The following is a 114,247-nucleotide window of genomic DNA, read 5'->3' as shown; positions in this document are numbered from 1 at the left end:
TTATGCATATGGGTTCATGGCCATTCTGGCCCTAACTGTACTAATTGAATTAAAATCACAATCCTCATGATATGGACCATTTTCTCAATTTATATTTTCCATCCAAATATACTGCAAAAACTGTGGACACCATGCACAAATAACATATTCTGCTTGTAAATTACCTTTCAAGCAGCAGAAAATTTGATTTTGGGTTGACATTTTCAGATTCTGATCACACCTTAATTTTTACGAAAACATTATTTCAGCAACTTTCAGACCTAAATATGAATTGATATTGAGACAGGATTGCCTCTAGTTGTAATTGTAAAATCAGGAGTGGCGACATTGATGATCCTGGAGGAGAATGCCACCATTTTGGAATGTGGTGAGCATCCACTGTGTCATATCATTGTCAGTATTATCCGAGTATTTTTTCATATCAATTTGCAAACTGAAATCTAATAGCAAAACATGTTGATGTAAGTATGTACCTTGGGTAAGAAGGTTCCCCCAGAAGACTACCAAACTTCCAGACAATAAAACATTTCCCTATGTAGAAAATATTTTTTAGGTGAATTTTTTAAATATATGAATTTGCATAAAAGTTTATGAGAGTGCGATTCTGCCAAGGAATGTATGAATTTCATATATTTCCATTTCAAACTCATCTTGCAGATATGTACAAATCGTATGATATCTGATTTTCTATTAATTTGGAAATGAGGTCCTAGATTTCTGCGCAACCTGTAAAAAAAACATCCAAAAGATGATAGAAGGGATTTCCTTTTACCTAGGATACAAATTGTTTCAATGTATGTGATACTGGTTTCTGAATCACAAACTATTTATAGATTACATGTTACTATATTTCATATTGTTTTACAATCAATATTCAAATATTCTGTCAAAACCAAGATGATTTGGACAAATGCATCACTTAAGCTTTCATTTAATTTAATCATCACAAATTGTTGTGGGATTCAACACCAACCCTTGATGAAATCTACTTTCTTTTGTGTTAGTTGTATAACTTTGGAACTCTTCAGAACATTGAACTTGTCGTTTTGTGGTTTGGTCTGTTCTTTATTATTGCTTGCTTCCTATCCCACAATCTTCCCTCTTGTTAGAAATTTTCAGTCAATTAACTAGGGAATATACCTTGTCCATTTGGTGATGAATATTAAAATGACCATGTACAAAACTCAGTGACACAAAGTGCTTTTTCCCCAACATTTGTATTGGGGGTGAGGGGAATGGGTTAGATTGATAAAACAATTAAAATGCAAAAAAAAAGTAGGCAGGCATGAAATATGACAAGATATATGTTCTTAATTCTCCATAAAAAAACAAATGCTAAAGCAGACATTTTATAAGAGCGTTAACATATTTATTAAAAGGGACATTTATTAGAAACACAGAAAAACAAAGAGTGACATTTATGAAATAGAATACTGCAACAAATAATCAATTAATGACGAATAAAACCACTCAAGTCTTATGTCTAAAATTCACAGATATATGCATATTAACTGCAACAAGACATGTTCCATTAGTTTATTTACATAGTGGGATTCCCCTTTAGTAATTGTGTACACCACACTATAGCAGAAGGTATTACATTGTTTAGGAAAATACACACATGCAAAAACACGTCTATCACACTTGCTGAATATAAGCAATGTAGACCTCCATTGCATTTGGGGATGAACTATTTGGAAACCATCAGAGATATTGCACGTCAAACAACATGAATCAGAACTTTAGAAGTAGGTAATACCAGTCGATTGCACTATATTATTTGTTCAAATATTCATGAGTATATTGTTACTGGTGCAGTCCAATTCCAGATCCAGGAGGGCAGGTGTGATGTTTCTAATATATTTGGGAAGAGCATTGACAAGTAGCTTTGCAACTTGCCTTAATAATGTCATCATCAGAGCAATCATCTTTAAATGCTTTACAGTTTGCATATTTATCTTCGTAGGGACAGGGATTTGCTAGAAGGAAAAAGAAAGAATGAACAAATGATATAGTAATTAGATTACAAACAATGTTTATTTTTGCAGTTCAACTGTTTCTCCCTGTCAGCGTACAGATAGGTGACGGTGTTCAGTAATCCACTCATTTAACAGAAACAATAGTATGATTTAATCAGATGTTCATATAGACTGTGGTGAGGACGGAGATACTAATAGAAACATATACCTGAATGTGAGAAAGCTTATGGAAGGATAACAAAATAACACAGTGACCTTATGAATATAAAAAAGGCAGAATTAGTGGAACCAGCATCTTTGGTGGAACATGTTTAATTAAGAATCATGGCCACATGTCAGACATTTTCCTCCAACGTTCTGGGGCAACAACAGTTTCTTATTAATCCCTATGGAACAACAACTGTTGTTTACCAATTAGGCATAGCCTGCTCATGCAGGCTACGCCTGCATGAGCAGGCTATGCTCATCCTATTGTAGGATTACACCACATGGTGGTGTTGTGTGTTTATACTTCAGCCACATTTATCCGCATGGTGTTTATTTAAAAATGATAAATCTAGCACATAGGTGATGTTGGTACTGGAATTTGGCAGGAGTGGCTGGGCTGTTTTTTTTGCCAGTTCGAGTGGAGTTCTATGAAGTCTTTAAGGTCCTGGCACTTACTATTTTATATATTAAGCACTGCCTTGAAAAATCTTCTTATTTTGAGAGTGATCACAGAGACTAGCTAATGTTTTGATTTTCTCTGATCTTGTAGGATTTTTAGAGGACTTTGAATCCCATGCTCTAGTCAATGGATCGAAAGGTTGCAAATAAAGAGTTATAATGTAACGAAGTAGCTAGGATTCATCTAGTGTTTGTTCTAGTGTATCTGCAATCAGGAGTTCTTTAGAGTTAGCTCAGTGGGACTTAAACAAAACTGAAACACTAATGTACTGCTTGCACTAACTCAGAATCGTGTGCATTAATTGTACTAATAGCTTTACCTCAATGATATTGTCTCTTAGGATGTTGTGTTGCTTAGATACACAGTTGTGCAGGTAAATTTAAAATCATGAACATCTGTGGGTGAACATGTGCAGAAGTATTTCACGGATGCATTGTCAATGTGTCCTACATATCCAACACATAGATTATATCTTCTGCACATAGCAAATACCATAAATGTGAACAGTTATTTGGCTCCAATATAATCCAATCACACAGAGGCTCACATTAATTATCAATCAATTTCAACAAAAGTAAAGTATATCTACAAAGTCAAAAAACAGCATTGAGTTTGAAACCATTAGGTCCAACATCCACTTTGTGTCTGCTGTTACAGCACCCAGTTGTACTTGATGTAGCTAGTGTGCCACCACATTGGCTTTATCTATCATACAAAAATCATGTTGTGGATTGTGCCATCCAGTTAATGCATACACAAAGTGCCATGATAACAACTTCCTCTTGATAACGCTTCTATCTTTGACTGGCACTAGAGAAGAACAAGACCAGATGATCTGCAGTTTTAAAATCGGTACTCATGTGTAGAGACAAGCTGACATTTTTCACCTCGGTAGTGCCTGATGTTTTCCCACTACAGCAACAACTTGGGCATATATGTCAGGGACACTCTTGCAAACAAGCCATATGTTGCCAGTAATTACTCTGGGGTGATTATCATTTGTTAGCAGGTTGAAGAAATTTTGTCCACCAAAGCATTTGACACAGTCCTCAGGGAAGAGGTCTTCCATTTTATCACTGGGAAATTTACTTAACTGTGTCTCATGTGATGTCATGTCATGTTGTCCAGTATCTAGTCACTGCCACTAATTTCAAGCATATCAGCTATGATTAGCCTCCCAGCTGTCACCTGTTTAACTAACTTGTTTAAATCAGGAAGATCCTATAGTTGTTAGTTCCATTACTAAACAGCATTGTAGAAGGTATCACTTCCTTGCAAATGGAGACAGAGAAGTACTTCTTTTTTATAAAGAATAAAGCTTCTGTTGCATAAAGTGTACTTTCATTGTATAAATGCAATATGTTGCAGGCAGACAACACGTTCATCAAACATATTACTTTATTATAGCCTTATAGCGCGCCATAGCGGGCTATAGGTCTATTAAAGGCCCGCTGTAGCGATAGAGGCCTGAGCCGAAGGCAAGGGACTTTAACAAGGCAGCAGGACTTTAATAGCCGGTATAGCCCTGCTAAGCAGGGCTATAAGGCTATTAGAACATTCAGCCTCTAGGGCGCAGAGTGTTCTATCAAATTAAACAAAGGCTTTATGGAGCGCAAGGGTATTGAATTCCCCTCAGGATCCCTGAAGCCTTTGTTCACAGTCACAGCGTTGAACAAAGAAGCCAATGGCATGCTTGAACCTCCAGGCTTATACCAGCCTTTATAAGCTCAAAGCTATTCCATTGTTTTCAATGGAGCTTCCAACGTTCCAATGTTCTTATCGTTCTTATCGCCCTGAATTTCTATTTCAAACTATGATCGCTCCCAGTGAACAGGTCTGACATAGTCATTCCTGGCCTAGTAACTGAATGTACGCTATTAAGCCAATCCATCAGTGTTTCTATAAAGCACAACTTCTCACCCAAGAAGGTGTTAATATGCTGGGTCGGCGTGGGGGGAGATAGGTCTGCTGTTTAATCGAAGAACCAAATCTTGAGGTTCTTCCTGAATTGCGGCAGCAATGGTAATTGCCTGAGGTGCAGAGGCAGGGAGTTCCAGGTCTTATAAGCAAGGTAGGAAAAGAAAGACGGATCTTCCTCCATCCATGGTCCTGCAGATATGTGGACTGGTGGCCAAGGCCGGTTGAGTGGAGCAGAGATGTCTGGTGGGGGTGTAAAAGATGAGGCGGTGGTTGAGGTATGTAGGTTCGGCATTGTGGAGGGATTTGCAGGCATGTGTGAGAAGCTTGAAGGTGATTCTTTTGTTGACAGGAAGACAGTCAAGGTCTCTCAAGGGGCTGGTGATGTGGTTGCAGTGTGGGATGTTCTGGATGAGTCTGGTGGAGGCATTCTGGATGCCATTCTGCCAGTGTAGAGTGTGTTGTTTTATTCAATTCTGCTGCTGACAAGCGCATAGGTGACCATTTTCCTTGACTCAGTGTGGATCCACTTGAAAATCTTATGAAGGAGGCGCAGGTTGTGGAAGCAGGAGGATAAAACAGAGTTGATTTGGTGGTCATTGCTAGTAAGAAGTTCAGCATGAAGACCAGGTTTCGTTCGTGGTCCGTGGGTGTGGGAGGGATCCCGAGCACTGCGGGCCACCAAGAGCCATCCAAGATTTTAGTAATGGGAACATTGCTGTTATCTGTACAGGTACTTTGCAACTCAAGCATGGGGGAATTGCGGTGTTCCCCTGATTAGTGTCCGCATTGAAAGAGACATTAAAAAAGACCTGCTGATTTAATGCAACCATGAAAAAAAGAGAGAGATACTGTACTTTCCATTTTGTAAGATACAGGCAGGATCCATTCTTGGGTCTGGTCTAGACAAACACCTCTTGTGAGAGGGTTCTGTGTCATATTTGTTTAAAGTGTTCACATTTTTGGTCAGCCCACAGGTGAAATGTACCTTTTTACATATCCAACTTACAGTGGCGGTTGGTGACAAAGTAGTTCATCTCTGAGATGGTGCAATAATACAGCCACTTGTTTATTTATGTGGCTGGTGCATAACGAAATTCCCTGTAATAAACTTGCTGTGCATAACTGAAAGGTATGTACTGTTACACTTCTTCGCAAGACTGAGGGAGGCTGCTTTCGGAGACTCAGTGTTCTTTTGTTGCATGAGTGAGTACAACCAAGAGGATTTACCTAGCCCATCAGGTATAATCAGATTTGTGGCATGCCTGCACATCTCAGGACCTTGGGGATTCCTATTTGTATTAAAAAGCTTGAAAGTTTCTCAGAATTAAACTCTTCATAACTCAAGTATTTTAAGTTAACAAAGGCGAGAAGTCGTGTTGTGTGCTTATGTGCACAAAGACTCTAGCGGTCCTCAGCAGACTCCTTACAAGCATTAAATAATTGATTGGGTGGTACTTGGGTGTGTCCGGTCAATACCGTTCACAAAGCTGTACGTTCAGTGAACGGTTGCATGCAGCTGAATAAAGACGTGCAAACCTGAGCTCAGTGTATAGCATGGTCCTTTGCATGCTCCTGAGCTGGGACAGATGCTACCCTAGCTGCTTGACAGGGCTTGGAAGGCAGAAAACAGGCATTTGGGTAAATTAACAATATCCCTAGAGGTAGGGAGGACGTAGAGAGCTACAGGGTTGAGTTTAAAGGCACATTAATAAACAGGAAAATTTGCCTTAGGGGACGAAACATGGAGAACCTTGCCACCTCCGGTAACAATGAAGGTGGCAAGACATTCTTGGCATTAGTTAACAATGATACATTTAATAGGGCACCAGCCATGGGGCTAGAGCTGAATGTCACAGCAGATGAATGGGTAGCTCACTTTAGGTCTATCTACTGCCTAGTGACCCAAGGCACCAAGAAATGTAGTAATCTTGTATCATCAACTAACAGTATTGCTATCAGCTTTCCGACTCCCTCTGGAAAGGTATAAAGCACAAAGGGGTCCTTATGGAACTTAATAAATTATATATTGACCTTTGGGCTACCATCTTCAGCATTAGTTTGAACTCAGCTTGCACTGCTTTGTGACACACAGCTACAATAGTACCCATTTTTAAAAGAGGTTACAAACCACTGCTTCATACTCATCTCAATGCTTGATTCAAAAGTAAAGGTTGTGGGCTGCATAATCATAGATCGAATTGTGGCATGGTCTGATGATCTAAATATCCTTTTAAAGGTGCACTATGGATTTACGGAAGGGCTTGGGATGATGGAGTAATGCCTAAACCTTCACCTACTAGTCTGCAAATATATCATAGTAAAGGGGAGGTGGCCTGGACGTAACTAGAGCTTTTTACTATGTTAATTGATCAAAGCCTTGATTTATTTAACAAATGTGGGCATGGATAAGACCTTAGCTGACTTCCCTCGAGCACACTATAAGGGAGTTTCGGCTTTGGTGAGATATGGTGAAAGGCTAAAATGTGCTGACTCATTCACATTAGACCAAGGAGTTGGTCAAGGATGTATCCTCACTCCTAATGTGTTCCTTCTATAATCAACAACCTTAACACATTTCTTATTAGTCATGAATAAGATATGCCCCAGGTAAATTCACCATACCTGCACTTTTGTATGCTGATGAAGCAGTTTAAATGGCTTGGACCCCAATTGCATTAGGAGTTGGATTAATAACTTTGCTTTCCTTATAGGCAATCTTTACCTCCACACAAATTTTGCCAAAATATTTTATATGGCATGTGGCCTAAAATCTGCAAGACCAGAGCCATTTCCATCAAGGTAAATAAAATTGGAGAGATAAATTACTTTCCTTACTTAGGTTTAACATTTGATTCTTGGAGTTCTTGGTCACAGTGTTTTGCAATCTGGTGCTGAAGGTTTGGCCAATGGGTAGGCAGTATATTCAACTGTGCTCAGAACATATGCAACAAGCATGATTAAGGTTTTTATGGATATATATAAACTGAAGCGCCTACCAAATCAGAGTTTATGGAGCAGCTACTTGGTGCTTCTGTCCACAAATAGTTTCAAGGGGAAGAAAATAATGCTGCAGGAACTTAGGCTGCTACACAGTAGTCCCTATTTTTTCCTTCACAAGGAGCAGGGTTTAGACTACATGAAATAACATATCAAACTTGTCCCAAATCTACTATTGGCTATCTGTTTTGTCAAATCCCACCTCTACAAAGGCATATCAGATGACTGCTTAGTGTGCGATTGTGGGTGCACAATTCCTTGATTTCAGCATATTAAACACACAGAAAATATTATAGGTAGACCAGACCTATAATATTTGTAATGTGTTTACTATCAGTGAGAAATCATGGGTCAAAAATTGCTTTAGAGAGTAAATGACTCTTTCCAGAGAGACAATTAAGTTACAAAAACCGTCCATAAGAGATTATGTAATTGTCCAAGTACATGGAATTGCATTTAAAACTGATTTCTAACCCTTGGGAAAAACACTTTTCTGTTGGGGCTATTAATTTATTTATTATTTATTTATTTAAAACACTTGTAAAGCGCGGCTGTCACCTGGCAGGTATCCTGGCGCTGAAAAGCTTACTCCTGAGTTAGAAGCAATGGGAAATTGATTATGGGGGGGTGGATGTGGCGGGGGAGAACTAGGGGAAGAGCCATGTTTTTAATTGTTTCCTGACAGGTAGGAGCTGTGGAATTTGACGAATGTCGGCAGGCAGACTGTTCCAGAGCTTGGCAGCAGCCACTCTGAAAGATCTTCCCCCGATCCTGGCCTTCTTAAATCTGGGTACCGTCACAAGGCAGGCAGTCGCGGATCGTAGAGTTCTGGTTGGGATATACCAAGAAAACATTTGTTGTAGGGGTCTTGGTCCTGATCCGTGTAATGCCTTGAAGACCAAGCAGAGAGCCTTGAAGGCTATTCGTTGCTTCAAGGGAAGCCAATGTAGCTCGGCTAAAGCAGCTGTGGCCGAGGATCTCCTGGTTAAGCTTTGTGTTCATTTGCAAATATTACCACTTTATTAGATACCCTTTGCTGGGTACTGCCTGCTCTTAGGAATGATAGATTTGATTAAAGTTATGTTATGTTATGTTAATAACACTTCTATATCGCGCAGCTGCCCCCGCTAAGGGGCGTCCCGGCGCTTCAGAGAGAGTACCCAACAGTGCTTAATTTGTAAAATATGAAGTCCAGGTGCTCAAATTTTTGTCGGAGGCCACACCCACTTTTCACGACTCCACCCACTTCATCCACTGGCTCCACCCACTCATTTTATGGGCTCCATCCACGTACTCAACTAGCACGTCTGAAAGCTAGGTGCAATACCCAATCAGCAATGGATCCTTGCTCAAGTAAGGTTTTCATAGGAGGTATTGGAATAAACATTTTTGAACCTGGATGTTCCCAATATTAGACGTCTGGGGTTTATTTTCTAGATTATCCAGCTCCTCTTTAAATATTTTCCCTAAATTAATGGTGATTCAAACCTGAATCTGAAATCAAGATGCATTTCATAATTCATCACTTCGGCATAAGGGTCCTCTCAACAAAGCACTAGCAGCACAAATTATCCAACTGCTCTTTTGGTAATTTCTCAAACATAGAATTTAAACCTGCACACATGCTACCACTCTTGGATGCGTATTCAAAATGTTCCAATATGCCACAGAGCATGCAAATTGTCTTCCCAACTCAATATTTCAGATCATGCCACATTGAAGGCTTACTTAGATAAAGCAAAGGTCTTTACAGCCTTTTCTCTCTGATAATGGAGTGGAGTGACAGATTCATGCAGGTTATCAAACAAGATGACATCTGTTTTTACTGCATAATACACCAATCCTGTCCTTTGTATGTTTCATAGTAAAATTATAATATGCGAAGGCAATGGTAAACATGCTAAGCACTAAACACAATTCTATAGCCTCACCCAACTGTAGGCCCGCTAAAATAACGGAGTCAGGTAGGCATGCAAATCAAAATAGGTTTCTCTGGGGATATTCCTCTGCCCTAATAATTTCAGTGTAATTATGAGTGACATTCAATGACTATGAGTGATACTATCTTGAAAGCAAAATCAAGCAATGAACACAGGGGAAACATATAAACAGCAGAAATTACTCTAATTTGTGCAATGAGAAATTCTAAACCAATCCTCAAACTGCTGCAAAGCACCAGAAATGGAAGGGCACTAAACTAGTGCCCTTATTTAGGGTGGCTGCCTGGAGGCTGTGTTTTTCTATAGCCAGGCCCAGGTTCAGGGGTTGTGAGAGAAGGCTACATACATGGGAGTGCTGCTTGGAGGCTGTGTGTCGCTAAAGTCACTCAGGCCCCAGATTAGGGTGTTTTGAAGGAACCAGAGGGGTGTGATAAAGTTTAATTACTGCCACGAATTTTGTGCCACTGAATACAAGCCAAATCAGACCCCTGAAGGTCTGAAGGATCCAATGGAATACAGTCATATGGAGAACAGCTTCCAAAAAGTCTTAATTGAGCAGCTCAAATTATCAGGGCATATGCAGTTGTGCCATGCAGCTATGTGTATGGGCAAGCAAAGTTCTGGCAATGAAACGTTTAACATGACGAACATTGTAATAACCAGCAATAAGGTACTAATAGAGGTGCTCTGTGTTCTTCAATTAATGCGCGATAGAAGAACAGTTCACGACATAGCAGAGGATTCAGAACTGTAATCTGGTGGTGCCATGTAAAATACGCAAATAGTACACCATAGCACCACTTGTTGCCTCGGCAAAATGACTGCCAGTACATTAAGTTTTCAGAAAACCAGCAATGAAGCATAAACCAAGCACTAAACAAATAGGAGAACAACAACAAAAACACCCCTCCCCTCCCAGCTCTCTGCGCCGGACAGCAGAGCGGAGTCTGAACCCATGCCTCCTCACCTCTCTGCTCACTGGTACAGAGTCCCCAAAAGTCAGAAGGCAACCAGCAGTGCCTTCAGATATAATGGGAAAAGGTTTCCACAACATTTTCAGCTGCCACCGGAACCCCCTGGAGCACCTCCAGCAGGTTGACAAGGGAGATACAACAGGTGGCGAGGGCGACACAGGCAGCGAACAGCCCAGCACAGCAGTACCAGACTCGGAAAAAATGCAAAACGCATGACCTTAACGGGCAAGAAACTGCTCAAAAATGATCATGTGTAAAATAATTTCTGGATTCTAGGCCACACTCTATATCACACGTGAGACCCGGTCCTTATGCACGGTGGGGCAGTTCCCACTCATTCACAGGTTACACGCCTCTGTGCACCCGTGAGAGACCGGCTCGGGGGGGGGGGAGGGTTGGGGGCCCGCTCCTCCACCTCCCCCCACCATCATCAGCACCATGGTGAAGCGAGGGCTGTTTATATACCGAAGGAGGGAGGGGTCTGCCTGCGGAAATCAGGGGACAGAAGGGGTTTTACAACAATCAAAGAAGAAAACAAGAATTAAGAGAGGAAAACAGAAAACATAGCCATTTCTAGGGCCGACAATCCTCTCAGTCCCTCATAAAGAAACGCCGTGGCAGCTGCGGGTGGTGTTGCATAAAAGAGGGGCGCTGGGGTTAATAGGGTGATATTTTAGGGGTTAACGGTCATGGGGAACGCCAGGGAGCATTTATTTTACCGACGGTCTCTGGATCGAATTTTAAACTGTGGTGGGAGATTTGTTTTAAGGTGAGGGACCGAACTTGGCTTTGTTAATTAGCATTCGTATAGCGCTGTATGCATTATTGCCTCTCTAGGCACGGTTTAAGTCAGAATTGATCGGCCGTAGGTGTGAGTGGTGAGAGCCAACGTGGTGTTGTAGCTGGCCATTGCAAACCGACTCGGAGCCTGCCTGCGGCAATACCAGCCTCTCCTGTGCACGAGACCCAACAAGGCCTGCAGGCAGACAAAACAAATCAAAGTAGCACACACTGACCTGCACAGCTACCGCCGGCCCTTCGGAACTCTGGCAACGCCGGCAGGGTAATAGCGCAGTCTTGCAAGTTTATTAATTATTCGAGTCCCCGGCCGCCTCTTAAGATCGACCTCACTTCCTTCCTGTAAAGGAAGTGAGGTCATGATACCCACACACGGCGCCGCGCTGGCGGCACAGCTAACACTTGGGAAGACACTGGCAGATTGCAACATTGTAGCACTATGCTCTCACCCAGAGCTCTCTTTAATGAAGTGTACCCTGCTGGCAAGTCTGCGAGGAACTGAGCAGCAGCCAGCGCACAAAGGTGTCAGAGGCGCGTCGACATGGCTGTTGGACAGGTAGATTTATTTTCAAATAATTATAAGGTTCACTGCGGAGTGCGGAGGGAGAAAATGTTGTAGCTCCGGCCCGGTCAAATAAGTGCCGGTGCTGAGCCCCGGAAAGCACCGGCACAAATTAAGCACTGGTACCCAAACACAACACATCAGGTCAGAGACAGCAGCACACAGAGTGAAAGAACTAGGATGAATGAGGGAATAAGTACGTTTTGATAGCCCTCCTAAACTTCAAAAGCTCATCCAGTTCACGAATGTGGGACGGAAGGGAGTTCCACAATTTTGCAGCCAGAACCCGAAAGGAACGACCACCAGCTCTGCACAGCCTAAACCGAGGGACCACCACCAGATTTTGACCCAGAGTTCTCAAAGAGCGCGTAGGCACGTAAAGCAGCATAAGGTTACCAAGAATCTGGGGAGAGGCCAGCTTGAGGATCTTAAAAGCTAGGCAAAGGGTCTTAAAATGGATCCTCTGTGCTGTAGGCAGCCAGTGCAGCAAGCAAATGGTATTCTCAGCAGAACAGAACCTCGGTAAACCTACCTAAAGTGAGCCTTGACATTACTTTTCAAGAATGCTTCACAACTTACAAGTTTGCTGCTTGGTGGGCTGTTTTTTGAGTCTGCAATAAGATGGTGTAGGTCAATATTGTTTTTAATGTGCTAAGGTTAACCAACAGATTTCTACTATCTTGAATGAGTTTGGATGTTATTCTTTTAAGATTAATTTCTAATAATCAAATGAAAGTTGACTTGACTTGACTTGAACTGACATTCTCTGTTTTACAAATTTTTGCTTTTTCCTCCTAGACCCAAAGAGGATATAAATCCCTTACTAGAAAAATACACCATCTCAGGCTAACATTTCCAAAAATGTGAGTTGCACATGAGCCTAAATATAAGTGGAAAGTTCATGATCTAACTAACATACATCAACCTTCACAACTTCACCTTATTGTTTGATATCTGAGACTAAACACTTCCACCACGACTAGGAATCTTAAAAAGGTGCCTATCACCTGTACAGAAAACACCTTTGTCTCACTCTATTTCATTTCCATATTTCCTCATTGTCACTACAAAACACCCATAGGAATGAAACCACCCTCCATAACTCCAACTAGCCAGTAACAATGCTACTCTAGCGCCGAGACAGAATTAAATATTGTTAAAGATCAAATTCCTGTTGCCACCAACACTTCCTAATTGAAACTCACTAAGACAAACAAATTACAAGTCCAGTCTGCTTACACCAAAACAAAAGCACACATTCTGACTCCCCAGTGAAGGCCTCAGCTACTCGTAGACTAATTCCCATGAGTGTTGATACTACTGGCCTCATAATTTATTACAGCCACTCACTATTGACCTGAATTGAAATCTCTTATTTATTCTCCCAATCAAGATATTAAATTGAAACATATGAGATAAAAGTTCTGCAAAGGAAAATTTCTTTCTCTTTCTTCCCCAAGCCCTCCCTACCCATGGATTACATTCTTGAACCCCATTGCAACACACTCAACACGATAACTACTGATAAGCCCCATTGTTTCCTCCACATACATTCCTTACAATGCCCTTCATAAAAACTAATAGTCCATAATATCAGAAGTCACAGCACATTCTATTTCTACAATCCCCAGAGTTAGAAATCCTCAACACAAACCAAGATGAATCTGCTCAAGCAACCTAAAATGGGCAATCACCTCTCACCCCAGTGAGTCATGTCTTAAATATCACATTAAGGCAGCCATTTCAAACTTCAATGTGACTGATGGCCTTATCTAAGATTGTGACTATGAACCGTTTCCACTCAAGGAAACAATTCTGTTCATCCTCAGAAACATTATTGGACCTTATCAATCTACAAGGATGCATTATCTTTCACAACAGAGCAGAAAAACTTGTGTAGTTATTAAACTTCTACACAAGATATTCCTTAGATATAAACAGATAAGATTAATAAACCTCTTTATTCATCACATTTGAGGTTGAATATATAATACTCTCTCATGGCAGGAAAATTAATTAGTTAAATCAATAGTTTTTTTATATATAGCAATGATCATCTCATCTACACTTGTGATCAGATTTTCTTGGGCAATTTGAAACTCCATTTCCGAAAGCGACAAAGACACCCACACATCTTCTCCTCAAATCCTTTTAGTCAGACATTAACCTACTACTACATTCTACCTACTCTGTCCCATTAAGGGCTCTATTTTGAAACTCATTTTCATAAAGTAAAAACAAATGCAAGTCTCCAGCTTTCTCAAATTGACTGGTCAAAATCCCTACTTTATTCCTTTCAGAATACTACCATTAACATGCATCCCCATCCTAAATCAGAGAGGGAAATGGCTACATTTAGAGATATCAAAAAAAGTAACAAATCATCCCTAGACTCCTTTCTTCTCTATTTAAAACTACAAGGAGCTACATGGTGACCTCCTGCAAAACAGTAGAGCAGTAAAATAATGAAAACATAAGCATTATAGACAAACTAGTCCCCCCCACTTCCAAATGAAATGGATCTAAAAAAACTTAGAGTTGGTACAAAGGTGATGTAAAATATTCACAGAGTCTGCTCTAACTACCCTATGTTCAAATATAACAACACTGTCTCTGCCTTCTCTAATAAAATCTTGGCACCCAAAGAAGACAATAGCCAACTAGCTATTATGTTGGATAATCTGCACAGTGATTTGGGTACATAGCATAATTCTGATTAAGTGGCTATAATTTTGGATGCTATATAGTGCAACTGTGCTATGGCCTGATGTGTTGGACCTCTTTGTTTTATGCTAGCTTGATGGGCTCTGACATTTACAGCTAGAAAGGGGATAGTTTGCAGTCAACTCTCTATGTTGCAGGTTTCTCAATAAAACACAGTTGTTACCTTGGTCTTGAATCTGTGTTTGTTCATTTGTAATCTGAGGGATTTGAATATCCTATCTTTTGGTTATCTCCAAAGGTTCTCAGTGGTTTTCCATCATATTTTGTCTGACACACCGGTTGTGGTAGCTCTGCTAGATCATCTGAAACTAGTTAGGAAAGTGGGGTCTGGCTGGCATTCTGTAGGTCAATGGACATCTTTGCTCAGAAGGCTTTGCGCAGATTAATTTTACTGTGCAAAGGATGACTAAATATCGGAGAAATCCACAACAATCGTTCTGTGTAAACCTATAAGCGGAGGTTTTTTTCCACTAACTTTTGAATTTCTAGGACTTTTGTACACGTCAATCAAATCTGCTGATAGTGGAAGTAGGGTAGATGCAGTGTTCATGGCTATCAGTCCAAGTGGACAGTCAATAGGCAATAAGGCTGTGAGGGGTGAGAGAGTCAGATAGTACTTTTTTGTTTGTCAAAGCCAGTGTCAGAGCACATTCGGATTTCTTGTTCATAAAATACTTTTTGCTCACTGGCAAATGATTTTATTTATCTATTACTTATTCTCTCCAAGAACATCAATGCATCTTATTATCCTCAACCATACAACCTTCTATCAGGCCGCACTAAACTGTCCATCCATCCTTCTACTCACAATAATCGTCCCATGTCCCTTTCTGTTTAATCCTTCATCCAAAGACTTTCATCAATCGCTTTCCCATGTGTACTTCATCCATCTTATACCAAGTACATATTCAGCCACCCACACTTGCAGTTATCAACTTACAAATAAACTTTCAGCTTTCAATCTACACTTTCATCCATTCAGCTATGTAACTACACCAATCTACCTGACCTGTCCCCCACCATTCTATGAAACAGCAGACATTCAGCCATCTATTAATCCATGTATAAAACTGCACAGCTATCAATTCATCAATCATTTATTTTAAGCAACATCTACCAGTATGACTGAATTTGTGGCTTACTGCATGTGCATCTGTATATGTGTTGTCTGTGTGTCTATGTTTGCATGTCTGAATTTTTGTAGGGTCTGTGTGCACCTTAGCCCCTGTATTTGGGTTTTCTGTTTATACTTTCTAATCTACAAAGCATCCACACTTCACAACCAAGAGCACATACACATTACATAAACCAGACCTATTTACTTGGTCAGTGCTTGTTCATATCCTTAACATAGATTGTATTTTGGTTAGATGCTGGTGACCTTATACTTTTAAAATATGTAGTCTGTGTCTTTGAGATCTCATAAACGTAAGGAATATCCTAAGAAAAAAAAACCATGGATGGCTCAGTGGGCAAAACTGATTTTGAATGTAGATATTATACTGCAGATTCTTCACCTGAAGAACATCTTCTCAGGTGTCATACTGGTCTGGAAAACATTTCCCCAGCATCAGCTCTCTAGCATTGCCAGGTGCACCATACGGCTCATTCCAGACTCCGTCCACCAAACATGAGGAGAACAGTGACAACAGAGGTTTTGACAGTGCTTTACTTATGGAAATTCCACACCTTCTGAAAGTATCTAAGTTAAATCGCCCCGCCCCCAAAAAAGTAAATGTTCAGAGTTCAACTTCTGTCATAAGTGTTGCAAGCAGATGTCAGAACTGGAGCCACATGAAAATTGCAAGTGGTGATTCTGACCATGACTCCATGCCATGTAATTCTTGTTCTCTGAAGTGCCTAAATATTGTCGGGAAGTGGGAGTCTAAGCTGTTTTAGCCAAGGCCCACAGGGATATCCAAAGGTGCACATCTTTCCCGAAAGGTAAGTCTCATGACAATCTTCCAACCCCAAAAAAAGAGAAAAGGCACCATAGGATGGAGAAATAATGTTCTTCTTTGAGAAGACAGCCATGTGCTGGGAGCTTTTGGAGTCACTTCACTGTTCTCCATCACCTCGGACATCTGTAGAAGCTGAATTCCATGGTTGAAGTTTTACATTAGCTGTTTCCTTCTACTCTGTTGATTCATACTCAGTATGATTTGAATCATCTGTGGACTTTCAAAAAAGGGGTCCCCTTTCAATATGATTCATAGTTATCCATTATCTATTAGTATCAACAGTTTTCAGGGCCAGAGAATTCAAGTCCTCTCAGTTCAGCCATATTTCACTTTAGTTTATCTGCATCTAAACAGCCTTCTTGCTGAAGGTGGTTTCTGTCTCTCAAATTGCCGGAGCTATCACTGTGACAAGTTGGATTGTAGGTTGAGGGGGTTGTGAGCCCATCTCAAGCAACAGCCACAATCCCTGTCAGGGTGAACAACAAAAAGTCACTAAATTAACCTGTGCTAAACCCTCTGGTAACTTGACACAAAAGCAGTCAGGCTAAATTCAGAGGCCACGTGTAAAGAATTTATGCAACACACAAACCGTAATGTAGTGATAATAAAATAAAAAAAAATAAAAAAAGGGGCTTATAAAGCGCTTGGTGACGCCGTCCCGGCGTGTCCCCGCGCTGAGGAGATGGAGACAGAGAGCGGCAGAGACAGATCTACAGAGTGAACAAATGTGTTTTTAACAGCTTCCTGAAAATAGTTTCGGTCCTGGCCAGTCTGATTTCTATGGGAAGGGCATTCCATTGATTGGCTGCTAACACTCGGAAGGAGCGTCCACCCATTCTGGCCCTCTTTATACGAGGTACTTTCAAAAGACCCACGCCCAAGGAGCGGAGTGCTCTATTGGGCATATAAGGGATGGCTAGGTCCTTCAGATAGTCAGGGGCTTTCTGAGAGATTATCCTATAACAAATAAGCAGAGCTTTGAATAGGATTCTTTTCCTAATAGGAAGCCAGTGAAGGGCCAGTAGAGTGGGTTTAGATGCCGTTCTTTTAGGAAGTCTGAGAACTAATCGCGCTGCCGTGTTCTGCAACACCTGGAGTCGCCTTATGTTTTTCTCAGTTGTTCCTAGTAGCAGTACGTTCGCATAATCTATGCGGGAGGTGACTAGCGCTTGGGTCATAGTACGCCTGGCCTCCAAGGGCAGAAGGTCCAGCGTGCGATTTAAGGTCTTCATTATCCCAAAGCATTTCCCTGCTACTTTGTTGACATGGTTCTCAAAAGAGAGTTTGGGATCCACCCAAACCCCCAGATTTTTTGCTTCCTTGCCAGGGATGGGAGTAGGGCCAAGGCACGAAGGCCACCAGTCCTGAGTCCAACTGGTATCCTTTCCCCCTATCACTATTACCTCAGTTTTCGAACCGTTGAGCTTCAGGCAGTGTTGGTTCATCCAGCCTGAAAGCTCCTGCATACATGCTTTAAAATTGGCCGCTGCTAATGTGGGTGTCTGTGATAGGGAGATGAGCAGCTGAGTATCATCGGCATAGGATACTAGTTCTATGCCGTATGATTGAACCACGTCTGCCAGGGGAGCCATGTACAGGTTGAACAGGGTGGGGCTCAGGGCAGAGCCCTGAGGCACCCCCTGTTCTAAGGCTATGCTGTCAGAAAGACACATGCCTCTCTGCACCTGAAAGCTGCGTTCAGATAGGAAGGCTTTAAGCCAGCCCAATGCCGCCTTGGTGACCCCAGCACTACTCAGACACTGTAGCAAGATGGAATGGGCCACAGTGTCGAACGCAGCGCTGAGGTCCAGCATAATGAGAGCCATTGTGTGACCTTCATCCGCTCCGATCCGCAGAGTTTTGGTCGCTCGCAAAAGGGCAGTCTCGGTTGAGTAGTTCTTCCGAAAGCCAGATTGGGAGCTATGCAGTGCCTTATTAGCTTCTAAGTAATCCATAAGCTGAGTATTGACTATTTTTTCGGTCACTTTAGCAAGAAAAGGTAGGAGGGAAATCGGCCTTAGGTTCTCTAAAAGGTCCTGGCTAACATTGGGTTTCTTTTTTATTGGCAGCACTATCGCCTGCTTCCAGTCACCCGGAAGAGAGGCCGAGGAAAACGATAGTTGGATAATGTGTCGAAAATATGGCTCCAATATTTCTAAACTAGCAGTCAGAACTTTAGGAGGGGCCGGATCTCGGGGGGAGCCTTATTTGACACTTTTACATACATCTACCAGTACCTCAGGAGGCGGAACCATGAAGCAGTATAAGCCTGACTCCGTGGGACTGACCTCTATGTCTGCCCTGAGATCATGGCTGACGGCCAGGTTTCCAGAGAAATTCGCATAGATATCCGAGATCTTTCCAGAAAAATATCTTGCAATCTTGTTGCAGATTTCCACTGAGTCGCTGGAGGAGCTATTATCATTCGAGAGTACAGAGATCTCCTTAAAGATTTTGAAAAGTTCCTTAGAAGAGTTCTCTGCTTCATCAATCCGATTTTTGTAATGGGCTGCTTTGGAGTTACGAATTTTTTTATAATACTCCCTTTGAGTTTTTTTATATTGTTCCTTGATCCTTGGACAAAAATTAACGCGCCATTCGCGTTCCAGCTTTTTACAGGCATATTTGAGCGTTTGAAGTTCAGGCGTATACCATGAAGTAGTTTTCCTCGTAATTTTGGAGTTACTCCCAAGACGAATGGGAGCAGTTCTATCGAGGGCTCCTAAAATGCGTGTTTGTAGGTGACTATACGCAGTTTCACAGTCCGTGCCTCCGATCGGGCCTCCTATTGTAAGAAGTTCATTAAAGGTGGTCTGAGAGAAGGATTTCCATTTCCGCCGCGGGTAACGCAGCTCAGAGTCTTTCTTCGCGTCAACCTCGGATGACTGAATACGAAATGGAATGACGAAATGATCGGACCAAGGGACCGGAATCGGGAAGGAAGATTGTACTCTACAGTGATCTCCAAAGATAGGATCCAGGAGGTGCCCAAGTCTGTGAGTGGGGTCCTGATTTATAAGATCAAGCTGTATAGAGTGGAGTTGGGACCTAATGTCACTGGCCTCCCTATCCAAAGGGTCATCAAAGTGGGCATTCATATCGCCCAGCACAAGTACACTCTTTTTCCTAATTGCAAGGTGAGCGGCGGCCTCCAACAGATTAGCAGTAAAATCATACATCCTGCCCGGAGGTCTGTATACTAAGATGCCAGAAAGGGAGGTTTGAGGTCCTATGCTTATTGTAAAAACACCGGCCTCACAGTGGTCAATGCTCAGAGGCAGTAGGGTGCATTGCATAGAGGTTTTAGTAGCAATCGCAATACCCCCTCCCCTGCCATCCTTCCTGTCCAATCTAACAAGGGAGTAGCCAGGGGGGATGGCCTCAATCACATCAGGGTCAGAAAGTTCGCCCAACCACGTTTCGGTAAAGAAAATCATATCATATTCCTCGTCCTCGAGTAGATGATAGATTTGAATGGTATGTTAACCGAAAGAGCGGCAGTTAATCAGACCTGCCTTAACATGCTTGTTTGCATAAGCTATCCTAACTGGATTGGGGGGCTTAAAAGAGCATAGGGGACAGGCGTGTAGGAGGAGCGGCTCCATTGAATGTGCGCAGGTCAGAGGGATATTAGGACAGAGAGCAAGCAGCTCTTCACGCGCATAGCGTAGCGTAGAGGATGAAGAGAGACCAGGGTCCTTGGCCCCGCGCCCCGTCCTGTCGCGGACGGGTGCAGACGGGCTGGACTTTGGCTCGACTACGGCGCGCTTCCGGCGCGCCCGCTGCACGCGTCCGCTGCGCGGCCGCGGACCTCTGCACATTTATGGAGGGGGTAGAGGCGACTAGAGCGCGGATGTTGCAGCCCTGAGCCCGGAAGTGAATGGGCTCCTCCTCCACCCTCCGCAACAAACGTCCAAGATGGGCGCGGCGGACCGGGGCGGGAGTAGGCGGTCAACAGTACCCCAACAGATGCTGTTAGCCAATAGGTAAGGCACAGTTTGAGTAATTATCACAACAGTACACTGAACAAGTTAAAATTAGCAGAACGCGCTAAGTTTAAAAACGCTACTAATTCAGCGCTCACAGTGCATGCTGTGTGCACAAGCGTCAGCAGATAGAGTAAGCCACTGCCACCGGCTGTTCTCCTCTCCACAGCGCGAGTGTTTACAAGCAGGGAATTTATAGAGTTAACATACAGCGCGACTAGAGCGCGGATGTTGCAGCCCTGAGCCCGGAAGTGAATGGGCTCCTCCTCCACCCTCCGCAACAAACGTCCAAGATGGGCGCGGCGGACCGGGGCGGGAGTAGGCGGTCAACAGTACCCCAACAGATGCTGTTAGCCAATAGGTAAGGCACAGTTTGAGTAATTATCACAACAGTACACTGAACAAGTTAAAATTAGCAGAACGCGCTAAGTTTAAAAACGCTACTAATTCAGCGCTCACAGTGCATGCTGTGTGCACAAGCGTCAGCGGATAGAGTAAGCCACTGCCACCGGCTGTTCTCCTCTCCACAGCGCGAGTGTTTACAAGCAGGGAATTTATAGAGTTAACATACAGCGCGACTAGAGCGCGGATGTTGCAGCCCTGAGCCCGGAAGTGAATGGGCTCCTCCTCCACCCTCCACAACAAACGTCCAAGATGGGCGCGGCGGACCGGGGCGGGAGTAGGCGGTCAACAGTACCCCAACAGATGCTGTTAGCCAATAGGTAAGGCACAGTTTGAGTAATTATCACAACAGTACACTGAACAAGTTAAAATTAGCAGAACGCGCTAAGTTTAAAAACGCTACTAATTCAGCGCTCACAGTGCATGCTGTGTGCACAAGCGTCAGCGGATAGAGTAAGCCACTGCCACCGGCTGTTCTCCTCTCCACAGCGCGAGTGTTTACAAGCAGGTAATTTATAGAGTTAACATACAGCGCGACTAGAGCGCGGATGTTGCAGCCCTGAGCCCGGAAGTGAATGGGCTCCTCCTCCACCCTCCGCAACAAACGTCCAAGATGGGCGCGGCGGACCGGGGCGGGAGTAGGCGGTCAACAGTACCCCAACAGATGCTGTTAGCCAATAGGATAACACAACATCAGAAAAATCTCACACCAATTTAGAAAAATAGAGTAAATTGAAATGAATTATTTGACATCAAAACAACAAACATCCAGTCAGTAGAACCAGAGACTTGCAATTTTTAAAGATTTTGGTAAAAAATAGTGCCTAAAAGCACAAAGCGCCAGCTGTGATTATCTGGCCATGCCGGACCAGGACAAAGTCTCAAGTTGAGGCCGATTGCAATGGAGCATATGCCTGATTCAGGGACCATGTTAGACCCACTGAAAAGTGCACATTGTGTTCTTGATGGGGGGGGTTGAGCCACACAGCGGTGGTTCTGAGGAGCAATGCAGTGTCCTGAGTAAGGTTCTGTCCCTTAGCTCATGCTGCATTGGTTTAGAAGAGGAGCTGTTAAGGCTGAGATGCGAAATCTGTATCAATTTGTATTTTGCTGCATCAATTCTGATGAAAATCTGCAAGGGTTGGGATGCAAGCTGTGTCATGCTGCATCGGTTATGATGAGGACCTCTGAGGGTACCCTCGGCTTGCTACATGCAGCATTGGTTTTTAATGGGACCACAGCTGTGCTGGTAGAGCACCTTTATCCCCAGTTCCAAGGGACTAGGACTTGAGAGTCACCACTTGGGTGTTAGGACTCACAGCAGGCAGAATCCACCTGCAAGATGATTAAAGCTTTTTCTGTTCAAGGGGCTCTGATCAGGAGGCCTGCCAACTAGCCCTTGGAGTCCCCCTGGTGTCCCTGGGTTCAAGATGCAGGACCAGTCTTTTTTACTCAGGTAGCTGGGCAGGGCAGCAGCAGGGGGACAGACAAGTCTCTGAAGCAGAGCAGTCCTTCTTATGGGTCTTTCACAGGTCCAGAAGTTATTTGAACAGTGGGACAGAGGGTCCGATTTTTACACCAATTTAAAGTGGAAAAAGATTCTGTAGTTTCATCCTACAGAGGTTTCTGGAATGTTCTGACTCCCTGCTCCGGTCCCATTCTGTCTGGGGGCACAATTGGCTAGTATAAAGTACTTTGTGAGTGAGCTGAGCTATTGGTTTTGAAGTGCAAGTGTAGTGGGTGAAAGCTGTATCCCCTAATATGTCAGAGATGACCCATCCTGCCAGCACCCAGACCCTCTACTGTGATGTTGACTGGGAGGAATACAAAAAGGCCAACTGCCAACTACACCTAGTAATGTGACCCAGGAATAGGCTGCAGGCACCAATTACTAGGACATGAAAATGGCAACTTGCAGAAAGTGGCATTTAGAGAAGTGTAAACTGACCTACCTACTTTCTCCCAATCAAAACTTAGCATTTATTAAATCTGATAAGGCACCCCAATATCATTTTATGGGATAGGTAGGCCTCAGACTAGTGAAAAATAAATGTGTGAGTTTTTCATTATCAGGACATGTAAAACTTAAAAGTACATGTCCCACTTTTCAATTACAATGCACCCTCTCTATGGGGTGTTTAGGATATAACTCAGGGGTGACTTATATGTAATAAAAAACGAGTTTTAGACTTTACAAGGGTGCTATATTGCCAAGTCTAATTTATTGGCAGTTTAAAACTGCTGTTTGGTTGCAATGGCAGTCCTGAGACCTGTTTTAAATAACTGCTTATTGGGTGGCACAAGGAGCGCTGCAGGCCCACTAGTAGCATTTAATGTATAAGCACTGGGTATACGGCATACCACCTTACTGAGGAATTATAGGTACATTAAACATGGCAATCAGGTCTAACTCAATGTCACCAAGTTGTTAGGAGTGAGCACAAACACTTTAGTACTGGTTAGCAGTGGTACATCGCACAGAGTCCTAAGACCAACAAAAACAAATTAAAAAAAATAGGAGGGTGAAAGCAAAACGTTTGGGGGTTACCCTGCAGAGAGGGCCAGGTCAAAAATGCACCCTTCCCTGATGTTTCTCTCCTCCTCATCCCTCCAAAGAAGAAGAATAGCAGCACAGACAGACCCCCAGGAGTGCAGTCTTCTACATCACCCACATGTGCTAGGACACAGTGAATGATCAGCTATTGTGAGCTTTGCTGGAACCAAAAAAAGAAATACACTGTTTTACTTTGGGTCATGATTTAAGATCTGCTATGTTCGGCCACTCCACGTGGCTGCTAACAAGAAACTCATCAGTGGCATGCTGGTGGCTGATATCTGCTGGGTTGCCTCATGGTCATCTTTGCATACTTTTGGAAATGCTTCTGCCTTGTAGCTCAGGCATGCAGTGATATAGATACATGGGTACACAGACAAAATATCGAGTTTTAAATATCGATGGGACAAAATATCGAAGGTAAGTAATATCGACAGTCTTAATATCGATATTAGTATGATATCAGTAATATCAAAGTTTTAAATATCGATGTCAATAATATCGAAATAAATAACTTCGATGTTACTAATATCAATTTTTAAATAAATTTAGTGTATATTATATTGTATTTATTATGTTTTATTATTTATTTTTAATGTAATTTAATTAAATGTTGTCTTTTACTACTGTAGCGGGTTGTGGGTTTATAGGGGAATAGGGTGGGAAGAAATTTAATTATGTTAAATTAATTATTAATTAGCAGGAATTATTAATTAATTAATTGAGAAATAATTTTTAATTAATTTTAATTAATTGATTAATTGATAAATATGGTCTGTAGCGGGTTATGAGTTTATAGGGGAATAGGGTGGGAAGAAATTTATTAATAATTAATTAATTAATATATGTGTGTACATATTTTAATTAATAATCAATTGGTAATTAATTTATTTTCTTGGGTTAAGGGGTATTTTTAGGGTTCAGGGTCAGTTTTCAGTTTTTGGGTAAAGGGGTATTTTTAGGGTTCAGGGTCAGTTTTCAGTTTTTGGGTAAAGGGGTATTTTTAGGGATAAGGGTCAGTTTTCAGTTCATGGGTAAAGGGGTATTTTTAGGGTTCAGGGTCAGTTTTCAGTTTTTGGGTAAAGGGGTATTTTTAGGGTTCAGGGTCAGTTTTCAGTTTTTGGGTAAAGGGGTATTTTTAGGGTTCAGGGTCAGTTTTGGGTTCTTGGGGTACAGGGATATTTTTACGGTTCAGGGTCAGTTTTGGGTTTTTGGGGTACAGGCGTACAGGGTAAAAAACAAAAAATATTACATTAAATCAATTAAATAACATTAAAAAAAATAAAATTACATCAAATTATTAAGTGTTTTATTTATTTTAAATGTAAATGTATTAGTTTTAATTTTGTTTTCATATCTTTATTTAATATTTGTAAAATTATATGTGTTTTAAAATTATTTTTACATTATTATTAATACATTTAAAAAAACGATATTTTTAATTCCGATATTTTTGTACTACGATATTATTTTTTCGATATTTTTGTACTTACCTTTATGAAGATAGGATTCCGATATGTTTGATGTCGATATTTTTGTTCCGATATTTTTGTATTTCGATATTCTGTCTGTCAATATTATGTCAGACATTCAGATACATGACCAGGGCTGTGTTGCATGTCCTCCATAATTAATCAGCACTATTCTATCTCATGTCCTGGAGCATATTGCTAAACTCATTCTTAAGCTGCACAGTCAGCAGTAATATGTATCCATCAGAAGAAAATCTTATATACCACAAATAATGATATTCCTGGAAGAAACATAATCTTCTTTCACATTCATCACTCCCTTCACTTCTTCTATGCTGAGTTAGTGCTATGATTAATCAGTTCTCAAAGTCTGCTAACTTTAAAGTCAAAGTTGTTGAGACTCTCTTAGTGCCTATAAATACACACTGATGAGATACTGAAAATGTTTTAGAGCAGTCTTTCCCAAACTGTGGTTAGTCATGATCTGGATTTAGTGGGTTGTGAAAGTTCTACCAATACATACAGATGTCTTTAACTTATGTATTTATCTTGTCACATTAGCTGTGCTTCAAAGACAGAGGTCAAATGTCAGGCTTTGTCCTTTGATAAAGTGATGTTTATTTTTTTAGCATGGAGGTTGGGGATTACAAATTCCACTAAATTTACAGTAAAAAACAAAAGTAAAGTGAATTATGGGACAAGCCTGTGTGCAAAATAGTTTTATCAGTAAAACTGTATGTTTGTGCAAATGTAATAACCATTTTAAGGCAAACTGTGTTGTCTGTAAATGATAGAAAGCTACATCATTGTGCTTTAGTTACATTAAAAAATCTGGCACCTCATGCCCGTTAAAGCTGAGTGGTTTACGCAAGTTTGTAGTTCTAAAAAGTGGGTAATGGTTCTAAAACGTTTGGGAAGCACTTTATTGGAAATTGACATGACATAGGTTGGTGTTTGATATATGCCAATTTGATGGTGATTGAGAAAGGGAAAAGATTTCCAGACAAGTTTGACACCTGGAAGGATAATTTTAAAATGAAAAATTAACAAGATTATTTAGCCGTCAGAAGTATTGTTACCAAAGGTAAGGAACTTTTCTTTGAATAATGCTATCCAACAATGTTGGTTAAACGTGGTTGGGCTCCAAACTATACTTTAAACGCTTGTAAATATCAAGGAATCTTCCCACAATACATTATCATGAAATACACAAATGAGAAAGCAGTGCCTTAGCGAAAAAGAATATTAGATGTAAAGATATCATATGACACAAACCATATAAAGATACATTTTTCAACTACTGCATTAGATGAATATGTAGGCTAATACACATCCTTTATTACAAAATAGATATAGCTTATTGCCAACATTTAAAATTGCACTATTTCGAGACACATAATGCTTCAACTCTTCCAAGCCAAATACGAATCTAAAAGATCCTTGATCCTCATAGCACCCCTTAGGAATTTGGTAATAGTAATACATATGAGTGGTGTATCCTTCAACACTAAGTTAATACAGTCAATTCTTCATCACATTTTCAACAAGGAATGCACTGGGCACCAAAGTTTCATCCTAGGATGAAACATTAATTTCCTAAAATGTATATTTAGGAATAGCGATTCATTAGCAGGGACTTAATGACTTGAAGGTGCTTGAGCTCTACTTGGGAAACTGAGCTCTTTTGCCGTTAATCCCATCCTTAACATGTCCACGTATTACGCTCAATGCTACATGGTACTCAGTATGTATCAACATATAGGGGTGTGCCCTAATGATCCCACTATAACTGGGTCTGAAAAAAGATAAAAATAAATATTTTATGTAAGGTATATTGTGGGAATAGATCATAAATAAGTTAGTACCTCAATGAATACTTCAATTGGTATCACTGGTATATAGGTGATTTTAAAGTACATGATGTATTTTACTCATTGGTGGGATAATAATCTTCTCTAATGATAATGGTACCTGAATTGTGCCTTTAAAATAAAAATTAAAAGGGAGGAGCAAGATGGAGCCCGTGTAAGACAACGGCTATCTGCCCCTCCCCTGACCAGAGTCTCCCGTTGAGCATTTATCTGGTGCATGCTAGCTGGTTTCTGCTTCAGAGGGCAGTTTCTGCTGGGCGTATCCAGAGTGAACATGTGGGGCAGATGAGTTTGACTGCTTTGTGCTGTGCAACCACAGAAGTGAAAATAATCAACAGCTTCTCATGTCCTCTCCCTTGTTCTCTGTTCCTGCGGCCCCACAGGAATGTGGAATGCCTACCCGTGGAACAAGGAGACTGGCTTTGTCCAACCTGTCAGCCATAACCACTGTACCCACTCCCTCGACCGCCCGCTATGAACCCGGTAAGGAGGCGAGGGGGGGAGGAAATCTGAAGAAAGCATTGGCAAGGGCAAAGTCAAATGTGTAAAAAATGATAATGGACAGAAGGGAGTCAAACGACCTGGGAAGACAGGAATATTTGGGTACTACGTGGTAACACCGCCATGGACTGCAACGTTTTTACAAGCTGGGAATAAGGCCCCAGTGCTGGGTAATGGTGGCCCCGGTCTCCCTCCAAGAATATGCACCGGGAAGGAACAACATTTAGTAACCCTCTGAGTGGGGATAAATCTTTTCTTCTACCCGCCAACCCCGGGGCCAGGGTTAATGTGGATCCAACTTTGAGGGGCACAATTCAAACCCCAGAAAGTTGGTTTCAGCCAAATGGGGCTAGTACCCGTCCAAATTCTAAGGAGGACTCACAGATTGAGGATATTGGCTTGACTCCTGGTAATGCTGCAACCCAGTTTAAGCTGGGTGCAGTCAAATTTGACAAGTACCTGTCCAAAATATAAGGAGGATGCACAGAGTGAGGATTTAGACTTGACTCCTGGTAACAGGGGGAACGTCCAGACAAAATTGCATGGACTAATACAGGAACACCATTGACAGGAGCAAAGAGTCGGAATTTAGAATCATCTGAGTTCCAAGCCACCGCCAGGTCTCCAGATATTGGGGAGAAATTATTTTCTTTGACTGATGACTCAGACCTTGTAAATCTGAGTAATACTGCTTCATCCTCAACTGAAGAGTCAGCATCCTACTCTTCTCCAGTAGTTCCCCATATAATTTAGCATGTCTAACACAGTGTAAAATATAGGGGTGAGGGAAAAAAGAAAAAAGGAAGGATGCCCATAGGAGCAAGGGGGGACCTCACTGGAGAATATGCAAAGGGAGTATTCAGGAACCCACCTGGTATATCCTGCAGAGAAGCCAGGGGAGATGTCAAACAAAAACATCAGACCCTCTGTGTGTGTGTTACTCGGTCCATCAACAGTAGAATCAATGTTGTCTGTAATCCTCCAATCTATTAAACAAGTGCAGGAGACAACATGGAGTTCTAGTCATTGCGCACGGATGGCTACAAAAAAACTATACAGAACAATTAAGAAAGTAAATAAAACATGCTTGGACATCGCTGGAAGAATTACCATGGTGGAGGAATGGACAGAGTGTTTATAACTGAAATGAATGCTCCCTAAAACCCAGAAATCCTCTTAGGAAACAGTTGTGGTGGATGTGCTCCGGAAACTCAAAGACCAAGAGAATAGGCAACAAAGGACTATTCTGAGATTCTTGAGAATTCCCGAGGGGTGGAGTGGCAGGACTCAAGAGCTTATATGATCAATTTACTGAAAGAAGCTTTCCCTGAAAAAAACAACTGGAACTGGAATGTGGAAATCCAACGGGCCCATAGATTTCCATTAATACAGAAGAAGCCCCTGCCTAATCATCTGAAGGGCCCTCCGGCCATGTTGGTATATTTTGGGAATTTTTTGTTACGTCAAGAAATATACCATCTATCTCTCCCCAATGCTAAGGAGAGTTTGAGAGTTTAGGTTTTTTCGTTAGACCTGATTATGCACATGCCACCGTAGAGAGGCGATGGTGGTTATGGCAACTTTATAACCCTTTCCAGACATTGGGGGCTGAAGTATTTCTTCAAAACCTTCCCAGTTAAACGTAATTTGTAAGGACTACACTTGTACCTTTTCATCTAAGATTCAGGCACAGGAATATCTAAAGGAGCTTAGCGGGGATCAAGCACTGTTGTCAAAAATAGTTAGGTCTTTAAGGGGTGACGTCTTGGTATAAATGGGCTACCTCCCCTCTATGATTGATGTTTATGTTTATGTTTATGTTTTTGAGATTTTTAATGTGCACAAATACACGAGGGCGTCTCGGCGCATATCGGACTGATGAGGCAGGGAGCTAACCAAAGTATCATTGGTTAAATAACCAAGTTTTCAGTAGTTTACGAAAAATGATAAGGGTAGGGCTAGTTTTGATGTACAAAGGAAGAGTATTCCACAACGTGGGGGTTGCCACTAAGAAGCGTCTGTCACCCCAGCCGGTGGTTCTGGTACGTGGGACGGGAAGGAGGTGGGTGCAAGCTGAACGAAGCGATCTTTGAGGAGAGTAGATCCGGAAAGCGTCCTTAAGGAACCTAGGTCCTGAATCATGGATGGCCTTATAGGCGATGCATAATGCCCTAAATTTTATCCGGCTTTTGACTCTAAGCCAATGCAGGTGTCGAATAGCCTTCGAGGTAGAGCGGCGGCTAGGGATGTCTAACAAAACTCTGGCCGCTGCATTTTGCACCGATTGCAGTTTAGTTAGGATCTGTTCTTGAGTTCCGAGGAAGAGGGCGTTGCCATAATCCAATTTAGAGAAAACGAGAGTGGTGATCAAGGTTTTCCCTGCCCCTGAGGGAAGATATGGCAACAACTTTTTGATTTTTCTAAGGATGAAGAAGGACGATGAGACCACCGTATTGACATGATGTTTAAATAGGAGCTTCTCATCGAACATGATACCGAGGTTTCTGACCTTGGCAACCGGAGTGGGAGGTGGACCCATTTTAGTGGGCCACCAGATGGAAGACCATTCTGGGGAAAGGTTGCCAAAGGTCATAACCTCGGTCTTGTCCGAGTTTAACTTCAAGAAGTTGCTTGACATCCATGAGTCGATGGCCAGCATCCCCTCCTGAAATCTAGCAGCCACGGCTGGTCCATCTTTATGAACCGCCAACACCAATTGGGTGTCATCCGCATAGGTGGTTAAGCGGAGCCCATGTGCTTTAATAACTCTCGCCAGATCCGTCACATATATGTTGAATATTGTGGGGCTTAGCGAGGAGCCCTGCGGCACCCCGCACGGAAGGGTGAAGATGGGCGAGTAAAAAGTGCCCAGTTTTACCGCCTGGGTGCGGTTGGCCAGAAACGAAGCAATGAGATCCCTGGCGAGATGGGTCACCCCCAGGGCTGTGACACGGTCGATCAGAATGGAATGATCGACCGTGTCAAAGGCAGCGGACAGGTCCAGGAGTATGAGGACCGCTGCCCCACCCTGGTCCATTATACTTCTGATCTCGTCCGAGGCCTTTAGCAAAGCCGTCTCCGTGCCATGGCCCTTCCTGAAGCAAAATTGGGTGTCATCTAGCAGTTGATGGCGATCGATGAAACCCGAAAGCTGTGTGTTCATGATAGCTTCAAATATTTTGGCCGGGAATGGGAGACAGGCGATAGGTCTGTAATTGGCAGAGTTCGCAGGGTCCAGGGAAGGCTTTTTTAGCAAGGGCTTGATGACTGCCCTTTTCCAGATGTCAGGGTATATACCTGTCTGGAAGATGGTGTTACATAAATCCATGAGTGGGGAGGTGATGACCTCCGTTAGGGCACTCAGTATAGAGGGGGGACAGGGATCTAAAGGAAATTCAGATTTAATGGGGGCGATTAGTTTACTGATCTGGTCCGTTGTAACCGTGTGAAAGTTGGAAAAGGTAGGAGTGAGTTGGGAGGGACGGTGGATTAGCTCCGAACAAGTAGGGGGGGAAAAAGATGAAGAAATGTTCATGACCTTGGTGGAGAAAAATGTAGCCACAGCATTGCACAGATCTTGGGTGGGTTCAATAGGGGTCCCTGTAGGGGGATTGGAGAGGGACTCTACTACTTGAAAAGGTTTTCTGGCTGAGCTCTGGACACGCTCAATGTGGGCAAGAAAGAAAGCACTTTTGTGCTTAGTTATAGCTTTCTTGTATAATGCTAGAGCGTCTTTATAACTTTGTTTATCCTGGGGGCTGTAATACTTGCGCCAGCGCCTTTCCAAGTTCCTGCAGTACTGCCTTTGTAGCCGAAGGTCCTCTGTGAACTATTGAGCGGAGGGTACAGCCCGTTTAGAAATATTGGTTTTGACTGGGGCCACTTGATTAATGGCATCCAGAATCCATTCTTGGTATCTGCTGGACTGTAACGCAGGATGCGGTGAAGCCTCATAGGAGGATCTGGCCAGAATATTAGACAAACGAGAATAGTCCAAGTTTTTCCAGGCTCTAGTGCTGATGGGGATACGAGAAGTGGATTGCGAGGGGTTGGGGTTATGAGCCAATAAAGTAAAGATGACAGCCGAGTGGTCTGACCAAACTACGGGAAGCACGGTAGATATTGAGATATTAGGGTTATTAGTGAACAAACCATCTAGCGTATGGCCTGCTTGGTGGGTAGGGGCAGGGGCAGGGGCTGCCACCAGCTGCTGTGATCCTACTGCAAGAAGGTCAGACGTCAGTTGGTTGTTGTCTTTGTCCCCTGCGACTTCAAGATGAAAATTGAAGTCCCCTAGAATGGTATAATCCAAGTGACCCAAAGAAAGTTCCGTAAGTTCAGGAAGTGTCAACAGGAATTGGGTATGCGGTCCAGGAGGGCGATATATGAGAATTCCCTTAAAAACTTGATTATAGTTAAGAGTAATGGAGAAAGTACAGGCTTCGCAGTTCAGTCGGTGGATGGGTTCGATTTTAGATTGCAGATCCCCTCTATAAATAATGGCTAGCCCACCACCTCTCCCCGTGGTTCTATCCTGTCTAACCACACAGAAACCCTCCGGTGTGGCTGAACAGAAGTCCGGGCCGAAGGCAGCATCTCCCCAGGACTCTTTTATAAACAGAATGTCCAGATCCTGATTTACAATGAATTCCCTGATTTCTAGGCTATGTTTCGGGAGGGAGCGGGCATTTATAAGTGCGGCCCGAAAATATCGCTTAGGGATGAGGCGGATCTTGAGAGCAGAGGGTATGGGACGTGGAAGGGTGTAGTTACAGCCGGGACAAGGGGCAGGGGTGGACACAAGGCAGCTGGGAGGTGGCATGTTCCAGCATTGCGGATTACTGATGGGCGTGTTCAGATCCCGCAACTGAGAGAAGTAATAATGGATATGAGTACTGCGGGTATCTATCAGCTCGGGTCCAGGGGTGGCGGCCCTGGTCCCGATACAGGCCCCGACGGGCTTGCCTCTGGCACGCCTCTGGCGCGCCATCGGCGCGCCCGCTGCGCGGACGAGAAGGGTGATGAATTTTGTGGTGTCCGTGCCCCAAATCGGCCGCACACTAGAGCGCCGTCCCCGTCCTCACTCAATATGGCGGCCGGTCAAAATGCCGAAAGGGATCGAGGGCGGAGGTCCGGAGAAGCCCAAAATCGTCTCCCTGATCTCTAGGGATCTAGGGATAATCTGCATTCTATTCATGATGTTGTGTTCTCGCCTCTTTCCTGGTCAACTATGTTCTATTCCACCATTTTCCAATTTTTTAGGATGGGGGACTAGATAGGGGGTGGCGGTGAGATGTCAGTTCCCTCTGGTGTCATTATTCATGCATGTTGTCTGATTGCACGTTTGGTGGTGGGGATGGGGGCACAGAGAGGAGTTGGTGTCAGATGGTGGTTCCGGATGCTCTTAGAGGGCACAAAATGGGGGCACTACACAATTAAATAGATTACTATCTCAGGTCCTCATGGGAGGGGAGGATAATGGGAGGCTTTAAAGTGCTATGTCCTCAGGGCATTTCTGGATGTCGATCTAACTGTTGCGCATGCTCCAATGATTCTGATGCAAGTGTTATGTTTATAGTTAATAAAAAGAATTATTAAAAATAAAATCCCAGGGCCTCATTACAATTTCGATCGGAAAGCTTTCCGACCGACCCCTGGTCGCAATCATTTCCGACAAACTCAGGTTCGGGGAGTTCGATCGATCGATTACAATGGTTCCAAACAGCAACAAAACGGGCTCCCATTGAAGAAAGGGATGGTTGCGGAAAACCTTGCACCCTGTGGCGAGCACCCTATGGTGCCTATCACATTTTACATGGTTGTAAAGAGAGGTCCCATGGGTACCCCCACAGGCCCCAACCAGAGGCCTCCAGGTGAAGGGATGCCTGTTACCAGCCCCCAAAGTAAGTTTCCGACAGCCGTTCTGCGTCGGACAAACCTAGTCGGAAAAGCTGTCCAACATCGTAATACGTCGGTCAGAAACGCAGTCCGTATAGCTGTACGATTCAGCTCTGACTGACTTAGTTTCTCAGAATGCCAGACGGAACGAAGTCGGAAAGTCCGAACAGATACCTACTATTGTAATCAGTCAGCCAGAAATGTTTCCGAATCGGTCAGAAAAACAGGGTCCAAAACAGGTGAGGAAAATCAGAATGCCAGTCAGGGCCTTTCCAACAGACATCGTAATGAGGCCCTCAGAGATGTGTTATGAAGTGGGAAATAGTGTATTTTGCCAGATTATAGGTGTGTAAAGGTATGAGAAAAAAAAGCCCCCCCCCTAATTACTTTCAGGTCCAAGAGGAGGGGGGAAAACAAAAACTAGCTAACACACAACACCTCTGTTCTGACCTGTCAGGTTCTAACATGCCATCGAACCCAACATTAGTATACAATACAACAAATATAAGCAGAGTAGGTTTTATTCTTTATTTGATTGCATATCTGGCATAATTTCTTTAAATATTAAAAAAAATGTATATCATTGTTATTGTTTTTGCCTATTTTGTGTACATTTAGTTTGAAAAATAGATACATATATATATACATATATGTCATTGTCTATCTATAAAATAACTCCAAAGGTATGTCTGACACAGTATTGATTGCTTCAAATACAAATGTGCATAACCTCACAGCAACCTTCAACTATTCATTCTCACCACACAACCAAACGTACTCAACCTACAGTCATACTTATACAAAAACAGGAGATTCAGCCCTATGAGGGGTCCAATGTTGATCTAGAGAGGGCAATTTTTGTTGATCCTAGATCCCAAAGAAAAGCAGCTTCCGATGGAACTGTCTCTCAAGGACAATTTATCAGCGGCAGTATTGGTCTACCCACATTTCAATGGCACGGCCACCTTCCTCAGGACCAAGGCCTATAAAAATGAATCTCTAGCACAAAAAGCCAGGAGTTATCTGTGGGGTAATAAAAAAGAAAAAAATATATATTTTTTTAAATATTATATCATAATGGGTTTCGGAGTGAGATAAAACTCTTTCAACAAATGTTCGTATACTTCATAGCCTTCCAGTGGGGTTAGTGTTGGGTGCTACTAGGTATCCTACATGATTGGGAACCATTAACAAGTATTAGTGCTCTTGGTTCCTGTATTTACAGTACATGTGGGGAGAGAGACCAAAGGTGCACATGAGAATAGAAGTCACTAGGAAAGGCCTTCACCATTTAATTAGATGTCAAGACAAAAACGATAACATTTATATAAAAAAGTTGTTTAATGTGTAAGGTAGTGACATGTAACTGGATGTCAAGAATTAAGGTTGAGAAATGAATAAGCTGAGAATTGCAACTATTAATATATGCAGGCTTAATGACAGGAAAAAAGAGGTCTATAGTTGCTCTCGAACTGCAAATGTTAAAGGCTGATATTATTTGTCTCCAGGAAATACATATTGTTAGATACTCTTGGGTATAAATTGATTGGTGGGACAATGCAAGGGACATGCACGTTTGGTGTGGCAATTTTAGCTCATAAATCATTAGGGTGTTTTTTAAACAAGTCCATACAGGTAGTCACAGGAGGTGGGTTATAGTAGAATATCAATCTGCCGGGAAACAATTCACCTAATGTTCAGCTTATGGGTAGGTAATCAAATGGCCCCAGGTTATTTGACTGGCTTTCCAGTGAACTGGCACTTTGGCCATTACCCATTTGTTTTGGGGGGGGTGGAGATTTGAATATTATTCTGTCTGAGAATTGGTTGTAAAGCTCATTAAAAATACACTGGCATTAGATGGAAGGGGGGAGGGGGGAGGGGAGGTGGGTTTTAGCTGTTGTGGGGTAGACAGGGGAGGGGGAAGGGGGCAGCGGTACAGGCAAAAGGAAAGGGTAGAATTTATGACTAGGCTTAGAAATAGGATAAAAAGAACACACCGTCTTATGACCAAAAAAGATTTAATTATAGATGTACACAAAATCTATAAAACAAATGGCTAAATTGAGAATACTAACTATGAACATATGTGGACTCAAAGATATTAAAAAGAGGCAAAGATTAGCAATAGGTTTACATTCATTAGGAGCAGAAATAATATGTCTTCAGGAAACACACATCGAGGGGTCACAAAGAAATCTGTTTAAAGACCTGGGATATAGAGTTGTCGTCGCCACCACCCAACCAAATAAAACTCGTGGGGTAGCTATTTTAGCGCGAGGTGGGGGTTTGAGTTTTTTAAGATCAGCTTCAGATCCATCTGGTAGATGTGCTTTTACAGAGTGTCAATGTACAAGTGGGAAAAAATTTACAGTCTCTTCAATCTATGGTAACGTCACAGACGATCCAACACTGTTACGGTTCCTATCCAACGAATTAGCACACTGGCCCGTTCCCATGATCATGTGCGGGGATATTAACATCAATCTCCCACCAATTTGGATTACGGAACAAAAATTTAAATATCAAGGCCGGAAACCTAGAACTTATAAGGCATTGGTGGAACTCTGCCATGTTCATGGGCTGGTAGATTGTTGGGAGATGAAAACACCGCAAAACCATGGGTATACTTTTTTTCCCACCCCCATCGCAAACTGGCTAGATTGGATTATATGTTTATTTCCAATGTAATTCTCTCCAAATGCTCTATAAATAGGCTGCCTAGGGTTTTATCTGACCATAATCCTCTACTTATGAGTTTTGATACTGAGATTATTAAATCTGATCGCAGTAACTGGACTTTTGAAAGAGCCCTTCTAACCAACGATAAATATTGTACCCATATGGATCAATGGATTCCCGAATTTTTAAGTTTCAACATGGGTAGTGCCTCGCTAGAGGTGGTTTGGGATTCATTAAAGGCAGGGATAAGGGGGGAAACCCTCAGATTTTCTATCCAAAATAAAAAAAAGCCAAACAAAGCTTAAAAGATCTAGAGGAGAATCTGGCCAGGAAAGAAGAAGATTTCATTAGACTACTTCAAGGGGGGGACAACATAGAAGAGGCCATTAGAGATGTAGCGATAGCAAAACATTTAATATCTGAATTATTCACTCGTAAAGCAATCCTCAAAGCTACAGCGAATAGGGAAAAAATCTATGGATGGAGCGAACAGGTAGGACACCAATTAGCCATTAGTTTAAGAGAACAAAATTCAAAAAATACGATCAAAGCAATAAGAGACCCTGTTCTCGGCCTAACTCATGATACAAACGAAATTAGGGATGCCTTTAGGAGATATTATGCAGAGCTTTATTCTGAAATAGATACCAAGCAAGATAAAATCAATGAGTATCTAATTTCGGATACAAGGCCCTGCCTATCCAAAGCTGATGAGGGAATTCTCGCTGAAACTCCAGACTGGATAGAAATTTTACTATCCATATGCAGTCTTCCATGTGGCAAGGCATCAGGTCTAGATGGTATTCCCGTGGAATTTTACTCAGGTCTTCATGAATGAACATCCTCCGGCTTCTTGGGCATGTGCAAAAATTATAGTATTCCCCCAAAAAAATAAAGATCTGACAGAACTAGGCACATACCGTCCTATTACCCTAATTAACAACAACTCTAAAATATATTCTAAACTGTTAACAATCAGATTGTCACCTTTAATTCATAAAATTGTATCTGCTAGGCAACATGGGTTCGTCCCTGGAAGATCAACCACAGACCACGAGGGTGATAAGTCTCTTTGACATTGCCGAGGTAGCAGGAGACCCTATGGAGTTAATTTTGTTAGATGCGGAAAAAGCATTCGATGGGGTCTCCTGGCAATATCTATGGTCGGCAATGGCAAAGAGTGGGATCGGGGATCGTTTTATTCAAGCAGTACAGAAAATGTATGTCGCTCCCGAAGCAGTCGTTATGATCAATGGGGTCACCTAGGACATCATCAAAGTGACTAGAGGTAACAGACAAGGGTGTCCTTGTTCTCCCCTACTCTTTGCCATTTACATCGATCCTTTTATCGCAAAGCTAGAAACGAATCCATCCATACTACCTATTAAGACATCGAATGATGAAACTAAAACTCTAGCCTTCGCAGATGATATTGCGATTGTTACATCAGATCCAATTACAACAGCTAGGATAATGGAGGAAGAGCAGAAAGGTTCGGGGAGATTTCGGGGTACAAACTAAATGAAACTAAAACCCAGATTGTAATAAATAATAACATCAGCGTGGACGATGCAAGAGTCACTGATAATGCATTATATCTTGGCGTTAATATTACATCTGATCTGAATAATCTAGTGGCCCTAAACTTAGACCCCTTATTGAAACAGACAAATGAAACCTTATCGAGACTCCACAACCTGCATTTAACAATAATCGGAAGATGCAATCTCATTAAAATGTTTTTTTTGCCCAAATTTTTGTACTTCTTCCGGGCAATCTGTCTTAACTTTGACCAATCACTTTTTAATGAAATAGATAATATGTTATCTCGCTTCATTTGGGGCTATGGAAAAACACGAAGAGCCTATAAACATATCATACACTCGAGGGATAGAGGTGGCCTGGTCCTCCCTAATTTCAAATTCTATTGGTGGGCTACAACCATCAAATACAGCTGTCTACTGTTAACCCCCAAACTAGACTCAAAGCCCATTTGTCCGGTTCCAACTCCACAGGAACTAATCATGGGTAATAACGCTAACAACCACCTTTGGAAACTACCTTATGATTGCCATCTAAAAAAAGAACGATTTAAAACACTCAAGGGTATTTACACAGTTTGGAACATAGTTCGGAAACATCTGGCGATCGGCAGGTTTTCATATTATACTCCGATAGAAAACAATACCAATGTTCCTGAAATTTTTTTGGATTCCTGTATGCGGCAATGGGTTAGTTTAGGAATCTCGCAACTCGCCTCTTTTTACGATTCCATGGGCTTTTGTTCATTTGAATCGCTAAAAAATAAATAAGGGCTGAATTCGCACGATTTTTTAAAGTTTTTGCAATCAAGAGATTTTATTCTCAAAAAGGGGGGACTCAATGGTTGCTTTAAGAAAATCCCCACAATTAACACTGTGGTCAGCTTGGCAAGGGTATAAATTGGAGATATTTATAAAGACCTAATTGCTGTACTACCAGACGATGTGGATAAACATGCAAATAATTGGCAAAATAGGATCGATATCACAGAGGATCTAGCTCATAATGCACTTGAACTATCCAGCTCTATCCTAATGTTCACCAAGCTACAAGCTCAGTTCTACAAAACTTTTTTCGACCTTTATTATACACCCGAAAAAAATTAAAAATGGGGGGAGGGGAAGGGGAGTCTCTGCCCCAGATGTACTAGGCCTAAAGCCGATCTGATACATATGCTGGCTACATGTCATACATTAGAAAATATTAAACGAGAAATTTCCAACTTCCTATCTGAAATATTAGAAGTCAATATAGAGATCAGCACAGCAGAAATTATGTTAGGGGTGGATAGAATTACCAGACCTATTGCGATGCAGGGACTCATCTATATTGCTATGGCAGTCTTAAGAATCTGTTTGACTTCCGCATGGCTGGATCAATACCCACCCACATTTCAACAATGGCGGACACGCTTCTTAGCTACATATAATCTTGAAATTGCCATTTATAGCCGGAAAGGTATCAAGAAGAAAATAAAGGGATTAAAAATTTGGGACCCAGTTAGACTATGGCTAGGGAGCCCAGTATAGATCAATAATGTAACCGAGATGTATCGAGTTCGTAAGGAATGTAATGATGTTTTTTTGGGTTTTTTTTTTTTCGAAGCCTGTATTTCTCTATTTTTCTTTTTACTTTTTAATTTTTTTAATTGCTATTCTTCAAATTGTCACCTGTACCGGGAGGCGGGGTCCCAGGGGGGGGAGGCTGGGTCAACTGTGATGTCAAAAAAAGATAAAAAACCTCAATAAAAACTTGTTAAAAAAAAATACGCTGGTATATAACCTAAAGTATTTCTTTCCCATAAAGGGTTCTGTGAAGATCCCAGGATGTCAGATGTATGGCAGTTAAAGAGGCCTATGGAAAGTGGATATACCTTTTTTTTAGCTCCAAATCTGACACATGCATGATTAGATTTTTTTTGTCTCTCATACATTTTTGCAGGATTGTGACTTTGAAAGTTACCTGCAGGTTATGTCTGATCATAATCCCCTAGTGTTGGGAATAAAGAGTAGAGGTTTTGTTAAGAAAGTAACCTATTGGAGCTTTGAGTGAGCTCTTTTAATTAATGAAGAATATCTGCTACACATGAGAAAATGGATCCCGACATTCCTAAAAGAGAATATGGGGAGTGCTCCGTTGGGTGTAGTATGGGGCACCGTGAAAGCTGGTATAGAGAGGTAGAGTTTACAGTTTACTTTAAACAGGGTGAAAGAAGAGAAAAAAATAATGCAGGATCTCTATACCACATTGTTGGCTGAAGAAAGAAAGCTAATTGTAGCCACCCAGCAGAAGGATGCTATATCTGCCGCCCAGATGGGGGTAGCTCCAGCCAAATTAGTGATTAATGAAATACCAGCAACAGAAGTAGCAGACAAATATACAGAATGGAGAGGAAAAGTGTATGAATGCAGTGAGCAAATAGGACATTCTCATAGGCAGATGGGTACGCAAAATGAAGTGTTCGAAATAAGAGGTCCAGCAGGGGCATGGTCTCCGATCCAGCAGGCATTAGGACTGCATTTAAGACATATTATCAAACCTTATATGCAGAAAGTACCAAGGTAGAGGAAGCAATCGTACATATCTATCTGAATTCTGTCCCTTTTAATAAATTCAGTTAGATGAGCGGGAGGGCCGGGAAGGGTCCCCTTCATGGGAAGAAATTTTAACCCCATTGAGTAGTCTCCCTGCTAGTAAAGCTGCTGGTACTGGTTGCTTACCTTCTGAATTTTAGTAGGTGCTTGCGCCAAAGATGAAAGACTGCTTAATTATGTTGTTTGCTCAATTTTTAATGGAGCAATTCCACCACGCTCTTGGTCGCAGGCAAAGATAGTCATTTTCCCTGAGAAAAACAACCCTGTATCTGAACTCGGCTCTTACCGACCAATTACATTGACAACGTGGATTCCAAAGTGTATTCGAAATTCTCCAATAATTATTAAGGTGGTATTCAGATGCCAGCACAAGTTTATAACAGAGAGAGGCACAACCAATCATATTAGAAGGGTAGTTACCAACTTTGACGCCGCTCAGGTTGCAGGAGATGCTGTGGCTTTGATTCTGCTGGATGTGGAGAAATCTTTTGATGGGGTCTACTGGCAATTTCTATGGGCTGTAATGCAGAGTGCGGATGTTGGGCCAGGATTTCTACAAGCAGTCAAGGCTCTACATCATAGCCCAGAAACTAGAGTGTTTGTGGCAGGCTAGTTCCCGGAGTTGTTTAAGAGCACTCGGGGGACTAGGCAAGGATGTCTTTGTTCCACACTCTTATTCGCATTGTATATTGATCAATTTTTACGCAGGCTCAAGCAAAATATCATAATTCCTCCTATGTCTTTTAAAGGATGGGTACTAAAACCCTAGCATATGCAGATGACATAGCGCTTGTGACACTGGATCCAGCAACAGCTCTTTTGGAGGTAGCGAGAGAGAGGTGACCCGCTTCGGGACTATTTTAGGCTCATTAAATAAGGAAAAATCAATAATCACTATTAATAAAGGAATTGCACTATTACATCCTCGTGTAGCAATGAGTGCAGTAAATTTAGGAATAACCCGCTCTTCTGACTTAGAAGTAATTCTTAAAGAAAATGTTGACCCCTTTATAGAAAAAGTGAAAAAATATCTCAGCAGATTGAATAACTTGCACTTATCTCTAGAAGGGAGGTTTAATGTGATTAAAATGTTTTTTTCTCCAAAATTCAGCCCCTTCCCTGTAGAGATCGAGAATATATGGTTTAAGAGATAGGAAGAGCTGATGTCACGATTTGTCTGGGCATGCTCGAAACCGAGAAGGGCTTTAACATTTTTGACACTTACAAAGGATAGATACTAACCCACCTGTATTTTAGCAATTGTTAGCCTGGGTTCTTGCAGTCGATAATCTAGAAAAAAGCAATCAACTCAAATAAAGGGGAGCAGGGTAGAAGAAAACGACGGTCGAGTTGAGTCCTGCTTGTAGATTGGATTGAACTGGGTGGCTGAGGTGGCAAGTTGGCTGATCTTGCATTATGGTTTATAAAAGATTTGCACTGTGCTCTTTTAGAATTGAAGCATTCTTTCTTGTAGATATGTAGCTACATTTCAAGAGAATCGGGGGTTTCCCTCCTTTTGTAAGATGGTAATATGTAATAATGTCATTTTATGTGATTATGGTTAATTGTGCGGGGGTTGGAGTTTTTGATCCAGTGAATAATGCTGTTTTAAAAAAATAATTGCAATGAAATGTATAATAATAATAATAATAAAGAATTTTTTTTTTAAATAAACATTAAAGTAAATATAGAATAGAAAGAACAGGAACGTGATTGCTGACATTTTACAGTCAACAAAATAAATTTAACAACTAGAATCTTGCTTCAGTCTTGCATTTGATTTGAGCAATTTGAATGTGCTCCTTTTTTACAATGCAGTCAACATAGGAGGTAGTCCTTTATATGGTGTCACATGGAGGACTTTCTCTTAGGTATGTGTCCAAAAAGTTATTTAGTACATAAACGATTGGAAGGCTCCTGTGAAAATGAAAATATTGATGCATTTTGGACTTCATTACTATGGGCCTCCTCAGGTCAATGGAAGAAGGAAGTACCTTGTCATATGTCCAGTGCAAGCCCTTTTTTGCTTTCCCTGTGTTAGCAGACAGTCCTCCTCTTTGCGCACGTTACTATACAAATGTATCTTGCATTGTGCCACACTTTACTTTCACACAGACCGGGCTGTTGTTTTCAATTTCTGTTCATTCTTGGGATTTAGGGGCAGATGTATCAAGATACCATTTTGCACTTCTCAAATAGCGATTGTTAAGGAATCGCTATTTGAGAAGTGCAAAATGGTATGTATGTAGAATTTCGCTATTTATTAGCGATTCCTTAGAATTCCTTAATTGCGATTAGCAAATTGCTAATCGCAATTAAGGAATAATTTCCCATTCATTTCTATGGGCCAGGAGGCCCGTAGGAATGAATGTAAAATTATACTCAATTTGCGATTAGCAATTAGCTAATCGCAAATTGAGAATAATTTCAAGGGTGTCTAAAGGACACCCTGCTGCACCCCTGAATTTGATATGTGTACGCATATGGCACACATACATGCCCTAAGGGCATGTATGAGCGTCATATGGCACCTTTAGAATTTAAAAAAAGTGCTTTTTGAAAAGAATTTGCAAGTTACCACCAACTACAAGTTGATGGTAATTTGCGAATTCTTAGTCAAAAATCGCAACACTGAAATGCTTAATACGTTTCAAATGAGTTATCGCAATTTGCGATTCCTTAACAGCCTCGCAATATTAAGGAATAGCTAAATTTGCGATTCCTTAATATTGCGAGGCTTTTTGCTTGATACATTCCAAAACCCGTTTTTTTTGTCGCAAACGCTGCTATTTTCCGAATCGCAGCGTTTGCGACAAAAGAAACGGATGATACATCTGCCCCTTAGTCTGAACACTGTAGACAGGGTCAAACAACAACGCCCCTTGTTATTCTGTTCTGGTCAGGCCCTGGCACCTAGATAAAACACGCAAATGCAGCTGTTGTTTAGGAACACACACTTTTGTCATATAGGTATGCACAGATAGGTAACTACTTGGAGAGGGATCTTTCCAGGGAAGAGAGTATGACAGCACCTGAGATGTAGAAATGTAATCTGTGCATGCTAAGGTATGGGGTATGCTAAAAACACCCAGAGATCTTCTGACTTACAATCATGTTGCTTCTGTAGAAGGGGAGGGGGTTAGGCTACCCTGTCTTATATAATGACAGCTCCTTTTATGATCAATAGACTACTTACTATGCTGACCATATTTGTGTTAGGCATTTTCTTACTTATTGTGCCACACATACTGAATACTAAAGCACAATAGTTGAAATAAAACATTTTAAACATTTCTTGTGTCCCAGTCAGATATTATTGTGGACCAGTTCTAGTGTGAGAGTGAAAGGGTGTGGCCTGCATCCACGATTTCTGAGATGGTCGGGAGTGTTGTGTTCTGGCATCGAATTACTTGTTCCTCTGTGAGTAAGTAGGAGGGCAAGTGAGACACTATAGCTAGTGGGTCCCGGGCTCATGGGTCGTCAGGGGGTAGGATGACTCAGTCCCTGCCTACTAAGGCCCTATGATCTCAAGCATAGTTCTGTGATTATGCAAATCCCTGCAACAACCTAATGGTTAGAAAATATATACATTGTAAAATGGTTACACAAGCTAAAAAGTTTTTTTTGTACGCCTTGAGATAAAAACCTGGTACGGGAACCTTAGGGTTTAGTACATGCAAAGTGGAATATAAAAGGCTAAAACTATGTCACAAATATGTTCACAAGCAGTTTGTACCGTAGGGGCCAAGCTACCATGCAAGCCCAACTATCATGATGAAATTCAGCTGGAAATGGAGTGTCATTAAATTGGTGGCCTGAAAGTGCCTACAGTTTATGACAGAAGTGTTGCATGTTCATATTTCTCTAGGACCCTCGTGCAGGACAGTTAATGAATGGTGCATATTTAACTAAAGTGCCCATGTAGATGTGGTTATCAGCAGTGAAATTATCTGCTAGAAAAATCACTTTAGTTGCCTGATAGCGTTGTTGGCTATTGGTGTTTATATGTCCTGGTGCACAGGGTGCATGCAGGTGGGTCTGTGGAGAGAAAACAGTTTCTCATTGTCAGCATTTGGCCTGCGCTAGGGGAGAAGCATATGGGAGGCAAAAGAATTATAATTAAGCCTTACCTTTCAGGAATTTACATGTGTGGCTGACCTGGTCAGGGATCAAGGTTGCAGTCCAGAGTAGAGAAATCCTTCGTCCACTAGTTAGGCTCATGAGAAAATGAGATCTGCATAGTGTGCAACTGTAGGCAATTGGGTTGCACTAAAAAGCAGCAAAAACCTTTGTCTGCTTTTGTGGGGTAGGGAAGGGAGCTGTGAACATAATTCACAGAAGGTAAGCAGATGCTGGCAGAATGGGGTGCCATGTGAAGCAAATATTGGAGCTGGCTGGACGAATTAGTTTGGCTGTGCGGTGGAGTCCTCCGTGTGCTGGAACCAGTCTTTGTGCTGCTGGTGCGTTTAAGAATGCATAGGCTTAGTCAACAGTAGTAGAGCAACCACGTAACATCTACTGGTGTGCATTGTTCAGAGTTTGTAGCGTGGTTAAAAAGATGTGCCGTTCAGACCACATGATGGTTAGTGAAATCTGTCGGCCATCTTGGAGTGTCTCCCTGCTTGGAAATTTGCAGTGCATGTCTCATGTTGGCAGCTGAGGAAAACTCTTGTTGGTGCATATCAGTGTTAGATTAAGCGATTGTACAATGAGGCTGAGATGTGACATGAATCATTAATTTCGTATTGTGGAACTAATGATGGCATGCCCTTTGGAAAATGGGTGCCAATTGGTACCTGGGCAAAAATGGCCCAACCCCGTCTATGTAGTGCGCATCCGATTTACAGAGCTGCACAAAAATAAAATACATATATAAGTATTTCAAGCATATTGTAAACATATTATAAACATATTGAATTAACAGTTAGCATGTAGAACACATGTGTAAATATACAGTTACATAGTACAACCAGAACATTGTGCATAGCAAGGAGGTATATATATTATTCTGGAATAAGTTGGCACATACTGTCACATGAAATTCAGTTAGAGTTAGGCCCACATCTCATGTAAGATGTTGAGCTCCTTTGTGGCTGTCCCAAATCTCTGTATCATCCTGGTTTGTCTTCTGTTTAAGTTCGACTCAAATGACATTCATCTGTAGTTTCTGTGGACTTCAAAGAGTACTGATCATAGGACGTTGTTGACATTTTTGTAGTGTTTTATAAGGGGAACACCTGGCACTGCACGTCTGACTATGGATCTGTGCTGCAATACACGTGCTATCACAGATTAGGTCCTTTGGTTAAAGTACACCAATTCACATGGGCATTGTATGCACTATATCATGGTTTTTATGTTTCAATTGGAGAACTTCAATGTGTAAGTGGAGAAGTGTGGCTCAATGGTTAGAGCGGCAGACCTTGATGCAGAGTGCTGGCCAGGGACCAGGGTTCGATTCCCGCCTCGGCGGGATCGGGCTTAAATTCCTCTGACCGGATATTCTCGCCTCAGTGCCGTATCTAAGCATGGGCCCCACGCTGCAACTCTGGGCAATAGCTTGCTTAGTCTCCACAACGGCCCCCGATACACAAGGGATGCCTGGTTTCACCATGGGATGCCCAGGAGTGGACACCTCACAAGGAAAAGCCAGGAGGGGTTCCCTTGTGGTAGGAGTACAAGCGCCGGGATGCTTACGGGTTACTGTTCGCGCTATACAAATACAACACATTAATGTAACTTGCCATTGAGAGTGGAATTTTTACTATTGCTAATAAACTGGCAGGCTGAACAGTTATTCTATTTGTAGTGTCCTATGACAGGGGCAGTTCTAATATTTCTCTGAGGTCTTTCTTCCTTTCTTCTAGGCCAGTGGCTTAGATTAGTCGATCTCGTAAGTTGCATACCTTTCCAAATGAGAGCATACGTATGGGATTTCTAAAGGGGTCAACATCTTCCAGTTTCTTTCTATTATGTTCCTGACTTTGTTGGCTTTGGGGTTGTAGGTGATAACGTAAGGGAGAGGGGTATCTTCTTGGTGTATTTTGAGGAAGAGCAATGTCTTTTTAGGAGTGAACCAGTTTTTTCTTAAATGCAGCCTTTACAAGTTTTTGGGGATATTCTCTGTTGACTAACGTGTTTACCAAAATACTGGCAATATTAAAGTAGTCATTCTTATGGGAACAAGTTCTCCTGATAGGGAGAAATTGTCCATATGACACGTTTACTTTCAGGGTTTGGGTGTGTCCACTGGAGAAGTTTAACTGGGTGTTGCAGGCAGTGGGCTTGGTGTAGAGTCTGATTTCTATGTTCCCTTCCTTCCCCATTATTCATAGGTCTAAAAAGTTCACTTTCTTAGGGTCACTTGATATAGGTAACTTTAGGTCAGCTGTCCTTTGGTTCATCCTCTCATAGAATGCTAAAAGTGTTTGTTTATCTCCTTCCCATATCATATGATGTTTTTCGATACCAGTGTCTAATGTTAGTTCTGTATGGGTTTTCGTTGTTGTAAACCCATTTATTTTTTAAGCAGGTCATTACCAGGCTTGCTACTTCTGGTGTGAAGCTACACTTCACCAGGCTCTTCGAGCAGTAGCAGTACCCCCCACCCCCCTCTCCCCTCAGCGCCTTGGGACCCTCACCGGTAAGTAGCGCGGTTTACAAGTACTCTGATTGAATGATTGATTGATTGATTGATTGTAGGTATAGATCTTATTTAAATACAAAACAAATATTTTTCAGGCATAGTGTGGCAAGGGGCACCAGAAATTAGGTTGGGACATCATGAGGTGTGAGTCTAGTTTCTGAGGTAGCTCTTATCATCCTTAGGCATATTTGTGTATAGATGCCTCAATATCAAAGGTCAATAAATACTCCTTACTTTCATCAAAGGGAATAAATGCCACCTTAATAATGAAGTTCATTGAGTCCCTAGTGTAGGCCTGTGTGTTAACCAAAAAGATTTAAGAAAATATCTATTAGACGTGCCAATGGTTCTAGAAGGGACCCACATGCAGTGATAATGGGTCTTCCAGGAGGGTTGACTGGATCTGTACGGATTTTGGGGAGGACACATATGAATGGGATTCTGCAATCTATTTTATTTAGAAATTAGTTTTTTTTTTGCAGATCCATCCTTCTTCTGCTGCTTCTGTGGCGAGCATGTTGACTTTACCGGCTAACTCTCTGGTGGGATTCTTTTTTATGAGGCAATAGTGGACCATGGTACTCGGTAGTGATGAAATTCCAAAACAGGTAACAATTACACAATCATGAAAGTCCTACCTAACAACACTTGTCCAGCTCTAAGCGTTCAATGGTTTTAAGTGCATGGTAGAAAACGCCAACAGAAATTTATTGTTTAGTTTTCAAGGTCAAGTTGTGAGGAGACTTTGGAGGAGATATTTGGGTAACTGAATAGATCAATTGTGAAATACTTCTACCGTGGGATTGCTCAAGGATTATGAGTTTGGAGCAAATCTGACATAATGTGGTTCATCAGGTAGAGCTAAGGCTGTCCCACAGTATATCAAGATAATAACGGTATTGATCATAGGCATGTAAGAAAATGCAGGATGTAGTATTAAGGCATGAAAAAAATGCGATGCAGGTGGAAATGTATTAGTTGTTTGGGAATTATTCTTACTAAGGCATAGATGCATCAAGGTAAAATCCGCTCGCAAAGGGGAAGATTCTCAGAATCTGAATCTGCCCCTTTGCGACAGGGATTTTTACATTTGGGATGCATCATCCCTAATGCAAAAATGGCATTTAAGAAATTGCAAAATTGCGATTACTTGCATTTAAGGAATCTCAAATTGAGATTTCTTAAATGCAATGCATTAAAGTTTAAAAAATAGCGATTTCGCTAATAGGGCTTGTAAATTACCATAAAGTTGAACTTCATGGTAATTTGCAAAAACTTTGAAAAAGTTTCATGTTGCGCACACACATGCCATAAGGCAATGTGTGTGCCCAACATATGTGCACAGATCAATTTCTGGGGTGCAACAGGGTGTCTTTTCTACACCCCTGCACCCTTGATATCGCATTCACAATTTGCGATTCGCTAATTGCGATTCGCAAATTGAAAAATTCTTCTCATTCATTCCGATGGGCCTCTAGGCCCATAGGAATAGATTGGGAGGTATTCCTTAATTGCGACTCGCAATTTGCGACTCGCAATTAAGGAATTTTAAGAAATCGCTATTTTGTTAGTGATTTCTTCATGCATTGCATTTTGCTATTACTTAATAGCTAATCGTTATTTTTCGCTATTAAGGAATAGCAAAATGGTTTCTTGATGCATCTGGGGGTAAATCTTTAAGGCATTCCTTTCTTTCCTTTTCCAGATGTCTAGAAGTTTGCTCAAATATTTAAACTATTATAACTGTAGATCTGTACAATAGTTAATTGGTGGCAATCCAATAGTAATCTTCAGCTCTTGACAAAGAGATTGCCTACATAGGCACCTCTTTGTGCAGGGGTTATGGAGTTTACCACATCTGGTAAATACTTGGTGCAATAAAGACTGCAACTCTGGAGTTTTCTCCAGGGTTTTATCAGAAGAAAGTCCCCAACAGGTACCAGTGCACAAAGCAATAAAAACTGCATGTAATTCTCTTTTTGCGGAGCACAACTAAAAATAGGGGTCATTTGTTTTTCCCTGAAATATTGCTATTTATTGTGGAATTTATGTAGCTAATAGCCCTCTTGCACAATTGTAATCAAGCCTTTATTGTTCATATTCCCACCCACAACACCAAACCTAGTCATTCAAACTCAAAGCATATATTTGGTACTCATACTTGTATATTAATTAGTCTTGGCTCCTATACACTTGCCCTCTCAAAGCTCTTATGTGTTATGTCGGTACACTACGCTCTCTCTGTCACAATCTCTTCACTGTGTGGAACTCTGTGCTGCATTGAGAGTTCCATCCTGCCACTATTTTTGGTACTGCAGTGGAATGCTCTCCAGAACCCATTGTGCTCCATCTCCATCACTCAGCTGAGAGAAATTTTCGCAAACCACTTTGTAAGCCAGGAAATTTGTCAAGGGTGCTTGACAGAGCGCAACAACATCCTCATCATATCACCTTTGCTCTGATTTACTCCACAGCATTCCTTCTCCATTTATCAGACAAACTGAGCATCTAAATCTCTTCTTGCATGTCAATATCCATGCCATGTAAAGTTTCTTCTTTCACTGCTCACTAGCATGTACAAATGCCTACTCACTGATCTAACAAGTACCCCAGACACAATTCTCATGAACGACCTTGCAATGGTAAAAATTACTTGTCCAATAAGGGCTTATTCAAAAATGAATACCTTAGACCTCAGTCCTTAAATATGTTGGTACCATAACTAATGTTGAAATCGACTTAAAATATGACATAGTTTGAGCTCTAAAAGTTGTCAATGAGTTTTTGTACTTACTGCATAGTCCATCCTCACAGTTGTTGGGGCATCCTTCGCATGGCTCACCTTCTTCATATGGCTTGTGTGCTCTCAAATAATCGTTTGTCCTAAACATTTTTAATGTAAATGTGAAAGGTTAGGGCAATCACACAAACAGCATTGAATAATAGCAAACGCCTTGAGGGAGGGAATGTTAATCCGACAAAGAGTAACTTAATGTGTTTCAAAGGACAGGCACACTTATGACTTTAAAGTATGAAGAACCAAAGTTGCCACCATATATTTTAGAAAGGTGTTCTAAATGTCTTGTTTCTTTCTTCACTCCTGATCTATTTTGAGAAGAGGGAAAACAGGCATTCTTAGACTATTTCACGCTGTTCCAGTGCGTTTTCCCAACTGCAGAAGACCTCAAAGGTTCTTTTTAGTTTTTATGAATCTGGTCAACCGCCTGGACAATCTTTATACTGGAAATGATATCCCTCCAAGGTCCTAATTCTGACCCCATATGCAATAGCTTGAAGGAAAATTGCTTAAGGATAAATCCATTACCACGTTTTCGTTTTTATCCTGGATTTACTTTAAACCCGCAATCCATGGTTTTCAGATCAGAATTAGGAGTAACATATCTTAACAATCGGTCCCAATATTTTGATTACAGTTAATCATCCACCCTAACCTTCCCACTTCTCCATCAAGTGCTCTGAACTAATTGAAATGTGACAAGTAGCACTGCATAAAATAACTGCAAAAAAAAGATAATATGTTTGGTTAACTAGGTCCTCGACTTATATAATACATGGGATTCTGTAGCCCCTGTATAAATGGCAGTCTCTTATTTCTCCATAATACATGGGATTCTGTAATCCCTGCATGAATGCCAGTCTTTAATTTCTTTATTATCGGCAACTTTGAGATGCACCCAGTCACCGATTCTAAAGAAAAGACGTCAGAACTCAACTATTATAAGTGATTACAGTCCAATTCTGTCATGACAATGCCTGCTGACAGAGCCAGAAGCTGAGGTGAAAGGCAGGTCAGGTCACAGAGCATAAGTGAATCAGCTATGTAAAGCAACAAAACTGGAACATTACATTTCTTTCTTCTGTTCTATTTGTATAGCTTACAATGACAAGCAGAGAGCACATGCTTATTTGTGCACTCCTTAGATAGAGAAAAGCTAGAACCTTACTGCATGTAATTTCACTTTCTGAGCTACTGTAGCTTTTATTATTTTTTTTTAAAACTGATTTGCATTGAACTGTTTCTAATATCTGTTTGCAACAAATTTCTAACATGATTTTGATATGTTTAATTTTGCATTAGAGATTTAATTTTTATTCTTTATGTTTGCAAACATGCTCACTCTTCCATATTAAAGAGCTACAAAGCATGGTGTTAAGTAGTTTGTGGTAAAGGTGATGGCGTGGCCATGTATTATATGGGATAAAGTACCCTCTGGTGTACATTATAATGATATTGCAGGTCAACTAGGAGTTTCATAACAGTATAAAGGAACTCAGCCTTTTTCCTTGTTCCTCTATATGGTTACGGATCTCCTCACTGACTTGCATTGTCCATATATTGTACAGCAGGGAGTACTTTATCCGTATAAAATGTATGTAATTCTGCCATCCTTGTATTAAAAAAAAGTCTCTAATTTCTTTGCTGGGCCTGGTGACCAGTGGACTAATGCATACACTGTAGGAGCCTGTGTTCGACCTCATGGTCACAGGTTCTATTACCGGCGGGTCTACGTAGCCTTGCATCCAGCTGAGGTCGATAAAATGAGTACCATTGAATTGTGTAACATTATACTTCTGTTATTCAGCGCCTTGAGACCCTTGGGTGAAACGTGCACTTTACAAATACACATGTTTTGTTATGTTTTTGTAATCGGAGTATGTGATACATCCAGTAGCTGAAGATAACGAAATTGTGTAACCACTCAAATGCCTTTTACAAAAAAAACTTATTTTATTAAACTGATTCTAAGTTCTTTTGACAACAAATATTTAACAGCTGTTTTATGTTTCAAATTTTGCACTAGAGTCTTATTTTTACCCTTCGAATTTGCAAAAATGTTCTTTCTTCAATATGAAACAGCTAAGTATCAAGACATTAAATGGCTTATGGGAGACTGATGGTGTGACCATGTGTAATAACAAATAAAGTATCTCCGCTGTACATGTACATCTCAAAGTTCTATAACCTTATTAAGGATCTCAGTCTTGAGTCTCGCTCCTCTGTGTGGTCATGGAACTCCTCGGTGACTCGTAATATCATTAAAATGTACAGCAGGTGGTACTTTATCGCATATATCACGGAACCTAAGAAGTAAACGATCTTTTGCACCTTAAACTACGGGCATGCATTCAGTGTTAACTCAGGGCAAAACAGCTGTTGCCACCAACTTTTACAAAAACGCAAAAAACAAAAGGCGAACCGGCCATAAATGGACATACTTGTGGAATCAATGGCTTTCCAAATGGATAAGTTTTGTGTCTATCTGCTGTTAAATGTGCACTTTCCATGAACCAAACACTCAGCTATTCCATTCAAAGGAGGACATATATGCAGTTACCTTGGATAAAAAGTCTATGCATAGCCTCTCCGGCAGTCTTTTGGAAACTTGCAAAGCTTTCATCATCAAGTAAAATTTGTATGACCTATTTCACTCAGTTTTCAGTTTTTTTTTTATGTCCACGCATAGCTATGGATATTCTGCAAAGGTTATTCAGCTCTTTAAAATTCCCAAACACATACACAGCACAGCCTAACGAATCCGGAAAATAACCACTCCTACCTCTAGTGTAGAAAATGTCAAGGGCAAGTGTTGGGGGTCTGTTACCTGGACACCTGGCCTATTCTGAACTGATATGATGAACCTCCAGATAGGAAGCATGTATGCTCTTTTGATAGAAGGAAGCACACACAAATCTGAAACAAGGATTACAGGTTATCAGTGCTTTTTTGCTGGGAACGTGATCTGATTGTTCTTATCCAACCATGGTATTAGACGTGGTGATGACACTGCACTTTACAATTCTTGATTGTGTTATTTGTGCAGGCATTTTTTTAAATCATAATACCATTGGTATTATTTCACCCAAAATAATAATGAGGAAAATATATGTGGCTAAGGAGTTTATCAGACCATTAAATCACATTTAGGGGGATATGTGCAATGGAAGTTGCGGAACGTGTTGTTAGCCTCCTGGGCTTAACGACACGCTCCGCAACTTCGGAAGTTCAAGGCTGCACCATAATTACAAGCATGTGGTGCAGCCTTTAGCAACTTAGCCCCCACGCATGCACTCTTGCATCAGAGTGCAAGAGTGTCCGCGTGCAGGGGAGGATTGGTTATGTGTAGGAAGGTGTCCCTTTCTGCACATAAACAATCCTAAAATGCATGAAGCAGCACACATGAAAGTTACAAAAAGGCATTTTTAAAAAGGTTTGTTTATGTACAGGAAGGGGCACCTTCCTGTACATAAACAAACCATGGCATTTTGCTTTTTCCATGTGTGCTGCACAAGGCAGCACACATGGAAAAAGCAAAAACGGGGAGAAATGATGCATTTCTCCCCTTTTCATCAACTTAAGACCAGAATTTTCCTGGTCTTAATTTTGGCATTGCCTCCTATGTACACCACCCTTGTACATAGGGGGTAGCGTCAAATACAATGGGTGTTGCAGTGGTACGCCCACCACAACACCCAGTGCACGCCCCTTTCACGCTAAACATAGCGTGAAAGGATACAAGACAAGACAGAGTTAAGCCACGTTCAGTGGCTTACTGCTGCCTTGTACATAAGGCAAGGTCCCTATCGCCACAGGAACGTCACAAAAGGTGACGTTCCGTGGCTACAGGAGCTTGTACATATGCCCCACAGTCTCAATATGCACTTCCGCACATTAAGGGGCAGCATTCTCACAAATATTTACACACAATATTTACTATGGATGGAGACATCAACACGTGAGATTGTATGTCCTAAAATAATTATGTAATTCAGAAATTATACCATTAACTAAAGTTTTATAGGTACTTGTTTACTAATAATAAAGTTACATTACAAGGTCACCGTTTCTTATTTTAGCAACACTCACCCAGGACAGAAATTGCAAGAATACGTGTAGTCTATGTTGCACAACGCCACTTTGCATCCAACCTGATAAGACAAGGCCCAAACAAGCTGCAATTGAAAAGAACAGACACTAAATTGCAATGCCATTTTAACGTGCGTTACATTCTGCATTTTATTTCTTTTATTTATAGTTTAATAAAACAAGGCTTGAGTGAGGGTTTTTGACAAAAGAACGTTTGTCTACCTGCCGTCTCGCACAAAATATAGATTTGCCCAATAGACATAGTTGCACATTTGAAAAAGATGCTAAAAAATGACCTGTACAAATCGTTTGCAAAGTCTGATCCAGAGGTCACATAGCATACCATAACGTACTTTTAACAACCTCAAGCATGTATAGGTGTTAGACTTTATAGCAGAGAACCCTGTCAGTCCTATTCCTCCCCTGTATTTCTCTAGACACACACACGTTGTATGGTCTCCTTGTTTACCCCTGCTTGCATAGTACAGTTGCTGCATTATGTCTATCCGAGCTTTTGTATTGCTGTTGCATCCAGGTGCACTTCATTTCATACAGCTGCTTCATTTATATTAAAGCCATATGTGCACTAGCTTCTTCCTAATAATCTAAACCTCAATTCTGAGAAGTCAAACTCGTAATTTCCACACTTGTCCTCACCTTTCAGTTGTTCTCCCACTTTACTCTTTCTCTCCACACTACACTTTACAGAACTTTTCCACAACCACCCTCTATAATCTTCCTAAGCACATTCCAACGTAGAATTATCGTTGTTACATTCGCTGGCTAAATTAGGCACTGATATTGGTTTTCATTGCCTTGAAAGGCTCTACACCAACCTTCCTCTCCTCCGTCCTTTGTATATATGTACCAACTTACAACCTGTATTCAGGCAACCTTAACTATCTGGTTACCCGCAAACCTCTATGTGCAACTTGAAAGTTCATTTTGTGTGGAAATGTTTTTGCAGGTAATTGTGTTGCAATTCTTAAAAATAAATGGAAAAATAAAAAAACAAATACATAAATAATTAACCTAGTAAATAATTATTCAAATGGAAATATCTAGCTACTTTTAGCTCAGAGCTGCCTATAACCCTAGCCTGACCTTGGCAGAGGGCTTCACAATGATCTGAAATGCCTTTCCTCTCTTCCCAAACCACATAAGTCTGGAGCACTGCATGGATCATTTGCATCCTTCAAGCCCTCCGCCAATTACACCAAAGGGTACTGCAGTTTCTAGACAGTCTCTGAGTGTGAGTATCGCAGGACTGTATGTAATATTAACATCCCTGGGGCCTCATTTATGAGGCCTTGCGTCAGTTTTGCGCTGCGGATGCGTCACTTTTTGTGACGCTTCTGCAGCGTAAAACATGCGCCTTGTTGCGCCATATTTAAAAAGTGACGCATCTAGGTAGATGCGTCACTTTTTAAACCCCTGCGCCATATTATACCTGCGTCAGGTATAATGTATGCAGAGGGGGCGTTCCCACGCAAAAAGCCTCGTAATAGTGACGCAGTGAAATCTACGAGATTTCACTGCGTCACTTTTAGGATGCAGTTGCGTCAAAATCTTGCGCCTGCCTCACAGCAGGCGTAAGACTGACGCAAGCCCTTTCACATGGGGCTTTCCCCATGTGAAAGGACGCATTGCTGGAGATGCGTCACTTTTGTGACACACTCCAGCAATGCGTCACTTTTGCGCTTACAGATGCGTCAGAAATACTGACGTATCTGTAGGTCCTTGCGACATGATGCGTCATACATTAAATATGACGCATCATTGGTGTCGCAAGGAGTGCGCAGTGAAAAATGACGCATCGCTGTTTTCACGCAGCGATGCGTCCCTTTTCATAAATGAGGCCCCAGGTAGTTAATGGCAGGTTTCCATGGGTTGCATCTCATACAAGTATGGACTCTTCGGCTCTACTGCACTGTTGTATCAAGTGTGTTAGTTAAGAAATGTTATTTTGCAAAGATAGCCAAGCGCTTGCCATATTGGTCCCTTTAATGTGCCACTTGAGACGCTAGTGCTAATGGTAAAAACTGACCATGTTTTGCAGAGGTTGTGCAGAGACTGTACCATGAAGACCTAAGTTACTGATTTCCTTTTTCTGACACACACATATTTTGTATATCATTGTGCAAATAGCCTCACACCTTCCTGCACATCAGGAATCATTCCCACAACACAGACACCCTTGCACTGCGGTGCAAGGGTGCCCACGTTGGCACTAGGCAGCTGAATTGAGCACCAGCACAGGAAGAAACGCATGGAAGAGGCATATTATTGTGAATATGGTGCATCCCTGCGTTTCTAAAGTGACGGAGCGTGTCATTAGCAAATTTGGAGCTAATCCGCACACCGCCACTTTCTTGTGAATATTCCCCTTAGTGAGAGGTACTCTTCCGAATAAAACATGTGCTTGCGAAAAGTGTTATTCATTTTTTATTAGTTCTTAAGTAATAATATTGTCACAGGAAAATCGTCTTGCAAAAGCAAGTTTTGCTGATAACGTTTCTCACAAATCTTACTAACAATGGTAAGTGACATTTGTAGATTCATTTCCTTGCTATCCTTTGTTATATGATATAATGATCATTTGTAAGGCCATTGGTTCTTTGTGTGTGCTTTACTGGAACGTCATAGGTGACTGTTCGAACAATGGGTCAGTTATGGAGATCTCCTGGGTCCTTTGTTCACGTTGTACTGATTCGGCTGTACTTCAATAAATCACTATTTAAACTACAGGCGGATTCTTGTCAGCACTACCAAATATTTTTCAAATAATCTTTTCAAAACGTCTCTTCCTCCATAGCTTTTATGAACTTGGGAACATTTCTGGAACATCTTCACAAAGCAAGTAGATGTAAGGTTATACTAAAATTTACACAGGTGTAATCCATACGATAACTGAGTGGAGCTTTCATACCTGAGTATAATGTCCATATTGTGCATTAGGGAATCGTTCCCCCGAACCATATATAAAATTCTCCTCTTGTTGGTACCACTTGTTAATTACTTCTCTCCATGAGATGGGAGTCCTTGTTTTGTGCAAGGTTTCACCACAAACAGTTGCTAAAAAATGCAAAGCATATTTAATTACTTAATTGTATGAATGGTGTAAGAATATGTAATACTACAACATTGCGGGAAAAGCCTGAACAACTAAGTCAGAAGCATGCAGTATCTTAAGCTCGCAATCTGAACCAGGCAAACATATACCAACAGCAGAATTTCAATTAGAAAAAAGTGCACACACATGAAAAGTTACAATTCTGCATAATAGGACAATAATGTATATTACTACTCTGTTTAAATTACAAAGCACAGTGTTTTAGATACCAACCCATCATTTCGCCAATCACATTTGAAGCTGCATGCAAGCAGTTCTGGCTTTCATGAAAAAATCTAAGTTATAACAGGTGAAGGTTCAGGGGGTTCATGTGATTCAATAGTTCATGGATGTCCTGTTTCTTGTACAGAATACAAGTTTGAAATGATAATCATCTACATTAAAAAAACACATTTGCTATGAGATAGGAGTCACAATAAACTTTAATTTCCTACTTTTACAAAGACTTTTATATAAAACCAAACTCACAGATTTTTGAATTGTAAATTAACAAGTACATTTCCTTCTAAAGCATGTTAACTGGACTGCTTGGTACAACAACCAATGAGTACATATTGCCTGCATATGGTTCTGAAGTATCAGCTGTTTCCCAGAAAGAGTTTCCTGTGAAACAATGTATATGTACTTGATGGAGCAGATTTCATCTGCACTCAGGCATTGTTTTATTTTTTGTGCTTCAGACAGACTGCATTTAAATTGCCACCCACCTTTTGGTGCAAGTTAAAAACATGGCACATGAAAAACATGAAAGTGAGGCCTATTCACTCTGAGTTGCTTTTGCTGAATTAACATGTGTTTTTACAATGTAGAGAAAAGTGGCTTTTTTAGCTTTGAAGATTAATAGAATATGTTTCTCTCTTCCCAGCTCATCCCTTGCAGTCTAAATGTACTCTTCCTGTCTTAAAAGACTTTGACTTGTTGCATATTTTGATAAATATTTTCAGTTAATAACACCTATTTTTCTTTGTTGCACATTGCACATTTATTTTGCATGTTGTCATAAATAATAGAAAAGCTGCTTTACACTAGTAGCTTGGCTAGGTAAACTTTTATAAGGGGTATTAGTATAGAGTTGGGAAACATATTGGGCTGATTTACATGAAATTAATATTATCTTTGTGTTTGTTTTATTTTGGGCCTACCATTAAATGTCTGCCTGTGAAATCAGCAAGGCTATGGCTTGCTTAGAAAGAGAAGAGAGCATGCGCAGACTGTGGCAGCTTGACTCAAACTGCGGAAGGAGTCAAGGACAGCTTGAACTGTACATTCTTGTGATTGTGCCAGTGTACCAGCTAACTAAAGTATCCTTCCTACTGCGCTGTGAAAGGAAGGAAGAATTAGAATGAAACATTTTTCCTAGTAAATGTTGCAAATGTTTATAAATGTATTATTCATGTATGCTTCTTTTGTTAAAACTGGTAAAGTCAGGTTTTTTAGAATGAGTCAGGGTTGTTAGAACTCATGCCATCATGACTGACCAATCACGTACAGGTTTTTCTGAAGTTGAAACAATTTGTGTATTCTGCCAAAATTTTGTGTATAAATTCTGACCTCTCCGGAGGAGGGGCTGGCTTTTCTCAGCTCAGCTGGCTTCTAGGCTCATTAGGGGGGTGTGTGAGCTCTTGAGAGAAGGAACAGATTAGGCCAGACATCCTATGGGTTAGGTACGAGATCGTCACGGGTGCATGGGCGTCCGAGGAGAGTCAGGGGGAGGTTTCTTGCTTCCACGTCATATCTTGGCACTGCAGGCCACATTCTTTTGAGGTCTGGTGAAGGGCGGGCTGCCTCACTCTCTGCTTGCTCTTTAGACACAGACAGATGCAGAAGAACAGCAACAGATAGAAAGGTTTTTTAGAATTAGATGCTAAATTATCAGTTTATGCTTTGACTAATTAATTAGGTCTGAAAAGATTATTTGTCTTATGCATTTATTTCTCTTTATGGGAGATTTTTGCAAACTATTTGATTTTTGATTAGCCTTGCAAGACTATATTTTTCTTAGAAACTCTTTAATAGTTTTGAATGACATTTTTCGCCACATTCCTATATGTAATGCTGATATGCAGACAGTAATATGTTCTGTATTAATGCTATTTTTCCTGTTTACCAAATTCTGTAACCTGATTGATATTTTCCTATTGAATAAAGGGTCAGAGAAAATTAACTTTTAACTAGAAAATAAAACCCTTTAAATACTCAACAACTATCTTTATTGGCTTTAAATAATAATTGCATTTTTGACTGTTCATCTTTATTTAAAGTCTCCTGAATGTAATACATTATGTGAAGGGCCCAACACCTTTTGAGCGGTAAATTAGAGGTAGCATGAAGGTATTGCATTGAGAAACTACCAGAAGAAATTACCGCTCCATCATACTATTTACTAAAGGATTAGGAATGAAGTGACTCACCATTTTTCTGTGGTACTAATATTCGAGTTTAGGAAGAGGAGTTGGCCTAAGGGCTAGGGAGGTCGACCTTGCAGTCGGGAACCAGGTTCGCGTCTCGGCAGGTACTCATAACATCATGTGTTTCTGGGCAAATCACTCAATCTCCCTGTGCCTAACAAAAAATGAGTGTGTACTCATGTAATGCAACTGGTGCGCATGTTAAGCGCTCTGATACCCGATACTTTCCGGTCAAGGTTGCGCTATATAAATATCCAAAGGCATATATCTGCTATAGATTTGATATCAGATCAGACTATGAGCTAAACGTTTGATGTTGAGTAATATTCTGAGATTAACATTTTAAAGACATGGCTCCAAATCAAAGTCTGACAGTTTCATTAGATTCAATATGCTCTTTGCAAATGCAGCAAGAATTTGTAATTCTCAGCCAGTGATGCACAAGCTGAATAGATTTTACTGTTACATTAACCAGATCAATATGTTTACAACTTTTAGGAACAGCAGTGTTACAGTTAATCTTATTTTATGAAGCTGATCTAATCAGAGGGTACAGGCTCCTTTACATACATGCAAAAAGTGCATCTTGGATTTTTGGCCCCATGTACGACCAGTTTTAGTGGTTGCTAATGGAGAATTGGGTCATTTGCGACCTGCTAAAATGAATTTTGATATGTACTAACCCTGTTTTGTGAGTCGATAACCTATTATAGGATAGGATTTGCAAGTCGGTATTAGGAAGAGGCGTACAAGGGCATCCCTTCATTACAGCGTGCTAAAGGGGATGTATGAATATTTTAAGACTAGAATGTAGTTGCGAAATAATCTCAATTTATTGCCTACTTCAAGTAGGTGGTAAGCCAGTCGTAAATGGAAAGGGGACCCCAATGGACCCCTTCCCCTTTGTAGATGGTAGAGAGAGCATTTTTTAAGAGCAGGCAGTGGTACCCAGAACCCATTATTATACACAGATCTCCTGGCTCTGTGTAACACTTTTACCATGCTCTCTTTCACAGAACATCTACCTCTCTATCTTATCTTTTTAAAGACATCTGTTCTCCAATCTGTACCAGCAGACTTGGCCATTCTGATGGTTTCTTTTAGAACACGGTTGAATCTCTCAACCATACCGTTTGTTTCTGGGTGGTACAAAGAGGACTTTTTGTGTTTTACACCTTGTTCTAACAGAAAATGCTCCATCTCGTTAGATACTAATTGGGGACCATTATCCGTGAGAATGGTGTTGGGAATGCCCTCCCTTGCGAAAAGTTTAGTTAAAAAGGCCACCACATGTTTAGTCTCAATGCCACGAGTAATGGCAATTTCTGGCCATCTGGAAAAGAAGTCAACAAGGACCAGAACATACCACTCACAACCAGCAGACACAATGGGCCCCAAAATATCCAAACCAACTTCTTTCCAGGGTGCACTCGGTCTGTCTCTGATCACCATAGGTTGAACTTTAGGTTTCGCTACCTTCTCACTAAGGGCACAGTCAATGCAATCTCTAACCTTACGTTCCACTTCTAAATCCATATTAGGCCACCAATACGACCTCCTCAATATCTCTTTGGTTTTAGAGACTCCTAAATGGCCAATATGTGCTAAAGACATAAGCTCATCCCGAAGAGCTAGAGGTGGAACCAATCTAGTTCCCCTAAAAAGTAAGCCATCCTGTTCTGAAAGCTGATCTTTGACATGCCAAAATTTCTCGAGGCCTTCATTAGATTTGGGTTTGACCTTCCATCCTGTCGTTAACAGTTTAAGAATCTCCACGAGAACCAAATCCTCCTGAACCATCTTCAACCACCTTTCCTTGTCAATGACAGCCTCCTCTACAACACAAACCATCTCATCGTCTTCATCACAATCTTCCTCATCATTAGTCTCAGAACTAGGAACAAGGCGGGATAAGGCATCTGCTACCTTGTTTTCCACCCCAGGTAGATATTTTACATCAAAATCATAATCTTGTAAACCAACAACCCATTTAGTGATCCTTCCAGACACAGCATCAATTCCTTTCTTTTTCAAAATTTCACAAAGCGGCTTGTTATCCGTCCTAACCTCAAAAGTGGTTCCCCATAATAGATTTTTAAGCTTCTTGACTGACCAGTAAACAGCGAGAGCTTCACGCTCAATAACTGAGTATCGAGTTTCAGCTCCCTTTAAACTCCTTGACAAGAAAAGAATGACCCTCTCGGTGCCCTCAAACTTCTGTACCAGTACCGCACCTAAACCCTTCAAGCTTGCATCAGTAATCAAAATAGATTTCTCAGAAGGATCAAAACTGCTCAGTTTAGGGGCAGAAGCTAACCTCTTCTTGATGACTTCAAATTCATGTTGACACTTTTCTCCCCAAACAAAATCCACACCTTTCTTCAACAAGTATCTCATGTTAGCACACAAAGAGGCAAAATCTTTCACAAACTTACTATAATATTCAGCAAGTCCCAAAAAACTCATCAATTCTTCCTTATTCTGTGGGGAAGACAACTTAGAAATGGTAGAGATTAAGTTTTCCTTAGGTAAAATTCCTCCTTCAGTAATTGTGTGACCAAGATAGTCAATGGAAGTCTTCCTAAACTTGCATTTCTCAATCTTAACAGTTAAACCTGCAGTACACAGTCTTTCTAAAACTGCAAAAAGCCTCAAATCATGCTGTGAGTTATCCACGCCAAACACAAGAATATCATCTTGGTATATTCTGACACCTTGTAGGCCTTTTAAGACCTTTTCCAATGCCCTTTGGAAAACCGATGCGGCTGACACTAAACCAAATGGTAGTCTGACAAACCTAAAAGTGCCATAAGGTGTCACAAAAGAGGTTAAATCTTTCGAATCCTCCTCCAACCTAATCTGATGGTATGCGGACCGTAGATCAATGGTGCTAAAAATCTTAGCACCCTTGAGTAGCATAAGCATGTCAGCAATCTTGGGTAAAGGGTAATGATCAGTGACCACACACTTGTTGAGCTCCCTTAAATCAACACAGAGACGAAGAGAGTTGTCCGATTTTTTAGCTGCAACAATCGGGGCAACCCATTCCGTCCCCTCTACTGTTTCAATAATGCCTCCTTTGACAAGCTTCTCAAGTTCAGCTTTAACTTGCTCTCTGACAGCCACAGGTACATTACGTACTTTGCAGCAAACAGGTACAGCACCTTTTTTCAAAATGATACGATGACAATAATCATTCAGGCACCCCAAGTCTTCAGAAAATACTTTGGGAAACCTCATTCTCAACTCAGTGGTGAAATCTTGAGAAACCAGAGAAATAGTATGGGAGGTAGAGGGAAAAGGCTCTTTTAATACAATAGGAGGAGTCGAATTTGGATCAAGCATAACCCCCAAATCCTTGAGAGCAAACCAACTTATTATGCTATCTCCCTTTTGAGAAACATAAATTTTTGCTCTGGTCAATCTATTCTTATAATTAATCACTCCTTCACACACCCCAAGTAGCTTAATGGGTTGTCCCGCATAACCGAAAGGTCTTATGTCAGGGCGAGACAACTCAAGTTTTTGGCCTAACTTATTCAAGAAAAAATCTTTTGCAACAATAGTGATTTTTGCTCCAGAGTCAAACAAAACTTTTGTTGGGAAACCTTCTATTAAAATTTCGTCAGAAGGCGAATTCTTTGCTTCTTCAGCACTTACAGTCTGTATACAAATTTGTCCACAATCTAGATTTTCATCAGAATTACATTCATTTTCAAAGTCATAAAATATCTCACTCACTCTACCCCTGTAGCTTCCCCCTTTACAACATGAGGTAACATGTCCCTTCCTTTTACATTTAGCACAATATGCCTTCCAACCTTGACATTGTCTATCTGTAGCAAAATGTCCGATTTTACCACACCTATAACACCTTACTTGGGAGAAATCAAGACTGTTCTCCTTCTTTTTATGGGGAATTTTGCTTGCACCATTTTCATTTCTAGACTCTTTCTGGTGATTTTCACCTACTCTAGGAGTAGATTTTACTACACTCATTGTGTCTTTAGTAGTTTTGTTCTCCCCATTTTTTTTAATAACTTCTACACACTTGATAGAATGTTCTATCCTCTTAGCAATAGTAAGAACTTCCTCTAAAGAGGGTTCGTCCTTTTGCCACAATTCCTCTCTCACCTTCTCAATATAGCATCCGAGCATGAACTGATCTCTTATGTGTTCATCAAGACTTGCACCAAATTTACACGAAGAGGCTAGCTTTCTTAAAGCTGTAATATAATTTTCAATTGTCTCTTCTTCCAATTGTGTTCTCCGACCAAAATGATATCTCTCTAAAATTGTACTGACTCTAGGAAGATAATGTTCATCTAATTTAGCAATACAAATTTCATATTCATTTAAAGTACCATCATCAAGGTCAGGCAAATGATCGAATACCTCTTGTCCTTCTGCCCCCAAACAGTGTAACAGTAAAGCAGTCTTTCTTTCAGCACTCAAGCTAGATCCACACACTCTGGCATACCTTTCAAACACCTTACGCCATTTTTTCCATCTGATAGGTGGATCTCCAGGTGAGGATAAGAAGAAGGGGGGGGCAGTTACATTTTGCATATTGCTGTTACTAACAAGTAGAAAACAAGAGCGAGAGAAAAAAAAACACAAGTTAAAACAGGAAAAAGAAAATAAAATGTCAGATATGTGTGTGTGTCACAGTGAGTGCACACAAGACACAAAAAAAAAAAATCGTAGGTGCAAAGTCTAGTGTGTGTGTCACAGTAGCCGGACACACAAAAACAGATTCAGGTGAGAGTCTCCAAAGGTAGAGAAACGCTTGAAGTAGTCAAAATAGTACCTTTGTGTTGTCCATTGAAACTGTGGTAAAGCTTGTAAAAACAAAGGACTTCAGGGTGATTTAGAAGAATTAGCGATGATCAGCGGTAATCGGAGTCATGAAACGCAAAGAAAATGCGTGTACTCCGAAATGAAAACCAGGAAGTTGACCAATTCAAGATGGCGCCCACGTCAGCGTGACTCCCAGCGTACCTTGCGGCACGTTTGCGTGCTTCCCAGCAAGCTTTGCGAACAGCCGTGAAGACAACCAAAGCCGGCGTGTTTGTTTTGTTTCCAAGGCTTCAAGGTTCTGAAACGCTGCTAGGCAATGGCTATAGCGTTCTCCAAAGGATGCAGCTCGCGAGGAGTCGGCAGGTAGGGCCCTTTTTAAAAGACGCAGATCGCAAAGTAGATCGAGTGCACTTCCTCCAATAGTCAAATAAAGTGCAAAACGTCTGATACAGCGATCGCAAAGGTGCAACAGTGACAGTAAAGATCAAATCGCTAAAGTTGAAAATAAAAGTTCTGTTTCTCTTTTACATTGAAAAAAAAAAATGTTTCTTCTTACCCTGAAAAGACGAAAATGAAGTTCTTTTTGAAGTCCAAAGTCAGTGAAGTATTTTCAAATCTTCAAAGTTGAATGCCACGTAGTATCTCATAAAAATTGTTTAGAAAGGTCCACAAGTTTCCAAGGGAAAAATCCTTTTTTTTAAAAAAAAAAAAAAATTTTGAGATAGGTGTTGAGATCTTATCTTCTTCCCATCCTGCGTCGCCAAATGTAAAATAGGAACCAACAATTTGTAGATGAAAAGTAGAGGTTTATTAGAAGAAAGATCCCAGCCACAGGTGAGCATCCAGCCAGCATCAAGGTATGACAGCAACTGCTTCTAGGTTAAAGCATAACATTCCATATGAGGTTTGAGGTTCCAGTGCTCCATGACATCAGCGCAGCTATGTCATGAAAGACACAGAGAACCACGATGCCACAAGGCCCTTGGAACTCCTGAGCTTACAGTCATCATCCACCTATCGAGGGACATAATGGTCCCGTGCAAGTTTCTTTTTGTCCTTTGTTGCTCTGAAACATATGTTGCAGGACCTATTGCAATTTCCTAGTGTTTTTTTCCATAGGTGTGTAACAACTGATCGATGTCTCAAGACTATTTCAAAGCTTGTGTAACTGTTTTAATTTATATTACCTACAAGCTTACTGCTATTGTTTAATTTAGACTATTAATCAACCATTAACAGGCTTCGGAGTTATACTTGCGTGACCACGTTAGAGGTAATCAAAACTATTAACTCAGTACTCTGGGAGGAGTTGGCCTAACAGCTAGGGGAACCAGGTTCGAGTCTTGGCAATGACGCTGAACATCCTGTGATTCTGGGTTAACCACCTAATCTCCCGTGCCTAATAAAAATTAATGTGTCCTCAAATAACTTGACTGGTGCTATGTAAAGTGCTCTGACACCTGATACAGGGTCAAGTTCACGCTTTATAACACTATATATAACCTTCTCTTTGTCCAATGAGTATCTAATTAATCAAGCTTGTCCCTCTGCAACTAGTTCATTTTGGGAAGGCTAGCTTCAGAATCATTAAATGTTTGTTGTATCCCTCTGCTGGATGATTTAAAGAACACCGCATTATTGGCCATCAGGGTGAAACGAAAAGTCAACAAAAAGTCACCTGACACATGGAAAGCTTTAAAACAAGCAAGGACAGCAGAGAATTGCACTTTGAACAAAATAGATGTACTTCTACAAGCAGCTGAAGCCCTCCTAATCTCTAAGTTCATTAAATACAAGGGACAACAAATGAAGAAGAGCTGAAAGGGTGATATAAAATATTTTTTAGGAAAGCAGGAATCAGTGATATATTGGTTCACAACACCGTAGACACTAACACAAGCACCTCCTTCGCTCCTGTGACTGAACATCATTTCCGATAAATACCCAACCACTGGAACTGCCTAACCCTAGGCCTTTAATAACAATTGAATGTAGCACTTGGTACGAAGCACTACGGCCCATGGACAAATTAAGCGTGGTCAACACACAGCCATCAGTATCCTACAGCAGCCTTCCACCCGAGGCAAGGGATTCTGCCAGTGTGCAACTAACCTCACTAAAGAAAGTGATAGTTACCTTAATGGATTACATGGCAGGGCTGGCCAAGGCCCTTAATGATCAGTTGGATAATCAGTGGCCTTGGACGTAAATGTTAACTCGAACATGCCCCAAAGTATAGGGAAGGTGGACCTTGCAGGTCCAAGCCGAGAAGTCAAACTAGGAAGTAGGCTCACAGATGATCCCAAAAGACATTCTCAAACCTCGGACCAATGTAGCAAACATGACTGGGAGAATGCTCTTCCCCTTCCCAGAGTGAAAGAGAAATGCTTACTTCTGCCCCTCCAAAATGAGAGGGAAGCCCCACCAACATTACATTCCAATAGACATACATCAAGACCAATAGAAGCCATCACTGAAAAATATGATATATTTATGATCAATGTACCAAAATTCCCACCTGGGAAACACATGATTCATTAATCAATACAGCTATCCAGTGGCTCCGAAAGGTATGGGGTTGTAGGTCTATTATAAGAGAGGACATATTACATCCATCCAGGCTTAGTAGTACATTTAACATTAAATCGTATTGGATTGAAGTTAGCAAATTAAGAGCTTGTCGAAGGACTGATAGCCCTACAGCATAGATTCAGGCCACCAATAGAGTCGCTTATAAGACTCACGGTAAACACCTATAGTCCACAAACTATTTCAGATAACGCTTGCACTTTGAACCCACTAACCAACCATTCTCCCCTTCAGCTGTTCATGTGGCAAACCTGTCTGACATTCATTTACTAGCAGAAAAGCAGCCTGAAGCTCCCACATTTCTTCAGCAGAAAAAGAGTAATATACCATTAGATAGTTTCACTGTGACAGAGACCCTTTGCAACCCTTACATAGGAATATCTATAGATGCTCGTAAATTAGGAACGATTGAGGAGAGGCAGTATAGCGACCTATTAGCAGAACATCAACCTCAAGCTGTTAATCTTTCTTGAGCAAAAAAACATACTACTAGACAGGCTGCCTGTGACAGACACCATATATAAATCTTACATGGGAATATCTATAAATGCTCCCTTACTAGGAAATATAGAAGACATACAGTGCGGCGTCCCACAAGTTCATCATAGGGTAAACGTGTGTCAGATTAGCTCTATACAATTCCTGCCTTGGAATCTTGTAGTGGCCTGAGCCAAGTTAATGCACCCTGAATGGAGTGCCTCTATTTACCAACACCATAATATGTTGTTGCATTAAACATGGGCATTAGATTAGAGCTGGAGTTCAGAGCTGGGCACATTACGGTGCAGATGTACAAAAAAGTGACGTATCTGTATAGAAGTGTCATTTTCCCTGCGCCTGCGTTAAAAACCCTTGGGCCAACATAGATGCACCGTATTTACTACACTGCTACGTAAACAAATGATGATCGGAATGCTGAATAAATCATACATTCACCCCCAGTCAAGAGATCTGGGTTAAATCCATCGTTCTTTTGCTCACCATGCCACCCCAGTTTAGAACCAGCCATATGCAAATCAGTCTTGACCCTGTTCCTCATGGGAACAGTCCAGACCGAACTGCCAAGCACCAGGTCCTTCCTGGACTGGAAACAAGCATCCTGGGACCACTTTCTGGGTATTACCCTTCATCATCCAGGCTAGCTTGAATCCAGTGGCACAGTGAGCAACGGACCCACGTTCCCATTCTCATCTGGGCATACCCAACCCACCTAGGGTGAAAAGTACTATGCAAACAAATGATGGACGGAATTTTGAATGAATCATACATTCACCCCCAATCAAGAGATCTGGGTTAAATCCATTATTCTTTTGCTCACCATGCCACCACAGTTTAGACATGGTCATATGCAAATCAGTCTTGACCCTGTGCCTCATGGGAATGGCCAAGCCAGATCCTCCCTGGACCCCAAACAAGCATCCTGAGACCGGTTTCTGGGTATTACCCTTCATCAGCCATGCTCGCTTGAATCCAGTGGCACAGTGAGCAACGGACCCACGTTCCCATTCTCACTGTTCCCATTCGGCGCAGGGTCAAGACTGATTTGCATATGGCTGGGTCCAACTGCAATGAGCAAATAAACGATGGATTTAGGCCCAGATCTCTATACTGGAGTGAATGTATGACATTGTTCAGCATTCTGTCCATCAATTGTTTTTGCATTTGTGACCCTGTGTGGGATAGGTATGCCTGTATGTGGGTCCTGTGCTCTCCATGCCACTGGAGTTAAGCTATCCTGGCTGATGAGGGGTGAAAGCCCGAAATGGGTCCTAGGATGCTTGTTTCCAGTCCAGGAAGGACCTGGCCTGGCAGTTCCGGCTGGACTGCACCCATTGCGTGCAGGGTCAAGACTGATTTCCACGTGGCTGGGTCCAAACTAGAATGGCATGGTGAGCAAAACCAAACGATGGATTTAGGCCCAGATCTCCGTACTGGGGTGAATGTATGACATTGTTCTGCATTCTGTTCATCAATTGTTGTTTTTGTATTAACAATACGGCGCACTATGGCGCAAGGATTGACAGATGCATCAGAAATTCTGACACATCTGTTGGCGGAAAAATTCACTCATTGCTGGTGTTGTGTCACAAGCAATGTGTCACTCCTTATGCCTATTTCAAGCAGGCGTAAGGTTTTGACGCAGTGGCATCCTAAAAGTCATGCACTGAAATCTTGTAGATTTCACTGCATCACTTTTACAAGTCTTTCCTGCGTGGGAACGCGTACCCTCCATACATTATACCTGACGCAGATATAATGTCACGCAGGGCTTTACAACATGATGCATCTACCGAGATGCGTCACGTTGTAAATGTGTCTCATTTTTTGCACCACCATTGCTTCATTGCATCAAAAAGTGATGCAAAGGCAGCGCAAAAGTGTCACGAGGGGCTTTTAAATCTGTCCATACATTTTCTACTAATGCAGGCCCATCACCAGCAAGGAGACCCTTGTGTGGTATCCTATTTGCCTTAAGAAAGGCCTGTTCCCAAAAATAAAGAGAATCCCTTCAGAGTGCATAGACACATTGGGCATAGCCATTCCAACAGGAACTGCAACAGGGCTTGGCATATTGCTATTATAAATGTGTACATCCACTCTGTCCCAGCAAACTATCAATAGGATATGGTGGTCCAACTGCTAGGCATGATTGATCTCACAAATTATAACCATCTTAAAATAATTGCAGGAGATTACAATACATAAATACAAGCCAGCCTAACTGCATGGACTAAATGGCAAAAACATGCATTTGGAGGGCATTGTCCACCTATGTTGCCGATCTGGTAATCAAGCACTTCAAGGTTGCAGCCCAAATTGTTGATCCAATAGTGGCCCATGGCCTGACGATGGAAATGGCTTCACTCATTCAACCCTTCCTCCTCGCCTCCTCGATTAAAGGGAGGCTTGTACACCGATAACATTGACTATATCCTTCTAGACAAAAAAACACTATGCCAGGTTTAAGTTATATGGAAGTAGTCCTCAGAAAAGACAGCGATCATGATGCGTTGCGCACTTACATTTTGGCTAGATCTTTTACATACTTAAGTGCAGAACATAACACCACCTTAAGTAGGATTGAAACCTGAAACAACACAAAGAATTGAAATGGGTTGCAATAGCGGACAATGATGCAGTTCAGCTCCAAATCTACAATATTTTGGTGTAAAAAATGGCCCCCTTAGAAACAACTGGCATAAGTATGATAAACTTTGTAAACCATCAGTGTGAATTTATGACAGGTGAAACATCTTTTCACTAAGGAGGGGCGGAGGGGTCAAATGACAATCAACCTTCCTGGGTGGTACTCTAGTGACAGTAGACCAAAGTATTATTGATTGAAGCTGTCAAAAAAGGCAACCCCAGGGAGAAATTGATGCTAGAAGAACATATAAGAACTCTTTACTAAGGCCAAAATGTGGTGGGAGTTAGAGCAGTAGGAACAACTCAAAGAATCCCTCTATAAAAATATTTCTTAGGATTGCTGGAAACTCATAGCGGCTAGGTCCCGTGCAATAGAAAATCATCTTGATATTGTGATTCAGCCCACTTCAGCGACTCATGTAAGGTGTGGGCTAAAAATGAAGCCATAGTCTGTGTAATAGACCACATAAAGCAAAGCGATGGGATGCTTGTTAAATCCTTCACCGGATTGGACATCACTAAGACAGCACAGGTGCTTCAATTCTTGAAGAGGGAGAAGGCGCCTGGCCCAACTGCATTCCAGGTGACTTATATCTGTCTTATTATTATTATTATGTTTCTTATATAGCGCCTGAATCAACCCCCGAAGGGGTATCTCCGCGCTTGCCTTGGGAACCCGTCCTGGCTTTTCCCTGTGAGATAGCCCCTACAGGGCATCCCCAAGGTGAAAGCCAGGCATCCCGCCGCGGGGGGGCCGTTATGGAGATTAAGTAAGCTTAATGCCCAGGGTTGCAGAGTGTGAACCCATGTTCCCTTGGTTCTGTACCCCTCTGGACTTATACTTTTAAAACTTCTTGTATATAATTGCTGCTAAAATACGTAAGAGATTTTATAGACATTGCACTTTAGTTATCCTTGCATATTTTTGCACATACTATCGCACTTTATGCCCAGTTCAGGCCTCTCTTTGACTTGTACATAATTGCTGCTAAAATACGTAAGAGATTTTATAGACATTGCACTTTAGTTATCCTTGCATATTTTTGCACATACTATTGCACTTTATGCTCAGTTTAGGCCTCTCTCCGACTGGTACTACCTCACTTGGCATGTTTTGCACTAGATTTTAAAATTGCTGCTAAATACAACGGTCAATTTTTGCATATTTTGCACATATTATTGCACTTTATGCCTAGCATAGGTCTCTTGTCTAGTACCATCTTATTTGCATGCTGCATCAAACGTTTAAAACGGCTGCTACATATAAGTGATTATTCTATGGTATATTAATGTGATATGTTTTGCATTAATTTGCTAAATTGCTGCTAAATACTATGTCCAATTTTTGCTTATTTTGCATATATTACTGCACTTTACGCCCAGCATAGGCCTCTTGTTTAGTACTATCCCACTTGGCATGCCTTGCACCAAACGTTTAAATTGACGCTATATTTAGTGATTATTTTCTATTTTTCAGGTTTTTAACTTGATTGGCTGTATTAATGTAATTGTTTTAGCAAGTTTCATCATTCTTTAATCCTTTATAAAAGTTACTTCAATTGTATTCATGAATGTTGCTATATGGTTGTACCTGTACAAACCGAATAAAGCATTTTGAAACGAAACGAAACGAAACGAACCCATGATTAGGTCAGGCACCGAATCGAGAATTATCGAGTCCATGGACATTTGAGCTCCAGACCCTGCCACGTCGGGAATTGAACCCTGGTCCCGGGTCTGACCTCTGCTTCAGGGTCTGCCTGCTCTAACCAGTGAGCCACACTTCAACAGAAATCTGGGTGCCATACTAAATGCCCTAGAAAATGCTTTTCTGAGAGGCAAGAAAATACCTCCCTCCTGGCATGGAGCTAACATTGTTCATATTTACAAGCAGGGGTGGTGTTACATCGCCTCCAACTATAGACCCATAAGCTTGATTGTCATCAGCCAGAAAATATTTGCTAGGCAGATATTGTTTAGGCTTCAAGCATCACTAGCAGACCAGCACATTCTATCAGATAAACGGGCAGGAGTTAGGGCTAAGGTCAGTACCATCTATACGGTGTTCTGCCTCACGACGATCTGCTGGAAGTATGTCACCCTGACGCAGGATCACCTATATGTTGTCTTTATAGATCCAAGAGAGGCATTGACCTGGTCCTGTGGGATAATCTAAGGAGGGTGCTAGAGCCATATGGTATCCCAGGTCATCTCTTGAAGATCTTGCAAACCCTTTGCTCAGAAACCTATGCACAAGTTAGGTTGATTGCAGGAGGGAATCTCTCATCCAGGATAACAATAAATTGTGGAGTCGGGCAAGGTTGCTTACTTGACCTCATGCCCTTTAGTTCATACATTAATGAAGTGGCAGAATAGTTGACAAACTGTAATTATGATGCTCCCAAATCTATAGGCATTAACATGCCTATCCTCATATTTACCGTTGATAGGCACTGATTATCCCGAAACACATGTGGCCTCCAGTTACTGCTGGATCACTTTATGTCGTTTTGCCTTGAAAAGGTCTTTTGATAGATCCAGCTAAGTTATAATTCATGACATTAAATTCTCACTGCTGCTATAGAGGCTGGATGTGTAGAGAAGGGGTGCCTCTAGAGCAAGTTAAATAGTTTGATCACCTTGGTGTAAGTGTGACCGATGATATGTCCAGTGTACTACAATTTGGCAAAAGTAGAACTTCCCTGATCTGAAGGGCGGCAGCCATAAGAAGGAGAAAACCACCTCCTGTGGAGCTGCTAGGCCAGCCTTCAAAGTATGCAGGGCCATACTTATGCCGAGTGCTACATACGGTGTTAACTTTTGGAGAGGTGCTGATATGTCCATGCTTACCCATATTGAAATTCAATTTATTAGGACCCTTTTTATTTTGCCCACAAGTACACCTCTTTTACACCTAAGCTAGTATATTACTATAATGAAGTGACCAACTGATACTACTAAAACTCATGATATACTGGGTGCAACTCTGGGAGACTCTGAAACTGGAGAACTATAGAAAAACTCTAGTGGAGTTAGTGACTATCGACAAATAAGTTCACATCTCATGACTTCGGCAAATGAAATTTGTATGAGCTTGTTAACATGTACGAAGTTTAACTTGCTATTGCCCAAATGACAAAAAAACATTATCACAAATTGAAATCAAGCTTATTGGGATTTTATACTGACAAATTTGGAAAAACATAAAAACAGCAGGGAGTATAACCAAGAAATTCCTCCTCCATAAATGTTTTTTTTTTAGCTTTGAATCCTATCTGGATAGGATTCAGTCCCTTCAGGCAAGGTACACTTTTCTGTTCAAAAACAATCCTCAGAGGCGTTTTCTTCTTTCTAGATGTGCTGCAGAGTGTGCATACAATTTTGACGCTTTCACAGATTTACTTGACCTGGTAAATCTGGGAATGTGCTTAAATACATGGGTGGATGCAATAGAAAACCCACACTCCACCCATGTCACTCCTTCCTGGCGGATCACTAACTAAATATCGAGAAGCAAAATATCGACCTGCCAAAATATCGTGTACAAAATATAGAATGCCAAAATATCGAATTCCAATCTACACACAGGTAAGTACAAAAATATTGAATCCGAAATAATGTTGTAAATGTTGTAAATAATTAGGGCCAGATGTAGGTAGCTCAATACCGGACGGTAACGGCCGAAATTACCGAATTTCTGCCGTTACCGACCGGTATTGGGCATTTGAGATGTAGGGGACAAAATTAAGGATTCAGTAATTTACTGAATCGGTAATTTAAATTACTGATTCCATAAAATACCGATTCGGTAAATTACCGAATCCTTAATGTAGGGAGCACTTAAGTGAGTGCATTTCTGAGTTAAGGATTCAGTATTTACCACAGACTAAAAGTTGGTGCTAAATATGGAAAACCTTTGAAAAAGCAAATTTGTGCTTTTCCAAAAGTGCCATGTGGCAGACATACATGCCCTTAAGGCATGTATGTGTGCCACATGTGCACCCAAGCACTATTCAGGGGTGCAACATGGTGTCAATGTGACACCCTGCTACCCTTGTAAGTCTTCCCTATTTTACCGATTCAGTATTCACCGAATCGGCAATTCTCATTCATTCCTATGGGCCTCCAGGCCCATAGGAATGAATGTGAATTACCAAATTGGTAAATACCGAATCGGTAATTACCGAATTTTACTGGTTCAGTAACATTTTCCGATTTTTTTCCTACATAGCATTTACGGATTCTAAAATACTGAATCGGTAAAATTCGGTATTTTAGAATCAGTAAATGCAGATTACCTACACATGGCCCCATAGTTTGTTAAAATATCAAATTTTTTAAATGTATTAAAAGTAATGTAAAATTAATGAAATAATAAATATAATTCACTAAAACATACTTAAATATACTTAAATAACCTTAAAATTAATAAATAATTAATGTAGGTAAAAAATAACCATGCATTTTTATTTTTTAATACGTATATATTAACTTGATATTTAAAAAAAAAATATTCAATAGTTTTAGCGTAGGATAGCGGGAGGGAAAAAGTTACTATTCCCACTCCAGTGAGTGCATCAGTAGGGAAAGCGTTGGATAGTGGGAGGGTAAAAATTACTATTCCCACTCCAGTGAGTGCATCAGTAGGGAAATGGTTGGATAGCGGGAGGGTAAAAGTTACTATTCCCACTCCAGAGAGTGCAACAGTAGGGAAAACGTTGGATAGTGTGGGGGTAAAAATTACTATTCCCACTCCAGAGAGTGCAATAGTTAGGAAAGTGTTGGATAGCGTAGGGGAAGAAATTATTATTCCCACTCCAGTGAGAGCAACAGTAGAGAAAGCGTTGGATAGCATAGGGGTAAAAATTACTATTACTATTAATTATCAATACCAATAAAAAACATAATTGAAATGAATTACCAATTCTAAAATATTTAATACATAATTAATTATAACTACCAATGTATATTAGTTATTAAAAAGTAATCGCCTATTAATAATTAATTAACAACAAATTAACTGTCAATACCAAAAATGTAATAAGTAATATAAAAATGACCAATTAATAATTAATTAACAATAAATTAACTTCCCACCCTATTCCCATATAAACCCACAACCCACACTGAATAATAAATGAATACAATTTACATAATTAACAATTAATCAATTAACAAAAATTAATTACCAATTCATTAAAAATAAATTAATTATCAATAGAAATAAATACATATAAATATTTACTTAGTTACAATTACATTACTTCTCACCCTATTCCCCTATAAACCCACCACCCGCAACAGAACTAAAACTGAAAAATTAAATAACATAACATTTATTACTTTAAAAAACTTAAACATACATTACAAAAATAATGTACACGTTTAACACATTTGCTAACATTCGTTAAAGCCCCATTGTTCTCCACAAGAAAATACTTTATCCACAGAGCAAGCCCTCTTGCTTTCCCCCACCATCTTTGACAGAGATAAACCCCCTTTCCATTGTGGATATATGTTTCCTCCTTGCCTTCTCAGAAGTTACTTTCTCACTGCATCGAAGCTTGAATCGTGCCTTATGAAAAAGTTTGCGAGTACAAACATATTTACAGTTTTGGACATTAACCTAGTTTCCAAGGCATTCCGTATCTCAGACCTACCAGTTCATACTGCTCTCACATACTAATAAAACAGAGATTTGAGCTTCTATGAAAGACCATCCAGAACAAGTAGCCTTGTGGATAAGGGGTTGAAATAAAAGTTATAGTGTTCTAACATTGACATAAAATGTTGCTTACCATCAAGTTTCTTCACTTTGACAGGGCCCTGGTAAAAGGCACATTTTTGTACCCATATTTCTTGGACAGTTGCAATATCATCAGACCATCTCTAAGTAAAAACAGAAATATAAAGTTATTGCTTAGAGATTTATGATTTTTAATTTATTAAGTCATATAACAAATTGTATCTCAATGAAAAACAATTAATCTTAGCCTACTTTATACAAAATTGCTTTAACATGTCTATATTTCTTTCAGGTCCTGTGCCATCCTTCGTGGATTGAAACCAGAACACAATTTGAGGCTTTAAAACAGCAAGTTTGGACCAGGAAGCAGACAATCTCAAGAGAAAAAGAGAGGGACTTGCATAGATCATTGAGTACATATATGGCATCCTGTTGTAGTACTTGAAAGAGAGATTATGGGCCTAATTATGAATTTGGTGGTCTATGGGATCGCCAAATTTGCACTGGAGGTGTGGTGGCAGTCATGGAATTCCATATTACAACTACCAAGGTCAGACCGCCATAGGACCGCCACAAATGCCAGGTATCCACAATCCCTGGAGGTGGTGCGGTGGTCAGAAGCTGAAATTTGCCACTGCCAAGCATATTTGGAGTTTCCTCACCACCACAGTTTTCATGTTGGTGAGGTCCCCATGAAAACATTTGCATTGAGGAACAAATGGGGGCCCTACAGGGCCCTTTTTTGCCTAAGGGCCATTGGATGCATGCAGGGGGACCCAAGGTGTGCCCCCGTCTATATGCACCCCCTTTCCTGCACAGCATGGACTACACAGTCCATGCCATGCAGAAACTGGCTTTGGCACTCCAATTGCAATGCCTTTTTAATTGGCACTGTCGTGGGAACGGCATTGAGAATTGGTGTTGTAGGAGCAGGCGATGGCATAGCAGCCCCCTCCCACACCATCAAACTAACAATCAGGTCCTTAGTCAGGGGCAGCAGGTGATTCCCTTGTTTAGTTTCAAACATCTTGGGGGGAAAGTGCAAGTAGGGTATTCCTCATAGTCAGAGGGAGGCCTACAATTGTTTGATGATAGTAGATTTTTCGAGAAATTTTGATAATTCAATAACTGGAAGAGATTTGCTTTTGAGTGATTGGTTAAAATCAGCTCTCCTGCCTAGCTCTCTCAAATGTATGTCATTGGTATGAATCACTTTTTTTGTAAGGCACGCTGTTTTGTAATGTTTTCAGGCCTCATGGTCACATCAGTTTAGAGTTTCAAAAACAGCTAGACATGCATGTGACACCGTTTCCCATAGAACCATTTTCCAGCAGTTAGCTGAAATTAGTAAGGGGCAATGTAGACATTAGCTGGTTTACCATTAAATAGACAACTCTTGTATGTGGCAATGCTCAAGGACAATGCCTATGCTTCTATGCATTTTTAACAGGCCACATGTGTTCTATGTTTTTACTTTAAGGAATCACAGATGATCCCCACCCCCTCAAAAAACAGTAGCATGGTTGCACAATGAATAGTAGGTAAACAGAATCAATAAGCAGAGGTTTGCAGATGCCGTGCTTTAATACCAAATCCTACCTACTTTGAGGACACATTCTGAGAATCCTTGGGCCATCATCAGACACCTTCTTCTGCCTAAGTAAAAAATCTGTGTGCATCTGCACAGTATTCCAGTATACACACACAGTAGTCTAAGTAGTCAGTTCTGCAGCGATCTCTTGTACATGTTGGGGCATATTTCAAAACTCCTATCACCACCAAAACATCACTTTCAGTGACGGTGTGGTGATGGACGGAGTGTTGACAATACAAGCACTCACCCCCAGTCAATTGATCTGGGTTTAATCCATCACCGTTCTTTAGCTCACTCCGCCACCCCAGTTCAGACATGGCCATATGCAAATCATTCTGACCCTGTGCCTTATGTGAACAGTCCAGCCGGAACTGCCAAGCCATGTCTTCCCTGGACTGGAATCAAGCTTCCCAGGACCGGTTTCTGGCATTACGACCGTCTTCAGCCGGGATTGCTTGATTCCAGTGGCAAAGTCAAGTCAAGTCAAGTCATAAAATTTGTATAGCGCACTACATACCCAGAGGGTTTCAAGGCGCTTAGGAAGGGGAGGAGGATTATTTGTCAAATATCCACGTTTTAAGCTGCTTTCTGAACGCTAGGTGGTTCTGGGTGAGGCGAAGGTAAGCGGGGAGTGAGTTCCATGTTTTAGCAGCCAGGTATGAAAAGGATCTGCCTCCCATGGTGGTCTTGTTGATTCGAGGTACAGTGGCGAGGGCTTGGCTGGAAGAACGTAGTTGGCGGGAGGGGGTGTAGAAGGACAGTCGAGAGTTGAGGCAATCTGGTCCGATGTCGTAGAGTGATTTGTGTGCGTGGGTAAGCAGTCGGAAAGTGATCCTCTTATTGACGGGTAGCCAGTGGAGGTCTTTAAGGTGACCAGAGATGTGTTCGTTGCGTGGGATGTCTAATATGAGCCTGGCTGAGGCGTTTTGGATTCGTTGGAGTTTCTTCTGGAGTTTTGCGGTAGTACCCGCGTAGAGGGTGTTTCTGTAGTCTAGTCGGCTCGTGACCAGAGCGTGGGTGACTGTTTTCCTTGTTTCGGAGGGGATCCAGCGAAATGTTTTTCTGAGCATGCGAAGAATGTTGAAGCAGGAAGAGGATACGGCGCTGACTTGTCTGTTCATTGAGAGTGAAGAATCCAGGATGACGCCAAGGTTCCGTGCGTGGTCTGTCGGGATGGGTGCATTTCCAAGGGCTTCCGGCCACCAGGAGTCGTCCCATGCAGAGGGGGATGTACCTAAGATGAGGACTTCAGTTTTGTCTGAGTTCAGTTTCAGACGGCTGTGTTTCATCCATTCGGCAACTTCTTTCATTCCTTCGTGTAGGTTAGTTTTGGCGGTGCTGGGGTCATTGGTGAGAGAAAGGATCAGTTGAGTGTCATCTGCGTAAGAGATGATGTTGAGGTTGTGTTGGCGTGCGATGGCCGCGAGGGGGCTCATGTATACGTTGAAGAGGGTGGGACTGAGTGAGGATCCTTGGGGTACGCCGCAGATGACTTCAGAGGCCTCGGACTTGAATTGAGGAAGGCGGACTCTCTGGGTTCTTCCGGTGAGGAACGAGGTGATCCATTCAAGTGCTTTTCCTTGGATTCCGATGTTGTTGAGGCGTTGTAGAAGGGTGCTGTGGCAGACTGTATCGAATGCTGCAGAGAGGTCGAGGAGGATGAGGGCGACTGTGTCTCCATTGTCCAGTAGAGTTCGAATGTCGTCTGTTGCTGCGATGAGGGCGGTCTCAGTGCTGTGTTTTGCTCGAAAGCCAGATTGTGAGGGGTCGAGGGATTTGTTGGCTTCGAGGAAGGCGGCGAGCTGGTTGTTGACGGCTTTCTCGATGACTTTGGCCGGGAATGGAAGAAGCGAGATGGGGCGGTAATTTTTGAGTTCGGTGGGGTCCGCTGTTGGTTTTTTCAGAAGGGCGGTGAGTTCAGCGTGTTTCCAGTCTTCTGGGAAGGTAGCGGAGTTGAAGGAGCAGTTGATGACGTCTCGGAGGTGCGGTGCTATGACGGAGTCTGCTTTGTTGAAGATGTGGTGAGGGCATGGGTCTGTGGGGGATCCTGAGTGGATGGAATTCATCAGGCGGATGGTGTCCTCAGTGGAGATTGGGTTCCAGGCGTTAAGGGTGTTCACGGGGGGAAGATGGTCAGCAGATGGTAGGGTGGGTTGGTTTCCGGGTTGGTTGTCAAAGCTGTTGGGGATGTCTGCAATCTTGTTGTGGAAAAAAGAGGCTAGGGAGTCGCAGAGGGTTTGAGAGGGGGTGATGTCGTTGGAGTTGGCCGATGGATTGGAAAATTCCTTGACGATGTTGAAAAGTTCCTTGCTGTTGTGGGCGTTGTTGTCAAGTCGATCCTTGAATGCTGTTTTCTTGGCTTTTCGGATCAGTTGGTGGTGAGTGCGGGTGGCGCTTTTGAAGGCGTCCTTGGTGCTGGTGGTTGGGTCTTTTTTCCAGGCCTTTTCAAGGGAGCGGCAGAGTTTCTTGGACTTCTTGAGATCATCGTTGAACCATGAGGCTTTCTTGCTGCCAGGTTTGCTTTGACGTTTTTTCAGTGGAGCTAAGGTGTCGGCGGTGTTGGATAACCATAGGGTGAGGTTGGTGGCGGCTTCGTTGGCGATAGAAGAGAGGGCTGGGGAGTTTTGAAGGAGCGATGCGGAGATTTGGTCCGTGGTGATTTTGTTCCAGTTTCTTTGCAGGGTAGGTTGGGAGTGGTTGATGCGTTTCGGCTTGTTGTAGGTGAAGTGAACGCAGCTGTGGTCAGTCCAGAGGAGATCCGTAGTGTGGCTGAAGGAGACATGGTTGCTGGATGTGAAGATGGGGTCGAGTGTGTGACCTGCGATGTGGGTGGGGGAAGTGACTAGTTGTTTAAGTCCGAGGTTGACGAGGTTGTCCACGAGGGTGGCGGTGTTGTGGTCGTTTATCTTTTCAAGGTGAAAGTTGAGGTCTCCCAGAAGAATATAGTCTTTGGAGGGGAGCGCGTGTGGAGAGATGAAGTCCGTGATGTCTTCACTGAATTTTGCGCGGGGTCCTGGTGGTCTGTAGAGGAGGGTGCCTCTGAGTGTGGTCTTGGGGTCGATGTGGATCTGGAAGTGAAGGTGTTCGGAGTTGGCGAGGTTGGCGTCAGAGCTTGTTGAGATGCGGATAGATTTCTTATGGACGATAGCGATTCCTCCTCCTGTGTGGCTGGTACGGTCTTTGCGGGTGATCTTATAGTCTTCAGGGATGGCAATGGTGATGTCTGGGGCGGAGGAAGCATTCATCCATGTTTCCGTAAGGAAGGCGATGTCCGGAGAAATGGTGTCTAGTAGATTCCATAGGTCAATGGCGTGCCTGTGGACCGACCGGGTGTTGAGAAGGATGCATTGTAGGTGGTTGGGGTCGGGAATCTGTGGTGTGGTTGTAGCGGAGATGTTGTCGGTGCCGCTGAATTTGCAGGAGTAGCAAGAGAAAGGTCAATGGGTGTGTCCAGGAGCGGCTTGGACGCAGTTGGGGGCGCGACCGGGGTTAAGGGCTAGGAGGGAGGCGGCATCGTAGGTAATGCGGGAGGGCTGGGTAGCGCGAGGGGCAGGGGGTCTGGCGCTGGGCGCGGTCCAGGCGCGGACGGGCGTAGACGGGCTTACCTTTGGCGCTCCTTCGGCGCGGGTTGGGCGCGGTCGCTGCGCGTGAACGCTGCGCGCGGGAAGAACTGTCATATATGGATGGAGGAGGGGGAGGGGCGAGGGAGGGTCAGCAGGGAGACGGGCCGGGATGTGGGGGACGGTCTCTGAGGCACCACAACAACAAGTAAGATGGCGGCAGTGAAATAAAACGAAACTGGAGGAAGGCTGGGGCACAGGCAATCAGCAATGACTATAGTTTACTTTAGAGAGCAGTCTATGTAATGGACACTCAGCCTAGCTGTAAGTTCGCACTGCAGTTGTGGAAAGCGCGACTCAAGTGCTCTATTCAATGACCCCAAAAGCGCTAGCAGATAAAAATGCAAATGTTAGGCTTTTTTAAATCTACTCGCACTATAGCGCTATACAGCGCTATGCTCGCACTACAGCGCTATGCTGTGAAGGAGGCAGCAGGGGCGATACAGGCTTGAGCAAATAACGATACCAATCCGGAGCAGGGGGCGAGGGGAGCGGCCGCCTTCAGCAAGCGTCAGGACGGTCACAGAGAGTATGGGTGTGGGAGCAGGCTAAGTAGTCCGTGGGAGGGAGGGTCAGCAGGGAGGCGGGCCGGGCTGTGGGGGACGGTCTCTGAGGCACCACAACAACAAGTAAGATGGCGGCAGTGAAATAAAACGAAACTGGAGGAAGGCTGGGGCACAGGCAATCAGCAATGACTATAGTTTACTTTAGAGAGCAGTCTATGTAATGGACACTCAGCCTAGCTGTAAGTTCGCACTGCAGTTGTGGAAAGCGCGACTCAAGTGCTCTATTCAATGACCCCAAAAGCGCTAGCAGATAAAAATGCAAATGTTAGGCTTTTTTAAATTTACTCGCACTATAGCGCTATACAGCGCTATGCTCGCACTACAGCGCTATGCTGTGAAGGAGGCAGCAGGGGCGATACAGGCTTGAGCAGTTGTGGAAAGCGCGACTCAAGCGCTCTATTCAATGACCCCAAAAGCGCTAGCAGATAAAAATGCAAATGTTAGGCTTTTTAAATTTACTCGCACTATAGCGCTATACAGCGCTATGCTCGCACTACAGCGCTATGCTGTGAAGGAGGCAGCAGGGGCGATACAGGCTTGAGCAAATAACGATACCAATCCGGAGCAGGGGCGAGGGGAGCGGCCGCCTTCAGCAAGCGTCAGGACGGTGATCAAGGGACTCACGTCTGAGCATACCTTTCCAACTTAGGGCGAACAAAGAACAAAGAAAAACCAAAGGTGGTGATGGACGGACTGTTGACAATACAAACACTCCCCCCAGTCAACTGATCTGGGTTTAATCCATCACCGTTCTTTAGCTCACTCCGCCACCCCAGTTCAGACATGGCCATATGCAAATCAGTCTGATCCTGTGCCTCATGGGAACAGTTCAGCCGGAACTGCCAAGCCATGTATTTCCTGGACCGGAATCAAGCTTCCCAGGACCGGTTTCTGGCATTACAGCCGTCTTCAGCCGGGCTTGCTTGACTCCAGTGGCAAAGTGAGCAAGGGACTCACATCTGAGCATACCTTGCCAACTAGGGCAAACAAAGAAAAACCAAAGGTGGTGATGGACGGAGCATTGACAATACAAACACTCACCCCCAGTCAACTGATCTGGGTTTAATCCATCACTGTTCTTTAGCTCACTCCACCACCCCAGTTCAAACATGGCCATATACAAATCAGTCTGACCTTGTGCCTCATGGGAACAGTCCAGCCCGAACTGCCAAGCCATGTCTTCCCTGGACCGGAATCAAACTTGGCAGGACCGTTTTCTGGCACTACAGCCATCTTCAGCCGGGCTTGCTTGACTCCAGTGGCAAAGTGAGCAAGGGACTCACGTCTGAGCATAACCTGCCAACTTAGGGCGTACAAAGAAAAACCAAAGGTGGTGATGGACGGAGCGTTGACAATACAAACACTCACCCCCAGTCAACTGATCTGGGTTTAATCCATCATTGTTCTTTAGCTCACTCTGCCACCCCACTTCAGACCTGGCCATATGCAAATCAGTCTGACCCTGTGCCTCATGGGAACAGTCCAGCCCGAACTGCCAAGCCATGTCTTCCCTGGACCGGAATCAAGCTTCCCATGACTGGTTTCTGGCATTACAGCCGTCTTCAGCCGGGCTTGCTTGACTCCAGTCGCAAAGTGAGCAAGGGACTCACGTCTGAGCATACCTTGCCAACTTAGGGCAAACAAAGAAAAACCAAAGGTGGTGATGGACGGAGCATTGACAATACAAACACTCACCCCCAGTCAACTGATCTGGGTTTAATCCATCACTGTTCTTTAGCTCACTCCGCCACCCCAGTTCAGAGATGGCCATATACAAATCAGTCTGACCCTGTGCCTCATGGGAACAGTCCAGCCCGAACTGCCAAGCCATGTCTTCCCTGGACCAGAATCAAGCTTCCCAGGACCGGTTTCTGGCTTTACAGCCGTCTTCAGCCGGGCTTAGTTGACTCCAGTGGCAACGTGAGCTAACGTCTGAGCATACCCTGCCAACTTATGTCGAACAAAGAAACACCAAAGGTGGTGATGGATGGAGCGTTGACAATACAAACACTCACCCCCAGTCAACTGATCTGGGTTTAATCCATCACTGTTCTTTAGCTCACTCTGCCACCCCAGATCAGACATGGCCATATGCAAATCAGTCTGACCCTGTGCCTTATGGGAACAGTCCAGCTCGAACTGCCAAGCCATGTCTTCCCTGGACCGGAATCAAGCATCCCAGGACCGGTTTCTAGCATTACAGCCTTCTTCAGCCGGGCTTGCTTGACTCCAGTGGCAAAGTGAGCAAGGGACTCACGTCTGAGCATACCCTGCCAAATTAGGGTGTACAAAGAAAAACCAAAGGTGGTGATGGACGGAGCGTTGACAATACAAACACTCACCCCCAGTCAACTGATCTGGGTTTAGTCCATCACTTTTCTTTAGCTCACTCCACCACCCCAGTTCAGACATGGCCATATGCAAATCAGTCTGGCCCTGTGCCTCATGGGAACAGTTCCGCCCGAACTGCCAAGCCATGTCTTCCCTGGACCGGAATCAAGCTTCCCAGGACCCGTTCCTGGCATTACAGCCGTCTTCTGCCGGGCTTGCTTGACTCCAGTGGCAAAGTGAGCAAGGGACTAACGTCTGAGCATACCCTGCCAATTTAGGGCGAACAAAGAAAAACCATAGGTGGTGATGGACGGAGCATTAATAATACAAACACTCACCCCCAATCAACTGATCTGGGTTTAATCCATCACCGTTCTTTAGCTCACTCTGCCACCCCAGTTCAGACCTGGCCATATGCAAATCAGTCTGACTCTGTGCCTCATGGGAACAGTCCAGCCCGAACTGCCAAGCCATGTCTTCCCTAGACCGGAATCAAGCTTCCCAAGACCCTTTTCTGGCATTACAGCCGACTTCTGCCGGGCTTGCTTGACTCCAATGGCAAAGTCAGCAAGGGACTCACGTCTGAGCATACCCTGCCAACTTAGGGCGAACAAAGAAAAACCAAAGATGGTGATGGACGTAGCGTTGACAATACAAACACTCACCCCCAGTCAACTGGTCTGGGTTTAATCCATCACCGTTCTTTAGCTCACTCCACCACCCCAGTTCAGACATGGCCATATGCAAATCAATCTGACCCTGTGCCTCATGGGAACAGTCCAGCCCGAACTGCCAAGCCATGTCTTCCCTGGACCGGAATCAAGCTTCCCTGGACCGGTTTCTGGCATTACAGCCGTCTTCAGCCGGGCTTGCTTGACTCCAGTGGCAAAGTGAGCAAGGGACTCACGTCTGAGCATACCCTGCCAACTTAGGGCGAACAAAGAAAAACCAAAGGTGGATGGAGCGTTGACAATACAAACACTCACCCCCAGTCAACTGATCTGGGTTTAATCCATGACAGTTCTTTAGCTCACTCTGCAACCCTAGTGCAGACATGGCCATATGCAAAGGAACTTAACACGGCTTAACACTGCTTTGTAAACAAGGCACCCTTTCCCACTGTATTTAGCATGAAAGGGGAAGGTAATGGGTGTTGCGGTGGGCGTTTCACTGCAACACCCATTGATTTTGATGCTGGCCCTGTTTACAAGGGCAGCGTAAATAGGAGGCAGCACAAAAAAGAAAAGTTGGTCTTGAACATTGGAAAAGAGGAGAAATTTTGTATTTCTCCTTGTTTTTGCTGCTCCATGTGTGCTGTCCGGTGCAGCACACATAAAAACAGCAAATTACCTATGATAGTTTATGTGCAGGAAGGTCCCCCTTCCTGCACATAAACAATCATTTAAAATTCATGTTTTGCAACTTCAATGTGTGCTGCATTACGCATTTAAAGATTGATTATGTGCAGGTGAGTCAATCTTGACACCAACCTCTTGTTTGCCAGATCTAAAGGTGTACAGTCCTCCAGATCTACTGGTGTATAACCAAAAGACGTTGCCAGAAAAGTATCAGTTCTAATGGTAAGGGGAGGAGGTCCTCTGCATTTATCCAGAACATATATTCTTGACACAAACAAGTGATGTTAATGTTTTCAAAATCACTCCATTCTTCCAAGATTAGTCTTAGATGTATCATTTAATGGAAGAGCCAAATTTGAATGCTTGTCAAAAAGGGAACAAAATTGCTTGAACATTTCCTTAATCTGGAACTTCAGGAAAGCACAAGATTTCTATGACATGGTCTAGAACATGGCTGTGTTTGTCTCTTCTGAATACTTAACAGAATTTCAAGTGCTAATCTCAGCACCAGTATAATTGGAAGAAGAACCATCAATAATATGACTCTTAGGGGACATAGATGTATTTGTTTCTTTTTCAATCTCTCAGAGGCTGAAATCTCCAGAAAGAGCATCTTCAAAAAGCTGTGAAATGTCTTTGGCTGGGATAATGCTAGCTTTACTGGGATCAATAATTGAAGATGAGCACCAAGTACTACCACTACAGACCCATCCTTCTCCATCAGAAACTGATGAGTAAATGGCCGCTATGGAAATTAAATGCTTGAAACAGAGCTAATACTATCTTACGTTAATCTTTTTAAAACACACATTCCTTTTTTTTGTTAACTAATGAAAATTCGTTTAATCGATGACTGGGATTGGAATAAAAAGGGAAGAATCATAAACATTTCTTATTGTGGACCAACTGTGGTATAGTGTATCCTCATCTGCACACCCTTGGGTAAAATCGATGGGGCATATTATCAAGGACCGGTGTTAAAATTATCGCCGTTTTATCAGCAGGAAATTGTAGATAAAACGGCTATAATGGGCTTGATAATACGCCCTTGTTAAGTTTTCTGCTCAAAGGTGCATGTAAGTATCTCATATTGTGTCCCAGCATGCACCTCAAATGCGACCTACAACAAGGTTCTTTGCTCTTTTATAGGGGTAGAACGGCTTGCTAGCTCCACCATACCAAGGTCTACTGCAGACCATGCCACGCTTATGCTGTGCTTCTCGACGGCAGCCTAAGTGCACCAGGGTTCAAGGAAGAAACAAACAGGTACGATGCAGCTACGTCAGCTGATATTGTTTGCAGAGCAACTGAGTCCTGTTTGCACAAGCAATGTTGCCTCTAAGACGTACACAAAACAGGACACATTGGGTGTAGGTGAATGGATGAATGGAAAACCATTTGTAAAGCAAGAACAGCTGCTCACAAAGGAAGCACAGATATATCCCATGCAAGTAGGCAGGGCAAGATGAAGTTGTCTTTGTTTGGGGAGTTCAGGTCTCTAAATCCTGTCTGTATGAGGTGGACATGACTCCTAACATAATTACTAGACTGAGGATAGAGACACTGAGTTAATTAATCTAAATGACATTCTGTTGGCTGTTAGCAGTTAAGCCCAGTGCAAAAATGTGGATTCATTCAGATCCAACAGTAGAGGAAAGAAAGGTCAAGAAGCATTGAAATGATAATAACCTTAATGCAATTTCTCAAAGCTGCATGACATTTGTTAGACACTTAGCATGTTTGGAATACTTTGGATAGTTTGAGTATCATACAAAACTATCAATTGTGGGCACAGTTAAAATGCATGGTCACAATGTGTTAACTTACTGATAACCTAGGTGAATCTGTGTGAAATTGAGCAGGCTGTTAGCAAATTTGGCCCAATTTAGAGATTTCTTGTTTCAATGATATCTGATCTCACACGCTTGAGGTACGATCTATGTACTGCGCTGCTTAGCTTAAGGAAATCTGGGATAGGAATTCACAGGGGGTACAATTTGGGTGCCTGCACTGTGTTGTGGTATTTTTAAAACTTCACTGACATTTTAATAATTTGCGCCTTGCCTCACACTCACCGTTCCACCCCGAGCATCCGATCATTTGTTGTGGAGGGAGTTTCTCACTATTATTCAGACTTCCGGCGGAAGGGGGGAGCGGTCTAGTTGTCATCATGCTCCGTCCCCTTCTTAACACAGGGCTTCATTCGAGCAGCGGTCCACACGCTTGAGGTACAATCTATGTACCGCGCTGCTTAGCTTAAGAAAATCTGGGATAGGAATTCCCAGGGGGTACGATTTGGGTGCCTGCACTGTGTTGTGTTATTTTTAAAACTTAACTGACATTTTAATAATTTGCGCCTTGCCTCACACTCCCCGTTCCAGCCCGAGCTTCCGCGGTCGTTTTTAAATCACATTACTCCTGCCTATTGAACGAAATGCAGATAGCCGACTGTGAAGCCGTGCACTTTAAGGTTGCTGTGAGCCCACAGTGCTCTCTATCAGGTCTCTTAATTTATCGTCCCCTGGGCACAGCCACTAAATTCAAGGAAGCTCTCCCTGAGGTTGTTAGCGAGCTTGCAACAGGCTCGGCCAATTTCAGTATTTGTGGTGATCTCAATCTCCTCCTGGACCAGATCTAGGACAATGCCACTTTTATAGCAGACTTAGCTGCCCTCCAGTTGGATCAATTAGTCCCTGTACCACGCACTCAGCGGGATACCTGCTTGATCCAGTTTTTTCCAATCTTCATCCTATAACTATGGAACGTCCCACTCCCATGGGCTGAACTGACCACTTCCTGGTCAGATGGTTCGTCCCGCTCACCGAGCCCTCTAACAACGGAACCCCAAGATTGGTTTTTAAACGCCCCTGGCACAAACTGATGCTTGATGACTTTCATCACTTTCTTAATGCCAATCCTCTCGACAATCGGCTAGACTACGACCGGTTCTGCGAATGGATCATACGAGGTTTTGATGCCCTAATTCCGGCCAAATGGGTGAAAGGGCGCACCTCTACTTCCAATCCTATGTATAACAACTCCTTAACCATCTTGCGAAAAGCCTGTAAACAGGCGGAACGCGTTTGGAGGAAAGATTATGCATTGGAGAAAAAAAGGTATTACCTGGCAAAGGTTAAACTTTATCAAAGGGCGATCTGTAAAACATGTGCATCTTTCTATGCCATGGAGATTAGCTCCAGCCACAACCCCACTAAATGTATTTTTAAAATCCTTAAAGACCCCAGGACTAGGAAAGTGAATACCCCGGTTGTACCTTCCACGCTTCTATGTGACGAATTAGCAACCTTCTTCGTCAACAAGTACGTACCATTTATCTATCCTTTCCCGATCCCCACACCCCTGCGGCCTATGTCAGACCTAGTCTCCTTGTTGTCTACCACACCCCTTTCGGAGGCCAAATTTATTCGACTTAGTGGCAAAATTAGGTCGGGTTCCCCCCTGGACCCCCTGCAGCCATCACAATTTAAGGACTCCCTTTCCATCTTTTGGGAGCCCTTCTGCAATATAATCAACAATTCCCTCTTATCTGGGACTGTCCCGGCCTCCTGGAAGCATGCCTGGGTGTCTCCCATCCTGAAAAAACCCAACGCAGACCCCAATAAACCGGAGAACTTCCGACCAATATCCCTCCTGCCTTGGGTAGCAAAAATCGCTGAAGCTCCCATTAACAACGTACTAACTCAGTTTGTGAATAATAACAACATTCTAGATCCCTCCCAGAATGGGTTCAGAGCGGGCCATAGCACGGAAATTGCCCTCCTGGCCACTACCGAGCAATTGCGATCTCTCATGGACAAAGGTCAAAGTGCGGCGTTGATTTTGTTAGACCTCAGCGCCGCCTTTGATACGGTGTCCCATGAGATTCTACTTCGGAGGCTCAAGAAAGCAGGGATAGAGGGCTCAGCCTTAGACTGGCTTCGCTCATTCCTGACTAATAGATCCTTGTGAGTCTCGGTAGCCCCCTATTCCTCTCAGATCCACAGCATTGATAGGGGGTGCCTCAGGGCTCGGCCTTGAGCCCACTGCTCTTCAACTTATACGTCCAGCCTCTAGCTGCGGTCGTCAAGCTGTGGGACCTTACGATAGTCTCTTATGCTGACGACACGCAGCTAGTGGTCACCTTGGCGGATGGTTCTTCCCCCTCAGCCTCCAAATTCAAGGACGGCATGACGGCAGTGGCCGGTTGGATGCCAGCCAATTGACTACAGTTAAATGCCGGGAACACGGAGGTTCTGTTGGTGGGTTTCAACATCAACCTGTGGAATGAGCAGTGGTGGCCGTCAGCCCTAGGAGCAATTCCATCTCCTAAAAATGTAGTAAAAAACCTTGGGGTCATGATGGACTCTTCCCTTTCCTTTCAGGCCCACACTAAGCAGTTAGCCGCCTCATGTTTTGGCACCTTGCGAGGCCTGAGACCCATCCAAAAATATGTTGCCCCCTTGGTGCGCTAACTCATCGTGCAAGCCACCATCCTTTCACGCCTTGACTATTCGAGCTCCCTCCTTCTGGGGGTGAATAAGGCAGAAATAATGAGAATGCAGCGCATTCAAAATGCTGCTGCTAGAGCTTTGGTGGGCTTGCCGTGTTTTTGCTCGGCCTCCAGTACCATTCGTAAGCTGCATTGGCTTCCCATTGATAGACGCATCCACTTCAAGACACTTTGTCTTTCTTTTAAAATTCTGAAATGCTCAAGTCCTCCCTTGTTCAGCAACCTGATCTCCCATTATGTTCCATCTCGCCCTCTCCGCTCGGCAGAACTACATCTGGCAACGGTGCCCAGAATTAGGCTTTCCAGGACCGGTGGTCGGGCTTTCTGGTACCTTGCGCTTAAGCTCTGGAACTCCCTCCCCGTACATATCCGCGCCATCGACTGTCTGTCTTCTTTCAGGATAGCCATCAAAACTCTTTTGTTTCCTTCAACCTAGTTTATCTCCTGGCTGCTCTTTCTGTCTCTTTGTTGGGCTGGTCTTCATAGTTGTTGTGTCCTCCTGTGGCAGCGCCGGGACGCCCCTTTGCTGGGGCAGCTGTGCGCTTTACAAAACGGATAACATAACATAGCATAAGATGGCACAAAGTTAAAGGGGGGAGGGGGCAGCAAAAAAATATAATTTGTTAATAACTTTAGTGCAACCCCATCTAGCTCAATGACCTTTGGTAGACCCTTGGCATGTTAAACTTAATTTGATTTGTTGACCTACATGCAGATTGAAAAAAGGAGTGCTATTGCTACAAGGTGGGAGCAGTAAGACATCATTTACTAATATCTTTGGCACCCTTAGACAAAATATGTTAGGGATTTACATGTTTAGTTTTCTCTTTGCATGTAAGTTAAGCCTGGTGCACGGATGTCTGTTTTTTTCATATTTGACAAGAAGTAGTTTATATTGATGAATTTGCATGAAAGTAAATGTACTCGAATTGGGTTTAATTTGCAAACTGCATGATTGGTCACAAAAAAGATGTTGGTTGCCTACATCAAAGTACTGTTGCACATCATCAAATACTTCATGCCATAGTGGCTAGCCGTAAGGTGGTTTTGCTCACAGTGAAAGAACATGTAGAACAGGGGTTAGGCTGCAAATGTACATATGCATTATAATTCACCATCACACCTGACACCATCACAAGTAAACAATCTTACCTTTTCATCTAAAAAGAAATCAAAGTTACTATAATCCTATAGTTATCTGTGGTCGTATCAACTTAATATTTATTCAAAAAATATCTGAAGTATACTTATAAAACACAGTGAAAGATCAGTTAAATTTACGGAATATAGCTCACACATTGCCATTAGAGCCATAACTTCACACATAATGCAATGCTTATAGTCTCATTATATTTGTGGCAATTAATAGGAGCATTATTGCTTCAGTTCCTATGAGGCTGGGGTGCAAACAGTCAAGCACAATTAGTACCTATGAAATTGAGGTAGATCTAGCAAAGAGCTCACTACATGCTGAGCTCAACACTTAGCCCCAAATGGCAAGTAGTTCAGAGCGCGAAATGTAGGAATAGGCCTCTAAAAAAACAGTATTATAGATGCAGTCAGTCAAATTAGTCAAATGCTACCAGTTAGCTTCAAATGCTTGGAAGCTATGTTTACAAACAATCACTTATCAACTTTGGATAAATATATTTCCATGAAGAAACCCCCAAACAGTGTTCCCATACCACAAAATTCATGGCATTTTGATTCTTTGCTGGAGATTAAACTCCAAACAAATAAGATGAAATGTCCCCGGCAAAAGTAATATGGGGACGTACATGCCTATTTGGCACAAGACTCCATGTATAAGACAACTACTATTCACGTCAAAGACTGTTTTCATAACAAGCTTCTAGAGCAGCCGAACTCTTTAAAGCAGCTTTCAAGTTTGTTTAATCGTTCATCAATCCTGCCTTTCTAGCTTTAAACTACAATCTCAATCATTCTCTGAGAAAGTTACTCCCTGTTTCATCCACAAGGTTGACATTAAGTCCCTGTAGATCTATCTGTTATTCATCGCCCCTCAATATGGCCTGGTCCCACCTCAGACAAATTTAGCTCTTGCTTAAAGGAGGAGATCCTATCTTTCCTTAAGAAGAACCACATTAAGTTACCTGGTGATATGTGCCCAGTGACAAAACATTATCACGGTGCACTCTTAAGTCTGATTAACGGCATCCTATTACTGAATGACTAAAACATGTGGGTGGTCACACCTCTTCTAAAAAAGGTTAACTAGATACTACTACCTACTCCAACTATTGACCTACTACACTACTGAAGTAAGCCCACACATACACCAATGGTGGGTCAGATAGTATTTATTCTCCATTAGTCAAAACTGCTCCCAGGAAACTGACTGCCTAGAGCAGAGTCAATATTCATAGCTAAATATTCTGTTTCTATAGAGATGACAATGCCATACTGAAAGACTGTAATCATATAGACATAGAAGATAGATCATCCTAGATTATTACCACTACACTGTTATCTGTTTGGATGGATATGTAGTGAGTAAGGCTTGTCATAAAATAATGTTCAACAGTTGAATATACTGGACTACTAGATTAATTGAACATTGTTTTTGGTGCTTCTGATGTTTCTGCCGGTAAAATACTGTCACTCCGCATTTTTTACTCCGCATACTTTCACTCCTCATACCATTATAACGCAGGTACCTTTACTCCGCATTTTTTTATAACGCATGCCTTTATATATTATATGCTTTTATCTCGCATGCTTTTACGACGAAAATCATTGTAAAAGCATGATTGGTAAAAGTATATGTTTTAAGGTAAGTTTTAAGGTAAGTATATGGTTTTTTTGGGTTCAGGGGTATTTTAAGGGTGCGTTTGGGTTATGGGGTGCAGGGGTATTTAAGGGTTAAGGGGTACAGGGGTATTTTTAGGGTTCAGGGGTAGGTTTGCGTTTTGGGGTACAGGGGTATTTTTAGGGTTCAGGGGTTGATTTGGGTATTGGGGTACAGGGGTATTTTTAGGGTTCAAGGGTTGTTTTGGGTTTTGGGGTACAGGGGTATTTTTAGGGTTCAGGGGTTGTTTTGGGTTTTGGGGTACAGGGGTATTTTTAGGATTCAGGGGTTGTTTTGGGTTTTGGGGTTGAGGGGTATTTTTAGTGTTCAGGGGTTGTTTTGTGTTTTGGGGTACAGGGGTATTTTTAGGGTTGAGGTTGTTTTGGGTTTTGGGGTACAGGGGTATTTTTAGCGTTCAGGGGTTGTTTTGGGTTTGGGGGTACAGGGTTTTGAGGTACATGGGTAGTTTTAGGGTTCAGAGGTTGTTTTGGGTTACAGGGGTATTTTTAGGGTTCAGGGGTAGGTTTGGTTTTTGGGGTACAGGGGTATTTTTAGGGTTCAGGGGTTGTTTTGGGTTTTGGGGTACAGAGGTATTTTTGGGGTTCAGGGGTTGTTGTGGGTTTTGGGATACAGGGGTATTTTTAGGGTTCAGGGGTTGTTTGGGGTTTTGGGGTACAGGGGTATTTTTAGGGTTTAGGGGTTGTGTTGGGTTTTGGGGTACAGGGGTATTTTTAGGGTTCAGGGGTATGTTTGGGTTTTGGGGTACAGGGGTATTTTTAGGGTTCAGGGGTTGTTTTGGGTTTTGGGGTACAGGGGTATTTTTAGGGTCAGGATGGGTTAGTGTTTAAGGGTGCTGGGGTATTTAAAGGGACTAGGGTGGAATTAGTTTTTAGGGTGTTTATATATATATATATATATATATATATATATATATATATATATATATATATATATATATATATATATATATATATATATATATATATATATGCTCAACATACAAAGTCCATAACCCACGCTCTCAGGAAGCAACTCGGAGACACCAAAATGAAGCCAGTGCTGTTTAATCCACAACGCGTTTCGCCGACAAACGGCTTGATCACGTGAATTAGCGTTATCGTATCAGTGCCATATATCACAAATTGATGGAAATGAAAAGAGGACTGGTATGTCAAAACATTGTATAAATAAAGTTTCTCAATCATGTTCTGTCATTGAAACTAACTTGTACATTCTGTAACAGTGTATCAGAAATGTTGTATTACTTTACACAAAGAGTTAGCGTCAAAGTGAAACAAAGCAATAAACAGCGCAAACATAAATTATAATTCATTCATGTGTCAGCAACTTAATCGCAGCATTTTCCACAGTAAATAAACCTGTGGGTCCCCCTCCTAGTGCACAATAACCTCACCCTTTTTTTCAGCACGCCCAATGCGTGAAAAAACTCAAAGAGCTGCAAGCGGCAGAAACTTAATGTGTGCCTGCGCAATGGTACAAATACATTGAATAAACATGCAGTGATACTCAGGGTGGAATGTCAATAACCTCAACGAGGGAGGTGCGAGGAGGGAAATTATATTAATGGCAAGTGCCCAAGACCTACTCTCAATCAAGTTTTCAGTCCTGTAAATCTCCAAGTCTTAATAATGGCAGATCCATAACGCAAAGTTGCTCATGTGACAAGAACCGGATTAAGGGGGGGGTCCCGTGAGGTGAAGTGACGGTGAACTGGGCCCCTTATCTCGGTCCTAAAACAAAACAAATAAACAGAACCAATTAAAAACAGTTACATTTCAGTGGAAAGTTACATGAAGCTAAAAATAATCATCAGACAGATGAACAAGGCGAAAGAAGAAGAACACTACACTTTTTAGTCCTTTAGGTGTACGGCTAGCTCCTCATCCTGGTTAAGACCCCCAGGGGTCTTGGTTTGGAAGTCTATAATGAGTTTAGACTCCCTTTGGCGTAATTTCAATACCCTGTTGCCCCCTCTGGGATTCTTTCCTATCTGTTCCAAGATGAAAAAACTCAGATCCTTGACATTAGAGAAATGTTTATCTCTAAAATGTCGTGCTACTGGGTATTTGGGATCAAAATTACTGATGGCTCTAGTATGTTCCAGTATTCTTTTTTTGGCCATACATGTCGTACTGCCTATATACCATTTGTTGCATGTGCATGTGATGGCATATATCACAAAGGTCGAGCTGCATGTGAGAAAGGGTACAATCTTTTTCTGGACACCATTGTATTTCACTTCCTTTACAGATTTGCTATTAGCACAGGCTTTACAGTGCCCACATGGGAAAAAACCATCTAATCCCTGAATGTTACTGGGTGGGTACACTGTGATGTCACTGCGGACTAGCATATCCCGGATACTCCTCCCCCGTCTGTACGTTATACTGGGTCTAGGAGGTAGTTCTTTACCTATAACACTGTCCGTTTTGAGAATGTCCCAATTCTTGGCTACAATTCTCCTGATATCTTGGGAGTCTGTGCTGTAGGTTAGGATAAGTCTGGTAATGTCCCCAACTTCATCCTTGTCCTCAGTGCTATCTAAGAGGGTATCAGGTCTTTGGATATTATTAGCTCTATCCCTAGCTCTTTTAAGGACCCAATTAGGATAACCTCTCTCCTTGAATCTGTCAAGAATGATAACACTTTCTTCTAGGTATGCTGTTGCAGTGTTGCAGTTGCGTTTGGCCCTCAGCAGTTCTCAAACACGAGCCCATGGCAGAGCCACTAACCTGTCTGCCATGGGCTCGTGTTTTTCACCTAGCTTTGCCAATCTGTTCATGGGTAAACGGGAAAGGGATATTCGATCTGACCCCACTCTGCAACAGGAATTCAAAAAGGTATCGATGTGGCTGAGGTACATCGATGACCTTTTTATTGTATGGAAGGGCACCATTGAAGAAGCAGATAATTTCATAACGAAGTTAAACTGCAACTCCCTGAACATTGTTCTCAGTGGCTGTAAAAGCCATACGAACATTGAGTATCTAGATGTTAAAATCGAAATTGTGAACAATGAAATCCATACTTCACTTTTTCGCAAGGCAACTGCGGGCAACAGTGTGCTGCATGCCCTCAGCAGTCATCCGGACAAGTTGAAATGGAGCATTCCATTTGGAGAACTGCTGAGGGCCAAACGCAACTGCAACACTTCGGCAGCATACCTAGAAGAAAGTGTTATCATTCTTGACAGATTCAAGGAGAGAGGTTATCCTAATTGGGTCCTTAAAAGAGCTAGGGATAGAGCTAATAATATCCAAAGACCTGATACCCTCTTAGATAGCACTGAGGACAAGGATGAAGTTGGGGACATTACCAGACTTATCCTAACCTACAGCACAGACTCCCAAGATATCAGGAGAATTGTAGCCAAGAATTGGGACATTCTCAAAACGGACAGTGTTATAGGTAAAGAACTACCTCCTAGACCCAGTATAACGTACAGACGGGGGAGGAGTATCCGGGATATGCTAGTCCGCAGTGACATCACAGTGTACCCACCCAGTAACATTCAGGGATTAGATAGTTTTTTCCCATGTGGGCACTGTAAAGCCTGTGCTAATAGCAAATCTGTAAAGGAAGTGAAATACAATGGTGTCCAGAAAAAGATTGTACCCTTTCTCACATGCAGCTCGACCTTTGTGATATATGCCATCACATGAATATGCAACAAATGGTATATAGGCGGTACGACATGTATGGCCAAAAAAAGAATACTGGAACATACTAGAGCCATCAGTAATTTTGATCCCAAATACCCAGTAGCACGACATTTTAGAGATAAACATTTCTCTAATGTCAAGGATCTGAGTTTTTTCATCTTGGAACAGATAGGAAAGAATCCCAGAGGGGGCAACAGGGTATTGAAATTACGCCAAAGGGAGTCTAAACTCATTATAGACTTCCAAACCAAGACCCCTGGGGGTCTTAACCAGGATGAGGAGCTAGCCGTACACCTAAAGGACTAAAAAGTGTAGCGTTCTTCTTCTTTCGCCTTGTTCATCTGTCTGATGATTATTTTTAGCTTCATGTAACTTTCCACTGAAATGTAACTGTTTTTAATAGGTTCTGTTTATTTGTTTTGTTTTAGGACCGAGATAAGGGGCCCAGTTCACCGTCACTTCACCTCACGGGACCCCCCCCCCTTAATCCGGTTCTTGTCACATGAGCACCTTTGCGTTATGGATCTGCCATTATTAAGACTTGGAGATTTACAGGACTGAAAACTTGATTGAGAGTAGGTCTTGGGCACTTGCCATTAATATAATTTCCCTCCTCGCACCTCCCTCGTTGAGGTTATTGACATTCCACCCTGAGTATCACTGCATGTTTATTCAATGTATTTGTACCATTGCGCAGGCACACATTAAGTTTCTGCCGCTTGCAGCTCTTTGAGTTTTTTCACGCATTGGGCGTGCTGAAAAAAAGGGTGAGGTTATTGTGCACTAGGAGGGGGACCCACAGGTTTATTTACTGTGGAAAATGCTGCGATTCAGTTGCTGACACATGAATGAATTATAATTTATGTTTGCGCTGTTTATTGCTTTGTTTCACTTTGACGCTAACTCTTTGTGTAAACTAATACAACATTTCTGATACACTGTTACAGAATGTACAAGTTAGTTTCAATGACAGAACATGATTGAGAAACTTTATTTATACAATGTTTTGACATACCAGTCCTCTTTTCATTTCCATCAATTTGTGATATATGGCACTGATACGATAACGCTAATTCACGTGATCAAGCCGTTTGTCGGCGAAACGCGTTGTGGATTAAACAGCACTGGCTTCATTTTGGTGTCTCCGAGTTGCTTCCTGAGAGCGTGGGTTATGGACTTTGTATGTTGAGCATAATTTTGTCGGATGTACTCCGCCGACGTCCACGCCACCTTTCATGGGTCAAGGGACACGGAAGGAGTTCTGTTGCAAAACGAATATATATATATATATATATATATATATATATATATATATATGTGTATTATTAATATAGTTCTAAATATAATGTAATTTTAAAGAAATATTGCTTCATTTTATTTAAAAATATATATATATACGTGTATATATATATATATATTTATATATAAATATTTATATATATATTTTTAAAAATAAAGTACTTTTACAAAGTATATGACTTCACCACACATGCATTTCCGTTGTAATTGCATGCGGAGTGAAGTCATATGCGTTGTAAAAATTTGCGGAATTATGGCTTGAGGAGTAATGGTTTTTCCGGACTTAAAAATGCGGAGTGATGGTATGCGGGATTTTTTTAAGCGGAATGGAAAGATATATTCGTTTCTGCCCATTCAAGATGAGGACAATATTGGTTTAGCTTTCTTAGATCCCTCTGCTGCCTTTTGCCCCATTGTTCATGGGGATATATACGACTCATGGGGACTAGGGGGACTATATGACTCAGATCCCCAGCTAAAAGCTGGGGATCTGAGTTGTATAGTATTAAATTGGGTGGAGTCTTTTGTAACAGAGTGCTTCCAAACTCTGCCTCTTCCTATTCATAGGTATAACCTTTTCTACTATGCACTTTACTTGCAATAGAAATGTAGTGATTGGTCATTATCTTTGGTTCAACCTCCAGATTGTTTTAGAAAATTAACATAATGGTGAAAGTGCCAAGATAATTGGACTAATTATTTAATTATGAATTAAATCCCACAGTCTTTGAGTGAAGGTTTTATTGTATGCATATATGACAAAGGCTAAGAATACTTTAAAAATTAGATGTATCCACATCATGTAATTTATCAGACTTTAGCTTCCAGTGATATACTTTAAAATATCCCAAATGTAATGGGAATGTACATTTGATCCTAAAAAGATATGGAGCTGATTGAGAGTGCTTTTGACAATAAACCAAGACCTACATTTTATATGATAAGAGAGTTTACAAATCAACTCATGGATTTTCCGAGGTGGAAAGCCATAATTAGGGTGAAACTGTGGAAGCTGTAAAGGAAGTAATATTTCTTGTAAATAGTGAAGACCAGCGAAGCAAATTCTCAAAAATCTCTATGAAGATCAGGGAATAGAGATGTTGTTAAACATTTAAAAAGTCAAATTATGATGGACTAATGTTGCTATATTAACCTGATTGTTTATTATATTAATGAAAGTCACATCGCTGGTGTGGCAAGACTAATAGCAGAAAACAACTTTTGTGTCAGTTCTCTAATTTACTAAAAACTAACTTTTTGGGGAAAACAGCCTGTGTTGTGCAAAAATAGATGCCTGTAACATTGACTCATTGCAAAGAAAATAACTTTAATTAAAAAATGTTAAACCTAAGCTCATGAGATGATATTAGATGCAGTTTCCAACGGAACAAACTTTAGCCTACTAGAAAGATAATAGAAATGATGAAAAAATACATTACTTCGGATGTATGAAAGTTGAATTTATTATGAATTTTCAATACAATATTTGGAAAAAATGCTGACTGTTGATCTTTTCCTTCTTAAGAACACATTTCTTTACGGAATCACAACAATATTTTCGGTTCATAAAAAAGGAGTGACCATTGGGTGATGTAAAGGACCTAGGGCCTGTTATATTAAGACTGCAATTAAGAAATTGTTGATTGCATCAAACAACTATTTGCAATTTGCAATTTCTTAATAGGAATTTACTAAAAATGCATTTGGTAGAAGTGGATCCAATTTGCACACAGACTTCTGCCAATATGCAATGGCATTTTATGAACTACCCCGTGTGTTAATAGGGTGGGTCACAAAAAATACTGATTACGCATTAAATCATCTCTAACAGTACTCCACTGTCTTGATGGTAGAATCGAAAAATTGAGTTCAAAGTGTTGGAGCTGAGGGGGGACAGACACAGAGCGAAGTATTGCGGAAGAAGAGTGATGAGGTAATGAAGAGAGGTACTTAAATTACTTTATAATGTTTCACATAATGCCATTGCTTTAGGGAAAGCCCAACTCAGAAAATGGCAAACAATCAAAATACTGTCAACCGCCAATGGCCAAAAGTGGCTATCCAAAACCTCACTCTTTTTGCATGGGATGTATGTATATGCATGTACGAGTCAGTATTGGTGACATACCCTCTCCATCATACATCCACAGCTGGCTGTGGGTGGGACATAAAAACAATCTGTCCAGTTTGACATAATATAAGATACATATTGTGCCTTTATTTGCAAGAACATGGTTTCAAAATAAGAAATAAAGACTTACCATTTGTAACATATTTCGTGATGGTGGAATCACGTTTCTTCTTAAGGTGTTGATTGTGTCAATGATCTCTTTTTGAACATTTTCGTTGTGCGTGTCCAGCGCTCCTAAAAAATGCTGCAAGAAATAAATAACTTTATGAAAGTTAATCACCTAATGCAGGACACTCACACGAGATTTTAGTATACAATGGCAGTGTCTGTATGATAGGATCCCCGATTTTAAGATATGTTACGATGTGCGAGGAATATCTCTTGATCATTCTGTATAAGATGAAGATTAGGTCTGCAATATTAATAACTTAGTTAGATCATTTGGTTTTGCCAAAACTGTAAATATATGTAGCTTGTTCATATTAGTATACAGCTCTTCACATGAGACATTTAATATACAAAATAGGATGTTTTTACATTTTGAAGTACGCCAATAACTAATTGAGTTGGACAAGGGGTGCAAAAATAGTTTAGAGTTTAATTTGCTTTACAGAATGACATTTAATTGTTTTAATGCAATATTTTGGTTTTGTTAGTTCAGTATGTCAAAATAATTCTCATAAAAACAATAATTGCAGGGTCATGTTTGGTTAATGATGGTCGACCCTTATTATTATTGGGAAGGCCCTTCTCTAGTAAGCTCTCTTTGTTTGCTGCGATTTTTGGGAGGTTGGAGAAGGTTAGCCATTGATTATGTTTTATTCCGTTTAAATGTTGCAAGAGGTAGGCAGGGAAGGTGAAGATTAGAGCAAGTACAGTCACTGTTGATACTAGATGCTCTGTGGCCTGTACTATTATGGGCAACATTGGTTACCAAGAGCCAAATGCTTGCCAGATTTTAATATTATCTGCATGGGTTATGATTACCCCTGAAGAATCTAAGACTTTGCTTATGAGCGCCACAGTAATTAGCAACCCCTTCACAAACACCTATGGGTGCAGGGGCTGCAAATATAAGTATGTCAAAGTCTACCCGAGCCTGAAATTACCAGGTCAGATAAATCTGCATCTTTGGAGAGATTTGTACCTTTTTCCTAAGCCCACCAATGATTTCTGCCACTGAAGCGAGGACGTTCTTCAGGGAATTAGTGTGGAAGTCTGACCTATTGTAGGTTGGCATGTATCAAAGAAGGCAAAGGGGCTCAGGCAGATGTTGGTGTTAAGGGTAGTTGGACCTGGGCACCATAAGCATTGCAGTAGTGTCGTGATAGGATGCCCTGGGCTTAGGTGCTTGCTTTCTTCCATTCATCAGAGACATATTGTCATTTTGCTTTCAAATGTGCATGGATAAAGAAAGGAATCAAGAGAAATAGCAAGTGAGACACATTTTAATTTCAGGGCCTTTACCTGTGTCTGTGGAAGGTTAGCCCTGCCAGATCCAATAAATCTTTTGTTGGGTAATACTCAACATGAATTAAACTTCAAGTTATATCTGTGCTGGCTGCCTTGTGCAAGATTTTGCTTATGGGCTAGTGTGTGCCTGAGTGGGTAAGAAACGAAGGGACACATATACAAAAGTGATAGTTTGCGAAAACCAAATAGTGAATTTTTGTGATTCACTATTTGGTAATCATAAACATCAATTTACAAATGTGTCTTTTACACATTTTGTGATGCCCAGTGGGCCACAAATATACCTACCTCATGAATATTAATGAGGTAGATCGCAGTTTGCAAATCCATTGCGAATCTCTAACATCACAGGGAAGGTGGACTGCTGGGGTCAGCAGACCACCATGTCTGTGATTGCATTAAAATAAATATTTTTAAATGCAGTCCATTTTCCTTAAAGGAAAACGTGATGCGTTTAAAAAAAAAAACATATGAAAAGTTTTGTCATTTGTTTGCATTGATTGTTAGCTCTGGATGTTTATCCTGCACTGGAAGATCAGCTCAAACGGCACCATGCACAGCACAGGAGGGTCCTGCCTCTTTTTGTCACTCGAGTGGATGTTCTACTCAAGCAGCAGCTTCCTCAATGCGAACAGCAGTTTTCTCAACACAAGCGATGGCGGCCATCCATGAGTGCCAGTGTTGAGAAATCTCGCCAGGTGGTCGTCTGGAGTAAGATTTTACCCACTTGCACTCACAAATGAGCGCGGAGTAGAATTTTTTGTAGCTCAGTAGTCTACGCAGAGCATGGAGTGGGAAAAACTCAACAAACTCTGTAAGCTGAATTTCACGCCCAGGCCTAGGCTGTAGTCAAGTGGACCACTGCCTCCTCCTACAAAAATAGAATTACAAACATTCATAAAGGGGAAGGGGTCTCTTGAGGACAGCTTTCCCTTTGCAAAAGGGTTACCACCAACTTGAAGTAGGCTGTTAAATGTGAATGTTTTGCAACTGCCTTTTTGTCCCAAAACATTCAAACATACCACTGTGATTGGGTATTAGGAAGGGATGCCCTATACCTGCCCCTTCCTAAAACCAAATCACAAACCCAATTTGCAATTTGGTAATATGTTACCAAATCGCAAATAGAACTTTGTACATGTAAAAATGCCCTCTTCTGCGATTCAGCTCGTTTGTGACCACATAAAGCCTTTGTACATGTGGCCTGAAGTAGGGAGTTGGTGCAATACCTGGTATTGACCAATGCATTTTTCTGTGCCATACAACCTGGGTATATTTTCACCAGAGAGTTGAAGATAGTTATTGCCATCTCTGTGGCTTCATACGTTATTAGTCTCATTGTTTGGTCAACCATTTGGGCACAACGACAGGGACATGGTCTTGTGATACTGTGAGTTCTTTAATTAGTGCATCTCCATAATGTCACCATCTATATTGCAAATTTCACCACCAAATGTATGGTAGTATTTATGCATTCTTTTGTTTATAGGTAGAACAAGAAAAAGAGTTATTTTGCAAAAGGGTGCAATATTCAAAAACGAAGAGTGCTACCAAATCAAATGTAAAACATCAAGAAATTAATCCCCACCTCTGAGGACAAAGTCAATGTGGCACAAGTTGTTATAAAACTTGATACATTTATGACCAAAAGCACATAACTGCCCAGGTGCCTGCAATAGCCCAAGCACACCCACTCCCAGAACTATAGGAATAGAAAAGTGCTGAATGCTAGACAATATCTGGCTGCTTTATTACTGGCAGTGCTGTGGTGAAGGTAACTTTAATTTGCATGGGGGATCTACAGGAAAAAGCAATGACAAAGTAAAAGAAAAAATATCTCCAGTGTAAAAGAAAAGCATTGCACGGATCACCCTGGGAATTGTCACCTTGAGGCAAAAAGGCTCGAATTGAGTACCGTCGCCTATTTCTCTTGATGACATTAGTGCATTAATGCAATAGTGTCAAACCTTTAGGATGATGAGGAACGGTGTTTAAGGGTATATCTAGCGATCATGTGTAACCAGCCCAAGGATTGTTAATACAGCTTTGCAGCAGCAGACCTAATTTTTAAAATGATAACACTCAAAAGCATTTTACTGGAGTTTGCAACTAGTGAGTATTACTTGGTTTTATCCTTGACACCAAATGTACCTTTAAGCAACACATTGCCCAAAAAGCTGGCCTGGTACAAAGTATCTCTACTAAAAAAAGGGGAAAACATTTCTTCCAGAAAGTGACTTAAGAACAGTTCTTCAAGCCCTCATAATCTTGCATCCGGATGGTGGTAATGCCTTGCTTCATTGTGACCCTTCCTTAAAAGCAGCCGACATTCCTCAGCACATCTCATTCTAGGCCTGAAGAAAAATGCTACATCACCATCATCCTAATGTAAATCCATTGTTTTCCCTTAACAAAACAAGCTGCATGTACAAATTCACCACGATCAACACTCCCGCTTTTCTTGCAGACACGTTCACTATCTGTGGGCACACCTGCAGCAAATGCACCATTAGACTGAAGGATAATCTATGCACAACGCATTTCTAATCTATCAGGACCACCCAGCACTGCTTCAATTTACGTACGAGTTAAAGATACATCACTTAAAAGAACATTATATCATAATACAGTACTCTACACATCTGTTCCTCCAGTACAAAGCTTCTTCTCCAGTCACTTGATCGGCTTATGCTTGCCTTTAACCCTATATACTCTCTGCTGTATTTTGGCTAGATCTGTGACACAAATGCCACATAAAACTATGAATACAAATATTTGCTGGAAACCGTATCTTTTGTTTTTGTAGACTGGTCATGGGTGATTTGGTGGGCTTACCATATAAAGCATATCTTCCTAGTTGTGACTCAATCACTTCTACACTGCATATGCCCACTTACTATCATGTAAATTAAAGGTGTGTTTTCTATGATGTATGCAAGAGCCTTCCAAATTTAAAACATACCTGATTCTATAGTTTGGACACTGTAGACAGGATAAATAATGGTGATTTTGGTCCTATTAATTAGGTATTATACCTATCACATGCTTAAGAATGAAAAAACTTCCTAGTAACGTAAAGGAAAGTTTCAATTCGATTGAAGATACAGAGATGAGGATTAGGCTGTTCTCCCTTCACTTTAATGATATTCATTTTCCTCCAGCAGCCATTTTCAAGAAATCATTACATTACAAAACTACATTTCTCATGAACAGTTAGAGTAAAAAGAAACAGACAAAGCCCATCCATTCGCAACACAGTCCTAAGTACAATGCCTCGTTTAGCCTGTACATTTCCCTCTTTTTTCCCAACTGTTCATGGAAAATTTAGTTTTGTAATGTCATGCTTTCTTAAAAATGGCTGCCGGTGGAAAATGAATATCATTAAAGTGAAGAGGGAACAGCCTAATCCTCGCCTCTGGGTGGTGACATAGAATCACTCTCTCTATAGTTATACAAACAGTAGAGGCACTGTTAACACAATGGCTATTCTCATTTGTCCTAAGTAATTTTACAAATTCTTTAAGGATTTTCAGTTGACTTTCCATGGGCTGGAAAGTATATGTTGGAAGCATATTGAATTCTGCGGACTGGCAGATAAGACAGATAGGGCCTAATTACTGACCATGACATCATGCAATTTGCACATTGAATAAGACTAAATCAACTTTATCACCAGTTACTGACAGTGCTATTGTGAAAGCTATAGAGACAAACCTTCTCCGAATCTGGTTTTCTGTGTCATAAGAATATTGACTTTAGAATTACAGTGTCTCTTACATCTGTTTAGCATTTATCCCCCTCCCTCCACCTATGTTGATGTGTGAAAATGGCTTTATATTCCCAAATCTGGGTTTTTCACTTTCAAACTTTCAAGTTTCTTTCTTACATGTATGCAAAGTTGTTCTTGTACAGATATCAATATAGACAACTTGCAGGTTTACTATGACAAATGTATTTTCTATTGCACAATATTTAGCTATGACTTTAGCTGTAAATGTTCCACTATGAAAAGGATGACTATACACATGATGCAGAAAATCATGTACAGCAGTCAATCTGCTATGATATGTACTGGTGACTTAGTTAGAAAGAATGCATGAGAAAACTTGGTGAACCTTAAAACATATTTTTCCATGCATATATTTTAAATACTTCAGGATATATCACATTTGCAAATGGAACAGAATGGCTTAAGACAGAGCTTCTCACAGAAAAACATTTGTGAATTAGGCCTGACTATTCATGAGCAATTGACTTTAAACAGGATTAAGAAAGTTGCACTCATAGGACACACACTGGGCATCAAGTCCCAAGTATATATTCAACCTACATATATACGTCCTATGAAAGCCAAAGAATCATTAAAACTGATGTTATGATAAATATATGAATATTGACAAGAAATCCATAATAAAGCTGATGTTTACCTATATGACACCTGCTGCAGTCATCAATGATTTAGGCATGGGAAAGGGTTTTACTGTATTGACAGCAAATATTATTTTATCTTCTGTTGTTGCTGCAATACATTTTTACATGTGTACACTTTTATATTCTTAATTGTGACAGTTGATTTACATACCTGCCCAGTGGATTGCTGCAAACCAACAGCCAATAGTACAGTGACCATAACCAGCATGTCCATCTTTGAAAGAAACTATACAATTACAAATCAATCATTATAATTAAATATTATGCATTTTTAAATTGTTAAGATTTTTAAAATACTTACTAAAGAATGATATTGTTAATAAGATAAACACTAAATATACACAATAAATACTGGTTTAGACTTAAAGTTTGATAACAATCTAAGTAAGAGTGAAAATGTGTAAGGTAATTACAGTAATGAAGAGAACATACACAATCAATTATTGTGACTGAAGATGGAAAAAAGAATGATAATCAGGAACAATTTTTCAGGGGCCCTTATACCTGCAATTAGGAGATAACCAGAAAAAACAACACACACATATTTATCATAAAACAGCAGATACAATCAACTCATGAATGAGATTATTCAAATATATGTCTGTATATTGGTAATGTGTATTTTTTTATGTGCTAAGCACTAACAAGCCTGATGGCTCATTAATATTGTGATATTTTTTATGATGAACTGACTAACAGATCTAAAATCTGTAGCACTGCAACAGTGAAATGAAGATATTTTTATGATCCTAATTGATCACTTCCCTTTCTGAATATCTCTCCCCTCAGCCTTCATGTACATCTTTGTCACAGAAACAGACTTCCAAATTATTTGAAATTGAGTTGAAAGAAATGAATTGTCGCCTGCTATCAAAGTGATCGGCTGTATAGGAAATCAGAATGTTACATTGACTGGGGCCAGGTGGAGCATAGACTAAACAAAAGTATATCCTTAATGACGCTGCATGCCAGTGGTGCTTAATGTTTTGACTACTGTGGACCTCTACTTATTTATTACAGGGATCTGGGCGCATCCACTGAATCATTATTGGAAACATGGAAACAACCACCACTGAGCAATTGCTGGAAGCTGGTAAAACTGGCTTAAGTATTTTCGATAATTTCAACAGCAAAACAATACTTAAAAAACATAGAAACAAATATTTATCAAACAAAGACCATTTTTTTAATTCACTAACAAATATGAACAAATCTAAATTTGAATAGGAAGGTTGGTACTTTTCTAAATGTAATTAAGGCCACTTATCATCCATACTTTATTATTTTTGATGCACTTGCACTGCTTCCATGGATCAACCTGAGGCTACTACCTTCAGCTTTAGCTTTCAATTTTGAATTCCTTCACAGTTGCAGAATGTTTTAAAATGTTATATTGTAGATGTTGCTTCTAGATGTATATACACTTTATTAAATTGTTAATATTATTTATTTTTCTAAGCAGTATACTTTGCGGACCACATGTATCCCTGGCCACAGGTTACAAACCACTGCTGTATGCTATACATCATTTGCACATGTAATTGAACAATAAATAGTTTGCATATGTTGGTTTTGTTTGACAATTATTTAAAGGGAATTATGAAAATAATGTATAGAATTAATTGATATTTGTTGTGAGGAAGAAGTCAGTGGTGTTTGAAATGTATTGAGGGTATTGTTACACATCCAACATAAAGATTAAAAATAAAGAAAGTGAATTACAAAATAATTAATTCTATGAGACAAATATTTAAATGAAACAAATAAAAAAGAGAAAGCTGTTAAAATGCTTAAAGTTTGAAAAAGCTAAAAAATAATAAGAAATTTTAGGACAAAACACAGGACCCAATCAGGAAATGGAGTAACGGTGATGTTATTGCTCTATTTGGAACAACATGGGCCCTTATGACCAATTTTATACAAGAAGCAGGATGTGGATGTATTAACTTAAATTCTGCAATTCCCATGTGTCTTACTGTTGGCTATGTTTACAAATCACAATCAGTGGACTAGAAGTGCAATAGAGAATATTGGAAATAGTGTGATATGCCATAGTGTGTAAGCAGTCATTGATACAAAGAGCGGAAGCTCAATTCGATTGAGCCAGAGTTCATGAGAGTGCACAAAAAATGATAAATAACATGCCACACAAAAATACAGCTCTCAAAATCCCATGTATATCTAAAAGATCTTCTTCTGAATGCCACTATATACTTATTAAGCACTTAATATGACTACTGATGATTTATCGGGGCCACTGGTAACAGTTCAGGATACCTCAACTGGTATCAAGTTAATTTGTCAAAGAGGGAAATTACTGGCTCTGTATATGGGAAAGCATCTAATGCGTGATACCCAGAGGTACTAGGCTATAAGGACACATTTGTTCAGACTGGCTGGCTACAGTTTTCGGAATCACCCATTGGAGCATGGACACTCACAGCACCAACTGGGATAACTTTTTCCACTGGCAACATAGGATTTAGGTATGACTAAAAAGCAACCTCCTGGCTAACGGTAACAAACAGAGAGATGGATACATCGGAGAAACTAGATATAATCAGAAGAAATAAGCAACCTCTGTGTTTCTCTCGATATGCATGGGGTGCATAAATGTTTCCACAAAGTCAAGAAGGGCCCAAAGTGAGTCGTAAACTATTATGGCAGACTTCCTTTGAAAATGTGGAATGCTCTCTGCATGGATTCTGCCACTGTAAGAGAAATATATACTTCAGCCCAGTTGTGGCCACTTTGGCGGCAAGGTCCTCATCATTTCTGGGTGGCACACTACCTGAAGATAGCCTCCATAAGGTTTCGTTTAGATGCTCCTTTTTCTTTGTCCTCCGAGTTAGAGGGCAGAGTAGCTTCCACTTCTTCGAAAGTCATTCATTAATCCTGACCTTGAGCAGAAGAGCAGTGCTGTGGCCCTGGAAAATTCATCTTTATTTTAATTGGGGTACTTGCTCTTGGAAACCGATTTTATCCCAATCTGGAGCCATTAGTGTTTGTGCCTTTTGCTACTAACTTAGAATGTCTGTTGAGGTTTCAATCCTGGAATTATGCAGTGCATGAATGGGGCAAGCATCAAATGACAAATATGAGGATTTAAGCAAAAGATAAGCAAGACGCAAGGGATGCAGGGGGGATATTTTATCACCTCTTGTACACATGCAATAGGACATTTTCTGGTGTTGCAGCAACAATTCCAGCTGAAATGTGTCAGACTAATATTTGCGTGTTGCCGCCCAAATGAACAATAAATGCCTGCTGACATGCTACCTGTGCATCAGCTTTTTTCTATCATGCAACCTAGCGGGATGCTTCGTTCCGGTGGTCGTCCAAGGCTGCCCTGTAGGGTCATGAGCTCCTGCGCATGAAGAAACTGTTGTGATTGGGAGACTGGCCCGCTCCGATTTCAGGATTTCCCCGAGATCACTTGACAACAAAATGGAAAAGCTGCAAGGGATGCAGGGGGGATGTTTTATCACCTTTTGTACACATGCAACAAGACATTTTCTGGTATTGCGGCAACACCATGAAGCAGCAGCTTTACTTTTTAATGAACAAATAAATGCCTGTTGGCATGCTACCTGTGCCTTGGCTTTTCTCTGTCATATAGCTGGATGCAACCTAGTGGGATGCTTTGTTCCTGTGGTCGTCCGAGGCTGCCCTGTAGGGTCATGAGCTACTATGCATAAAGAAACTGTTGTGGATTTGGATGTTGGGAGACTGACCCGCTCCTATTTCAGGATTTCCCCGAGATCGCTTAACAAAAAAATGGAAAAGGAGCAAAGGATGCAGGGAGGATATTTTATCACCTCTTGTACACAAGCAACAAGACATTTTCTTATAATGCGGCAACACAAGGAAGCAGCACATTTTTTTATTTACACGCAGTTTTGTTTGCACCGGTACTTACTGAAATGATGGATTGTGGGACATTGAGACCTATTGGCAAAGCTGCTCAAGTAGTTCTATGATTAAGGCTATTCCAGCTGAAACACGTCAGACTAATCTTTGCGTGTTGCCGCCCAAATGAACAATAAATGCCTGCTGACATGCTACCTGTGCCTCAGGTTTTCCCTGTCATATTGCTGGATGCAATTTAGCTGGATGCTTCGTACCCGTGGTCGTTCGAGGCTGCCCTGTAGGGTCATGAGCTCCAGTGCACGAAGAAACTGTTATCGATTTGGATGTTGGGAGACTGACCCACTCCGATTTCAGGATTTCCCCTGGATCACTTGAGAAAAAAATGGAAAAGGAGCAAGGGATGCAGGGTCGGATATTTTATCACCTCTTGTACACATATAACAAGACATTTTCTGTTATTGCGGCAACACAAGGAAGCAGCAATGTTACTTATTATTAACACACACTTTTGTTTGCACCAGTACTTACCAAAATGATGGATTGTGGAACAATGAGACCTATTGCTTCGTTCGCGTGGTCATCCGAGGCTGCCCTGTAGGGTCATGAGCTCCTGTGCACTAAGAAACTGTTGTGGATATATATATATATATATATATATATATATATATAAATATATATATATATATCAGTCCCATCCACAAGTAGAAACGCACAACGAGCAACCAGTCGCAGCGACTTGAAAAAACTCTTGAGTGGACTTGCAAAATTGCGCAAACAAGAGGTAGCCAAGTGGTGGGAATGCACCTCCCTCAAAAGGTACCTGGAAGTAGGGAGAATACCCAGAGGGCTGAGAATCCTGGTAGCCCCAACTTATGAGAACACAGACCCTGCCATGCTTCAGGACTGGGATCACAACAGTGCGGAATCATCACGCAACATGTTGCGCATTCTAATAATTTACGCAACCACAGACAGAGAGAAAGTGCTCCTGAAGATCGATTGTATCATGTCAGAATTGGGAAAACTATCTAACCAAGATGATGTCAACAAAGGACAGACAGAAATAAAGACAAGAGTCCAAAAACACGAAAATACCATCAAGGAAAGGAAAGCTGAGAAGTTCCAACGAGACCGGAATGACTACTCTCAAGGAAGAATATACATATTTACCCGAAAATTTGAAAACATGCGCACAAGAATTGAGTGAGTCTGAAATCAGCTTAGGCACAGAATCAGATCCTGACGCAGGCACAATCCCCAACCAACGGAAGAAAATACCCACTCCAGTCGATGAGTTTGATTTTTTACGTGTGGAACGCCTCATGAGCCTCAGACCGAGAACGCCGAGGCAAGACCAACCAACAAGCGAAACCATTCCTCAAAAAGCAGAAGGAGGAATAAACAGACGGTGTGGCAGAAATGGCACAAAGGACAAAGCCAACTTACAGACGAAACAGAAGGAGATAATAAAGAAATACATGGGGACATACAACACAGTTATAAACTTAACCAACATGGATCTTTCAATCAAAGAACAAAAGACATTGGCACTAGGACTTTCATTCTGCAAAGAAACACATTTTAACTATACAGAGATGAGAATAGACCTCTACCATTTCACCCGCAAACTCAAACTGAATAAATATTTCTCCACCTTGAGATTTTAATTTCTATTTGGAAGATCAGGACAACCCAGACACCGCCCAACTTACGACTGATTTTGCCAATTTTGGACTGCACCAATTAGTCAAGGGTATCACATATCTAGCTGGACATTCCCTTGACGGGCTATTTACTAATGATCCTGACATTACTGTATCAGACATTATTCCAATTACATGGTCAGATCATAGGGCTATTATCTTTCAACTAGATACACGATCCGCTGCCTTTCCACTCCCCAGACCTCGCACCAGGATGGGTACCCGGGCCTGGAAAACTGCAGATCTCCCTCAGATGTTGCATTCTTTGGCCTCCTCCTGTCCTCAGGGAGGAAATAGCTTGGCACCGTCAGCTTCAGAGTTTCAGGACTGGATCCGAAGTGCCGCTGATCTAGTGGCCCCAGAGAAATTCACGCAACCTAATAGAGTATCTCCTTCGGCCCCCTGGTATAATGAAGATCTCCGTCTACATCGCCAACATTGTAGGAATTTAGAAAGGCGTTGGAGGAAAGCTTACTGTCCCACAGCTAGACAAACTTACAAAGATGCCCTTATGATTTATAAAAAGGCGATCTTGGCCCGAAAAACAGTTTTTTACTCAGCACAAATTGAGACCGCTGCTAACTCTGCCAGAGAACTTTTCTCCGTCGTCACCACCTTGTCCACCCCCTCCATCGGGCCTGGAGTGGAGCCTTCACAGACTTTCTGCAATGAATTGGCCATCTTTTTTACCACTAAGGTTGCAGATATTTACGCTTCATTTGAAGATGATATCAGAACTGAACATAGAGGTGACAGCAGGAAAGAAGTACTGTCGCACCCTAATCCTGACTCTTTCCCATGTTTTTCACCTGTCTCACATCAGGATGTGATTAAAATCATCTCCACTATTAAATCAGGCTCTCCCTTGGACCCCTGTCCTCCGTCTGTGATGCTGAAGCTCACAGAAGTGATTTCCCTCCCTTTGATGGAAATCTGCAATAATACATTCCTAACAGGCCAATTTCCTAGTATATGGAAGAAGGCTGTTATTAAACCCCTTTTAAAAAAACCTTCCTTAGATCCTACAGCCGTCGCAAGTTATAGACCGATTGCGTGCCTGCCCTTTCCTGCCAAAGTATGCGAATATCTGATGAATAGGCAGCTCTCAGAGTTCGTCGAGACTCACCAACTTCTCGACGAAACGCAGTTTGGGTTCAGGAAAGGGCATGGAACAGAGACTGCCTTAATAAAGGCCTCTGATGAGATCAGGACGATCATGGATCAGGGAGGGGCGGCTGTCCTTATCCTTTTGGATCTGTCAGCAGCCTTTGACACGGTCGACCATGTCACTCTTGTCGACCGTGTCACAGCTCTGGGGATCAATGGTCGGGCCAAGGATCTTATTTCATCTTTCCTGGCAAACCGTACCCAGACAGTAAGGCTCGGAGACTTTTACTCTCCCATCTCTGCACTCCCTTGTGGAGTCCCACAAGGCTCCTCGCTAAGTCCTATGCTTTTTAACATCTATGTAGCGGACTTAGCGAGGATAATAAAGGCCTATGGGATACAGTTAACATCGTATGCAGATGATACCCAGCTGGTGCTGGGTATCCATAAGAATGGCCTTACTGTAGCAGCCAACTTCCAGAAAGCTATGCTTGAGGTCAGTACTTGGATGGCCTTGAATTGCCTCAGGCTTATCTCGGACAAGACCGAGATTATGACCTTTGGAAAACTCTCCCCTGAATGGTCTCTCGGTTGGTGGCCAGAAAAGCTTGGCCATCCACCTGTCCCAGTGGAAAAAGCCAGAAATCTGGGAGTGATTTTTGACAACAAGCTGGTTTTTGACCTCCATATTAATAAGGTTGTGTCATCTTCATTTTTCATTTTGAAAAAGATTAAGAAGTTGCTACCTTACCTCCCTCCGTCAGCTGGGAAGACTCTGGTTTCTACCTTAGTCTTCTCAAAAATAGATTACGGGAACGCTCTCTTCCTCCATACTCAGAAGCGTGTCATAACGAAGCTGCAATCTATTCAGAACGCGGCTGCCAGGATTCTTCTTAACATCCCTCGCCGCAAATCTACCACTCTTGGTATTCGTCAGCTTCATTGGCTGAGAGTTGAGAGCTGCGTTAAATTCAAGGCCCTCTGTATTGCTTATAAGGCCATACATGGCACAGGACCCAGGTTCCTGATCGAAGCCTTTCAGCTCTATACCCCCAGAAGGCAATTAAGATCGGCCAATACCAGTCTCCTGAGGGATTGGTTCTCCACCCGCTCTAGCTCTACCTTACTCTGGGTCACGGTATAGCAGTGGTGAGCATTGACTTATCCAATACATCTGAAGCCATGCTGTCTTGGTTACTTTAGTAACTTTGGCTTTGCATTCTGTCAGAACCATTCTATGTTGAATGCATTCTTCTTTGTGCGTTCAGTCGTAGAGGCAGCATGGTCCTGCCATCCCCTGAAAGCATCCAACGGCCAGCGAATAGAATCATACGGGTGCCGACTGATACTCCCAAGGGAACAACCCATAAAATAACAAAAGAAACTAAAAAAACAATCTGAAGATGTACTTCACATTCGTACTGATAAGAAGAGTTGCAGCACAGTTAGCTGGTCTTACCCCAAGTCCCAGGAATGATTTACTGTCTGTTATTCCTCTCTACCTTGTAGTGAACCTACTCTCATGACGGAGTGACAGAGATGATGAAGGGTCATCACCCATATACAGTCCTGTCCATTAATGGAGAGGCAACCTGGTAAAGTGTCACACAAAGGGAGAATAGTCATTCAGGGCCAATAATACACAACATTGTGGCTTCTATGAAATGCCTCCAGAGGACTTTCACAATACCTTATTTGTTACACACTCAAGCACACTCAATACGAACACATTCTTGTGATGTTGCACCACAAATACTGGGCAAAGAGCCATAATGGTTCCTTGTTGGGGTATTTCTGTTGTCTTTACCATCAATCATAAAGCACCGTGCACATCGCGGTCATTGTGTCCATCTGTTGTTGTAATTAAACACAAAGTACTGCGCACAAAGCGGTATTTGCGATTGTCTGTTATTATAATTAAACTCAAAGAACTGCACACAAAGCAAGACTTGTGACTGACCCTTATCGTAATTTAAAACAAAGTGCTGCGAGCGTCTCCTAATAATGATACAAATGCTCAAAGGTGCTCCACTGTTCCCAAATAATATGGCAGAGAGCCAGCACTTATCTGAGGAGAGGAGAAATCCGAAGAGCACTGCGTCTTCTTCCAAGTTCTACGCTCACCTTCTGAGCTCCATGCAGCTCTAGGTGCAAGGGAAGAACACTGGCCAGATTAGGAAAGCAGGCTGTGAACTTCACATTGAATGAACACAAAGCCATGCTGTCTATTGTGACCTTAGCAACGTTGGCTTTGCTTTCTATCAGAACCAGTCTAGGTCTAATGCGTTCTTCTTCCTGCTTTCAGCCGCACAGGGAGCATGGTCCCGCAATCCCCTAAAAGCATCCGACGGCCAGCGGATAGAATTAACCGGGTGCTGACTGA

General features: G+C 41.7%; 1 protein-coding gene across 1 annotated transcript; it reads right to left on the bottom strand.

Moving 5' to 3' along the window:
- Positions 1-1,354: 1,354 nt before the first annotated feature.
- On the bottom strand, positions 1,355-105,398 carry LOC147706970 (cysteine-rich secretory protein 2-like). Its single transcript, XM_086925154.1, has 7 exons — positions 105,336-105,398; positions 99,411-99,524; positions 75,432-75,522; positions 56,486-56,631; positions 53,557-53,642; positions 49,465-49,553; positions 1,355-1,979 (listed from the first exon to the last, which is right to left on the bottom strand). Exons 1-7 carry the CDS (start codon positions 105,396-105,398, stop codon positions 1,855-1,857), a joined length of 714 nt encoding a protein of 237 aa, XP_086781280.1. The 3' UTR covers positions 1,355-1,854.
- Positions 105,399-114,247: the final 8,849 nt, after the last annotated feature.

This window comes from Lissotriton vulgaris, chromosome 6 (assembly GCF_964263255.1).
Source record: "Lissotriton vulgaris chromosome 6, aLisVul1.2, whole genome shotgun sequence".
Classification (NCBI taxonomy): Eukaryota; Metazoa; Chordata; class Amphibia; order Caudata; family Salamandridae; genus Lissotriton; species Lissotriton vulgaris.
This window is presented reverse-complemented; position numbering and strand designations above follow the sequence as displayed.

Bases quoted from the DNA above. Each gene is read 5' to 3' on its own strand.
- LOC147706970 (XM_086925154.1), bottom strand. From the start codon at position 105,398: ATGGACATGCTGGTTATGGTCACTGTACTATTGGCTGTTGGTTTGCAG. The intron at 75,523-99,410 runs GTAAGTCTTTAT...GTTTTTACTTAG, and splicing joins CACGAAATATGTTACAAATG to AGATGGTCTGATGATATTGC. The intron at 56,632-75,431 runs GTAAGCAACATT...TGCATTTTTTAG, and splicing joins CAAAGTGAAGAAACTTGATG to CAACTGTTTGTGGTGAAACC.